Consider the following 144,179-nt stretch of genomic DNA (forward strand, 5'->3'; position numbering starts at 1 on the left):
TAAATCATGCGAAAAACAATCACATAGTTGATTAATTTCAATCAAGGAAAACAGACGTAAAAAACGAAAAGTGAATCGCATAGTATATTATGATGTATGTAGTATAGCTAGGAACACATGCATGCTTTGAAAGATAACAATAAAGTAAGCATGGAAAAAATGCATGGTCCATTAAAAATCTAAGCTCGTAGTACATTGATCACTCCAAATATGATTAATAAATGTACATTATCGTTATTCGAACCGTTATTTCATGATGACCTCATTTAAAACATCTTGAAAATGGCGTTTATGGGTTGTGCAATGTCCGGTCACTGATTGATTAATGAGTAGGACTTAATCACAGTCGAGAATTTGTCAAAGAATGACATGTGAATAGATAGCAGTGGACATGCCTTTGTCTATAAGTTTCGGTATTAGTTTAAAAATGTGTGGTCAAATTTCTGACATCAAATACTCGAGAAATAAACAGTTTCAGTAACAATTAATAAACGTGAATTGATCGAATGTGAATTTATCATTAATCTACCATCATTTGCCAAATTGTTGTTAGTGTATGTGCGTGTGTGTTTGTGTACATGTTAAAGTCCGCTTTGGTGTATTATTGCTACTTTCCGCATTACGTTCATGATATCAAAAAATGATTATAGTGAGAAATCCTCATACGTATTGCTAGTAAGACAAGCAAGATTGTTGGCTCAACAAAAAAGAATAATAATGGTAAAAAGTAACAGCTGCAATGTACCCATTCCCACATTAATTGTTCAAAGAACAGAAAATGGAGAACGCTCCCCTTCCTTTTTAATTCTTTTCTAACCCAGAAAACAGCTTTCACGTTACCTTCGAAAAAACAGGAAGAAGATCAAAATGAAGTGATGTCCCGAGGTGTTGTCATCACAGATAAACAGAAAGAGGAAGAAGGCGAGAGATACCATGGTGTGGTGCGGAAGGTAAAATTTGATAGTTTAATGGTCGCTCTTCGTGCAGGGCAAGTCTGAGGTCTTGACTATAAAGACAAAGGGACACGTACTTGGGATACGAATGAATCATATCTTTGATAAGGCGAGTCTTTAACGGGCGTATTTACAAAGATTGCGTCTTGGACATAATGTTAAGTATGCTGTTGAAATGTGTTTCGCAATTCAAAAAGGCACCCTTCTTGGACTGTGATGGATGAGCACAGATACAATGGTTGCTAGTGCCTAATACACGGCCGGGTTACAAAACGGATTTGATCCAGGTGAAAATGAGCCGGATTAGTTCCGGAATGGAGAGCAATTTATGTTACAGTCACACACGGTCGGATTTCGAACCATGTCCATAAGGAATTAAAACCGTATCGTCCCGGTTCGAGCCGTAGATTTGACCCGTACCGGCCCGGATGTAAACCTTGTCATCATACGTTGCATGAAGGCAATACGATATACGGCAATACGGTATACGGCAAGGGTCCATACGGTTTTACTCTGCGGGTTACAGCGGGTCGATGCGAGTCAATGCGGTTCGAACCGGGTCAATTCGGATATTAATACGGAATTGAAAATAAATCCCTAAGAAAATTTTGAACATGACCAAAAATTTTTCACCGCCGTACCGTAGACCCGGAATCCATCAGGAATTGACACGGGTTACGATGCGGGTCAATGCGGGTCTCCTACAGCTCGAACCAGGTCGATACGGTTTTAATTCCTTATGGACCCGGTACGAAATCCGGCCGTGTGTGACTCTAGCATTAGCTATAGCCACTTCAGGGACGCGCGCCGGGATAATATATGCTTTCCTTTTCACTTCTGTGTGTACTATATATTGGTGTTTTCTGTAATTTTACCCCAAAAAAAGCAAAAATTTGATTTAGGTATGGAATCATGTTGAAGAAAATGAAGTCAATTCAAACAAAATACTGAATGAACAAAAAAGCATGAATAATGCACATTAGGAACTAGATCTCATTTCTTTAGCATTCATTCTCAGATTCCAATTTTCATAGATCGACCACTATAATAATGTTCTATATGTTTGCAGTACTTTAATACGCCTCCCAATTTGATATTATTCAAATAATGAATGTTTTATGAGTGCAATGGACAGAATATTTCATGAGGTGAAAGATGAAGTGATCCATTTAACGAAGCGCAGCCGAGTTGAATGGATCAAACATTTCATCTTTCACCGAATGAAATATTCTGTCCATTGCACGAATGAAAAATATTTATTATTTGCTTTATATAACGCCTCAAATAGATCTTTATTATTTCATAACCATGTTTCATTAAAACAAGAGACATTCTGAGATCGCGAGGGTGCTCACTGAGCGCTTTACGCTAGCGCGCTGTCGCATACACACACTGCAAACGCAAGCGTTTTACACGCGTAGTGTGTCGGGCTCTCAGCGAGCGTGCAATGGAGCAATTCCTATGGATCCAAAATTGCACGGTATGGAGCCACAATTGCACGGATGATGACGGCATAGTGAAATGGGCTGAATGATCAATGTCAAACAACCAATCAAATGACAAGAATCTCATCAGGCGTTATAAAACATGCATCATTTAATTTTGTAATATTTGATGTATTTTTTCCTTCGAGAAATATGAAAATAAATTCAAATCGAAATTGTACATACAGGCATTTGCATCTAAAATGGCGTAAGTATCCACAGGCTGCATGGTGATCTATTTTTCCTCACATAATGGCCTCCACTTTACCCGACAGAGATGTTCCTGCAGTTGTGGAAAGAAGACACTGTTTTTGCACTTTCTGTGTGTAATACTTGTCATAATTATATACTTAGTACATCATCATGAAATTAATCAAGGCCGGAAGAGTCAGGTGTCATCAAGTAGGATACATGGCAATCGAAAACTGGCAACAAAAATAATTATAAGCTTGAACTGCGCTTGGATTATGGAAGCATATCAATACCGGTATAAATGGATACAGAGAATGCAGATCGGTCGTCATGTAATGCCCCAGTCACATATAAACACGGATGCTCAAGGATTTACACGGTGATCAGGGGAGATCCGGGATTTTGGTATGACTGTACACACGGTATCAACACGGCAGCTACACGGATAAGGCCGAAAGAGCGCGGCGTCTACACGGACAAACACGGCATCTACACGGATCAACACGGCAGCTAAACGGCAGCCACACGGACCACCCGATTGCTGTGCCAACACGGCAATCCCCGGATGATGCCGGATATTTTGACCTCCAAAAGTTGCCGTGTTGGCCTCCCGGCGTCAACACGGATCTCTCCCCGGATCAGATCCGGGGTGGTCCGGGGTGATCCGGGATATCTATGTGACTGGGGCATAAAAGTGAAAAAATTAATGTAGCCATGACGGTGATAGTCGTCCAGCGTGTAATTATTATATTCATGCTGTTGTTACTCGGGAAACTTAATTCGCACGGCAGCTTTGCACATAACACACACACACACACACACACACTTTCTTTCTTCTTCTTTTCTTTTCTTTTTTTTACCCGGGGTAGCCTCTGCACAACTCTTCAACATGTTCAAGAGGATCCTGCCATTGTTATTACCCTAGCGTTGCCAGGTAACCATTTTCACACCTGGGTCAAGAGGAACATCGTGGAACTTGTTCGAAGAAATAATCGCTTGTGGCAGGAATCGAACTTGGAATGATACATTTGTAAATTCATAATTCATCGAGTCTACATTTACATCAAACAGAGATATACATCTGCTCTTAAAAAAGAACAATCAAGGCCTTTTCCGGTCATTAATTCACTCATCAAACGTGATAGAACCATGAGGCATGATATCGGTAGTTCTGGCAGGCTGGGGCCCGTAAAACTTGAGGTTGCTATAGGTAACTGCGCGTGACGCAGTTTCAATAAAAAAAGAGACTTGCTCAATGACTTTCATTAGGAAAAAGATAAAAGGATATGATAAGATGACCCATGGTGTACGTCATAAACGCTACCGTTACACACAGACACATCAAGACTTACCGGTTGTCAAGGTGATCTTCATTTCCTCTCCTTTCAAGTTGTATTCCTCTTGAATGAAACTTTTTGCGATGGTAAGATCTTCATCTGCTGTAGATTTTAGGAGGAATCGTTTATACAAGCAACGACAAGAGTGGAAGCACGTGCCAGTGACATTTATCGCATTTCGTGCTATAATCCAGCCTTGGACGTGCGTCTTAATTGACTTTACATTGGAATACTATTAAGGTACCGCGAAATATCAATGGGGCGCTTCAGATTTGCGACACGGACGTTTAAGATGAAGATTGCGTTGACCGTTCTCCTCTCTCACTGCGTCGTGTCGCAAAGCATCATTAGATTGCGCGAAAACGCAGCTCACCCCATACAATGGCGCCCCATAGGATCACTGCATAAAGTATCTCTCTGCGGCGTGACTTTGAGCGGACGCAAGAATAGCCCAGAACCGACCGTGCAAACTCAGACGACGCGAGGTCGATTTTTGTAAGCAAATTTGCGCATGCGCAGAATTTTTTTTTTCTCTCAATGTCAGGGACGCGAAAATCGAAAGCTCCCTACATTATGTTTGTTATGAATGTCTTAACCCCTCATCTTCAACCGCATCCTAACTTTACAGCTATTTTCCTCTTCCAAAGTGTATTTTTTCTAAGTCCACGTCACGCTTTTTTTTACATGTTCGAAGTTTGTACGCTCTAAATAAAAGCAGGCAAAATGTGTATTGCCTAAAAGCTAGAGTATATCTCTATGTCAATGCGCAACACACTTTTGACATACTTCTTCGAAATAAAGCAGGCAAAATATATAAGTTAAGAAATTGTATGGTAGAAATTTAGAACAGTATTGTTTTTGTTGTTGTTGTTGTTGATGATCATGTTGATGCTGCTATTTCTCATATAGCAAATGTGGTGTTCCTCAGGGATCAATTCTTGGCCCCCTACTGTTCCTTGTATATATCAATGATATAATAAATACATCAAAAACTCTTAAATTTATACTTTTTGCGGATGACACTAATATTTTTTACTCCCTTGAGAACCTCGAAACACTGTTTAATACTCTGAACACGGAAATAGACAAAGTCTCCCAGTGGTTTATATGTAATAAATCATCCCTTAATGTTTCTAAAACAAATTCTATACGTTTCAAGTCTACTGCTTCACAGAACATTAACAGCAGTTATGATATTAATATTGATGGATTATCCTTAACTGAAGTAAGATCTATTAAATTTTTAGGAATCACAATTGACTCGAGTTTAACTTGGAATGATCACATTCATAATATCCGCACGTCCGTCTCAAGAACTGTAGGAATTTTATATCGACTGAAAAACTTCATTTCTCAAAATTCCCTGACTATTCTATATAATGCATTGATCTTACCACATATCACATATTGCAATATCGTTTGGGGAAACTGTGGCTCAACTAAAATTAATCCAATTCTTACCCTCCAAAAACGTGCTGTACGTTTAATTACCAATTCCCGTTACTTATCCCCATCCAATCCCCTATTTCGTCAACTAAAAACATTGAAAATTGAGGATCTTCACACCTTTCAAACTGCTGTTTTTATGTATAAATATACATTCAATTGTCTTCCAAAAATTTGTGATGGCTTCTTCACTCCAAATTCCACCGTTCATTCATATCCAACGCGTCAGTCGTCTGATTACCATCTCGAAAACCCCAGAATCATTTTAGCTCAAAAATCATTAAAACATAATGGACCAGATATTTGGAATTCTTTACCCCCTAATTTAAAACAATGTACGTCGTTGAACATTTTCAAACGAGAACTAAAAAACGCCCTCATAATCCAGTATACTTCTGACAAAAAAATATTCATACCACCTGGTTAACAAACACCCTAAACAATGAGTTCACGGCCATAACTGAAATAACATTCACCTCATCACACTGATACACAAAATAACACTCAGCGTACAAAACCAAGATTCATCCCAACACAATGCACACCGCACTGCACCTCACGTCCTTCGCACAATTACTTCCCACTCAGTGAGTGGCAAGATTTTTCTATGTATCTCTTTATTGTGCCCTTTGCACAATTACCCCCCACTCAGTGAGTGGCAAGATTTTCTTCATGTATCTCTTTACGTGGGGTCATCTTCCTCGTCAAGCTTAGCTTATGATGATGGTCCCCTGCATTTCATTTTTATCATTTCCTATTGCTTCCTTTTATATACATGTATGATATTCGTTCTTAAAAAAAAGAAAATGTACGTATGATCCAAACGTTACGAATATTAGCTCTGTAAATGACTATGTAAGTATTTTGTTGATTTGTTGATTTGTATTGATTTTAAAATGCAGAAATAAAAAACTGAACTGAACTGAACTGAATGATTAGTTAATCTAAATACTCGACTTTTAGATAGCAATGCAAGATTTTCGGTCTGAACAATCGATCATCCATGCATAAACTGACAAGGGAAAGTTCTTCGACTCGAATTCTGAGAAGAGCGCACATCGGCGGCCCAGTGGTAAGTGCCAATCATGAAAGGATTCGGTTTGTATATGTACCACAAATTAGCGAAAAGAATCAGACTTGTCAGATCGAGTTGAAGAATTTTCGATGTTAAGCTCATTTTGATTATGCCTGATTATGTTTAGCGTGGTGATGTGATTATTGCAGTGTTCGTTGGTCTAGCCAGTGCCCTTACCCCCCCCCCCCCCCCCCCCTGAAGAAATTAGCTCTGCCGATCATTGCGGCGTTGTTCACGGGATTTGCTGGATTCTATTGCGGTTTCATCCGGTAAAAGACAATGATATGGAACAGCTACGGAATATGATGGACAGTTGAAGAAAGGCGAAAACACGCTAAGGTAATACTATATATTAATGCTATACCCTTTTTTAAGATTAAAGACGAGAACTTTCCCTCTTTTTTACAATTTTCTTGAAGCTAGCGCGTCATCGTTGTCGTGGTTAGTGGTTTCAACTGAATAATTTGCTGACTATAACACGCAGGTACCTCGATTTTCTCCTTCATATCATTGATAAGTTGTTTGTTTGTTTTGCGAAAGACGTGAGAGTTATAGAATTTCAAGTAGAGAAGGGCTCATTTAGAAAAAAAAAATCCAGCTGCGCATTAGTTGAGACAAAGCGGGTATATGTTGCAAAACACCTTGGGCAAGCAAATAGCACACGGAAATACATGAATTGAAGATCTAATGCATTCGTGGGATGACAGGAAATGAACTGTCTCACGAATGACGCTCGATTTATTCCTTCTCCCTCAATGGCATCATGGCTTGAGGTAATATCAACCTTTCTGATTAAAGTTTTCCTGACCTCACTCTGTCATAAAACCCATGTCTATTACATTCACACGCGTGTGTCTGCAGCGAGAACATGTCATTATATACGTTTATTTCTTTGGGTTTTTTTTGTTGTTGTTGCTACTAACTTAGAGCTGTTTGTAATACTCAGCCTGCTTATTGTCCCACGACCAGTACAATAACGGCAAGTGCTGACGAAGTTCTAACTTTTAACTAACAATATCTAGACATACTTCTGATGTCATTTTATTGGAGGATTCGATATCATCCCATGATGACACTGGATATCTACTGTGGGAGGATATTCTGCTGGCGAAAAGTGATCTTATATTATACGTTTTCCTCAGAGAAGGGGGGTAATATGGATCGTCTATAATGATGTAACGGCTAATATGAATGGGTATGGGGTGATTGAAAGAGATTCGAACTCCTTCATGATAGCTAAGTCATCGGTATCACGAACAAGAAAAAAAATGGAATTCGTTGAAATACCAGCATTACAAACAAAAAAGCAAAGAATCTTGTCAACAGGCCTATGCACTAAATGTTTAACGTTCTGTAACCATGTAGAAGTTTGCTGGATCGGCAAACATTACACAAAAATTGTGTATAAACATACTCTACAGTATGATCTAAACACAAACAAACAAACAAACAAACAACGTAATGCCCAATATGTTATTGCCAGTAACTGCTTACCTTATTAAACACACACTAAACAGTCAAAATTGCTTACTTATTGAACATAGATGAGATTATACAGGATGAAGCAGGAGAAACCGTAAGTTAAAAGATTTAATACTGGCGGGTACTATATGAGAGTATTAACATGCACATGAAAAACACACACACACACACACACACGTTACAGAAAAATGCATTGCAATTTATCAATACATGGTACTTATCATATCGCATGGACCGATTCCGCAGGAAATTGCATCGCGGCCTGTTAAAGTTTTTATCTCATATTCAGTGCTTATGTGATTACGATTTATGCTTCGTTTCACAATTTTACCAGCCAATAAGCTGATTTGTGAGTTATTTTGAATCCCAACGACGCACTAGATTAATACGAGCGACAAGAGCTCGGTGCTGCATTTTATCAAAACGTAATTTCTCCAAAGACCAGTATACACTGTTTAACAGCGTCCATATCACCATGACAGATAAACTACGGTATCAGGGATGGCGACGATGTTGTCGTTATATACCTCTGCTCACAATGCTGTCATTTCTCTGGTTAATAAGAATCAACTTAGGTTTGCTTGTGGCAACGAGGCAAGACTAAACAAGAGAACAAAGGCGCGGGGTGGGGGTGTCATATTCTCCGGAATTGGCATTCTCTGCAATTTACCCTGAGTAGTGATTCGTCAATGCGGGGTATCGCTTGTGATTCAGCTTTTGAAATCACATGGTGCGTGAAATCGTTCGGTCTACCGTAGACCGCATAGAAGCATAAAATCTTCATTTTCATTTCATTTCATCAATTTTTCATTCTCCATAAAAATATCATGTGCAATATAAATATAACATGATCATATAAATACAAACTATGTCATTCTGCTCTGGACACACAAATTCATAATCATAATCAAAATGTATGAGTGTGTAAGAGTGTATGCGTGTGTGTGTGTGTGTGTGTGTGTGTGTGTTAATTCGGTGTCGGTTCAAATGTTTTCTTTCATTGTTTTCAGTTAACACTGAAAAATTGTATGAAAACGTTAATTTACAAATTTTACATAATGCAGGAGAAAAAAAAACACAGAGAAAAACACATTTGGAAAATATATCTGATAACGAAAGAGTACATTTATATATTTATTATTTCATAATTATAGCCAACATAAAAACACATTCCTTAGAAACTGAAATTGGCTCTGCTCTTCCTGCATGGTATGATGGAAATCAGCATTAAAAAAAAAATCTTTAAAACCTGATTTGAATTGAATCGTCTTGTACTGAATTCAATGTAGAACTGAAGAACAAAATAGAAATTATCAGAAATAACAGGGGGGAAATATAGATTGCACTCAATCTAACCCTCCTTAGACCTGTAATACTACCTCCTATCTTTTACTTCCCTTCCATAAACATATACAGTTCAAAATCATGAGCTATTACTGTGATAGTTTGAACAGCAGCTAAAATGGTCGAACGTAAGTCATTCATCCCATATTCTTCCGAGGAATATCAGTTAAACAAACGAATCAAACCAGTAACGGAGCATTAGCTTTCTTACTAGACAGTTACACATGCTGAGCTTACTTTTGTGAGATAAGAAGATAATGATGATTAGCATGTGCTTGGGAGTGGGAGGTGTTTTTTTTTTCCCGCACTCTTTCACAACGTGATTGCCGCGTCGTACTAGAGGTTTGATCATGTGATGCAAATGATTCTCTGATTCGTTCCGAACGAAGGCAATTACAGAGAGAGCAGTGCACTTTTACGATTCGTGGTATTCATCCTTTGTTACAGTCGATTACCTAGACGCTCCATGGAACGCTGACGTATCGAATATGAAGCACACCTACTCACATGGCGAAGTATTTTCTTGACGTTTTCCAACGACGCCAGTTGAAACCTTGATATCATCTCTGACGAGCTAGTTTTGTCCTGAACGCTGCAAGTTGTCCACACTGATACATGAAATTCATGTATACCGAATAAACACGTAGCTCAATCAATTAAAAAAAGTATCAACATTACTCATTAACGCCTTTGTTAAAACAGTGACCTAACGTGGTGACAATGGCTCCATCGGTGACTTCTGATGTCGTTATTCTGTCAATGCTTTCGAGTGTCGGGTTATGTGGAAACACACTCATCATACTGGTGTTCCTCAAAAAGACTCGTAAGATATCAACGGATTACTGTGTCATTTCTCTCGCAGCGGTGGACTTCCTCGCGTCCTTACTCATGGTTTATGTTATCATCTGGACAGTGGATTTGAGAGTCAGGACGCTGTTTGTCTGTAAGTTCTTCCACTTCATTCGGAGGACAAGCGCTGTTGCCGCCGCCGTGCTCACGGCTTTAACCGCTTGCGATAGGTACGTTGTCGTATGCAGACCGTACGACATCAGAATTACGTCTAAGCGAAGTGCCGTCATCATCACTTGCTGCGTAGTGTATGCGGCATTGTCTCAGGTCTACTTCGTTACATATGCCGATGTCGTCAATGTTGGCGAAACAAAAATCTGCGCATACACGGGACCAAAATGGCTGGCCAGGTTCGCTGGAATTCACATAGACATTCTGCTTTTGGTGGCGACATTCTTGTGTCTTGGTCTTTACTCCAAAATCTATGTTAAGATCAAACAGCAAAGCCGCGTCATGAATGACAGAAGGCAAATCACGACAGTTTCAGAAATGCCTACGACGAGTCGCAGGGCTCCGATTTCGAGCGTAGACGGGAGCCTGACGGGCTCTACCCTCGACGGAAATTTCAGGCCAAGACAGCATGGGATGTGGCAGTCAATGCATCAGAGTTTGAAGAAAAGCAGAGTTAACGTTTTGGAGAATTCTCGCCTGCCTGAAGTGGAAGAGACTCTTGGTCAGCAGACCGTGATCGTGGAAAGCTCATGTAGGCTTGCTCTGGACGAACGATCTGAGTCATGTGATAGTAAGACGGGCCAGTCCAGCAAATGCCTCCAGCAATCCAGCCAGTGCAGCAAATCTTACACCACTGAAAAGGGGGACCGTCTCCAAGCGAAGAAAGTAAATCTAAACAAGGGCGAGACATTGATTCCGCCATCAGACAACAGTAGTCCGTACGACAAAGGGGCCAGGGGAGATGTTCTTCCGGCAGGAATGTGCAGTGCGCACGAGAACAGGGATGTTGCTAGTACTTCAAAACTTAGCGATTCCGTGGGTGCAGAGTTAGACACGAGTTCCACCTCAAAATCCTCTGCAGAAGCGAGATCGTCCCATCCGAAAGGTATCCCTGATTTTCCCAACAGGCGGTTGATCCGAGACGCGGACGAACAGAGATGGGCAAGGCTGTCAGTTTTTCGCAGACGGGGATCGGAATGGCGCCAAAATCGATCTCGTCGGCGCGTAGATGCAATGACAGCGATGCTCCTCGTCGTTACCGTCATCTTTTTCATGACCACGCTCCCTCTTGTCGCCCTCGAGAACTTTTCCAGCGAATTCATCACGGCACTGCAGGAACGTCCGAGTGGTGCGTGGACGGTGAAGACGTTGACCTATGTGCGCAGTGTCAATCACGTCATCAACATATTCGTCTATCTACTTGTGAACGGGCGCTTTCGAAATGAAGTTTTAAAAATTTTGTGTCGTCGCGACAATGAACGTTAAAGATCTGCTGCATTCTGCTATGATGTCAATTTATGTCTTGAGACATGATTCTTTTTTTCACTGAGTCATTTTTTTTTTCATGTGCTATGTATATCAGTGTATTATTTTGTGTTGTAAATATGGCACCCTTTGGAAGAACAGTGGTAATTTGCAAAGATAGCTGAACGGGCAATCCCCCGTTTCTTCATGCTGTATATTATAGGTATTTTTCATGCATACTGTATATATTTCATCTGAAGACGGAAAACAAAACAGCAGAACCCTGTGATAATCACTAGCAGACATTGAGTATTTAATGCGTTGCAAAATCCACTATGAAAATGCATTTTCTCGGGTGAAATGTGTAGTTGTCCTTTTGATACTATATTTCATGAACTTCTAGAACTTTTTTTCCATGCACTTTCCATCCGATGACAAGAATTTATTTCATATTAAACATGCGCACTCGTAACAAGGAATTCTGTATGGCAAGTCGAGAAACTCGAGCAACAACAACAACAGTAGAACAAAAACATCACGTCACGGTCAATCCACTGATACGTGATGACATCCGCGGAATGTGTATTCGTCATGACGCTGGCCAACCAATAGGACGTAGTTTGTGTGAAATTGTTTTTTATGCGTCTTTGAACTATCAACGACTCTGTATACCTAAAGAATGCCCATCACAAACACGTGACGAAATTATGTTTATCTGAGGTGATCACTTAAAAAGGAACATTTCGACGGGTTAAGCACGAACCGTCCTTTCTCAAATAATGACGTTTTGAGAAAATCGCTTCTAAACATTGTATCTCTCTTTATGCCTTACTTTTTCAGAAATGGCTTATTGCTTAAGCGGGGTTCCCACTATCACGATTGGCGCCACGTTTGAAATCGTGGTCTTAATCGTGCAGCAAGCGTGATGGTCTTATCAGATTGTATCAGATCTCAAGGTCAATCGTGGCAATCGCGTTAATCGTAGGAAAATTTTGGACGGTTCAAAAATTTTCTACGATTAACACGATTAGTTTTTGATCGTGATCATCGCATCAGATCGTCTAGGATCGTATCCAGACGCAGCGAATCTCTTCTAATCGTGCTTCTAAATCGTGTTGATCGGGATCGACTTTGTCACTTCACTTCCGCTTATTATTATCATTATTTTTTGCCCATTTGCCCTTATTTTACACATAAATTGATTTATTTTGTATTCTGATAGGTGGTAGCCTGCATCTTTAGATTATTATTTCCAAACGGTAAATTGTATGACGGTGTGGGGTTTAATTGTCGTAATTTTTAAGGTACATTATCAAAATCATTTTTTTAATGGTTTCATAAAATGGAAGATGTATTACAGATTTTTAGATGTTTTCATACATTATGTTAATGATGTTTTCATTAATGAGTTGCTATTACCATTATACAGACATACAAAACAGGATATGGGATAACTTTTGTAACGAAAACAAAAAATGAGCAAAAATAAAATGGCAATTGTATGTCTGCACGTATTGACTAACGTCAGTACAAAGATGAGAATACTTTAATGAATCGTGCTTGAATGGGTACATATCAAAGGCAAATGGTTAATTTTTAAAAATATATTACAGAGTATTTCTTTTTGGGGGTGCAGTATCCTGCTGTTTGTGTATTGTACATAGTAATTAAGAGTTGTTGTTTCATCAGCCATCGTTTGACCCCTTTACATCTATTTTGACACTTTTCAATGCCTTTTTTTTTGTATGTTTTGTAGAGCATAATTTTAGAGGAAAATTGTTATTTTCAACTCTCATTATTACTGCAAATGTAAAAGTGACCATTGTCGTGGATGTGAGATCACTCGTATGATTATGACAATGAAGATCACTCTTATTATTTTTCACAGTTAGTTATTCAATAAGTGTAGCAATATACCCCTACGAAATAATTTTGCGTAAACCTCCTTTTTTGTTTAAAAGCGACATCATTTTGTTTAGGGAGTCACTTTACTGTTGTGTGTGTGTATCAGTTATGTTAAACATTGTGAAGTAAAACACTATTAAAATCAAGCCGAATAAACCAAACTTTTAATAACCAATGAGATAACGACATTTTGAAATAAAAAGGCATATGATACATACACTTTGCGAATATGAAATCGAACACAAGGAATACTATCCATTCGGCAAACTTTCTTATATCGAGCGTATATAACACATAATATTATGTTACATAACATTTAAAATGATCCCATCCACTTTCCTAGCTTCCATTTCATCATATAATTATTTTCTTCATGTATTGGAGAGAAAGGTCATTTTGTCTTGCCGTGGTTTTTTTTTTTTTTTTGCCTGGGGAAGAGGGGCAATCATCTGATCTTATACATTTGGGTTCGTTATTTCATTTCTTTTTTTTTTGTGAAGGGGGAGGGTGACCATGTCGATTTAATAATCTATTAATTTCTTTACGTTTACTATTAGACGAGGGAATATCTGAGGTTATGGCTGGCCTGGGTGCTGCTTTCTCTCTGATAACATAATCGTCATTAGCAATACTGCAAAGGTTACGTTGTCATCATCGTCAACTTGTCAAGCCTTGCCATCATCAATGGCTGTGGATAAAATTAATAGGCCTAATCACTCTTCATAATCTAAGGGAAACAATGAAATCCATCGTCAGCCGGACTATAATATTCCCATTCGGGTCCAATCGCGCCTTAAATGGGGGTCGCTTCTGATCCCGATCGTAAAAGATATCGTATCTTATCTCAGCAGCCCGTATTGGTTCGCGGTATTCGTATTAGAACGTATCAGTACGTTGCTGCACGTACCAGATCGGGGATCCTGATCGTAATGGTCATGTTAGATCGGTACCAATCGTGAACTCAATCAGGGCAATCCTGTCGGATCGTATTTGAACGGCAGACCAGATCGTGACAGATCGTATCGCTTGAAATAGACCAATCGTGACCATATCGCAGCTAAGCGTACCAACACGTATTGACTCGCATAACCTCGTATCCAAACGTGAAATTTCAGACGAGTTCAACAAATTTTCCACGATCAGTTACGAATGTCCAATCGTGGCGTTCGCAATGGATCGCACGATAGTGGGAACCCCGCTTTATCTATAAAACGCAGGCCATAAGAGAGAAGAGTACCTAGTGATAGTTTGTGCCAAAGAACACGTCACAGTGCCGACAAAGTTTCTAGCAAGAAACTTATAAACTTACATATTAGTTTACGGTTTCATAAAAAAAGCAGTATTCAGCAGTATATATGCGAAGATTCTTTGCACCATCTGTCCTTTCTTGCGCGCACTGCAGTACCGAGTCTTCGCACATTACCACGATCTGTTCCATAGCTGCGCGCTCTGATGAGCTGGTCTCTATGTTCCACCACGATGTGACCTGTGTCGAAAGCACCGGAGAATCGAGTGTCGATGCTTTACCACAAACTGTCCCATGTTCACGGACCGTATAATAATGCATTGGGTGGAACCAGAGATGCTTTTTTTTTTAAATCTTGATGCCCCACTTGACCCTTATAAGTTAGGCTATGGAATCGCACTTTTTAAATACAAATATAATCAAATAGGCCAACATACCAATCGGGTTTTCACGGTTTGTGATAGGCCTATATTGGACGGAAAATTCGTAGTTAGCAATGATTTTTCATCTACGTTAAATACACTGTTCATCCTGACTGTTTCTTTCACCGTATTAAAGGAATCTTGAAGGAAGGGGGGAGGCTTCTCAACTTGTCCTTTTAAACATATTTTGTAATACAATGTCCTTATCGAGTAGTAGTCAACTGAGCAATGCTTGAAGTATTTTCTGTAATAAATTTCACTGAATACCATCGGTTCCAACCTTCAGAAGTTTAACGACCCTTAACCAAAAACTCGGTTAATTATAAATAAACACACATGCGGGCACAACCGCACACATACTTAATTTCACACATACACACACACCCCTAACACGCTTACTCAGACACACACATGAATATATATATACACATACACGAACAAATAAAGATATACATACATACACAATAACATCTAGATAGCAAAATTCTATACCCATATATAAACATACACCAACATGCATACAGCCAACGCACAAACAGACACAACGCGTACAAGCTGACAAAACCATACAAAAACCTACAAAACCTAACTACAAAACCATACAAAACCTAACTACGAATACATACACGTACAAAATACATGTGCATTAAAGTGCACGACGAAAAAAATGTTATATGGGAAAGAAAAATTTACCCTAACCAAAATACTTATACAAACATCTTTAATCTTACATAGAGAGACATACAGAGAGACAGAGAATGACAAATAATTTGAAACACAATTTTTTTATCTGTTTACTGTCTCACACAATATCTTATTGTAATTAGTCAATAACGTCATCAAACAAAATAGTTATAATGTATGAAACGTGAAATGAGTAAATAATTGCTGATCATGCAATGGGAAACTTTTACAACAGAATTCATATCTAACGAACTGCATGTTCTTTAAAACAATAATATTTCGATTCCTGTTTAAGTTGCATTGTCGTAGAGAATCACATAACATGGCATGAACAGCTAGTGTACAAGCATTGACAAGTGAGAATATATGAAAATAGTTGTTCATCTGCCCCCAATTTCGTAGTTCTTTGAAGTGCAGCTAAAGGGATGTCCTCCTCTGAGTCCAACATTTCTGCCATCTCCAGTGGTGAACTTAATTTTTGGTCTTCATCTGAAAACGAACAGCTTCTCAAGGTTAATGTCAATACTCACATTGTGACGATTTTGAACATCAACATCATTGACCCATTCATTTCCTGATCTGTCCTTCAATTCAATTTTTTTCTCATACTTACATTTCTATGATTGAAAATTCATATCAACTCAAATACTTGCATTTTCAATTATATAATTTTGTCATGTTTAGATATAAGCAAATCCTAAGGGACAAATTCTAAAGAAATAAAAATTCGCAGATTCTGTATTAAAGCCGAAGTTTCTCCAGCAGTTATTATGTATGTATTGAATGCCAATCCACCAAACACACACAAAAAAGACACACAAAAAAAAAATCAGAAATAAAGGAACGGAAAAAAAAATTGAAGGCCAAGTCCAGATATAGGTTCTAACAAAAACGAGTGAGATTAAACTCTAATTTGATGCACCTCCTTTTGCAGCGCCAGTAGGGCCTAGTCTTGATAGACACAGAGTCTAGATGAAGAGACCTCTAGAGTTTGGTCTTTAGGCTCGAGTCTAACATTAGTTCACGTAGATCCCACTTAGCAGTTAGGCCCTAACGTTAGACTGTACAGTTGTATTCAATTTTGATGTGTAACGTTGAATACACGTACAATCTGGATTTTTTTTTTTAATAGGGAAGTAGCACATTAGGCCTAACGTTAGTAGTAGAATGTCTATCTAACCGTTAGTTTTTAGAATAACGCTAAGATAATTGGTCTATATTAGAGTCTAACAGGTTAGATTCTGTGTCCCTGGCACAGCACTAGCGTAAGCAAGGTTAGTGATATAGGTTCTATGAGTTCTATTAGAAACTCTACACTAGCAATTAATGGTTGGTCGTTAGATCTAAAAGTAAAACTAAGGCTTTGCCTATAACTGGACGTTAGCTAGATTGTAGACACAAGTTGTCTAACGTTAGATTTTATTGACATTAAGACCAAAGAGATCTTTTAAGAACTGAGTTAGGGTCCAACTGAGATCTTCAAGTTCTAACGTTAACAGTTAGGCCTAACGGTAGTAACATTGTTACTCCCGTTTATGTTAGAACTAACCAGTTAATGTTAGTGTTAGTAGCCTACCTCTACGCTACGGTTTCTGCTCGTTAGTGTTAACTTCGTATTAACGTCGTAACGTTAAGGTGTTAGAACTAACACTGAGTAACAGTGTTACTGTTAGAACTAATAAGATAATATGATAGAATCTCTCTTCGGGCTCTTTTTACAATTCTGACATGTTCAGAAAAACTCGGAATTTTTTTACCGACGTTAGGCCTAACCAAGTTAGATGAAATCAATCTGGGGCTAACATCAAGCCAAACCATGTTGTTCATTTTTTTTCCATCTGTGAAGATGGCTGGATAGCCCATATTCAGCTACACTAAGCTGGTCTTCCATGGGGTCCAGTTGGATGTGGGGTGGGACCACTTCACCGGGTTAGACACCCTGCTCTTTGCGATGAATGAATGAAGCGGGATCTTTTACGTGCATGAGCTGTGACTCACTCATACACGGGACCTCCATTTTATGTCCTATCCGAGGGACAGAGTGTTTTGCCTCTTGCTAGAGGGGACGGTATGTTTACACACAACATTGCTCAGTCCAGACTCGGGTTCGAACCCGGGCCGCGTGATCGTGAGGCAGACGCCCTACCGACTGAGCCAACTCACCGCCAACTCACCGCCCCCATAACGACAACGTTAACGTTACAGGTGTAACGACTAACGCCTACGGTATGGCTTAAGGTTACACTACAGTGACACTATAAAGTTAGTCTTGACGCACTAACTCACGACTGTTTGTTATTTTGTTAGCTTTTCATGAATTCATGAATTGTCTTCCAAATATCTAACGATTCTTGTCCTTAGACCCAGAGTAGTCTTATAAAAAACAGAAATTCACCTGTATTCCTTGGAATTTATCTCCGGTGAGTGGAAAGCCGTCCATGACTGATCTTTGATGACAACAGTACAACTACACCAAGGAGCGCGTAGCTAGCAGCTAGCTATCCCCACAATTATACAGCACGTATAAGCCTGTCAGATTTCTGCACGCACGTAAAGCCTGAATTGTACGTGCACGTAAGTTCTTGCTCGCGGACCGGCCGGGGACGTCCGCGGCGGGTGCAATTCCCAACTGCGTCAAGTTTTATCACAAAGTGACCTATCTGACATAGGACGATTCGTGGTAAAGGGTTTGTTACAATTCTCAACAGAGGGTTTGAGATAGACCACCCTATATTTGTAAAAAAAAAATGCGTTTTTTGCTTAGAAACTTTAACACGACAAAGAGGAGAGTCTATATGTAACAATTATGCAAAAAAACTCAAATTCGCCAAAAATTGAGATAGAACGGTTCGTGGTAAACCCGACGATTTTCTTAAAAACAATATATTTTGTGGACAAAACCACAGAAGCACATGACAGATTGGAGTTTTGCACTTAATTTCACGCAGAAGTCATATCTTTAACAATTGTGGTGTACTGTAGATTTTAATCAGTCGTTCATTTACTGTTCAAGGAAACCAGAAAGAAACCACTTTGAGAAAGACATTATTTCATGCACTACACACTGGGTATATCGAGGTGATCGTTGTAGAATGTGACAGTTATATACGTAATAGAAATTTGTCATATTGACATGATTGGGTTCTCTTGTGCTTTGGTGATTATTTCTGTTGTCATATATTATGATTTCTATCCTTCATAATAACGAAAAGTGACAAATTATATGTGGTAGGTTTGGTAATAGCCTCCTACTTTGATACCAATGTCTCCTTATCTTTTGTATAGCTTAACGGATGAAGCACATAATTTTGACGACTATACAATGGTTATTTATTATTAATAAAGTTGAATCCTCGTCGTCGTAAGCTGGAGATCTGAGATACATAATTATGTTGTTGTTGTTTTTTATGTGTTTTTTAACAACATAATTATGCAGTATTCATAATTATGGATTACGAGAAGAAATCTATATTATCCTTAGGGTGTGAGGAGAGGGTATTGAATGCAAATTACCATTTTCCCGCGTATAAAACATGATTCAACATTGTACAGGGAGCGCCTAAAAAAAAACCCCAACTGTTAACACTTGCGCGAAAGCACTTCTACAATTAGAAAACTAAAGTCCCACGTACTCAAATATAATTAACAAGTGCTCGCAGAAATGATAGCAATCAGTGATAATAATGCACTTCGGCTGATGTACACGTTTCTTTTCGAGAAGAAAAATGCAGAATATGCCATTCAACGTTGTTCAATAGTACGTATACTGAGCGTTTGATGTAATCACTGAATCAATAAATATCAGATCTGTCGTGGAGAAAAAAAATATGCTCTCTTGTCATTTTTATGAGCATATCATAATGGTGTGGTGTAAAAATTGCTATTTCATTGTTCTCGTAGCTGGAAAATCTCCCAATAGGCCTATAATCATTTTTCAACAATATTTTGTCAAAAGAAGAATTCACCGCAATCCATCATTATACCATTATACCATTATACTACACCATGGTTAACAAGTAGGCCTATCGACTTCGCTTACACTAAAATTGCACTTGTCTCTGACTGTTTATATCCGCTGCTATTTTTTATTCAGTTTGTATGTTTAGCTATTTCCTTTTGTGTGTTTACTTTTTTTGACAAAAATTAGCAAAAAAATGTCCCGAAATTATACATTTCAGTAAATAATACTTATAGTTCAATAGCAATCTCTCTTTCACGTGTGTTTAATTTCACCCACTAAGTGTCCCCCATGCTCTACCAAAATTAAAGCTTATTATATATTCATATATATGTATAAATATGTATATATATATGTATAAATATGTATGGATATATCTGTATATATATACATATATACGTATGTATATATATATATATATATATATATGTATATATGTATATATATATAGCATTCTTGGGCGAGGGCGTGCCGCTCGATCCACTTTCCAAATCTAATTGATATTCATTATTTCAAGAAAGGAAGTACAAATCATTTTAATTCTGTAATACGAGGAGCACACTCTGAATCAACAGTAAAATCTCTGGCCCTCTTCCTCACTTTACAGTCCTGTGATAACGACAGATGATAAGTTAATAATACGCTTGCTTGATACTTTGATCTTTGTCGGGTTCTCCGACTCGATAGTCGCAGTGGATGAGCTGATCGATACACGTTGTGCAACGCTAAATACATGCCCTAGCGACCAGTAGAGACCAGTCTTGCGGGTGGGTGCGATTGTGCTAAGCCCATGAGACGGTTGCACGACCGATCGCAGTACATCTTACAACGCTGCAGAAAAAGAAATCAGGGCTGAAAACGAACACATTCATAATGTAACCACACCTCATGTCACCTGCCTCATGTACAAATTTACAGTGAACTGACGAACACACCGCGTAACTCGCGGCGGATTGCATCTCGGGGCTAACTCGACGCATGACTCCCTTTTTAGTATGAACAGTGTAAACATGCCACAGACACACAGGTACATACATTACGAACATCACCACACACTGTGTCAACACGAATTTGCTTCCTGCCTTCGGTTATCATGCATGTTAGAGATTTAGATGACGGCTACCGTTTTCTAAACTGGAGACGATTATTATCGGAAGTGCGATAAAATCTTTCAATCAGACATGAACAGAAACCGAGACTTGTGATAAATCATGTAAATCGTGCTGAAGCTAGGATATCGAAAATTAAAGGGAAGTGAATCAGTCACCTGACTTCAAATCACATGATGGATGTCTACATTCATCATGTTCTTTTAGATACAGTCAGGGGTAAAATGTTATACCACATCAGCTACTTCGTTTGTAGACAAGATTGAAGATGCCTATCTTTCATCACTGATATGCTGCAATGGTTGAATGTCATTTAATTTCACTAAATCATCCATTACTGATAATTGGAGTCTTAAGTGATTAGTATGGATGCTAATCAGTCAGTGTTTGGTTGACTGTGATGCATCATCCATATTTGAGCTGCAATTTTCAAAGTTAATCATCACTGATTGAAAAAAAAAAGTTCAAAAGAAATGTTGTGGATTATGTAAAGGTCATGCTTAAAATGACAAATCACAGTCGCCACAGACGCATAGATAAATGCATACACACACACACACACACACACACACACACACACACACACACATACACACACATGCACGCATACATACACATAAAAATGCACAAGTACACACATTACACGCAAATGAGAGAAGAAAGGAAGAAATAGTGTTATCCTTCCAGTTTCTAGCTATATCGAGAGGAAGTACATATTTATTTCAGTGTAGAGTCTGCATGGCACGCTTATATGTTCCCGCATCAACGAAATTTAAGTTTGTGCGGCAATAACTGATAGAGACTTCAAATATACATTTATATCATTTATTATGGAATATAAAAATATACATAACTTGAAAAATACTCGCATATTACAATTGGTACGTACAAATAACGAAAAGAAAAGACACGAGGGAAAACATGGTAGGCCTTTTGTCTGAGCTTTTTTCTTTCTTTCTTTTTTTTTCTGGGGGGGGGGGTTCACTTCAACCAACTATAAGTCAAAAGATTGATTTTGCAGCCAAATCATATTCATGAGTGGTACCATGATAACAATGATTGTGGTATAGCACCGACGAAATAAAAATAAAAGATGGTGCGCACACCATACGATAAGGCTGTCATTATGAACAGTGATATGATTATTTGTGACCGTGCACCTCAAAACGAACATAAAGTCGCACACACTGATTTTGTGTGAGGACTGAAAATAAGTGAAATGGGTCAACCCAGCCGAACTTGACTTTTTCATATTTTCTAAAAGAGCAGGTCTTCTTTTATACATTATGCTAAAATCTAGTATCATAAAACAGGCGGGCAAGTGTGTTTTTTCAGCAGTTTATATCGAGAATTTTTGGTAGAATAGTGTGATTAGGTGTGTCTTTAGAATCCCTTTTTCATTTCTGAAAAACCTTGTCCACACTCTTCACTTTCAACTCTAATAACTTTTGAAAGGATAGTGCTACTGCTTTGAAAATTCACATTAATTATGGACAGAATGTGTTAATGAGGCATGCTAACTTTCAGTTTAATCTGATAATCCTTTCATTGTTGTTACTCTGGTGGTTTACTTCCTGTTTTTTGTCCCATTCATCGCACAGCCAGCACGGTTTGGTAAAGATTAAGCGCTTGAATAGACACTGTACTTCAGAGCCTCATTTCTCAGTTCACACTTTTCCTGAGTTTGTGCTTTCTTTCCAATATTTAGATAGGTTAGGAGAGTCCATTTGATTTGAGTTATATATCATTGGAAAGCTTAAAGTCTGTTCTTTCAGAATATGGTCTTAACCAAAAATTCATGTCTGGCGACTTTTTGTTTGTTTTGAGGTGCAGGGTCACATTTACAACATCCTTTAAAGGCATGATTTACCATTTGCAGATGAAACAAAAACCCAGCTTTGGTGCTTCAAAATAGTTCTAAAATGTGGGTTAGGGAAAAAACAACCAGGGTAAAAATTTGAATCAGTATTTTAATGTTAAGTATTATTAAATATACAAAATGTGAACAATATAGTTATATCAAAAATGATTTTATACTAAACCGGGAAGGTGGTCGCACCCTGACTACACCATGTACAGTTATGGTTTATTAGGGAAAATAGTGATATCTCCTTACATCTTAGGCTTTATTGCAAAAACTTTTACATGGTAGGATGTTTTATGATAAAACTGACCTATACACATACATGACATATGCATGAAATGTGATATCTCGAACATTTTTTTTTCTAAATCACTGCTCCCAAAAGTAAACTATGCCTTTGAAAACATACATTTGCCTGTATCCTCATGATGCGAGACATGCTCGTGTTAAAAATGTCAGGGGCTCTCTCTCTCTACCTAATTTGGTTTTTCTTACGAGGCTAAAGCCCTTACGGTTGCCACTGCGGAATGATATGTGCGAGAAAGCAGACGTGGTCAATTGGTGGTCTGCAGCAAACGATACAGCTTTCACATCCGACACGACCAGTCAATCATGAACCAACAACACTGCGCTGCCGATTTGATTGGAGGCGTGAAAATTTTCTTTTCCCAAAAGTCCTCCAGGAGTCGTGCTTCCGGAGAAGGAAATTATGGTTAAAAAAGCTTCTCGATCTTTTCTGGGCATTTCTACTTTTGGACGGATGGGTTGTAATTCTTTCTTCTTCTTCTTCTTCTTCTTCTTCTTCTTCTTCTTCTTCTTCTTCTTCTTCTTTCACGGCTTTTAGAATAAAGTTTCGGTTCTCAAATTGATAGCTTCCTGATTTCGATGTCTGTTTTGTTCGCACTTGCAGTGCATTCAGATCTATGTCAAGCCAAACCAGTGTCGCCATAGCAATCTTCATCAAAGCTCTCAAACCTTGGTCTTCTATGGGGCACCGTGTTTGACAAAATAATGGTTCTTAAGAATAGAAGCGTTGATGAAAGCCTTCGGTGACATGTGTGTGTGAGGTACTATGATGTGTTGAAACGCGGCTTAACGTCTCGTTAAAGGAAACCAAAGCCCAAATTTAAATGTGGATTGAGTGAAAGCAGCAATATTAGTTGAACTCATCACTGAAAGTTTGAAAAAAATGAACATTCCGTTGAAAAGTTATTTTTCGAAATGTCGATGCCATCATCGCTGGACAAGGAGACTACTACAGTTTATGACGTCATTATGGGCAACAATTTATGGAAAATGTAAAGAAAATTCTTTATATATTTTCACTTTTCTAGCATTATGAAGTCAACTTAACAAGATTTGTTTCATCTTGTTGAATTACAAACGTTGATCAGTCGACATGAAGATGAAATATCTTTACATGTCGACCTGACATTGACACCAAATCGACTTGACAAGATGAACTACATGTATTTCATTATATCGTCGAGTAGAATGGGGCCTTTAATAACGCTTCCGTACATGACGTCATCTTTGGAAACTCGGTTTTAATTAGATGATCGTGCGCAATACCATGAAACTCGAGTGAGTTTGGTCTGTAGAGGCAAAAGTCGGGGCCGTACCGCCTAGCAAAGAGCAACACTCTCCTCCCATAAATGCAGATGGCTATAATATTGCTGATTTACTATAATTTTTTTCTTCAAGTGACAGTCCTCCATGTCACAGGAGTAGGAAAGCAGAAACATTGTCAGCGATGAATGCTACGGAAGACACACTTCCTGCGGGGCATCAAGTATTGCGAATTAACCCTCTGAATGCTGTGATTATGACGAGTCTTGCTATTCCTTCATCGGTGGGCATTGTGATCGGTAACGCGGTTGTCTTAAGATCAATCTACCGCAATCCCTCCCTCCACACGCCAACGTATCTCATTCTAGCCAGTCTTGCGGTTTCCGATTTCTTGACCGGTCTGGTGGCGATTCCGCTGCAGATTTATTTCAACTTTCTTGCGCCTAATCTGCCGTGTAAGGTGTTAACCGTAGCTCTCATCTCAGTATGGCTCAACATTTTGTCCACTGCGTCCTTTCTCCACATTGTTGCGGTGACTGTTGATCGAGTGGTAGCCATTTCAAGGCCACTGCGCTACCTGGCTTTGGTCACAATGAACCGAACCCTGGGGATGATAGCGTCCTTGTGGATTGTCACAATCATCTTCTTTATCATTCGTGCCTATGTCATGGTGACTCAGAATGAACTCTTGTTTTCAGTTAGATGTCTTGGCGGAAGCTATTCGAACCCACAGTCAGCGATGGTCAACTGGACGATCCTAGGATTATTCGGCGCTCTTTGCGTAGCGTTGGTCATCTCGAATGTCCGCATCCTTCAGATCTCAGTTCGTCAATCGCGAGTCATCGCTGACCGGAGATTGGCATTTGACGACGCTGCCGTCACTCGAGAAACGCACGACGACCGTCTGAAAGCCGTGAAGACGATCTCGCTGATTGTCGGAATATTCCTCGTCTGTTGGCTTCCCGCCCTTGTCTACGTACTGGTGCAGTTGACTACCAAAATAACCCCTACAGTGCACCTTGTTATCACAGAAACTATGTTAGTCATGTACATCGTGAGTTCGGCGATAAATCCTTGTGTATACTGTTACAGAGACCGCCGCTTTCGCTCAACATTTTCTAGGTTTAGTATTCCGTTGGCCAGTCTTATTCTTCAAACTATCAATATAACATAGGTACAATAGATAGAGTGAAAAAGATTATCAACTTAATTTTTCCTGAATGTGCAACTCGGTTATTTCCTGATTGTAGTCTATACTTTTCTTTCACTAATCCATCGCAGGTGTGTGTGTGTGTTTTTTAGCCCAAGATTTCTTTCCTTCTTTTTGAAGTATAAAAATTCCCCAAGTCTTGTTTATTGAAGAATACTGCGAGTGATGTTATTCTCTCTACCTTCTGAAAGAGGTAGGACCAGAGTACTCTGACCAAACCTTTACAAGTAATTCAACTTTTGAAAGCGATTGTCCGATTTTCCTCAAGCTTGAAAACGTGTTCTATGTGTACTAATATGGGGAAAGGTGGCCAATGTTTAATTTAGTCCAGAAATAACGATTTGTGTGACATTACAGTGTATCGACTGGACGAAGATAAGGTGTGGTCATGATGCCCTTCATGGTGCAACACGTCTTTCAAAGAGTCATGGAAGAAAACATTCTAATCATTGGAGTTCGTTTTTGTCCTCTGTTATGAATATGTATTTATGTAAATTGGTGTAACGTGTTCAGCCCATCACGTGCGACAGAGGAAGGTTTGAGACTCTGCGGACTGACTATGGCGCTCAAGGGGAGGAATAATGTGCAGTTGCTGTTACTCCGAGAAAGTCTGGCACGATGGTGATCTGTTTGGTGTCACTGAGGATATGTTTAACATGTTGTTGAGTTGCCACCATCTTTTCCTCTCCTTCATTCAAGGGATGTATAATAGGCACATCAATTAGGTTACAGCTCGTTATTCCGAAGGTTCGATATTCCGAAGGCTCTTCAGTCCGAAGATTCGTTATTCCGAAGGTTCGTTATTCCGAATTTCATTTTCGGATCAACAAATCTTCGGAATAACGAACCTTCGGAATAACGCAGCAAATGTTCGGATTAACGAACCCTTTTTCATTATTGGATTAACGAACCACTAGGTATAGGGAATTTGTGTGTTTCGGATTAACGAACCTTCGGAATAGCGAACGTTCGGAATAACGAACAGCACCCCATCAATTAACACATACCCTACAAACGCAAAGTTTGTGTTCTGTCTCAAATTCTTCTTTTTTCCGTTGCAGCGCCTATTATGTGGAATAGGTTGCCAGACAGACCTAGGGCTGAAACGGACACTAAGCAATTTGTAATTTTGTTGAAAACTTACTTCATTTCTGATGTGTACGTAGGCCTATAAGACTGAAATGATGCAAAGTGTATAGAGACATTTTAAGATTATCATGCCCTTAGTAAATTATCATTACTCTTATGATTATCACCATCATCAATATTATTAGCAATTTATCACGCAAAATCAGGACATGTCTCTATGATGCTCATAGCACCTCCCGGCCCTTCCTCCCCCTCCAACTCATACACTGTCATACACAGATGTCGACTCAAACACAAGCGCGCGCGCACCAACACACACACACACACACACACAGAACTTTTCACACACAAATGGCGCACAATGGCATTAGGAATGCCGGTCAAATACAATTCTAATCATTTCTGCACGTCAATCATTGCGTTGACAATGGCGATGAGAACATGTCACTACATCAATTTATACCTAGCAGTCCACGAAGCAATTTTACTGGCAGCAAGGACGCTAGCTACGGACAATGCAAACATGGCGGAAGTGGAGGAGCAAACATGGATCCTCGGCACAGGAAATGGGGTGTAAAATTATGACTATCATACGTTGATCTGATGCTCGACCAAACGCATGTTTTCAACGAATGGTGTCGCGTAGCTAAGCAACGAATTGGTCCGAAATGCAAGAGTGGCGAAATCAGAGCTAGATTTTGCTATGTTGTCAACACGATCCCCACTCAGCTCCGAGCGATCTCTAGCGCAGTCAGCAAACGAGAAACACATCGGTCGAAACACAGTCACAGCCAGTCTGGTCTTCTTGATATTAAAAAAAAGAAATGTCTCCACTTCCCAACACAACTGACATATCCAATACAAGCATCCAAGCTGTGCAAATCGGTTTACTCAACAGAACTTTACTTATGCTGTTTTCCCTACCGGCACTTGTGTTTATCGTTGTAGGGAACGGTATGACGGTGCTTGTCGTGGGGAAGAACTCCGAGCTGCGCTCGCCTACGTATCTGTTTCTAGCCAGTCTTGCTTTCGCTGATTTCTTGACAGGATTCTTCGCCCTCCCTTCGGTGATTTATTTCAACTTTCTGACCCAGGTCTTGTCGTGTTCCGCTTTTACAGTATCCATGATTTCAATATGGTTGAACATACTGTCTTCAGTAACCCTCCTACACGTGGTCGCTGTGACAATCGATCGATATATTGCAGTTACAAGACCATTTCGATATCCGCATTTAATTACGAATAGGCGAGTATTCGGCGTCATAGTGTTCATGTGGTTTCTCTCTGGCGGTGTGTTCACCATTCGCGCAATTTTCATCGTAGCAAGAAACGAGTTGCTCTTTGCCGTACGATGTTTCGCATCGAGCTACGGTGGCGTTGAAACAATCATCTTGGAATGGACGATCATCATTCTTTCAGTATGTCTGTGCTTGGCGATAATAGTCACCAACGCGCGAATACTGCGGATATCGATCTATCAGTCTCGCGCAATCGCGAATCAGAGGTTCGCCATCGATCGAGCGAAAAGTGGGGATAAGGGCTTGAGAGCAGTGAAAACGATCTCCATTGTTGTTTTCACATTCATCTTGACTTGGGTGCCCACGATGGTTTACGTCCTGCTTCGACTGACGACGAATTTTACAACAACTATGCACGTTTGGACGACCGAAGCCATGTATGTTGCCTACATCATCAGTTCGGCTGCAAATCCTGTCATTTATTGCTTGAGAGATCGGTCTATACGTGAAGGGTGTTGCTCAATACTACGGAGCGTTCTGACATACGTCAGATGTCGAGAAAGGACCCGAGGAACCTAACACTTTTTAATGCTGTGCCACCGCTTGCATAACCGTGGTTGAGCAGATACACGAAAAAAAAAATAATCGGACATGATATCACGATGTTTAATGACGATTATGTTTTGGAATACTTAGTATCTGGCTAGCGGTACACTTAACGTTCTCATTTTCCATTTCCACCGAAATGATGATTGTCATTCGATTTGCTGTATGACTAGGGATGTATGACTAGGGATGGCTCGTAGGCTGTATGACACGTGGGCAATATGACTCGTTAGCTGTATGACTCGTGGACTGTATGACTCGTGGGCAGTATGACTCGTGGGCTGCATAATATATATGAGCTCGTGACGCGCACCTGTGAGATTACCTGAAGCACTATACGCAGGTGATCCTTCATTTCGTATGATGGAACTTTTTGAATACAATGTACTTGGTGTATATATTCAGCCAAACATGAAATGGGACATGCACATTGCAAATACTACAGTATTTTCAGAGGAGGTAACAAAAATGTAACAAAATGTTAAAAGTGGTCAAGACAATAGTGTATAACCTGTCGATGTCAAATCTCATACAAAGTCATGCTAGGTACATAACCCCAAATTAGGAATATTGTGTGCCAGTAATTAATGGTGGACTTATTTTCAAACAGGTCGGATGTTTAGAGACAATTTCAAAAAGAGTGTTAAATCGTTCTTGCCATAGATTGTGTATATTGTGAAAAAGGTCGTGCGATATGTGTACTAAAATGGGTAGAAACTGAACGAATAAAAACAACTGTGTATCGAATTTGCCAAATTTTTATCAAATAACTCACAACGTATTATAGAGACTGGTAAAAACAAAATCTTTATGGTATGTATCAACTTTTGCAGAGTTCTTAATGCAAAACTGTTGCTTTCAAAAAAAAATCTGATGCAGAAATAAGAGCCACTTTTGCGACAGGGACGTAAGTGTCGAAATGTTTAGTGTAAGATGATGCTAATTGTTAAGCGGACTCGTTTTAAATCTTAAGTATAATTGACATGTTATACATTATCATATCATTAATCTGTTGTGATGTATCCTTTTGTACCCTGAGAGCGAAAGGGCAAAATAAAACTGTAAAGGTTGCTGCGACGAAAAAAAAAAAAGCTTCCTTGATGCTCCTTAAACAGATTAACACGGCTTATATCGCGGCAATAGAATCAAAATCCATGAAATTGATTTTATATAAATACCCAAATTTACTTTTCACCGAGAGTTAATGTACAGTATAATAAGATAACCGGTCCTAACACACTAACGACCGCTTGTTTGCACTCAATTACGTTACCTGGTGAATACAAAGGCATTGTAATGGTTTGTGTGTGTGTTTGTGTGATTCAGTTTGAACTGGTCCTAGCCCTGAGAATAATGCGAAATTGGCTACCACGGATTTAACATGACATCATTTCATAAAACAAATAATGCACATCAATAGGTTGCGCGGCAGTAAAACCACCAACTCTCCGTAACTTTTAAACAATTATCAACAAACACACACACAGACAAACTAGGTTTTGCCTTGTTGTGTTTCAAAGTGTTCCAAAGTTTCCGTATAGGGTGCGTAAGTTGTGTGTATTGAGTAACGCTCTGTGTATTGTGCATTATTTGTATGATATCATTGTCTCTTCATGGGTGAACATAAAGTGAGGAGCGACTGTAGATGAATAGCGAACACGGCGTGTACATTGGTAAGATAATCTGTTTTTACAAGATGAATAAATAAAGCAAGTATTTCGTACAAGTTAGTGTAATGCTCTTCCAATTTCGTCCTTTTATGTTGACTTTACGGTGAAAATATCTCCTCCGACGAGGTGAAGGCACGTCTAAATACGAAATTTGATTGCCTTCGCTTATCGTGCACATTAATGGCAGGACCTTCTGTCAACATTGATAACACTTTAGGAGCTTTCCTAACGTAAGAAAATATCCAACATCTCTATTATTATTATTCTTATTATCATTATGACTATTATTATCATTATTATTACATCATCTTCATCATCATTTCATTTCATTTCATTTCATTTCATTTCATTTATTTTCATATTTCTCACATATACACTCAGCAAAAAAAGAAAGTAAACACTTTTTCGAGTTCAAAATTGTCATAGAAGATTTTCATTAAAATCTATATATTTTATACCATATCAAAGGTAATTTAATTGGCTATCAACGTAGTAGGTAAATATAAAAGGAAACTTTACGCATGAGTGAACACATTTGTTTTTTGTCCTCCAAAGCACAAAAGTGAACATTGCAAAAATTGACATATTGTCTTTCATTTGCGAATGCCCTTTAAGGGACAAAAATAATAACAAAGACCAGTTTAACACAATGAGAGACGCAAAGAAATAGCAAAATTAAGTTTATATTCTCTTTGTCTCTCTATAACCTCAAACAAAATAAAAATGGGAAACTTCAGGGCCGGAAAATAAGAATTTTTACTCAACTCAAACTTCAGGTGACATAGAGAGTAAGGGCACGAAGATGATTAAATGAACAGAATATCTTTATTTCATTCATTCAATTTAGTACCTTAAGAATTCATAAGACATATTCAAGAATCCAATATAATTCACAATTTTCCTAATTTGAATATTCAATTCAAAATTCTACCATTTTTGTTAAACAAGAATGTTGCATATTTTTTCATTCCATGTGAATTTGGAATTTGACAGAACATTCTTCATTTTCCTCCATTATTTTTAGCCTTTATTGATCTTGTGAGCTTTAAAGAATTTATAGAGATCATAGGTATATTTTTACAACTGAATCCATGTTCATTATTGTGTCAAATTAGTCTTTTGTTCTTCTTGTTACATGGAAGAGCATTTACGCATGAATGACAACTTGATCATTTTTGCAATTTTCACTTTTGTGCCTTGGAAGAGAAAAACAAAAGTGTTCACTCATTCGTAAAGTTTCCCTTTTTTTATTGACTTATCAAGGTGATAGCCAATCAAATTACCCTTCATGTGGTATATAACACGTTAACATTTCACCAAAAATTCTGAGTAATATAAACATAATATATGTAAAAAAAGTGTTTACTTTCTTTTTTGCTGAGTGTATCACAATAAAGTATATAAATACGAAAATTATACAAAACATAATTTAGATGAGACTTCATCGGAATGTACAAAAGTTTGATTTAGTATAAACACAAGGTCTGTATACATGCGAATTAAATTGTGGTCATGATGCGAAAAAATATGATGGGGCCTGCGTAAAAGCATTAGCTTGTACAGCCGCAGGTCCCGTGATAAATCAGATTAGGGGAAGTTTAAAATGCGGATGTTTTTTAAAACCAACTATAACTGGGGAAACCGATTAAAACAAACAAAAAAAATCCAATTAAATAAGTGTCACTAAATGAAATACAGAAAGGTCACATGTTGCAGGTCACATCATCGTCATCATTATCATTATTGTTATTATCATATTCACCATACTATATATATATATATATATATATATATATATATATATGTAAATCAATGGCAAAATTTTCGTGACAATACAACGCGCAATGTCCCAATTGCATTCATTTCTTTTCATTTATTTTTCCATATCCACATGATACAAAACGTTTTAAAGGTACCAATGACGATTTATACAGGCAGGTAAATTGACATATTTAGATCTTACAATAAAGTAAATAGATAATCATACGTACTTTAAACGAATATCAAACAATAGTAATATGTATGAATAACTGTACACATATACACACTTACACATACATGCACAATTGATCTTCGTGAAATCACTGCGAGTTGGTTTCATTATCACACAAATATCGTAACATCGTGTTGATAGTGACAGTCTTCACTGTGTGTTAACCACTATAATACCAATGACATGAATAGACGGAATGAACAGTGTTTTGTTGCATCAACTGATTCCATTAGTGAGCAACGATGAACAAATTTAGCTCCACCTACTCCAGATTATACGACCAATAGCCCATCGCTATACTTTGTACGTCATTTGCGCATGCGTTCTAGACTTTTCTCACTCAACCTCTTTGAGTGCCTTCCTCTCAACTTTAGTGTGTGTGCCAACCATCGCTGAAGCTTCATTAATCTGGATATTTCCAATTGGAAATAATGACTGACAAAACGTGGTGAAACGTAGTAAAGAGCAGTTATCTTGCATAAAACGTCGTTCACGTTCAGTGTAAGTATATCATTATTGTCGTCCTTCCATGTTCATGAATTACGGTAATGAAATTTTGATGACTTTTACTTTTCTGTGCTGTTGCATGATAAAACAAGGCCTTGGTTTGGAAATCTGGCAAGCTTTCCACAAATAAGTACATTTTATATTTAAGCATGAAATATGACGCGCATCCAATTTCAAATTGTTCCTTTGTTTGGTAATATAGATAGAGCTTAAATTTGTTGTAATCATTGAAACGAGATCTTGCGTTTGATGAATACTGCTATCTCTACTGGAATACAGTTGAGTTAAAATGTAGGTTTATTTGAATTGCTCAAAGGTTCTGTCTCACGAGATTTATCATCAACGACTACGTTCTTGCTTATTTCAAATTCAGACCAGCAATCGCCATGATTACGTCTCGTATTAACAGCCATTTCTTTCTTTTTGATCAAAAGCGTTTGTTACACTCGAATTTTAGGAACATTTCTTCTCTTCTCCTTCTCTTTCTCCTCCTCCTCCTCTTCCTTGTTCTTCTTCTTCTTCTGCTTTTGCAAGGTCTTGTTAAACAACGATATACTATTCGTTTCATTTCATATCATGTACGCTTCTTATCTACACGATAATCCTTTTTTTTTCACAGAGGAATAGTTAAACTCTGTATTCTTTGTATCTGTGATCTCAATTTCTTTCAATTTCATTTTAACTCAGGTCATTTTGACATCGGTTTTCTGAACAAAGGTAATTTTAATTTGATATTATAGTTTGATATTTTCTATTGAAGACAACAATTTTATATTGGTATAGCTGGAGAAGGTACAGTATGAGAAAAGCTGGTTAAAAGCAAAACTACACGTTTATTGCAATTCTATACACTGCAAAGCAACAAGAGATTGAAATTGGAAGTCAAATATAAGTCTTCCTTGAACCAAACAACTAATCCATTTCACTCGTTACCATAGCAACGGAGAACTGATCCTCCTATACGACAGGGAAGTTGTAGGGTTTCACTGCAATTAACTACAAAGCGTTCACTGGAATAAACAGTCAGCGTGACAGTGATGAAGGTATAATCAAGCACCAAGCTTACATGCAGCCTTCATGTGTCTGCGGGGAAGCCAAACATCTAGCTAGTTCGACAAACCTACAAACATACAGAATTCTGTCAAACGGCTAGTGCAGATGTTGGAATATTCACAAATCTGTTGTTTAGTATTTACATGTTTATTGTTTATCTCCTCTTGATATGTGTTGGGCGTTTTATCGCCCTAATTTCCGGGTACATAAAACCACGTATGGGACAAAATAAACGGTGATTTTATACTCTCTATGATATACTTTATCAGCTTGAAGGGTGCCGTGGATGGGTCCAATACTAAAACAGAACGTCCAACAGAGACTTCCTTTTCATCATCATCATCTTCTTCTTCTTTTTCTTTTTCTCTTCTTCTTTTTTGGATTTGCTTTGGCAGCTCTTGTCATTTTATGCAAGTACGTGAAGAGTGGAAGTGAATTTGAATTGAACTAAATTGAATTGGATTGGATTTGTTGATCTTCTTAACCCTTCGTTAGTCTCACTTTGTGTCTACAAGCAATAATCGCATTATTACCTTCTTTTAGTTTTCGTTTCCATCCAGCCAGATCAAGCCACCATGGACAATATGATAGCAGGAGATGGCCGCCGAACCGGCGGGGAGCGGGTGGCCAGCATCGCCTCAAGTCTTGGTTCCATGAGTCAGGTAGGGCATCTCTCTCCAACCCCAACCCCCCCCCCCCCCACATCCAACACCTCTTCTCGAAAAGAAGATGATGACAAAAACTGCAATTCTAATAATCAATGACAACGATGATTCCTGTGATGATGAGAAAGAGAAAGACGGAGTGAAGGAAAGAAGATTGATGAAAGTGGGGCGTAGAAAAATAATTATAATCAGTTCAATAAAAGTAAAGATGATGAGGAGAATAATGATAATGATAGAGAACGTAATTTACTAAATACGCCAGCCACCCTAAGAACAATGATTATACCATAATGATGATTATTATTACAATACACTAATATTAATGATGATTAGTTGTAAATAATGAATAAACATAATTACTCCTACCATTGCCACTGTCATGTCAAAGACTAAATCGAAGTACAACCACTGTCACTTATCTGAGCTAGATATGTTCACCCAGGTAAATTATCGTTACAGATTATTGAATTCATATTGTTATCATTCTCGCTGTTATGATTTTCATTTAAAAAAGAGAATCACATCCTTTTTACGGTGTTTCATAAACGCGTGACGTTTCACAGGTCGAAACGTCTGTGCGTGAGGCTATCCAAGACTCGAACAAGATGCTCTGCTCGGCCACGCCCCTCACGCCCAATGGCAAGCGACGTCAGATGATCAAGATGCTGACACTGACCCTGATGCCGATCATTGTCCTCACCGCCCTCGCCATTTCCGACCTCATCGCCACGCTGAAGAAGAGCGTGGACGCCAGCGAGATTAGACGAAACGTCCGATTCAGTCGCCAGGTTTGCCGCGTTATATTTTCGATAAAATGTATATTATATTGATATAGCTTGCCCGTCTAACTTTAAGAAATTTAAACACGGAGTGAGATCGAAATTGTTTAGGGAATGGTCATGTATTAGGAGCACAGGATGACGTGTCATTCGAATTCTCGAACGTAGTGGTGCTCAATAAGTGCTCCCAAACATACCATTTAATAATGCCAATCACAAACGCACCAAACGTTGTAAAATAGTATATTCATTTCTTTCAATTCAATTTCAATTCAATGTTTTATTTCATTTTTCGACAAAAAAGATATGAACATCACTTTTTGATAACAGAAATTAAGGTGCGTAAAGTATAACATGAAAGAATGTATACAATATACATATTGTATATACAATATACAATTCCTTGGTATCCTTGGGGTGCATCCCAACCACGCGACGACTTTGTGGCACACACGCTGAAAATGTACTTGTAATCACACCTGATGGTACATGATCCCAGTGGTATTTTGGGCTGATGATCCTGGGAGGGTTAATGTCAACCCTCTTCCGGGTGCGGGAACTCCTTTATGTACCCGAGTAGAGAGGAGGTGCCGTAGCAAAGCTCAAACCCCGAAACTCCTCATTTAAAGCGCATAGAAGTAGACGATACATCACTATAAATCCACAATCCATCTACCTCTCCGTCTCTCCCTTTTTATAGGTTGGAACGCTGGTCCACAGTCTTCAGATGGAACGGGATATGACTGCTTTGTACATCAGCTCTCTGATGCAGCAGAGCGCGGCGACTGGTCCAGAACGAAAGATTTTTCTCATCAATACTTACCCGCTGACGGACGAGGTAACTGGGGTACCCAATGCTTTTGTTTTCTCGCATTTCTCCTCCTTATTTTCTTAATCTTCATTTCTTTTTCACCCCCTCCTCCTCTTTCTTCTTCTGGTCCTCCTTTTCTCCTTGCCTCTGAATGTAATCTTAAATCAACATATAACGTTTACTCAGATACGAAAATGTAACAACTATTAAGTCTGTTAGACGACGAATGGAATACTCACAGACTTTTCTGCCATCACCGAAACTTTCACCAAAACGTGTTTTACAGAATTGTTGCCAGAGTTACCTTTCACCTGTCAGTATTTCCCCCCTTTCGGATACCCGCGGCATGCGAAGAGTCAAATACTAATACAGTGCACTCCCGTTATAACGAACACGGTTATAACGAAATTTCGTTATAACGAAGTAAATCTTCTGGTCCCAAAATAATCACCATAAAAGTCTATGGTAAAAGATTCGCTTATAACGAACACGGTTATAGCGAAATTTCCGTTATAACGAAGTCTTTTCCGAGCGCCATAGACAAAGAAAAACAAAAGAAATGTGCTCCGTTATAACGAAATGCGAATTGCTTTCGAAAATTCGTAGCGGAACAAGGATTTATAGCTTCTCTGCATGGGTGAACGCTTCACACCACTGTGTGTTCGCTCTTTGTGTCACGCACAGTTTCTGAGGGGAACTTGCATTTATTATTGTGATACAGATATCCCATCACATTTCACATAGCTTTCCAGTGTATGATGAGTATTCAGCAAACAGAATATGATATATATATATATATATATATACGTGGTTTTCTTGTTTTCGTTATATATTGTATTTGTTCGGTTATAACGAAATTTCGTTATAACGAAAGAAAACTGCCGGTCCCGAGCATTTCGTTATAACGGGAGTGCACTGTAACCTCTTAAAGGTCAAACGTTTATAAACATTCTAACTGTACAACAGGTGTTGGAGAGTCTGAACGACTGGCCCGTGAAGGGGACCATGGCCTACCAACAGTTCCAGAACAAGGAAGCCCTCATGGCCTACCTCTTCGAGTACCGCCTCACCCTCGACATCCACAACACCACCATCTACGAGGTCATTCACTTCTACACGGACGCCATCCAGCTCTTCATCGACTGGCTCTACGAGAGCGTGGGCAAGTCCGGCGGCCTTGGACTGTGGGAGACACTGGTAGCCTACCAGCTGCTCATTGTCGGCATGGAGCAGACTGGTATCGAGCGGACGCTAGGGGCGGTGTTTTACACCCAGGGCGGTTTCTTTCGGCTCACTGACTACCGCTGGTACATGGAAAAGATGCAGGTTCGACACTGTTCGACATTCACATCTCAAATATTTGGGGTTGCTGTTTACTACAGATCTCAGCATTCGAGTAATTACAGTGCTGTTTGTATCAAAACTCTCGTGTCTACAATAATTTTGTTAAAAGAGCAGGAGTCACTTCAACTTTTTCCTGTCCAAGATAGTTCCGATACATTTTCCCACGTTTTCTAAAAATTGTTTTCTGAAAAACATTTTCAATTGAATGTTTGAAATAAAGGAAATATAAATAGTAAAAAGTATCTTTCTTTTATCTGCATATTTCACTCTAGGTGGGTCAAAGTAACATCTGGGCCTCGCAGAAGTACTCCAAGTTGGTGCGCATGATCCTGGACGACTCGATCGCCAACTCGCTCCACGACGACCACTTCCAGAACACGATCACGGAGATGCGCTCCATCATCTCGTACAACAACGCCACCCGCGAGCCATCGTGGCAGGAAGGCCAGTGGTGGTTCGACAACATGACCATCTACATCGACATCCTCCGCGACATCCAGCGACAGATGGCAGAGGTCCGTTTCTCGCAATTGCATGCCTAGATTTTTGTTGCAATAATAAATCACATTTCTGAATTCCTGCGTTCTACCTTGTCCGTGAAGCTGGCAATTGCAGTCATGACAAAATAACTATGCATAATTTTATTGATTCTCGATTTGTATGTATTAATGAGTACATAGACTAAAGTTTTTGTATTACATTAGTCACCGAAAATGTGTTCCAATGTGTGATAGACCATGATACTGCAGTGTCTTCTTGATACGTTCTAGGCAATGAAAGCTATGAGGATTGTTAAATATCATGCTGCTTTTATCATGGAATACGTTTTTAAACAGGGATAAAACAAACACAGGATGACTCTTTTGAATTGGACTAACCATCTTTAAAACTGTATCACTGAGCGCTGCTGTGTTTCTCATCTGTTGCATGGATAGCACGGGTAAGATTAAACAAGAGATTGCAGGAGGAACAACCATTCTGTTCTTCGAATCTCCTTTCCACAGGTTATCTTGACGGATCTCAACGCTGCCGTGAGGACCAACAACGCCGACCTTGCGGTCAGCATCAGTATCATGGTCCTGGTCGTTCTCTTCAGCGTCATCATAATCAAGGCGGTGGAGTCCCTCACCTACAACATGCAGAACTACGTGCTTACTCTGGCCGACCAGACGAAGGCGCTGCACAAGGAGCGCAAGCGCACGGACACTCTCCTCTACCAGATGCTGCCCGTGTCGGTGGCCGAGAATCTCAAGCGGAACCAGATCGTGCACGCCGAAAACTTCTCGTCTGCTACGATCCTGTTCTCGGATATCGTCGGATTCACTCGGATCTGTTCGGAGAGTTCTCCTTTGCAAGTAAGTGTATCGATTCGAGACAGCTGTAACCATTGCATAACAGTATTGGTATTAGGTATGAGTGGACATTCAAAATTAAGCAAGACTTGGTTTTTCATACATAAGTAGTGGTGAACATGGCTTAAGAGAAACTAACTTCACATGCCTATCTAACCATAAAGTCCTAAAGGAATTTTGCTGTAGAAATCATCATCTGCTCATTACTGATTAATTAGCACCACTTGATTTCACTGCACAGTATATGATTAGCTTATAGTCATATAAGATGTCGCTGGTTGAATAATTAATCAATGTGCCAATTTGAGAGAGAAATTGGACTTTAATCTTCTACGATATGTTGCCAATCTTAAAATCAGTTATTACGTTTAAAATGTTGAAAATTCTTCAACCAAGTCAAACAATAAAGCATAAGCAAGATTTCCGATGAGTTAGTATATTTTACTCTATTTTCAGAAAAAAAAAAGTTGTGAAGAAATCACACACCATCATAGAAATGTTGTACATCTTGGACTAGATGGGTTAACGTACAGAGTTCACGCATTCGATTACCTACTGTTTATTATACTTGTACCTTCATGATATCTTTGTTTTGTCAATTACCATGATGCACCTGTTTATTGTTGTCCGTAATCGTTGGATGTGACATCACAATGCCGATATTGTCTGACAAATCGTCCTAATTTTGTTTAGAAGTGAGAATATACAGTCATTACTTTGGAACCCGCTTCGGCAAAATAAAAGTGTGTTTCAGCGTTCACCGATAATTCTTCGCTCCCTATTTCGTCCCACGCTAGGTGGTGGAGATGCTAAACAACGTGTACACAAACTTTGACAGCAGAATCGACACTTACAATGTGTACAAAGTCGAGACCATCGGTGATGCCTACATGGTTGTTTCTGGTAAGAACAACTCCAACTTCTCACAGACTTTAACTAAAACCTTTCGAGGATAGTTTCTTAGCATGAAAACCTGGTATGTGTTTCTAACAGAAGGGATTTTATTTAGTCATCACCCTTGACAAAGATGGTTCCCGACCTATTCACTGAAAGCGTTCGTAGCAAGAGTCCTGGATAAAAGAATTAGATTGACTGTCATTTCTAGCTTCAGTGACATTATTTTAATCACTATATCAGTGTAGATTCAGAATCACATTCAATTGAAAATCCATTTTCCAAATCAGTTTTAATTTCTACAGCCAAGTTTCAATTCGTACAAATTTGCATACACACTATAGCAACCAAGATGACTTTGTGATTTGATTTCGACTGATACTTTCTCTTCATATTGATTTGATTTGATTTGATTTATTGGTTTTTGTATCATCATTGTACATATACACATTCATGTACAAATATAAATATGATAATATATATAAGTATTTTCTTGTTCATTGCCTGTGTACAATGTACATATTCAGAATGCCTCATCTATTGCATCATTTAAGATTCTACTCAAAACTCATCTGTTTAATCAGTTGTATTCTGGAGGAGCACAAAGTCACTTATTGTATCACAGTATCAGATCACTTCCTGTCGTTACTGTTATTTTGGGTTTGTATTGTCCTTATGTTGTTGTGTTTTCTAGTTTTCTTGTACGAATAGCACCAGTGCGCTTAGAAACAGCCGTAAAAAAGCGCCATATATAAATGAAATTATCATTATTATTATTAGTAGTAGTAGTATCGTAGCATCATTATATGATCACTTTGATAGCTTATTTTGTTGTTCTTTCCATGGATATTTTCAAATTTTTTTCTCTTTTTTCCCCCAATTTCCTGTTTCAAATTTCCATTGTCCAATTTCAATCCCAAGGTGTGCCCCAGCGAAATGGTAACAAACACGCCAGCGAGATCGCCCTGATGGCCCTCGACCTGCTGAACTGTATCAAAGGTCTTGTGATTCCTCATCGACCGAGGACAAAGATGACCCTTCGTATCGGCATCCACACAGGTATCACTGACCACTTCAACTAGGACCCCGACTATTAAACCAGTCGTCAAAACTTTCAGACTGAGTTTGGTGTACAGGAAATGTCACATGAGAAACTTTCATGAAACTGCTATATTAAAGTGATATTGGTGATACAGAGTAATTGTGATAATAATGATAATAATGACAGTAATGATAATGATGATGATGAAATTAAACATGATATTTGCAATTGTAAGGACAATGAATGTTAGTTATGATAGTTGTATTATGATGATGGTAATAATCATGATTATGGTAAAAATCTAATGACGATAACTATGTCGGGGAGCTTTCTTCAAAAGCGATTAATCATGTCACTGAGTTTTTGCTAAATTTCTTGACATTTTGTCTAAATGTATGGAAGAGGTCCAATACACCTTTTGAGGCAACCAATGTCCCCTTAAAAATGCAATTGCACTTGGACTTTAAAATTTGGTGATCTTCGGACAAATATCTAGGAAATCTTATAAAAATCTACAGCTTTTTATGAGTATTTTTTTTAAATGAGCAGGATTTCTTTCACAGCCCGTGCACTATTCCTTAATAATGATTTCCTCCCCTCCCTCCCATCTCCTCCGCTCTGACTCACCAGGCGCTGTAGTGGCGGGAATTGTCGGCTCTAAAATGCCACGCTATTGCCTTTTTGGAGAAACAGTGAACATTGCTTCCAAGATGGAGTCCAACGGACTACGTGAGTATGTGGTCCTTGAACCCTTTATCAAAATCCTCTCTTTTAACTGATAGCAAATTACTTCTGTAATTTATGTTAAACAATAATCAGCAAAGATATTTTTGATTGAGGATACGAAATTGAAACATCAACTGGGGTAATGCAGTTTAATACCGGCGAAAACCTGCAGTTTATTGTTTTGTTTGTCTTTGTGGGAGAGCCAGTTTGAGGCTCTCTCCTGTAATAGCCATCAGACAATAAAAGTACAGTAATTATCATCAGAAAAAAAAAGAGATGGTTTTTTTCATATTTCCAAGACGCCGCGAAGGACTTCTTATTTTTCCGAAATAACCTTCAAACCCAAAGGTTATGACTTTTTTTTTTCATTTTAAGAAAATTAGTTTTGGTCTGCTGCATTGCATGGAATAACAAAAGAAAAATATGAAGAGAACACATTCGACGTATATATTCCTTGGTTGTCATATTCGCATTACCCATCACCACTAGCGTATCCAAATATTGTTTCCGTGAGTCACATCTACGCACACATTGAAATTATCAACAATTGTTCATTAATTTAGCATAGACAGAATGAGAAAATTGGTTTATCAAGTGTGCATGCTTTATCACTGTTCTATCATCTGGTGTTTATAGAAATGATTTACAAGCACTTAAAAACGCTATGCCATGAGAGGACATAACTAATATACTATACTATGACCTGGCCGTGCTTTTTCCAATCGCTGTCTGATGTGTGACAAAACATGTCCTAATATGATACAATAATGCTTCCCTGCGATTTACCGTCAATCCTATTTTACAGCGAACCGAATCCAGATTAGTGATAACTGCCACCGTGTGCTAAATATTACCGGAGGATATACCATGGTTCGACGAGAGGAAGTCCTGCTTACGGTAAGACTCCTCGAAATCATACATCCCCTTTCAGACCGGGGAGTTTCAACGGTTTTACATCTGTGCACCTACGAAAATTCTTTGGTATTGAATGTCTACCTCCGTCGATCTTCCCATGAAACACCTGTGAATACATGTATTCGAGCAAATGTTAAGCCCTCATTACCCAATGGCATACTGTGAAGTAACGATGTATTCCTAGAGAAATGCGTCTTCAGCATGTTCTGACTTCACTACTGCATGGCTCTGAAAAGAGAGTGTATTTCCTTGTCTTGAAAGTGAAAGGATGAGGACAGACGCTTGAAATATTCTTTATGGGCGTTGAAGGAACGAAGTTGATATCAGTTTGTCTCGATACTTGCACAAATCATATGCTATTGAAATAATCATAACGTTCCTAGTGACACAGAAGTGTTGAACAGGCCGACCTGAAAGAGTACGGTTAAAGACATATTCTTCTCGGCTCTTTCATTCCAGTGAGGACTTTCCAAAGTTGGTCCTTCAAATATTTCGTGGCATTTTGTTCTTAATGTAAAAGCCCAGTTACTTATTTTCGTGAAGAGTCCAAATTGAAAACTGTTACTATTCTTATATGCAAATAACTGAACACGTCAGTTAACCATGTTGCCTTGATCTTGTCATCTTTCTCGATTACTGTCACACACTCCATTCTCCTCTCCTTCTATCACTATTTCTGTACTTTTCTTGTCTTCGACCGGCAGGACAAGGGTCCCATGACTACCTACTGGCTGACGGGCCGCACTACCGAGGAACCAACGCGGGAATCTACCTCGTCCACCCCGCTACAGGACCAGCAGGAGAGCGAATGCGATCTTACCCTCAACGTGCCGGAGCTCACGCCACCAGCCGAGAATAACGGCAGAATCGTCGAATTTTAAACTTGTCAAGAGACTACGCCCCGTACAGACAACTATATTCTTCTTCTTCTTCTTCTTCTTCCTTTCCTTTTTCTTCTTCGTCTTTTTCTTCTTCTTTTTATTTACTTAGCCTAAAATCACCCTCACGATTACAGCTATTAAGGGGGAGGGGTGCATGCTTGATTTCCTAGGTGTTCGCCTATTTATCAATTTCGACACATTTTGTGACTTCGTTCATTTCGTTCTTCTTTTTTCAGTTGTCATTATATCAATATCACATATTCTCACCCTCACACTCATTCTTTATTACATATGGTGTGTGGCATAACTTGCATAAAGGTGTTGTATTCTCTAAAAATAAAGTCCTCGCAATCTTACGCGTGAGAATGCAAAATTGACCCGACATTTTGCCGACTATTGTCTTCTTACTAGGTTAGGTTAACAATAATGTCTGTACATGAACTAGTATCAGCAAGGATAAACATCATCTCAAAATTCAAGATGTGCATTGAGTGTTCGGTGCGGCTAGAGTTCATTGAACCTTGACACCAAGTTAGCGTAAATGTGCTGTAAGCTGTAAACTTGTACATAATAATATATCTCTCTTGATCAAATCAATCATCGAATCTAAGTTGGATTGTGTTCACCATTCATTCACTCAATATGCGTTGAAAGTGGGTGTATGCACAGTTGACTCTGGTGTTATGTTGTATTTTCTTCGCTCACTTTAATCACGTGTTGTGCCTTATGATTTTGAGTTAAACATAAAATCGTCTTGTCTTAGGGAATATATAAATTTACATGCAATCATTGCATACATTGTCTCTGATATAGCATTTGCACATCGGAGCCAATCATCTTGTTTAATTCACCTTACTAGTGCATACATGTACATGTCTTTATTTTGTGTAGACACCCTGTACGTTATTTGAGAGAATCTTTATTAAAATGGTACCAGCAGAATAATACCATAAATGCGTTCAAACTGAACAAAAAGAAGAGAGAGCTAGACAAGCAACTCGATAGAAAATTCAAACTTTTTGTAAATGCTTGTTTACTTGTAGACATGCTGCTTCGACGATTCACTATAATGCCTGTCACACTGAATTGTACACCCAGACGTTCAGTTTACCAAACTGACACACAATCCGAGAACTCGAAAATGAAATCAGTCAATAATTTGGAAAAAAAAACAGTGTTGAAAATCGTTGAATTTTCATACAAGCTTTGTTGGTAACTGGTGACTTATCTAGTAGCATGTATCATACGATAAAATATAAAATATTCATACATATTTTTGTCGTGTTTTTGTGATGATTATTGTTACCTGTACTGTACGTTACGTAACTCCTGCACTTCTTGGTGTCATTTCAATGTAAGACCAAAAAAAAGTAAATAAATAATCGAAAAGTCAATATATCATAAGTTTCATCAGTTCATTTATTTTGGTTCAGTTCAATCAATAGCTTCGCATAAAATGAAATTCCAACGAAGAATCATTGCAAAATACAAACAATACTATATCGAATACTTACACCTATTGATAGTATATAATTTAGATCATTTTCATACATTTCTTTTCTGGCTCATCCACACAAAGGACATGTATTTCACAAAAAAGAGCGTAAACAAAATAATATACTTTGTGAAATCTGACGCAAAGTAGACTCAAATACTGATTGTTTCAGGACACGAAACTGGTTGTTGTTGTTTTTTTCACACGTAATCATAAACATCGTTAGAAAAAACATTTCATATTCTGTGATATAATTTCGTACAAAAATAAAAACGAACGCGTTCCACTTGTGAACTACCACAATAAGCAATCTTACTGAAGACGATGTATAACTTCTTTGCGCACTATCATTTCTCTTCATATCGCATCATTGCTAGTGTGCAAACTCCTATTTTTCACCGCAGACAATAACTACACCGATAAAATCCACGTTTATTATTGTACTGATTTCCATACCATTCTAAATCAAACTGTCGAAATGTGAACAAATTCCAAGCACTACGAATAAATAGTTAGCGTTTATTGTGAGATGCACTGCTTTATAACATGAAAGGAAATACACATAATTTGGCCTTTGTACAGAATAAATTACATACGACTAGCACGAACAACGTAAATGCCTTGGATTGTGCATTCCATGAAATAAGAACCATCAAAGTGGTGTTATCATGAAATTAGATTGCAAAGTAAAATTGCGAATGAGCATGCCCTTCTGCTTAGATGAGATTTGAGATTCTTTTTTTTTAAGCGACAGAGCTAACTTAACATTTGGCTTAAAATTGTGGCTTGGCAATATAGAATAAGGAAAGCAAAAGTTCTTCAGAGAAAAACAAGCAAACTTTAATAGATATAGTTATCAAGAAGATGTCAGCAAATTTCTTTGACTTTACTTGACAAGGATTCCTAAGATTCTTAAAGAGACGAAAAGGGATTGCATTCTTACAATGGTCAAAAACATTGTGGTTGCCTGCACAGGCTGACAAGAAGTCAAACTCATCATTATTCTCACAGTTTGATTGTAGTCTCAAAAGTTCTGGTGCAGAACGAAAATAGGAAATGAATGGAGAAAACCACACAGCTCGATTCTCCATGAATTATGACTCGTAAAGAGACATGAACAGAGTCCATGTCTTCAAGAAGAAGATGCTAATTATTGGGCTGAAAAATAAAGGAAGAAAATTTCGACATCATAATGTCAGTATTTACTCTTCACTTTTCATGGTTTTCGTAGAGCATTGTGTGCACGCCTTATAGTCAGAAGTTTCTGTGTTGGCGTTATTCACCTTTCTCGATAGCGCCAGTCATCCTACAACATGTCTCATGTTCTCGCTGATGCATAACAGTATATCAATCAAATAATTTGTTGTAGTACGTGTTGGGGAAATGCACCCTACAAGCTCTGCTTTTTAGCATTCCTCCCCATTTCCAGCATTTCCGTATGATTAAAAATATTCTGTAAACTCATCTTTTATTATGTATTGTGATGTAATTTATGTATTCAATTTCTGAAAAATATTCATATGTTTCTGTAGGAAATAGGAAAAAATAAATGAATGAGTGAATGAATGAATATTGTACAATTCTAGAGTCTGTATTTTAATAACCTTTGACATAGAGGCCCGCTACATGTATTTCATAAATCTTTAGAAAATACTATACCATAGAGTTGCATTGTATTTGGTTTACATTGAAATTCTTAGATTATCTTTTCCATTTCTTTTGTCTTTATTCCCTGTACAAGTGAAACCTTAGCCCCTTCAGCCTTACATCACCATCTTTGAAACGATGACCAAAATTAAAATGGTCTTGCATATACATTAAACAATATGAATATACACGTCTTCTAGCCGTTCTCAAGGTATCGTGATAACAAGAAGTTATGGACGAATGGACGGAGAGCTAAACCTCGCGCATCTCCATGCACGTAGAGGTATTTTGACTAGGGACGAATTCGAAATAGCAAAACAATTAAACTAGAAATGTCGCTTTGGCGACTGGTATGCCTCCGCCATAATGCATGATTTTCCCAATAGGTCTAGATATTACATGTGGACACTGTGTGATTACATTTTCACAAAATTGGCAAAATATTGGAATGACAAGTCTGTCACAAATGTGTTGAATGTTCACCTTCCTTGACGTAGGTTTAATTGGATGAATAGGAGAGCATGTATCTAGGGATTTAAGGACTTTAACTTGACTTTGACCCATTCATACATTTAGGCATTGAGTAATTTTCAAGGTACAGGTGTGGAGAAAAAGTGCAATTTCTGAATTGAATAGTAAATTGTTACCATTTTCATCTGGCCCTTGACCCTAAAATTCATAAGATAATTACTTTCAGGTAGAACATGCATAATATGTACTAAGTTTCAAGTTAACTTGAGCCACTTCTGAGATATGGAGGAAAAAGTTAGTTCAGCACTTTCACTTGATCTTTGACCTTTTGACCTTTGAGGCAAAAAGAAAAAAAAAAACTTTCCAGAGAATTTCTATTAGGTTACACACGCATACACCAAGTGTAAAAAAATAACCCTGCTGGCATTGCATAAATATGAGGGTAATTTAGTAAAATTTTCAAGTCTTGCACTTGACCTTTGACCCCTGACCTTTGACCCCATGAACCCTACATTCTCTAGATAATCACTTCCAGTCAGTACATGTATATACTATGTTCCATGAAGATACCTTGAACAATTTTCCAAGGTACAGAGAAAAAAAAAGAAGTTTTAATATTTTTACTTGACCTTTTGACCTTTGACCTTTGACCTCATGACCTTAATTGGGTAATACATGTATAAACTAAGTTTCAAGAAAATATCTTCAGGCATTCAATAGATATGGTGGAAATAGTGAAATTTTGTGTATTTGACCCTGACCTTTTGACCTTTGACCTCATGACCAAAACTTTCACCAGAGAATCTTAATTGGGTAATACATGTATACACAAAGTTTCAAGAAAATCTCTTCATGCATTCAATAGATATGGTGGAAATAGTGAAATTTTATGTATTTGACCCTGACCTTTTGACCTTTGACCTTTGACCTCATGACCCAAACTTTCACCAGAGAATCTTAATTGGGTAAAACATGTGTACACTACGTTTCAAGAAAATATCTTCAGGCATTCAATAGATATGGTGGAAATAGTGAAATTTTATGTATTTGACCTTGACCTTTTGACCTTTGACCTTGAGCATGTGCACCCAAAAGTTGATAGGCACAACTTCACCCCCTAATACACATACATGCCAAGTTTCATTAGGATACCTCAACAGGTTTCGATAGTTACCTTGTCCACAAAATTCATTACGGACGGACGGAAGGACGGACGGAAGGACGGACGGACGGACGGACGGAAGGACGGACGGACGGACGGACGGACAACCCGAAAACATAATGCCTCCGGCACCACTTCGTGGCGGAGGCATAAAAATGTTCTCGTAAATACTGTCAGTGTTTGTTGTTTGAATATTTGAGATGAAAATTTGGCATGACATGACAACATAGTGCCGCATGAAAAGAAAAAAAAAGTTATTGTCAACATTCTAATAAAGTGATGACGATAAATTTCCCATAAAAAGGAGAAATATTACACTAAAGACGTATAATGATAATTATACAACTGTATCGGTGAATGAAAAGTTCTATCATAGCTTACACCGTCATGACAAGGTACTTGATGAAGCCGATGAATATTCATGTTTTACAATTCAGATTTCTTTTTATAAATAATTTTCTGACTATTGGACAATGCAGTATCACGGTTATGAAACTGTAGATATTGTTCTCTTCTTTTCTTTTTTCTTTTTAAACAAGTTCTATGGAATTTCTGTAAAGTAGTAGCAACGTTTACGTAACACTCGTAATTAGAGAGTGATTTTATGTCACTTCTCCACTTATACATTAATACAGCAAAAAAAGGAATGTCTTCATGTGGACTTTTTCTTTACAAATCAAACTGCAAGGCAAATTCCCGAAAAAGCTACGAGTAATCACGTGGTCATCAGAAAATATACCACGTTACTCTTGAACATTATAAAGTCCATGAAATTTATACGGAGATGGTATTACGCACAACCGTTAGTAGTATAAGCCGAGAACTTTATTTGAAATTGTTTGAATTTGAATCTTTTTAAACTCTTATATAGATAACTTCGCCAGTGAACATCCGGATCAATCATTTAACACCGAGTTAACACCTAACGTAGGTGTTAGTCTTGTTTTCCGCTTGTTTATCTTGACGTTGGTTAGATATAAAGACGCGGACAGCGAGCAAGGAGAGAGAGAGAAAAAAAAAATGTTGTTGGTAGGATTGGTAAAGATGCGTGTACAAAGTTGAGGACTGTATCAGAATACACTGCAGCTACAAGAGGTAGAAAAGAAGGAGAGCAAATTGTATTATAGATCTCTATTGCCACAAAAAGTCCACGGTCCACAGAATGCATGGCAACATTAGGTACAGCCATTTCCATGTAAACACAACTCAGTGTATCTTATCGCCTCCTAAACGTATCGACGACGGCAGTACACACACAGTCACTCTCGCAGAAATCATTTCTCCGTAAATGTCGATGCGGCCCGCCAGTCACGTTCATTTCAACTCATGACATCACCGAACAAAATTTGTGGTTCGACTGGTAACGTTATATTCCAGTTCGACGCACTATGATAAACTCACTCGCTTTGATCGGTCAATCGGCCAACCGGTCATTAAAATCTCAGCTTGGATCGATTCATATGACTCATCCAGTCCAACTCGGAGATCGGACGGTGTATAACGCATTACACCATATAACGCGTACGTTACGTCTTTTTGCGTAATCGGCGATAGTCCATCCATAGATGTCGCGCATGCTCAAAAGGATCCCCTGTTTCTGTTCCTTCGACAGAAGCAAATTGTCCGGAGGATGAAGAAACGATCCGGGATTAAATTCCCTGTTCCTGTCGGAGAGCTGGACGAGTTTCGATGACCTCCGTGTGAAGGAAATGAATGTCTTTGTGAGGGAGTCCTTCCTCCTACGATCGTCGACCTTTTCTTTTCTTTCGTGCCGGTGTCGCCGCCGATGTCATCACTGTAGGTCCTATCGTTGGTTCTGAAATTTTTTATATAAAAAGATATTCATAAACGATGTGAGTTATAACAACGATAAAGAACATGATTGTATCGTATAGTTATCATCTTACTGAAAATAATGTTGAGATTAACATGGTGATTTCATTAATATTTCAATGAAATTCATTTCAATTCAATTTGATTTAGATTTTATTCTTTTTTTCGACCAAAAATAATAAAACAAAACACATACATTCCAATTTTCTTTGGTAATAGGGAAAAAGGTATAAGCAGAACATCGTAATATGAAAAGAGTATACAATGATTATTGTGGAACCTTATGATAATTATACATTGTCATGAAAAATGATGCTATCAAAGTAAAGTAAACAATACATGATAAAGTGTTTAAAAAAATGTGGGACCCACTAAAAAGACAAAGCTTGTCAAATGTTGGCCCCTCTGCTGTTGTGATAATCGTTCCAACCGTTACATTTCTACACATTCTAGCATAGTCAGATATTGATTTGTATACTTATCTTTACATTTACTGTTTTATTCATTCCATGGAGATTTTACTTCGTATGTGATGGGGAAATAGTACCAACCTTTACATTGCGGGCAACATTCGCCTTTCACTCTGACAAGTTCTTTACAATTAAGCCGAGGACAAGTTCTTCCCTTGCACTTCGCCTGACCATTCTGTGAAATGAAGAGAGAGGGGGGGGAGGGGATCAGGGGGGTTAATCCATTGTGCCGGACGAGAAGAACACGTGACTGGGATGTGGACACCAGTCATGTGAGCAGCTTTTAACCCTTTATGTGCCAGAGAGTCAAATGTGCTCATATTTCACACACATACCTATGGACAGGAGATTGATCTGGCGTGCGAAGGGTTAAAGGATGAAAATGGGATGAAGATTCGCCGAGATGATCGTATACTTTCTTTACTTTGTAGACTCGAATATATCTAATTGTTGATGGATGTTGTATCGCATTTGGGGGGGTTTCCCCTTATTTTTCAGTCATAGACGGTGCTTACGCCATTGACTGTTTACACATTTTGCAAGGTAAACTGCCTTTATCTTACTCTGTAAACACTGTAAAATAGAAACATTACCCGTACACCAGTTTTCAGGTGACGATGCAGAATATGGGACGATGGAAGGATCATTCATATACAGACAATATTTCCATTAAAAAATAAAAGCAACTGCTTGTCTGAATTGAAATTAAACTCGGAAAGTACTGATATATAGAATGTTGTTTACTTTCAGCAGGCATTGAAAATAATTAAGTGTCAGCATCAAAGGTTTGTCATTGTTAAAAATTCAGAATTATTGTGATGATAAATGGAAGGGCCCACACCCAAATAGCATCATGTATCATGACGCAATAAGATGAGATACATTATATGACTGAACCAAAGGACGCTTATGAAGCAGGACGGTTGATGCAATAGAACATTCCTTCTCCAGTCATGCAATATGGAGGATTATCCACTTTCAGGATAACAGATGTACAGTTTTCGACAGTTTTCGACAATTTACATGGAGTACTGTAACTTGCAGCTTTCAGATCACACGGTACCGAATGGTGTTTGACTTGACATGAATTCGACATGACTTGACGTGAATTCGTATAATCGTGGCAAGTACTACAAGAACAAGAAAAGCGGCCGAACAGTTTTGTACAAATATGGTCATTCTTGTAAGCCATGCAAGTACAACATGTCGTGTAATAGTGTGGGACTAAACAGTTGCTTTTCAATGCCAAGAATACGATAACCCTGTATGGGGCGGTACCCAACCGTCCACATGAAATGACAAGCGTGATGTAGACTGAACATGAATCTTGCAGCGAAGTGGCTTACCCGACATCTACATCGAACGCAGCTCATTGTACCAAAGGGCGACACTAGAGGGTGCCATTCAGCGCCGTTTCTATAAAATTCGCCAAGGAACGAACATCCTGGTGGAGGTGGGGAGAAACGAGAACATGCACTGTGTATAAAAGCACAAAGGGGGGGGGGGGCTGGGATGTGGGAGGAGGGGTAACTATGGCAACGGAGGAAAGAAAGGGATTGGCTAAAATCCAAACCATAACAGTGCCCACACTGACACTGCTGGTGGAGCTTGGTTAAGATATGTTTGCGTGTTCTTTAGAGCAGAACCTTACAATAGGAAAATTTCATTAATTTGTTTGTTTGTTTGTTTGTTGTTTGTTTGTTTTGTTTTGGTCCTCTTTACATCACTTTAGATGTGGAAAAAAAGTATCAAGGTTGTCCACCCTCAAATGTATTAGATGAGAGAAGAACAAAAAAGTAATAAAAACTAGTTTTCTGAAGAGATTTTGATGGTATGAAGTATTGATATGGACGGGTCTTCTACGAAGACTAAACTTTGTGTAAGGAAAACGAAAGGAGATTTAAAAATGACAGAAACAAAATCTGGGCCAATAGGAACAGTAGAAGACAGACATGGCGATTAAAACACTTATGGTTGAGGTTTTGAGTACAGGGGCAAGAGGTTGTACATGAGGGGGAAAATCGAGTTTACATACACAGTAGGACACCTATACGTTTTGACATTACACCAAGTTAACGCTACCACATACATACTTTGTAGAACGTACGGAATAGACATTGACATATGGATCGCATTTTATACCGTGTGCAAACATCTACACATGAATGTATGTGGAAAAATGCTTCAATTTTTCATGCACATGAGAGGACTATGCGGCAGTGTAATGTAATTTTCTTGCTTGGAATACGTCATTTCACAGTGAACAATCTGCAGAAACGTCTTGTATTTTCTGTTCTCATAAGCACATAATACATGGACATACAACGAGATTATTTTTGACAGACCACTGACATAGCTATACCACATATAATACATGATATAACATCCATGCATTTGTTTCATAGTAAGCATGCTGTAACAATGGTACAACTATGTTCACAACTGTAATCAATTTCGAAACGTTCTCGATTCATCCACAAATTGATATATTATCTTGATTCTAATTTGTATGTCTGTTTTCAGGATATTAACCAACTTTTCTAGACGTACAGCAAATGTGTGACTTCGTCTGTCATGCCAATACAAATATTTACTTGCACTGACGTAACACACACACACACACACACACACACACACACACACACACACACACACACATACACACATGATCATTCTAAAACATATTCTAGATTTGTTTGTTTTTTCTGTCAAATTATCTGTGGTGGAAATCCAATTTAAAGTAATGGCATTTGCAGCGTCTTTATTATGACGATAAGGTGTGTACAGAGGGCGTGCTTTACCTTTTTCTACTTCATCTGCCTGGAGGAGTGTGTCGTCTGCAGTCGGGGTCGGTGTCGTTGGTTCAGGTTCTGTCCAAAGAATGAACACACAGCATACACTTTAAATGTCTATTTCAGTCCCTGCGTATTGTTTGCTGTCATATCGTTTGTACTGTTGTTGTTGTTGTTGTTGTTGTTGTCATTATCATTTCAAAAAAGAGGAGAATGAGGATCAAAATCTTTGGCAAAATGATTGACAGCAGGTACTTTTAGAAAGTTTTCAAACTTTACGTCTCCGCATAATTATTAACAAAATTGACAATGAAATGGCAGCACGCTTCCAGCGCCATTTTCTTAAGTTTATGAGCAGGGCATTTAAATGAGCTACCCAACTTCTCGGCGGATGAAATTGGGGAATTATACGTTATCTATTCAACATTTGTGGAGCAGTGAGGTGATAGAAATGGGTAGAGAGAATGAAAGAGATATGCGTGGAACGAGAAAAGACGACATAAAAATACGTCTACAGGACAAACAACAGTCCGATATAGGTTACCTGGACAGACTTGGCAACAGTCGTTTGGATTAATTCTAATGGGCTTCGGGCAGTCAACAGGCGGGCAGGCTAGTCTTGAGCAGTTGAATGTTCTTCCCGGCTGTAAAATGAGACCAGCGGGAACTTGCAGTAATGTTTCAAGAAAAAAAAAAGCTTGGAATTCGTGTTGCATTGAAATCATAATATCAAGTTTGTGGTTGTCAGTCGTTCTCCTGCACACAGCACTAAGTAAAAGCACTACATTTTTGTCTCCTAACCCGACCCCCATCCCCTCGTTACTTTTGCACAGTCCTAGGTACGTCATCATTAAGAAAATGTATCATAACAAAAATCTTAAGATTAGTTTTCAAACTACAGTTTAAGCAATGACATGATTAGAATTTTGTTTTTCGCAAACGGACACAATCTCATCCAGCTCTTAATAAGAAATCTAGGACTCTCCCATCCCGCGTTATAGCTGTCCAACAGCAACTTATTTTAACATGATCCGATCGTCTTTAACAACCAACCTCCCGAAGTCTTAAGTTTATGCAAAACCTTTCTATTCATAATGCTATATTTTTTAAAGAAATGAGTGAATGAATTTCCTTATCAAATTTAATCGGGCCATTCGGTCATTATCAAACATTTAAGGGTTTTCCTGGATCTAATAATGCTGTAAGCAAAATGAGAGCACTCTGGAATTCGACGGTGAATTGGGCGTGGGCGAGAGTGTGGATTTTTCTTGTCATTACGGAGTTCTTGGAATTCATGAAACTTCCTTACGAAGTTATTCGTCGTCTTCAAATAGAAGTCGAATAATTAGATCTGTAGCAGTTTTGGAAGTGGTCATAATTCCCACGGCGCAATGGTTACAAATCAAGCATGACAACTCAGATTTCTTGGTTGAGTCACCACTTTTCTGATAAGATTAGGAGTCAAAAAAGAGGGGAAGAGATTCTGATTAACTAATTCCACAAGTGTTGCACTTTTTGCATGGTCCATTCATGATGATTAGTAATGCATGTTTTGAATGATTGAATCGGGCGGTCGATTTATGTGATTGTTCATGAGTTTGAACTCTGCGAATCATGCGAATGTCAGACTTGCAGCGTATTAAATAATCATCATTCCATGCCTTGCGCTTGATGGTGGAAAGAACGCACATTCATAGACATTAACAATGGCTGCAAGAAATCAGGTGGTTCCATCGGAAACGATACACGAAGGTAAGCATGAAAAATGACTGAAATGACTGAAATCATACGAGAATAAGTTTTTTAAAATAAAAAAAGATTCTACAAAAAGAATCAATAAATCAATAATGACATCGAAACATTAACGAAATATCATTGCAGAAATCAAAAGTTGAACTAACCATGCAAGTACATAACACGCATCTACTGTAGCCGAATGGAGGAATGTATGGATGCCACTGCGTACCCACGCGATGTACCTTTTTATCACCTTCGAAGTAACACCCCTCTTCCTCATCAACCTCCTCCTCGACCTCGGCTGCAAAATACAAAAAAAAAGAAAAGAAAACTGTATCACATGCATATTAAACTATGTATCGTGATTCGACGTTGTGCGGCAGCGCGCGCAAATGCAGGACGAAAAGATTAGTAGACGATTTTGGGATCGTCGTGCATTTGGATGTCACCTAATAATATATACTCCCTAGTTTTGTTTTGTTTTTTCAATATGCAAAAGATGACTATTAATCATCTGCACCCTGCATCAAAAATTCATAATGATAATGAAAACAATGTCCTCATTAGCTTTCGATACATAACCCTCCTCTTTTAGCGTAATAACTTGGGGTGTTTTTTTTTTCACTGCAGCACTTAACATACATTTAGGACTATTGTCGACATTGATAAGCACTGAAAAATAATCATTTTCAATTAAAGTGACAGAGCAGGAAATATTTAGGCCTTCTCCTCTCCCTTTTGGCAATGCGCTGTTACATTGCCGAGAATTCCTGGTCACAGACAATTTGTTTCGTAATTCGATTGACCACGAGTCACCCCCAAAAAACACATGCTGGTATAAGTCTATTTTGGAGATGAAAACCTGTTTTTGATTCGACACCCATTCTGACATTTCCCCTCGTCAACACGCTTTGGTTTCGATTTTGGGGGGCGCAAAGTACAGTGTGATTAACGCTCCTACGACTGTTTCATCCTCTCTGCCTGCCAAACAAAAATATATAACTATATATCTCTCTTCCTGATTGTCTCTCTCTCTCTCTATCTATCTCTCGCTCTCTTTCTCTATCTACCTATATAATATAATATCTATCTATCTTTCTTTCTGGCTGTCTCTTTCTCCCACAAAGTACAATGTGATTATCGCTCCTGCGACTGTTTCTTCCTCTCTGCCTGCCAAACAAAAATATATAACTATATATCTCTCTTCCCGATTGTCTCCCTATCTCTCTCTCTCTCTCTCTCTCTCTCTCTCTCTCTCTCTTTCTCTATATCGTATATATCTATCTATCTTTCTGACTGTCTCTTTCTGTTTCTATTTCACTCACTCACTCACTCTATCTATCTATCTATCTACATTGTACCAATCTAACAGTCTATTTATATATCTATATATTTATATATCCATCTATTCATCCATCTATTCAGCTTTTAATATATCTCTATCTCTTTATGCATGATTACCACGTATTCCTTCGTCTTCCGTCGTCGGTTCCTACAACTTTCTCTCAGTGCTTGTATATGGATTTCTCTCACTATCTACCTACCTATCTGTTAACTATCAATTAATCATATCTTTCTATCTGTCTGTCTGTCCATCATATCTATTTGTCTATCCATCCATCTATCAATCTATCTATCATATCTTTCATCTATCCATGGACCTACGTTGTAGGTCCATGATCTATCTGTCTGCCAATCATATCTATCTATCTATCTATCTATCTATCAATTTATCTATCCACTATTCTGTCGAGTAGTTTTCCATCTATTATATCTATTTCTCCTGTGTCTATTAACAAATACAATACATGTAGAGGATGGGCCAGACACGTTCACTTCACGCATCCACGAAACGCAAGAAAAAGCTCCCATCAAAAACGAAGAGGAAGTGGAGCTCTGGAGACAGAAATTGACTTCGACATCGAATCTCGTTCTGCCATCGAGCCATCTCCCACCCCGTGGTTGGCAGAATCCAGCGCTCGCTTGGGAGTCGTTGGAGAGGAAACGGGCGTACCGTAGGAAATTGAGTTACCTCATTGGATCTGTTCAAATCGTCTCAGATAGATGATGTTGTACAGTGAGGGGATTATTCTCTGGTTTCGATAGCCTAATAAGCTGACATCGCAGTCAATTTGGCAGAACATGCCTGCGTCCATCTGATATTCTGTCGAAAAATATTTTTTTCTGATAACCTCGTTTACTTGGACACGTCCTCTCTGGTTTCCATTATGATATGATTGAGTGCGATACGTTTCGACGAGTTCGATTGAGAGATAAGAAAATTAGGCATCACGAGATGAAGGGAGCGCTGAGGAAAATCCTTCATTATCTTATAATTTAAATCATGTCAATTTTGCCGACATCTTAACTCGCTTATGGCACAAACTTGTGTTTGACGAGAGAGGTCAACAATGTGTCAGATTGAGGTGCGCTTTTTTTTATCAGTTTGTCTCCCTCTTGCTTTCAATGTGTCAGATTATTGCATGATGCGACAATCACTGGATCGCTGTGTAAGCTACTCAACCTTATAATGCCCCCCCCCCTTAATATAAACTTTGATTGAAACATGGTAGTAGGAAGAGAGAGAAGTGCCGTTTTCCCATACGGCAAACTCTAGCCTCATAGAACAAAGCGACTGCGTTCTATATATTGGAAAGAAGGACAGGGTACATTGAAGATTAATATTCACAACGCTTTCATAGGCTGCTATGAAGTCATGTTTTTGATTGAGATCAATGTATTTCGAAATCATTCATTTGGGCTTTTCGACCTGCATGGACACTTACGTTGAGGGCAAGTCGGGCAACATTCGCCCGGGAAGGTGACGGGGTTCTCACACTCCAACTCCGGGCAGATAACAGGGTCGCAGATAGTCACGGTTTTCTACAAGCCAAAACAAAAATAAAACAAAACAAACAAAATAAAGAAAAGCAATAAACATGTTCTTGGATTAAGGTTGTTGAGGATTGTTATGTCAGTAGTGTATACAAACCGAAGTACCGCTTTTTAACTCTGTAGCCTGAGAAAAGATGATCGGAAGTGGAGTCAAGTAAATCCACAGAAACGTTGGCATGGGTAACTTCTCTCCACTGTTCAGCGGTAGCACACCATTTCCCTTGTACATCATATTCAACAGCATTAAGCGAACCTTAAAAAGCCAATGATAAAAATGTAATATGGTCCTCTCTACCCGTACCCAACTGGTTCAGTGCAAGAGCTGGCCTCCTGAAGGAGTTGCCAAGAGTAATTACCTTCACAAGTTGTTCCTCTCTTCTGTCATATTGAAAATATGCTGAAATATAAACATTCGTCTTTTTGTGTGTGTTTGTTTGATTTGTTTTAAAGTTGTATTTTTGTTTGCTCCATGACGTTATCAATGTGGTTACACGATGCTTTAAAAAAATACCTTGCAGGTACAGGTTGTGCATTTGGAGTCGTAGTCGGGTGACCAGCTCGACATCGGTGCCCGGTATCGTCCCTCGAAGAAGCACGAGTTGGGGTCCGCCTCCACGCTGTGCCCAACCTGCTGAGTCGGTACGGGGATCAGGTTGTTCCCGTCCGGGGAGTCATGGCAGGTGTTTGGTAAAACCACCTGTTCAGATAAAAGAGAGTGACACTACAGTTATTCAGTTATAAAGTTATACAGTTATTTAGATATTTACGAAGTGTTTGGTAGCCATCTTTGTCATCACATAACGAGGGAAAAACAAAAATAGCTTCTCTGAAGAAAAAAAAAGACAACAACAAAGTGACAGATTCGTCATTGTCTATCAACACATTCCGGAAGTATGACGTGTCGACAGAATATACAAAGTCAAGGCACTATTCTATACTGACGGAGAAACACAAATGTTTGTTCACTTGATAAAGCAGTCCCCTATAGCCCCCGACTGTCTGCACGAATCACGGCGGATTTTCCAAACACGAATCAGGAGTCGCGCGTACGTTCGAGAAGTTGGCATCAAAAGAGAGGGATTAACATTAAGTTGACAATCGGCATTTGTTTTTTTTATTTTCGTCATAATGTTGGGGCGACATAGTAGCCGACTAACGTCGAGTCAAGGTCGAGACTGGGAGGCGAGCTGTCCCTATAGGTAGCGTGTCTATGTCGGGCGTGGCATAAATAGGTCCCTGGTTCGACAATATTTCATGGGGTCCGGTTGATGCAAATTAAATGTGGGTGAGCTTGCCTTTGCCTAAAGTTGCTCTCTTTAAAGAGACAGTTCAATATTTCCCCCCCCCCCCCAATAGATTGAGAAGCAGAAAGACACATATCCCATACGTGAGAGATGTTTAGCTGCAATTACACTCTTGCAAAAAGCAGGTTGAATACTGTGTGAGGTGATTAGTCCACAAAAAACAACAAAAAACAACAGCATAAACACTCGTCCATACACTATACACATAAATCGTCGATAAAAAAAACCCGCACGCATAAGACCTACATGCGCACGCAACCATACACAATAGACGTGCACACCTAATAAAATGATTTGTTTGACTGACCTTTCTCCCTCGTTCAATAGCATTGGTTATCATCATCAACAACAACAACAACAACAACAACAGCAGCAGCAGCAGCAGCAGCAGCAGCAACAACAACAACTACAATCATATGAAAATGACGCATAGTGCAGTCGGCAGGGAAAGGAGGAACATTATATTCAACCTACCAGACCCCGTATCTCGCCTTCTCGATGATTTTTGGTGCTGACTTGGATGAAGGCCTGACCACGATTCATACTCGCCAGGAGACCCGTATCGACTTCACTCAATGTTCCCCTCGCCTGCAGAAGATATAAATTTCACAATGTCACGCTGAAAGTTAACACGACGCTTTGCCCTGGCCAGAGCAAAAATACAACAAAATCACTCTCTTCTCCCCATACAAGGGCAACCAAACATGCATGAGAATAATCCTGCAAACATTCTAAATTCGATTGCACTTAATGTAAATATACCAACGAACAGGAATAATAGATATGATATAATAGTTGTAATCAAGTTGATCTAACCATCTTACATTATCATGTCTCGCTCCTGAGTTTTCACGTGATGAGGTATCAAACCTCTGGGACGTCAAGTCTAGTCATGCTAGAAGTCAAGAAACCAGTGCTGCCCTCTTTTCAACGCAGACTCACAATGAAAAAAAAAAAAACATTAAAAAAACAAATCTGCCCTTGCAATGAACAAAAATTCATAACACTGATTGGATGTTGCTATGGAAACGGCTATCACAGCAACCTCCAATCATTGCAAACCTTTCACACAATATTGTCCATGACACCATTTAGTTACATACATATAAAAAAGGTCGTCAAGTGAATTGTCACTGACATTCTTCGAAGAAACCGCGCACGAGTCATACAGCCGCTGATACTTACGCTGTTACCCCGGAAGGCGTTGAGCACGAGACGCACGCGACTCTCGTCGTCTTCGATCACGCCGATCTCTGCGTAGTAGTGCGTCGACGCCGGCGGATCGTCGGTGCCGATCTCGTCCTCCGTCACGCTGTTGAGCCCGACCACGGCGATCTCGTAGTTGAGCGAGCAGTCCTCGTCGAGCACGAGCCACGCGTGGCCGGCGGCCCCTGTCTCCTGGGCCGGGTCCATGAGGGCACCCGACAGCTGGATTGGCATGTCTGCGAGCAGAGTGGGAAAAAAATCCACTGTGACATTTTACTGACGCATATTTGTTATAACCCTAGAACAGCTAGCTGATCAACTTGAAGTTAGCGATCTTGCTAATGTCATGCACACATTACGCCCACTGAAACGATGGAATCGTATGCATTCTTCTCCTTTAACTTAGCCCTACTAAATATCATGAATCATACAGAGTTTTCAGCCATTAGGAGAATCTGTTTTGACATACTGCCTGTTCATGTACCAAAATTTGACATTGTGACATTGACATTGATGAAAATCTACACTCACCCACTGTTTTTTAGAAGAGATGAACTATATAAATATCTTCAGCTATAAAGTGCAGTTACGTTTTGAGTTGACCTTGCAGTACTTCCTGACTTGAACAGATGACGAAACGACATGCCAAATCCACGCTGCAAGCCAGAACAAACCCAAACGATCGTCTGTTTCCCGTGAGTCTGTGTTGTTTTGTCATGGTCACGTGACTTACAACGGGTTTCAGACTTCAGACTGTGAACGTCTTAAGAAACACACCTTGTAAAGTAAAATTGATGTTTATTTTCTCCTATCTATTTTCTCCCATAAGTACATTTCACATGACGCGTCTTTGCCAATTGTGGTCCTAAGGTGATTGCCAAACAAGTTTTGATTAACTTAGGGTCCATAATCTGGCTGTCTGAAAGGTTGACGACTAAAGTATTATCGAAGAGTACCGGCGGAGCTCAATTCGATCAAGTATCGTCACGGGGTGATAATGTTAGCTTTTTTGCATGTAAGTGTATTTCAAGTTCCGTGTTCGACTGACAGGACTATAGGACTGTGTGACACCTGACTGCTGTCGTTGAGATTATCGTTTCCAGTCAGCGGTAGGAGACTAGGCTCATACATATCAGTAGAAGAACGACTCTTAACTCTGTGAACATGAGTAGAAGCATGTTTGACAAACGTGATTACAAATGAGAAATGTATGCAGTAAGAGACTCTTCATTCACACATGGATGCAAGGGGGAGGAGGTACCCCTAGGAATCGGGGAATGCGAGGGTGCTACTGTAAAGCCAAACGTACCAGCGTGAGTTCGTATGTGAGACTGGTAGGGCAGCTGGACAATGCGACCGCGCAGCTCCGACGTCCAAAATGCCCCTGTGGCCACATTGACGTAGAGGTCGCCATGATAGAACATTTGGAGATCACGTGGTTTAGGGCGCACCCATTTACCGCTGGCCTGTAAGAATTGATATGAAGATTAGAGATGATAACGTAATCCTCCTTAATTCTTTAAGCAAAAAAAGATACTTTCAAAAAAAGTAGATTATTAATATTGACGGTAGCACATCATTCTACACAATAACCCATACAAATTAGCTGACCGCTTGTTCCTTGGAGTTCTTCCACCGACAATGAGAAAACTTGGAGGAGCCAGGCTGAATATCGACGGAGTGACTACAATTCGAATTTTGAAAAAGAAAAAGTGATGATTAGTTATGGTTGATGTTTTTAGACATCTCGGGAACTCAGGAGTGGGAGACGATATTCAAATCATCGGGAAACATTGTCGGCATCAAAAGTAAAACAAAACATTTTTCTAAAAATAAGCGGACTTAAAAATGCAGGTAGTTATTAAGTTACGGCCGATGACTGGATGGAATACGTTACATCAGGCTTGCCTGTACACCGATAAGGAATCATATGAAGGCTTGAGGATCTTGTGGATGGAGCTAAGATAGCACTGCTCTCCCATTACGTGGAAGTGCAAATAAAAGATATGTAGATAGGTATATAGATGGATGTTAGTAAGATAGAATGATAGTTAGAGAGAGAGATAGATAGATAGATAGATAGATAGATAGATAGATAGATAGATAGATAGATAGATGGACAGATAGATAGATGGATAGATATATACATTTATGTGATCTGATCATGCTCAAACTTTAGATGTGTTCGAGAAGCTGGAGCAGGCCTACTCACCATCCCATCACGGTAATTGCCCAAAATGTCGGCCACGATCCTCCGCCTGTTTCTATTCCTGACTGCCATCTCGATGGTTATGGCATTCACTTCCGTCTGGATGCCGGTAAGACGAACCTGTGATTAAATACAAAGAAACAATTATCAATTGACATTTAACTTAAGTTATTTTGGGAATGACCATTAGAAGGTCATGAAAAATATCGTAAAACAAGTTTATGTCAACAGAGAGCAAACTCTTTTTAAAACTTAATTCAACAAGCTTTTGCTGCTCGAAGCAGAGTGATACAAAAGGTAGGCATCTGGGTCCCATTTCATTAAAAAAAAATTGCTATGCTAACAACTCTTGCTGGAATGACAGTTGTCATGGTAACGACAATAATCAAGCTTCCTGATTGGCTGTTGCTATGGAAAGATGATATTCTAGCAACAGTTGCTATCCTAACTTCTTTTATTAAACGGGGCCCTGGACTCATCCTGAGGAGTAAAGTTCGAATCCTTCTTATCGAGCACATTATTTTATGTTTTAAATCCATGATGTCCCTCTTTAGTTTCGACCCTGGATTCAAAGTGATTTTTTGACAATACTGGACTAATAAAATTTCCATAGGCCATATTTTTAATGTTGGATCAAGTCTTTCATGTCTTAAATAATACCTAGAAATAAGATGAATGACAGCTTATCCTGACCAGAAACACGGACTGACTAAGTGACTAAATTCAATAATTGAAGTTTCAAAATATTCTAACACATATATGGCTATGTTGTAATATATTGTACTTTTTTTTCTCCGTGAACTTTTATCAACAAAAATGTAAATTTGAATTTAGATTTGAATTTGACTTTGAATTATGTTAGCACTAGAAAGTAATAGGACCTTACATAATTTATAGATAGGATTGGGCATTGGGTGAGAAAATAAGGAGTTACCCAAGTCCCTCCCCCTACCTTGTAATGGACTGTCCCGTCATCGTCTACGGTGAAGATAGCGGAGCCGCTGGCACCAGTGGTCTTCGGTCGGTCAAGGGCCTGGCTCCCGGAGAGGACCGCGTGGATCACTGTAGAGGACGCCGAACAGGTAAAAATTTAGCCACATAATCTTCTTATGCCTGGATATACAACTAACGTGAATACCTGCTAACTTGATCTTCCATGTTTGACAGAAATGTGTTGAGAAAATGACATGTGTCCCTTTTTCTGTGTTTAAAAGCGTTTTCAAAGACCTTCATGATCTATGCTTTTTATTACAAAGAAATGCATTTATGTCTTATCATGAAAAAAACTGTATATAATTAAGTTCTATTACTGCCGCACGATAAATGTAATGTGAAAGCTTGGGTTACTACTGCAGGACAGATGAAATGATACAATTCCATCGGGTACGATCTAATCATCTAACATGATATTGGTATGCGACACGAATCGCAATTATTGCACAGTTTGACACGGTGTGATTATTTTCATGTTGAACGATGTGAATGGTTGCATAGAACGTACCCTCACGCTGATCTTCGTGGTTTGTATATACCTGCATGACCTGGGGGTGTTTCATAAAGCTGTTCGTAAAGTTACGAACAACTTACGAGCGACTGGTGATCAGTTCTGATGTGCTATACTTATCAACATTTCCATAATTCAACACAAGAACTGATCACCAGTCACTCGTAAGTCGTTCGTAACTTTACGAACAGCTTTATGAAACACCCCCCTGGTTCGTATTTTGAGAACTTACTATTGCACGTTCTGAGGGGCGTGATGTTTCCCCGGAGTGGCCCGTTGTCCTCTTCGCCGAGAATCGACACCGTCATCTTCAGCTGGCCTTTCGTCAAGGCTTTCTGCAAAGTTTTGGTGAGGCTGTCGAACACGTCGACGATGTCGATGGCCTGATCGGTCGAAGTCAACACAGAGACAGACACGTATTTAGATAATAACATGTTTCCACACGCCTCTAAAAAAAATTCCAATGGAACTTGATCGTTAGTCCTTCATTTTGGGGGAAAAGAGAACGATGGAATCTCTCATGCAGAATGCTTTATATCTTCTTCTCTCGTCAGTCTCATTAATTTGATGTATATTGTGATGAAAGGCATGCAAAGGGTGATAAGATTACCTGAGGGGGGAAATAAATGAGGATCGCTTAGACATAGTTTACAAATTATCTTGGAATGAAAGTGTCTTTTTTGGGGGAGTGTGTAAAGTAAAAGTCGTCTTTTTCTTAATCAAAATACTCGGTGATGTTGTGATACGATTGTACGTAAAGGGAAAAGTGTCGCAATTTTCACATGATCTCCTTTGACACACACCACAGGATTTCAGGATTTTAGTCATTGTATGAATTACCAAATTAAAAGAAAAGATGAATTTGATAATACTGTTTTCCTAATGATAGAAATGACTAGTATGTTTCAACACATCAATCAATTTCTGATACAATTCGACAAGTCATACCTCAGATCCCACCGTTACTTCCAGCCTTTTTAATACTGTGCTTCTCTTCGCAATTTCCACCACGATAGTCGCGTCTTCTGTCCTGTCTACATAAGCAAAAACAAAAAACAAAAAAAGATGACACAAAAAATAGAAAACGTAATGAAATGATTTCTTAACTTCTCACATTAAATAGCTTATCGAGGTGGGTAAAGTCCTATAGCTGTTTATGAAGGAGACCACTCGACAAAATCGAATCAGGAAATATGGCTTCCTATCAGTGCTATGCAGAGCCAAATATGGTGAGGGAAAAACGATCATGCAATCTTATTCCTCAAGCAAACACCAGATGCATTCGTTTGTATGTTTGTTTGCTATTGCTATTCTGTTGTTTTTCGCTGGCAGTAATTATTTCACCTCGTGTTTACACCCCCTTCATGGTCTTTTGATATGATTATTCTCATGTGGAAATACATATCACCATAACAAGTCTTATGAAATACTTTCGAAATGTGCATGAAGTTAACCTTTTGAGGAAGAAAACCAGGCCTGTCGAGTCGAGCATTATCTAAATGGGGAATGGACGCATCTCTGTTGCAACAGCATCAACAAAAACTTCTCGTCCTTATTCTTCGACACTAATGCTACTCGAGTTCCCTCACCTGACTCCACTAGACCGTCCAGCAGGGCGGCGAAGTTAAGAGTGATCCCTTTCTCCGACGTCGAGATCATCACCAGACCGCCTCTTCCGAGAACCTGGTTGACGGGACCATTCCGTCGCTTGGGCGTCAGGAGGACGCTAAAAGATTCTGCGGGAAATTAAACAAGTTTCAAGTTACCGAATAAATGTTACCATGTTACCGAATAAATGTTACCAAATAAATGGTTTGGTGCCTAACTTTGCTTTAGACAGTACAAGGAGATCAGCAACATCACTATAGGATTGTGAGGGATGATTAAACACATGATACACTTGTACACATTATTGTATATTCTATATTCATTGCAAACGACAGGGCATAAACATAATGGCACATTAGAAATCGCAGTGTAACAGTTATCATGCTATGTTCATAATTATTTTGAATGATAAATGCGTTCCCGACTCGTAATGGATGCTTTGAAAATACCTTTCGAAATCACTTATCAAACAAACTTACTCATTATGAAAGTTTTCTCCTAAAAAGGAAATCCATTCACCGTCGTGCGTATAACGCAGATACGATTTCGACCTACTTTCAGACGGTCAGCATGTTAGCTGATAGTTCAATAAACCTTGATTGCATAAGGCGCATCTACCGAGTCATTAATCTTAACGAGGGGACTTGACTATAATTATAACCGTGCTTACACATAAACATGCCGAGCTACGTAAACGTCATAAAACTTTTTACGGAACTGGGTCATACATTTGCCATAACGGCGCTCTCCGTTTGAACTGCTTATAAATTCTGTTCAGTGATGAGGAAGAAAACTAATGTCACTCCTTTCGATATCTTTGGTAATCAAGGACCATTCTGTTACATCCAGACTAAACTTGCTCTACAAGTTAGTGTAAAGAGTGACGCGTACATCGCAATCACATCTTACGTTGAAGATAGAGAAAGAAGAGAAAGCCTCTTCTGACACATTCCGCAAGATTTAAAAAAAAAAGAGAGAATCTTCGCAGGAATGGATGTGAAAAACATCTGTAAATGTCAACGGCACTCAACAACTCGCGCTATAAAACTCGCACTGAACGTCTGGCGTAGGTAAGAATATAAAACAAAATTTCAGATCCAATACTAAGCCCCCCCCCCCCCCCAGACTCTATGGAGATATTGCAATAATCTTCTTACGATACACATCGATTTCTCGAACTATGACAAAAACCCCGTCTTCTTTTCTTTTTTTTCGAAGAGACTTCTCAAGAAGGCTGATGTGAGTCCAATGTCAAAGTGTCGGTCCCCCATGCACCTGTTTCGTGAAAAGATAGATCGACCCCAAAACACATCCCTGGCGTGACCACATTCTGTAATTGTGTTACCATGGTGACGGACGGGAACAGCGTTTCGCGCGGAACCCAACTGCACTCATTCGCGCTTTGAAATCAACTCGCATTGTTTTAGAATATCAAAAAGCAAGACGAAAAGCATAAAGTCAGGATTTTGAGGACATCCATCTCTGCCCGTCCAAATTAGGTGATGGACCTCTTGATGTAATTTTGAAAGCTACGGGGTAAATCTTATTCAGGAGGGCGTTGGTTTGACATAGCTACACGCAGTATACAAAGCACATTGTATTTGTGATGTCATATGAAACAGAGGTTTTATAGGTGAGATGGGTATTTATGGCAAGTTTGCATCCAACAAGGAAAGCATTCCTTGGATGGAATGTTGAAAGCAAAAAGTCAATAGCATTCCAAAGCTGAGAACAGCGTTGTACTGTAGGATTAATCAAGATCAATATTGACAGGCCCCATAGGCAAAGACGGACTGTCATTGACTCATCGCAGTTAAATCTAATCCCGCAAGTCCTTCTCTTTTCAAATTTGAGGTTGTAAATTAATTGTACCAAGGTATCTCGGCATCATCATGACGGATGACACCATCACCACCAAAGACATCTTGGAATCTCTGCTGAATGAAAGCTTAAACTACAACATCATCATTTCTCCGTTTGGAAAGGTTATGATGAACTAATTGCTTAATCGAGAACGGGTCATCTCCTATAAGTCGCCATTTAGAAGAAATGAAGATAATCATTATTTTCAATTTGTTATAACGCTAGACTAGTCTTAGAGCAAGAGTGTGGTTTAAGTATTCTTTTGATTGGTTGGCGGCTTGTATGTTCTATATTTAAAAAAATAAGAGAGAAAAATCAGGTCCCTCCTTACCTTGAGAGAGAGCCCGATGAGGAAGAAGGCGACCCCGGATCTCGCCCTGCTCATGCGTTCTTGTTGTCAAGGTGACGAAGAGATTGCGGTTTCTCAGGTCGCGGGAAACGATTTGAGGCACGTTTCTCCATTCGCCGCAAATCTGCATCGGTTCGGGTAAAAGACCATAGAACAATATCATACGTCGATCGATTTGCAACCATTATGTGTTTTTTTTTTTTTTCATTTCGACGTCAGTCCGTCAATCACCAGTCTAGTGCTCTTGAAGAGCGAAAGCGAGACCTTCTTCGGATATTACAACATTCACATTCTTCTTCAGATATTTTGACATTCACGTTGTGAGTATCAGACGGTTTTTAAATTCATTTATAGCAATGTCTTGGGCACTGTTGATACCAAGGAAAAGGATGAAAGAGCTGATCAAGGTTTCAGAAGTCATACCTTTGCTTGAAAGCTTTTAGGAAGAATGATAAAGCAGGACTTTTTTTCTGCAGAATGAATGACGTTTGGACAGGAGTGGCCTACTTTCAAACACAAGTAGTGAACTCTCTATTTCTCTTCTCATCTCTTCTCCATTCTTCTCCTCTTTCCTCTTCTCTTTCATATCCCTCTTCCTCACTACACCTACACACACGTACACACACACACACACAGACACACAGACAATACACACACACACACATGCACATACCCCCTCAACGATACACCTGTTGTACCTCCCTCATACTCCGGCATGCGGAGCAGTCGTCGGGTGAAACCAGGGTATCGAGAGATATCGATACGGACAAGCTAACGATCGGGGTCACCGAGTTTCCTTGTTTGATATGATACCGTACATTTGTCTTTGCTCTCGAATTACCCCAAATATCGCGATTTGTGAGCCCTTGGCCTTTCGCCAAGACAAAAAAAAAAGGAGAGAAGAATGGAGGCGGGTGGATAAAAGAGAAAAAAGGAGTAGGAGAAAAGAAAACGACTACAGGAGAAATGGGGAGAAAGTGTTACCAGATCTGAAGAGAAGTCGCGGACGGTGTGGACGTGTAGCGTAGAGTTGAGTACTCCAGTAAATACGACCTCGACGGGAGTGCTGAGTCTAGTTTTAGAACATGAAAGAAAACGAATTATTTTGACTACCCTTGATGTCACTCTTTCAACTGCTGATGCAATTTACGGTTGTCATGGTCGTTGTTAAAAGTCATAATTTTGATGTTGGGGGAATTGCTAATCTCCACACTTCTGTCACGACCCATATTGTAAATGAATTCACTAACTCATTGAAATAATAATCAAAAACGTCATGGTGTGTTTTTTTGATAGTTCATTTGCTCCTTTTGTTGCAGTTGTTGTTGTTGTTAAATAGGTTTAGGACTGTGAAATCATTTCAGCTTCAGTCGAGTTATTGAGGATAATTAGTCACAAAACAATTATTCTCATACACAAATTGATACATCACGCGGGACCAAAAGTGGTCCCACTTAACATCCAATTGGACCCCATGGAAGACCAGCTATTGCAGCTGAATATGGACTGTCCAGCCATATTCTCAGATTTAAATCAAGCAATCAGGCAAACATTGTGGGATGAAAAGCACTATCTGCAAAATGACGTATCATCATTGCGTACTGAATTGATGATAGGCAGCAAGAATTATCAAATGCTCACAAATCAAGAATTCCTTTATAAAGCCGAGTCACATGAAAATACCTGGACACGTGGAGCGTGAAGTGTAAGTTGTTATCCATGAGAAGGAAGGATCCGCGAGCGATAGCATGTGTGTCCACCGAAGTTTGGCGACCAGAGAGAAGCGACACGAATGCTGGTAGGAAAAGAAAATCAAGCTCATTTTTTTCCTTTTTTCTCTTTCTCTCTCGATTTCATTCTTGCTAAGATATCACGCTATGAGGTGGAATGTGAAATATGCTGCGTGGAGGAATGTAGATGTCAATTACACAGTTATGATACTTTATGACAAATGTACTGATATATAGGACTGTAACCATTTGCCCTCCCTCTCCCCGCTACATCACGACTCAGAAAAGTCCATGGAAAGCTCCCTGCAACGCACATGACAAGTGTGTAAGCACACATGACGTAGTAACCTCAGTCACTCATGTAAGACACAACGATGGCATCAATCCTATCATTTACAAGCTTTATCTATTGTTTTTCTCTTCACTTTTTTTTTTGGGGGGGGGGGCAGATAGAAATAATAACTATTATAACAGCCATCATAATTTCATTTTCAATGACGTGTTCTAAACTTGCATGACCTGAAGGCACTTTGTCTCAGGAAAAGGTTCATTACAAAAAGGCAATGCCTGCAGGACCTCTGTCAAATTTGCAGAAGAATTTCCGATTATCCCCGTGGCGGGAAAGAGATCGCTGCAGAATGCGGTCAGCGGAGATGCGAGAGTTGGCCATGAACACAAAGGGGTGATTTTATTTTTCATTGTATTCTTCTTCTTTTTTTGAAATCTTTTTGGTGGTATGATTTTTTTTTCACGCCACTCGACTCCCTTTACTCATCATCAAAACAAAGTCCGTTATTTTGTCCTGCTTATCACTGTGAAAACTCTTGTTTGGAGTTCGACGCTCCGAGGGGGGTTGGATGCCGAGCGTGATCGTAACATGCTGCGGCCGTACGAGGTCCATGACACGACAGGTCTCCATTTGACGGGGGCAACATTCTGCAGCCCGGCTGGTAACCGGTGCCATTACTGTTACAAGCGAAAACTTTGCATAGTCATGACAAGATAAACCCTCGAAGATCAGCGCGCGGAAGTGATGGGGGAAATTCACTTATTGTTTGGGGGAAACTTTGGCTTTGGAGTTCACCGTAGTCAAAATTAAGTCGACACCGGTCCTTGTAGTGAAACGGGAGTCAAAACAAGACATGGAAATATGGCAACAATTAACATATTCCATAAAACAGCGAAATACAAACAGACCGGAGGTTTCGGCTAAAATTTCACAGCAGGAATGCCCCCTGCCATGATTATTCTTGAAACTGACCTCGATCAAATGAAAACTATTTACAAAGATTATCAGGTTTCGTCTCCAAAACGTCGTGTGGGGTCCCGCAAAAGCGCCGGGGTCATCGCAATTTTTTGAAAGTGGTGAATCATCTCGGAAAAAAAAAATGTCCAAACATTCACGTCATATATATAGTTTGAATGGAATTAAATTGAATACTCGTAGTTATTATCCAAGATGGCACGACGCCGGGTTTGAAGATCAAAGGCAAAGAAATGCATCAGAGGAATAGGATTTACTTTAATTTCCCAGCTGACGATCTATTAGAAATTAGTCTTTAGTGTCTGAATAAACAAAGTTTAGAATTGCATAATATCATAGTAATAGTAAATATAGCTGTTATATATTTTCTGTATGTCTATATAGCTGGACCGAGGCCTGGGGGTGTATCATAAAGCTGTTCGTAAAGTTACGAATGACTTACGAGCGACTGGTGATCAGTTCTTGTGCTGAATTATTGAAATTCTGATAAGTATAGCACTTCAGAACTGATCACCAGTCGCTCGTAAGTTGTTCGTAACTTTACGAACAGCTTTATGAAACACCCCCCTGGTCTTACCTTCGCCCTGAGAGGTCTCTTCCGTGCCTTCTGTTGAGGCCGTGTCGTCCGGGTAGACGTAGTGAGACTCACCCGACGTCGAGCCGCTGCCCGACGAGGGTTTCTCCTTATCGGCTACGAAAAACACAGGGGAGCAACAAAGCAATTAAGGAAAAACCTGGATTCAAGCCATCTATATATAATTTTTCTGGATAAACGTGCATAACGCTGTTGTCATCCATCGAAACAAATCGGGGTCATTTTTTCTGCATAGATAGAAAGACGACATAGAAGCTATTGGACAAACGACAGTTTCAGGGTAGTGTGTGTGGATGAGCATTGGAGTGTGAACGTATAAATTGAATAAGGACACTTGCTCAAGTCACAACTCGAGAAACGCATTAGGAAGGTTTAGAATGATAATACAAAATAATACATCCGCTATTCCTCAGCTTTCAAATACATCCATCTATCTGGTTGGAGAGTCCACAAGGTATCAAAAAGTAGACCTAATGGGAGTGGATAGTCTCCATGCAAGACTGAGCAATGTGTTTGCTAGTGGTCGACTTATTATGCAGATGAGAAGGGAAAAGCAGACAAGCGACTGGATGCCAGACTATGTACGTTTCATCATTCTGGCACATGACATGATCATAGAGATCACTGTCCCTGGCGCGGTCACGTGGTCTCATAGTGTCGCCTGTTTGTGAAATACTCGTCTGTTTAATACTGTCAGGTCCTGCGATCACATATCATCTCAAAACAGAATTATTACTGTCACACAGACAATGACGGGCAACCAGCCAATACGAAGTTATTTTGTTTTCTGGGCCCATTTGTTTTGCTCGAAGACATACTTATCATGGTCCGCATTACTTGATACAATTGTATTTGCTAAATACACGCTCTATGTGCATTTCCGGCAATAGAACCTACTAGGATTATACTATAAACAATATGATAAGGTGCACTGGAATGCTGCATATTGGGATGTCTAATTATTCGTGTGTGGAAGATTTAACTTCAGGCATGCTAGATCGTGACAGATCAAGTACGACTACTTAGACATTCGCGACTGATTTTTCGATTCGACTGACCATGCTGACAGTGTCATTAATACCTCTGGGGATATGGCAACAGTGCAATGCCGTGCTTTTACGCATATGTCATTTTAAAAGTAACATCAAACTAAAAACATAAGAAGTGATATTCTATGAGTCTCATGGTGGTTTTGTGTGAAGCATGAAGCTATGTCTTACAATGCCGCGGTGTGATGGAATGTTCTAGGGAGCAGTTGAGCTCGTAGGGATGAATTTGACGACTATCATATCCTACAAATGATATTATCATCTACATTGTCTGACCTAAAACGAGACAAGAAATCTACAGAGAGGAATATAGGGCCTGAAACTTTGTTGATAGACTAAGTGAATTGAGGTAACCTTGCCATGGACAGGATTTGAGGACAGGTCAGATTAAAGGCACCTTGAGAAGGATAGGATTTTCGACCTTGTTTGAGCTACATCAGTCGAGACACCTTCAGAGGTGCATGCAAGACGTGAGGTCGCACTGAACTAGCTTTCAGTCGAATGGACAACATATCCATATTATTATCATGATCGGACATCCGGGTATTTTGCGGAGGTTGAAAACAACCCTACGATCGGCGTATTCTTTAAACGAAATTACTTACTTTTCTTCCATGATTGGCTTTGAGATTCCATGAAACTGTCAGATATGGTCCATCTTAAAATTTCTGATAGCCACAAGAAATGTTATTGATAAATTACGCAAAAGATTGAATAGGAGATCGAGGAATCTGAATGCCGACGCCGTGTCGTCTGTACACCCTGTATCAGCACGTAGAATCACACATTGTACGCTTGTACATGCACAGCATTCACACTCCATGGACAGGAGAGCTGTTTATTTTCACTCCAGCAAGACCGGAAGTGACGTATATCCGACCATGAAAATATAGTGTGAATAAAATTGTGGGACGCTGGTAATGAGAGGGTTAGATAAAGTGAATGAAAGTACCTTGAGAAGGGCAGGTTTTACAGCAGTCTCCAGGTCGTATGACGGGTTCCTCTCCGCCCTCACACACCACCTCGGGACACTTGATGTTACGGCAAGAATTCTTTCCCGTCAGAACACCGTCAGTCACTTCCTGCAGATCAAAAGCCATATAGATAGAAAGCACTTTTGTTTTAATATCACAAGTTGACACAATTATTTCAACAGAAAAATAAAGATGCTTACATGCAAACTACAGATTACGGTAAGAAACTGTATTATGTTATTTTATCCGGTTCGCTTACTTCTTATACTAGAATTTTAAAAAAAAATGAAACCTAGATGCATTTCCCATACATTTGTGACGATACAACGTTTCTGAGCTGCCAGCGTCACCTGAATGTCATTTTGACTCTAACTTGTTACACTTGCTTCAACTTTTGTTCAGCCATTCATTCTACGAAGACATAAAAAATTACATCCATATTTAAGCGATATAGTCAAATTACGTGGTATCACGATTATCGCCGTGACGTTGTGGTCATCTATTGTTGTATTTCTTAGCAGTCCAGCCTGAAAACAAAGCAATCTGTGATTTCCACGGAGGTTAAATTCATCGAAATTGCAGAGAGCGATAAATGTCTCTAAAAGCAGTAAAACTTTGATGGCGTTTTTGCGGGTTCATGTTTTTAACTTGGTGTCATTGCTAAGAGCTTTTTGTTCGTTTGTTGAATGAGGTCGTAAGTGCGAGTGAGGGTATTGTGTCTCGGCATGGACATGTAAAAGTGTGACGGCTCGACGGGGTGCAGTGACCAACCTCCAGAACGGCGGTGGGAAGTTTTCTATATTATTTCCCCCTACTATCTGCCCGCTTCGAGTATTCCTTGGTAAATAACCTCATGCAGAGTGCGAGATTCAATGCCCTTATGGGTGACACCATTCCACTTTTTCATACCATCACAGCAAAATCATCTTCTATCGCCAGTGTCTGCCGATCGACACCTTACCCCCTTGAACAACAGCAACAACAACAAAGAAAAAGCCCATAAACCTCGAGTTACGGCATAATCTATGTGGGTTAACGCTTTTATTCGACCAATCAATGTTTTTGCTGCGATTTTTTCAGAGAATAGGGTGAAGCCCACTAAAAACAACAGCTGTCCCAACCCGCCCGTCTTGACCGACTAACGTCATATCGCGAAGGACATTTACGGGTTATGGTGTCACAAAGTCCTCATAAATCCCCCTTCCGTCGAGAGTATGCAACAAGTGAAATTATTATCATTATAAACCCGTCATTCGCACATTTTCTGTTTTATTTCCGTTTTACAACTCTTCATGAGATACGCCTATAAATCGGTTTATTGTCGAATAGTTTTGCGTGACATTCTGTCGAGGTAATACTGAGTTTGGGAGTATTTTCTGCCAAGGGGTGTTGGGTAGGATCATAACTGAAGCTCATTTCTCTCACATCCACTTTTCGCAACCTGTAAATTATGCCGGAGCCAGAGAAGGAGGGGGATGGGGTGGAGGGGGAGGGTTAACAGCGAGCTCGGAAGAGCACCTGTACCCCGGGGGCTTCGGGGGACCTATCCGACACCCTCCCGATCCCCTAGAGGCGAGAAGTTCTGTAGAATGAAACAAGGCCAGGCAGTGGTCTGTATGATTGTTTGCATTGGGCAATAAATATATATTTTTTTTTCTTTCTATTTTGTTTTGTCAGCCGCTAAAAACTTCCCTTCCTTCCATTATATCTACTTTGGCCTTTGACTTGTAATAATGACAAACAAAATCACATGCATAATAGTATGCCGTATTGTCTGGCCAACATGGCGTCGGTCTGTATTCAAAAGCACAGTATCACATCTTTGTATTCATATCGTTTACTTTGAAATAAAAAAAAATGTATTAAAAGACAAAATGAATGGGCAATTATGACGCTTCAAGAACGAAAAGCTATTAGCAAATGGTATCCTATTGCAAGACTGCTGAGCAAACGCTGGGAATACAAGAAACAGGAACTTACTATATATAGGCAATGGCAAAGTTCATGATTTTAACTCTCTCCTAGAAAAACAAGCAAAATTTGAAATTTCGGTTGTAGTAATTTGAATTTGTCTTGAATGATAAGCAGATTAAATTGTCATAGAGTGGAATATGACGCAATTTCAATACGATTATCTCAAGATGAAGTAAACGCGGCGGAGAAGCAAAAAGAGAACGGCGTGGCATGCAATATAGCTAGCGGCTATGCGGGTGAATTGTTTTCAATCAACGGGAAGAGAAATGGGGTATGAACACAAGCCGTGCGCCTCCCTCGTGAATCGCGAAAGATTTACCACAAAAGGTAGAAATCCACCGTAAAAATCCTCCTGTAAATGGCCGCAGTTTCATATTTTGAGACGGAACAGCTGTTAGTCGAACATCAAGCAAGACATTATCCCCCAAAATTCAACTTCTCCCCCATCTCCCTATTCGTCTTCCTCACTTATTTTTCCTTTTCCTCCATTGACGTCTTCTGAAACTCATTCAAATTTCCAATATCCCACTTCTTCTGTATTTCCCCTACTCTGTCCCCAAATTACATGCTCTATGAATATATGCAAAATTTCCAAAGAATGGCAAGTCCTGCTTTCAGATTTTTTTTTTCTCCCGGTTTTACATTTCCAATCCTTCATCCTCTGCCATACTGTGGTCAAGTTGAGTACACACTTCATTTATCCGACTCTATACTGATGTTGAACTAGGAAAAACGGGATGCCACCTCCTCCTCCCTCCTCCTCAACTCTGCCCCCCCCCCCCCCCCCATTCCTCCTTCTCTCTCTCTCTTTCCTTAGCAACACACTTCTATCATATTCCAGCACACATAGCTGTGATCAACCCAGCCCGGAGTGCGTGGAATTTTAAGCCAGGCTGTCCGCGTCAATGCTAACTCGTCGCAGCTCCCCTGCCAGTCCAAGTTTGAGTGATACGCTCAATTTCAAACCGGAGGGGTGGGTGGAATTACTCGTCCTTGTTTTTTCTCCTTCACCAGTCTAAAAAGCTTCTCAAAGTAAAAAAGTAAGGGGGTGCCTTAATCTGAAGTAAGAACCAGCAGCCTACCCCCCCCCCACTCTTTCTCTTTCCCTCTCTTTCTCTCTCCTATCTATCTATCTATCTATCTATCTATCTATCTATCTATCTATCTATCTATCTATCTTTCTATCTATCTTTTTATCTTTCTATCTATCTATCTATCTATCTATCTATCTATCTGTCTATCTATCATTCTTTTTATCTTTCTCCGTGTCTGCCTCTCTTTCTGTTCATAGTATAAGCCGACTGTAGTAGACACCTGCCCTGGAATGTCACGTACTCCAGCAATGAACTTCACGCGCTGCTGAATTTCAGGAAATCTCATCCGTTCACTGTAGTGGTCACAGGCTGGTCTCGATCAGTCGTACTGTAAATCGTTTTTGTCTAATCCAATGACATTACATTACTTTCATTAGCGCTTGGAAATATCCCTCTCTTTTGCCATTCATTACATCCCAGGCATCTTTGAAAGTCACAACAAAGATGAAAATAAGCAAGCACACGCCATAAATTCTCACCTTCATGCCATATTTTTCCAATTTGGTTAGAAGTAATCTATTAGTGTAGATGAGATGGATGGCACTTGAGTGCCGAGGAGGACTTCCTGCTCAGCTCACACAAACGGAAGCGAGTGGGACTGTAAGGAACTTTTTCAGCGATTGTCTGCTAGCATTAATTTTCGCAAGATGCCGCTAAGTGCAAGCGAACGCGTAAATCCTCCGAAAGTGGCATTGACATCTCCCCTGACGAGTCTTGCGCCCGGGTCAACAAGCAACGCTCAAAAAGACTTCGAGAAAGTTGGGAAATATTGGATACGGTACAGCGGCAGATGATCGATCGAGCCCCCGTACTCGTCCCACGACCCTCATCTTGGCTTCATACCATGCAGCTTGTTCAACAGTCGACCACGCGTGATTTTTCCCGACGAAAGTCTTCTTGTCATGTTATTACAAGATTTCCTCAAATGCCGAGATTTCAACTGACGATTCGCCCCTTCATGCTGCAAATTGAGACGTGGTGGTACAGTACCACAGCATCAAAAGCAAAAGTAGTCAAAGTTACAGAAACAGTGGCATTTGTTTGCAGGTGAACGTGCAACCAGTGGTAGAAGTTCCAATAGTTGCTACCGCAACAGTAGTATGTAGTAGCCACGAGATTAGTACACGTTGTATTAGTGGTGGTGGTAGCAGTGGTCTCGTTCAGGAAGGTGAGCCCTGTCTCGTTGTAAGTGGTATTGTATGGGTGTTGTCTGCAGTCATGGTAGGTTCCTTAGAAATATCAGCCGTGCTTTTATGCACCTTTAATTTACTAGGGAAACTCATTGGGATTGTTTAATCAAAAAGCCAGTATTAGCCCTTTGTGTGCTATATTTATTTCCTGTCCATTGGTTTGTGTGCGAAATTTGTGCACATTTGACTCATTGGCACATAAGGGTCAAAGACATAATATACTAGTAGTTTCCTGCCTCAACCAAATCCAAAATATTAGCCAAACACATCGTTTTAAAGAAGTTTGAAACCTTTCAGTTGTGGCGCTACACCTGCTCACGTTCCAGTTGTCCATTTACGTCGATATTATGAAGTCAATCTTACTAGCATGACTGGCATGATACATATTGGATAATAAACGTGAACTATTGTACTAGGAGTTCTTCTGATGGGGATCCCTCCCCAGAGGAAAATGTGTTCACTTTGAAGGAGCTTCTTGTAGTCAGTGAGCATACTGACAACTACCAGTGTGAACGCGTCCCTGAGTGAGCGTGGCGGGACGGATGACTCACGGAGTTGGGAATACTCGGAGTGAAATCAGTCGCAGATGTCGGACCGCGGTTGCCATGGTTTCCTTTGGAGGATATTTGCTCTGGAGCAGATGGAACCAGAATAATTGTCAAAGATTGTTATTTTTCCTGCCTTCTATCATACCGTTTTCCTCTCCAAATTTATCCACATCCTCTGTAATCGGGGGATACTTCCAGCGTCCAGTGACCAGATAAATCTGACAGCGTCGTTATCATCATCCAATCCAACTAAACATAATGTCCTGTCTCATCTTTGTCTCTCTCCCTCTCTCTCCAGGACTCTCTTACCCCCCCCCCCCCCAAAAAAAAAAACGACTTCTCGTCCCCTATAACCGATTTAGATTCCCCTCTCTACTTGTATTTCTATGTACCACTGATTCCACGATCATTTCCACCAACTTATAACAGCCGATTGGGTGACAAGTAGGCCTATACTCATTCGGTCTTCGTCACCATACAGACATCGGAATGCCATTCCTTAGCATCTCCTAGGGTGTTTTAGCACTGTACTCAAATATGTTTTCAAAACGAACTTCACTGTATTGAAAGAGAGTCACTTTACATCCCTACTCTGATACTGTGTAAGGCTTCCACACGTTCACCACTAGATTTTCTGAAGTGGCTAAGCAATGACCACGTTTTCTCTTATAAAGTTTCAAGCTGATTTGAAGCTTAAGATTATGACCATTGCATTTGCGACACAGTGCCACCATAGAGCTATGCTAATCTCAGGCGCAAACCCTTTTTCAAACCAGGGCAACGAAAGCATGCAGCTTCTCCATTATACGTTTCATTATTACTCTGGAGTATAGACTGTTACCTTGTTTCTGGACATTTCTCTCGCAATACACCCACATCCGACTATTATGCTAATTGATCACCATCATTTTGCCCCCGCGTCGGGGTCGCAGACAAAATACAACCATAGGTCGTCCCGAAGCCAAGCATAAACTGGGTTACGGTGTCAGGGGATAACCAACATTTTTCTCCCTGTTCTCATCATTCCGGAGTTCAGGATCACCACTAGCCAAATTGCAGACACATCCGAGACTTTTTAGCCTGATTTGGGGGGAATTAACCTCGATTTTTCTTTTATTGTACGCGCCATTACTCCGACACAGCCCGAGGAAGGGGTATAGTGATACGGGTCCCACTTGCAAATGTATCGGGGAGCTGCCGGGGCTCGGAAAGGTGGCGATTCGCTACTCAAGAAGAGAGATTGCTCCGAGACAACTTTTTAAAAGGGGGAATTATTGTGCGCTGGATTAGAGAGAAAAAAAGAGCGAGACTTCGAAACCTATCTCAATTTCAGTTCATCCCAGGGCAATTTCTGACTCCTCACATACACTACAGCCTTCTATACGGAAATCGAGCGCAGTCAGTATGTATGTAAACCATCATTCTGTCTGCATATTATTACACCCTTGCATTAAAACGTGGCTCTCGGTATCAACATTGCACCAAAAGTTTTGCACCCGTACATTTTGTTCTACTTGTTAAAGCGCGACATTTTCCCCTTCTTTCCGAAGACAATCTGCTTATATAAGCCTACAAGTTGCGTATCTTAATCATTCTTTGATTGCTTCTAGGCTCTCTAGTCCCTATCTAGTGCTGCCATTGTTGATTTTGTTCTCATACACACGCTGTGGTTTCACCCGAACATCATTTCTATAAAAGCTATAATTATAAAGATATCATTTTTTTTTTGGACACACCATACTATACATCGCCACAATCTTATTCGCGCCGATGCAAAATGGTTGTGTTCTACTTTGTTTTTGTTTGTTTGTTTGTGCGTGCGTGCGTGCGTGCGTGCGTGTGTGTGCGTGTACATGTCATAAAAATTGTTATTCTATTTTCATGTTGCTGCTGCTGATGTTGTTAGTTTGAGTCCTTTTACTCTCTCTCTCTCTCTCTTTCTCTCACAGTCTCATATAGTGTGACGTATTACATTCATCTCAGTTTATGGCGATCGATGCCTTAGCAAATAAAGTAAGACAAATTCAAGCAATCCAATTGCACTTACAGATTAATGTCGATCACCGTTGAAAAAGAGGGGAAAATACAGAAAAGCAGAGATTATAAGAAAAAATGGCTATTATACAGGGATGTCGAAGGAGGGGGAATTTGAGATGCGTATGGATATCACGACTATAAGTATAAACATATTGAACATTTATGGAGAATAAAGATACTACTGATTATATAATCGGTTGATTGATACACGAATACACATATTCATACTTGAGTAGAAATAAATAGATGAATAGATGGATTGAGAGGTATGAGAGAGAGGGCAAGAGAGGGAAAGAGAGTGAGTGAGAGAGGGATGGCAATTATAATTATCACCTGAGCGCCATTTGCCGATGGCAAGGAGGGTAACTGAAGGCGAGTATTTACTCTTGCTACTCGTCAAACGGATTTAATTGCAGTGGTGTTAAAAAACGAACTTGTTAACAGATCATCATATTGGTACCCTCTCTCCTTCTCTCCCACTTCCCCTTCTCTCCCCAATCGCTACCCCATCTATCTATCTATCTATCTGTGTGTCTATCTGTGTGTCTATCTGTCTATCTGTCTATCTATTTATCTATCTATTCATCTATCCATTTTCTAGCTATCTTTCTATCTATCTATCTATTCATCTATCCATTTTCTAGCTATCTTTTTATCTTTCTATCTATCTATCTATTTATCTATCTTTCTATCTATCTATCTATCTATCTACCTATTTATCTATCTATCTATCCATCTATCTATCTTTCTATCTATCTATCTTTTTTATCTATCTATCTTACTATCTATTATCTCTCCCCCTTGATATAATTCTTGGCAGTAAAGGGCAAGAGAGTCTTCATTAACAGTCAAAATTTTATGTTATGATTTTACATATATATCGATTGTCTCTGGATTAAGAATGCGCATCAATTTAAACAAATGTCACAGTACATCTATGTATGTAGCTATCTATCTATCTATGAATGTACATCAATAAATGATTTTAAATAATTTCCAGCAGCTCATTACGAGAACGAGAAATAACATCAGTCTCGGTAATTAGCCTACATCATACACTACACACATTACACATCACTACTCAACCTTCGTCGTGTAGAATGGTAGAAAGGCTTTCTAGACGAAAGAGAGAAGTAATACAGACGCTATACCACAAGCTGCTAAAGGGTTGTTCCTTATTCTTCTCGTCTCTTCTCTTTAAATCAAATTTTGACTGTTAATTCAACGAAAAGATGAATAGATGGATATAGCATTTCAAGGACAAATTGAATACGCGGCATGAACAACAAGTAAAATTACACGGGGATCAGAGATGGAAAAAAAAAGTGATAGGAGCCTAAAGAAGGGAGAAGGGGGAATGAACTTTAGCCAAGAATATCCTGGACTCCTTGCCCCTTTCCGTTTTCTTCTCCGGGTTCCACCGCCTTGCCATTACCCTATTTATGTTCCATGAATTAATCTGCCTCCGCGTAAGAGGAAGTGCAAAGACGACATGAATTTCCTCCGCTCCGCCCCTCGTCTGTACCGTGGGCTAACACGTATCAAGTCCAATCGAGTTCGCGCAGTTTGATTCACCGACTCGCGCAGTCAACACACTTTACACGAGACGCGATGTATATGCACACACACGCAATAATTTGATTAGCTCGCAAACACGATGTCACGTTTCCGTACTCATTATGTGGCTTTCATGATTTCTGGGTGATAACATGTATCAGTGTCTCATTGTGGAGACATTTTCACCATCTGGATCATTCGGAGGGGGAGGGGTTCTTTGCTCGTTGGGGATTATCTTAACTCGATGATGTCATCTCAAGGATGTAACGCCTGGTAGAATTAGTTACATCTTGAGGGGTCACTTCATATCATTCATAATATGAGTGTGAGAAATCAAATAGAAGTTTCTACATACTGCCTTTTGGCTGAGATGTATTCTCCAGGACTACTACAGTTTACCGAAGTCCAAGATCTTTGATACCTTGTTACACGGCACATCCTCTTTAACATGTCTATTCGTGATTGAATTTTCCAAACCTTCAGCAAAACCTTTTCCCCAAAATTAATTGGGTCGGACATAAAACTTGACTGTTAGAGCAAGGACGTACTTAGCAGACGTGATACCTCCTTGGTTAAAGTTAGTATCAGCTCGAGCGCGTCTTGCTAGAGCCAACACTTTTGTTTCAAGAGGAAATGCGAGTAAAGACGACAGGAGGGGGGGGGGTTAAGTAATGCGGCTGAGGCATTGTCCTTTGGCATTTAGCGTAGGGGACACGAATCATGCCGTTGCCTAGCAACGCACCGCTTTTCCACCTTTTTTCCTACCACGGTGGGCCGTTTCGTGTTTAAGAAGCCCAGTAGGGCTTCTGTTCATGGAATCAGACAGGATCAGAGAGTTAGCTCTCTCTCTCTCTCTCTCTTCCAAATGTTACATAATCAGGAAACTTCCTTCGAAGTTTCACGAAGTTTATTCGAGATGACCCTCGTTGGGTCATTAAGTGTTCTTGGCAGTGGACAATGATCTCCGAGCCACTCTGTACGGTGTATTGTAAAACAACAAAATGTCGGGGTTAGTTAAACTTTCTGCGTGTCTTTCAAAGTCAAGAAGGTAGACGTCCCTTTGATGTCTGTGTGGATTGGAAAAATTAATGTTCATCATCTCTATTTCTGTTGACTGCATCTCCTTGCACTCCCCATCACGCCCATTGTGTTCTAATTTGTTGAGTCTTGTCAGTGTCCATTTCCATTCTGAAGATCATATGTCAAGGAGCAAAGCTCATTTAGAATAGTATATGAAAAAGCAATTGTTTTTTTATTAATTAAAAAATGGAATATGACTTTAATTAACGTAACGTGTGATTAATCTTTGTATAATTACAGCAATGTGATGGCGGTGTACTGTTAAGAATTCATTCCGTACGTATTGTATTGACAGAAAGTGAGTATGATGAGTAGCGTGTAAACACCTTCTTAAAAGCATTCAACTTCCCAACTACGTGTACTTCAACCTCAGCCATTCCGTCAACCGTGGAAATTATCTACGCCTTTTCTTGTTATGTGCAGTGGACAGCATTCACTTAACAAGGTGGTCTTCATTTCGATATCTACGTTACTCGTGGCTTTATTCATATTTCGTGAGAAAAAAAGATCGATCTGTAATTTGCTCGTAAGATATTAATGATTGTGCGAAATGGTGGGGTTTATCTGTTGGTAGATTAATCAAAGCGCCAACCAACCTGACTAATAGATGGGAGTTTGAATATGAATACAAACGTCCACCAAAATTAGTGCTTGCAACGTCAAGAAGAGAGCCGGTTATAACACACACTCTTGAAGACGCTAATGCAGCTCCCATGCTATTAAGGGGGGGGGGGGAGTGGGGTGAAGAAGGAGAACGAAGAAAGAAGACTCTACTCCCGGAGACTTGTCACACTCGCACTTTTTCCGCCAGCGCCACCATCCCTGGAAGACAAGCGTGATGGCATTCCAGAAAATCGCTTTTCAAAAGTGCATCTCCATATCAAAATCCAGCGAAGCTGTGACACTTCACCAAGAAAATGACCACAGAGGTCTTTTAGAGAACGTGTTATTTCCCCCGGCATTCCCTTTATAAATGATTTGGCGTTATCGCGTCTGATATTCCATGAGAGTATTTCATTGGATGCCCACACGCGCGACTCGTAAATCATGAATTATTCGTTATATCAACACTTCATCTCAAATAATCGTATCATACATAGTCTTTGAACTTCCGCAATGAAGGAGGCAAGCGTCTTTTTTTTCGTTACACTTGAATTTCGCTGCCAAGAAAGGTCCCGATTTATTACATCTGACGCCCTTTACAAACTTGTTTACGTTAGCGTTAAGAGATTTACAGACAAGTTGAAGAGGCTGGTTTACAGTTGGATGTCAACGCCGCTGAGCATCGTCTGAAGTGGGGTCACACCCCCAAGGGTGTGGGGAAACAACCCCCTCCGTCCTTGGCTTCTACAAGTAGCTGTTTCCACGTCGTTAGCATATATGGTTAGTAAACCAGATTTACCAATGACTTCAAAGACGAACTTTATGTGAATTTTCCTTCCCCCCCCCCCCTCCTCCTCTCTCTCCTAAACGTTGAAAATCCAGTGCCTCAACTTGGCGCCGTGTACACGCGATGTATTTTGATATTGCGCAGGTTATACGACTGATATCAGGCCGCTACCTGTTGAGCAAAAGATTCATTCTGCGTTCACATCCCTATGATGGCATTCTAGAGAAATTATTTGGCAACACTTTTTTTTAAATTCAAGACAAATGACACTCATGCAATATCTGAAAGACAGAGGAAACAAGAGGAGTTACGTCAAAGACGCCGTAACTACACAACTCAAGACCAAGGCGAATGTTTGAGTTGCCCATCGGCTGTCATGTTACCCTATTGCGTTTCCAAAATCAAAGGTGTTTTTTAATGTCCAATTCTACTCTCTTTCCTTCTTTTTTCCTTTCTCATTGGTCTAGCTTGGCTGAACTATTAAGTCACGTGATACTGTAGTAGTAGTAGTGCGTTACTACAACTACTACTACTACTACTACTACTACTACTACTACTACTACTACTACAACTACTACTACTACTACTACTACTACAACAACAACTACTACTACTACTACCACCACCACTACTACTACTACTACTACAACTACTACTACTACTACTACTACTACCACCAGTACTACTACTACTACTACTACAGGTACTACTATGCTATTACTTGCTTTCGAGGTGATGACCTATTCAATATTTTTTAGCTCAAAGTGGCTGGCATTCCACTGCATTCGACAACACAAGGTGCTTCCATCCCTCATTTGAAACCATAACGTCGGTGGCAGTCTCCCATCCGTCCGTTCCTCGATCCCCCCCCCCCCCCCCCAGTATTGATTAAGTCTTCACCACCGAAAACCTTAAACCCTATCTCTGTTCCACATTGCTGAAACATTAGCATCAGCGTTTGTACGCACTATAATGCATTATCTGTCTACACCTCATGAGAATAAACGGTAAAGATCTCGCTTGACACATCCATTCCCCATCCTCGATGACGAGGATGGCGTGTTTCGTACAGTCATTATCGGTTGAAATGATAAAGAAAGTCGGGAGATTCTTAAATGGGTGAATACATACGCCGATGATGGGATTTGAAGCATCTCGTACAGGTGCAGCTAACGAGGGGTGCACTCGCGAGACGGCTGAGATATCATTCTATACATCGATTTGGTAATACATCCACATTAATTCCAAAACATTATACGGTGACATCATTTTGCTCAATGGGGATTTGTTGCTATTTGCAAAGTGAACTTCATAACTGCGGTTGTTCCTTAAGATTGCAAACCTTGACTGAGGTTGCACATCATATTGATAGCAAATGCAACATCAAGCTGAATTCAAAGTTTTGTATATGAATACCCCAAACCCTAAAATATGGACAGGTGACTTAAAGAGCTCGTAACGAGATCCTCGTATGGACAAATAAATAGTGTAATTGACCTCATTAGTCCAGAGGGAGAAGGGTTACGCTTCGCTTTTGCTTGTAGCATGAGGTAACCTACTGTGTTGGTTTTGATTTTTTTTTTTTCACCTGAGTGTGTGTTCGTTTGCGTATTTGTGCATTCGTGTGTGCTTGTTTTGTATGTGTATACTTTCTATATGTGTCAACACATTAATTAGCAGCTATTAGCAACCATAGCCACGCGTGGTGACAAGCGTGATGTGGTCCCTGCACCAGTCTCAGCTAAGCGGCAGACAAGAACTGGCGGGAACGGACGCGTCGTCTGCGCCAGGAGCCGTGAAAAATTTCCGGCTTCCATTTATGGCGTTGCCGATTGATGGAATGTTCTGTCTGCATATCATGCATGTATATTTATACACGTAATGTTCAGAGAATGCAGCAAAATTCACGAGAAGCACGATGGGAAGTGGGTATGGACGTGTTTTTGAAAGAGTTTGAGATGGGTGCGGGCACCATCGGCTTGATTACGGGAAATTACTTCAAAGTGTGAGTCTTCAATGGTTGGAAATTCAACGAAATCATGACACTATGAATTAGATCCTCTTTAAACTCTCTTATCAGGATTGAACTTAATTGCTCCTGTTTACGATCTGATTCTCTGGAGATAAAACAGCCATGTGATTCTTGAAATCTAGAATCAGATCCGGTAGCTCGACATACTTCTGTTACTACAAGTATGTCATGACGCATGACACACTGCATATATTTATTATTCAAACACCTTACAGCACATGATGTATGCTACGTGTCTGAAAAGGCTTATTGAAAAGTAACGGAGGAAGGACAAAATCAAATTGTCCCCAACGAGCTAGTGTCTTCGCACAAGACGTGGATGCCAGTGTAGCAACGATCTATAGCCCACAAAGCGCACTTACACTAACCATAAAGCCGAGGCATATACCGTATACCTAGTTTATACTTTCAAGTGCTTCTGAACGTTAAGAGGTTACCATTCATTCTTAATGACGTCTGACATTCCCACTGAGTTTGCTTCCGTCACCGGGTCTGTAAAGACCCGAGGTAGGGACATTCTCAACGGTTTCAAGCCTAAGAGAGAACTTTTCTTTTTGAAAGCACTGAGACTTTGCCACTGATGCAAGAAATTCAACAATCGCGTGTTGGAAGGCTCCAAGCAAAATTCTCTCCCGAGCCGTCTCGAAACCTACTTGCCGACAATTCTCGGTGTTTTTTTTTCGGTTTTTTTTTTAATGCGTGGAATTTAAGATTTGATTTCGATATGTTTTTACCCAATGCCAACGGAAAATGCGTGATTTCTTTCAACATATATCCACGCATATTGGGTCTAGAACGGTTATTACTTCGTCTTAATATTGGGATCAATCTTATCGGGTTGGTGACGTGAGATTTTACTTCTTTGCTCTTCCTCTTTTTCTTTTTCTTTTTGAGCGAGATAATTTCACATTCTTGACAACATCCATGTACCTTGAGTTCTCTTGCGATAAGTAAAACTGACTGGATTTTCTTTGAGATCTTTTGCTCATTCTGGTAATCGTGTTTGTTGCATTTTGCCTTCACTGAAAGACAAGCAGACAGCAGATGAAGCTGAAATACACCAGGGTACATTTCGTTGTGCACAGAGTTGGCAAGTTTAGGGTTTATGGTTGTACAAGGGCGGCGACAAAAGGAGGTGAGCATCGAGCGAACTGCACATAGGTGTCAAATGTTTGTCGAGTGTGGCATGGCAGAAAGTTGTTGAATGGGAGGGGATAAGGAGGAATGTCTATTGGCCATGTCCTTTTACGTCCCGTGTTTGCCCAGCGTAATTCGGAGGCCAAGAGATATAGCCCCGGATCACCGCGCAGGTGTGGGCTTCTAGAGGTTGCAGTCGCCTCGAGAAGGGGACAAAGAATGAGAGGAGGACACCTCAAATACGATCGAACATCTTCAGAGACAATGGATGAGACAGACGACAGCGAGGGCTGGCTGCAGAGTGACATTCAGAGACGTATTCTTGGCGGGAATCGCTCGAACCTCGCATGGGGGTCATCTCAAAGTCATGGTATCGGGCAAGTCTTCAGCGCGCCCCTTTATGGGTGAGAAGAATGTGGTTCATCTCTAGAACGATTGAAAGTGTCACAGAGCTGCAAATTGTTTCCTCACTTTCTTCTTGTTTTAGTGTGGAGGAGGATCAAAGAATGACAGCTGATGATCACCTCAATTTTATCCGGAGAGTCAGGGTCAATACGTATCAGAAAAATGACTACCGATAATTTGATCGGTGTGCGCTCGATTATAACATTGAGGGAATGCAGACTGAACTGCACTTATGAATTCTAAGTAGGCCTATTTTCCCACTCTTTTTTATGCTCAATAACGCCTCACAAATTCGCGCGCATGGACACGACAGCATTCACCGTGTGGCACTCTCACCAATCAGGCAACGTATTGAAAGTGAACGACAGTTCATAACCTTCTTTCTTTCTGTCTTTTCTTCTTTTTTTTCTCCGCCAAATATCATTAGTGTGGGGAATCCAAATAGGACTGGGTCTATTTTTGATGTCTAAGTCTGGTGCTAATCACTGTTTTGGTGCAAGAAACCATAGGAACTATTCAAACAGAGATGTACCAACGCGTGATGCACCAGCGTGCCCAATTGCTGTCCTTAACTCCGGCAGTTCTTATCTTGACTTATCCCATTCAAAATCCACTGCAGACTACAAAAGGAACTCGTAGTGAAAGGAACGTTTCTTAATTCAGAAATAAGTAAATCTAGAAAAAAAAGGGGGGAGGAATGGCGAAGACAGCGCCCAGACAATTAATGTTTGGATTTTGTTTCGTTTTGTTGCCGCGTCAACCAAGAAGTGGGCATCGGTCTCCTTCAGATGTGAAAACGTTTGAAACCTGTCATGTTCCCATTCTTCGCATTGTGCCGGCATATCGATTTAACCAGGGAGGTGGGAGAGAACTCCCTGATTTAACTCATAATCTTCCGAGCAGTCTAAGCAGCAAGAGAATATGGAAGAAGATTACATCAAAAGCGAGAGAGAAGCGGAGAATACGGGGAAAGGTGAATCGCCAAAAAGGAAGCAATACAATTCCGGGCTTCCGATTTTCTTGTTGTTAAATCCATTCTCCTCCTAGTGAGCGCTGAAATAAGAAAAAAAATGTAATAAGGGGAAAATGCGCCGTCTGACAGAATACCTCTCACACGTGTTTTAGGATTGTCGTTGTTGCTTTTTTTTTTGCGCGTGCGCCATATAAGTAGTCGTTGACGGTCGTCAAGGGACGAGCGCGTATCCAGGGATAACGTGCGTTCACATTTATAGGACGAAAGTTTTATATTTGTATGCAATCGGTCTGTGCACTGATTGGCTGCGTGTGTCGGTGTCTAAAAGATGATACAAGGCATGGATGATGATAGAAAAAAAAACGGAGGGGTGATGAAGATCTAGGTGGAAAGGACAAAGACAAATTAATTAATAAAGTATGAAAGTCACAGACTAATTTGCAAATTACTTGAAAGTGAAAGTCTAATTTGTAAATTACATAAGTCTGTATTGTTATTATTATTTTTAGTATTATTATTATCATTATTATTATTATCATTATTATTACTATTATTATTATTATCATCATCATCATCATCATTATAACCCGATTTCAAGTGTTTTTAGCGAAATCTTCTCCGGTTCTGTTTCAAATTTGGATCCTCTTTGATGCCCTATAATGGGAGAGGCAGTTCACGAGCAGTACGTTTGCAGAGTTTCTCACAATTAGCGTCAAAATATCCTTGTAGCGTCAACGTCTGCCATATTGGTTACATTTTCCAGCATTTCTTACCACAAAAAAAGTAAAATCACAAATTTCAGCTGTGGATTTATACCGAGATATAAGCAAAATCAGAAATATATCTCGGCAAGCTCTTGTACGGTCGGAAAAAAAAAATGGGCGTGAGGCGTTACGAGACAATTGCCGACGTCAGCCCTGGTTCTTCTTTCTCTACTTTGTATATATTTATACCTTGGTCATTTCTCCCTCCTTTCACTCTATTCCCCTCTGTTGGACGTGATTTTATTAAATCAGTGTAAATGTATAAATGATATACCCAAAGTTAAATGTTATTCAAACAGATATTAACTACGATTGTTCGATAAGTAACATTCCAGACTATACCCACTTCGGTCGTTTTCGCTGTTCCTGAACGTTGGTTTCAAGTGTAATAAATGAAAATATGATCACCGTTCTTCATGTAATGCTGGAAACACATGCATGCACGAGCCTAGTTGTAGTCAGTATATTGGCGCAAGGCTCATAATAGAAAGCCCAGGAAATTGTTTCCCACGTAACAAACTTGACTCGCGGAGAGAAAAATTATGATTGGAAATGAGGAAACCCGAACGGAACATTAAGAAGGCGTTCGGGCATGCACGATTTTGAACTTGATTAAAAGTTCAAGTGAGGAGGTCAAAAGGTCACTAGGTTCTCTTTTTCCCTCTCCTCTCCTTTGGTTGGCAGGTCTTTTTGGAAACATGAACAGTTTTCTAATCCGTGATGAAATGGAATGTCTTCAAATACTGTCAGCATCGCAACTGAAGGAACGAACATTTGCGACAAGTCATCAAATGGAGGTATTTTTACCAATATGATGTCAAGAACTACCCTGTGCAGTCCCTGGAATGTCGAGCTACATATAGAGAAAAGAGCAGGCTGGTCAGTTGAGGACATTCATCCGATATGTATTACGATCACTACAGCAGCGCCAAGGGTTGCGTTGGACCTTTCACCACGTTCACTGCATTAAATGCTCCCCCTCCCCCTCCCCTCTCTTTACAAATACATGCGCATTTATTTATTTATTCATTCATTCATTCATTTTACTTCTCTATCTATGTATTGATCTATTCATGAGGATAACTAGGCCCCTATCCTTTCCAGCGCACAGTTCCAAGTTCAAATAATGCGTCTGACCGCAAGCTGCATTGTTCTATATTCATCTCTTTTTCTGTTTTTCCCCCGATGCGGGAATTCCGAGAGAGAGAGAGAAACATATCGCACACTTATTGAGAGTATATTATGTCCGTATGTTCTTATTCTCGCAGCTGTTATATCCTTGGGTCTACTTGATACGTTGTTTGCTTGCTCACATCAAGTTCGTCTCTTATTCGGCCAACGCAATCATGTTCATTAATTGTAACGGATTTTCAAATTTTGGTAAAAATCAGCTGACTTACCGGAAGACACTGGCAGATGACGCAAACCATTTCTCCGAACGGGTCCCCAAGGTTCGGATGCCACTCGTCTTCCAAGTTGTAGAACTCTGCTCCGAACGTACATCCTGGATGAAAAACAAAAGAGAAATATAAAAGGAGATAAAGGATATATACGGTTAAGCCGTGCTCACACACCAAACAGGATGAGTCATCAAGAATATTATATAAACCAAAGATCCTACCAGCTCTCTCGTTGCTGAAAAGTTGAGATGTGTAATACCAATTCCATCTCTCTGCAAGGTAATGAATTTTGTTACTGCTGATATGGTTGGTTGAAGAAGGAATCAAGATACAGGATGATTTACATAGATTTGTACACTATATAATTATTGAAAAGGCTTTCCACTTTTCGGATGGCGGCGGAGGGGACGAGAAATACGGGAAACTCTATAGAGACTTGATTTCACCACGGAGGTGGAAGAGGTTTCACCTCCCTGATTTCACGAAGTGCGTTACGTGAACCATAACAGCCCAAACTCCTTGAACAGCCAGCCTGCGAAACAATTGACGTGCACAATGAACTTGGGAAAACAGGTGGATTAAAGGAAATGGGTCATGACATAGTTATTAGGATCCTATATAAGATTGTAGAAATGGTAGTCTCTTCAGCGTTAGCACTGTTTTCCGACAGGGGCGCTGCATCACTATTGTCCTATAGCAAACCCAGGTCTACCCCCATCAATACAGGTTGTGCCATGAAGGGCACAATTAATTGAGTTCATGGGTACATCATTATGCCGAAGGAATGTCCGAAAGGCCGTGGTTCGTATCCTTGGATCTTTAATTACTGTATTAACCCTTTGTTTGCTTTGAGTACGGATTGGCATAGAAACCCACATAGCATTGTACGCACTGTCCAAAGTTCTTGGCACAGAAAGGGGTATGAGTCTGGAGCACCTGTCCACTGTCTTCGGTTATGAAAACTGTTGGTGAACTACTGTAGACTATTTGTATGATTTTGATAGTGTTTTGATAACTGGAACCTTTGATTCAAAGAGAACGGAAGAAAGACTAATTCCCATGTACAACATGATGTTCATGTCTCATAATTATTGTGTACCAAGCTGTTGCTATCAGGTAGCCAACAGCTGTCTAACAAAGAGACTCGGTGAATCAACTTTCTGCCAAGTTAACAGCAAGTTTTCTCTACTTCGTTTTTCTGTCCTAGCGAGGTCCGTGTGGCAGCCACTGGTATAATAAGAAGACACGGAATCAACTGCTTTAATCGCAGTGAAGGCTTGCATTTGTTCAATGTTCGTACTAATCCACACCCCACCCCCCTTCCCCCCCCCCCCCCCCCTGCCCCTCCGACGGTCTTCCGGGCAAACTCTCGATGTCCGTTCCCACGCAATATAACCAGCCTCCAAAATGAGGAAAATAAATACATAAAATGGAGTGCACTCTGTCTAACTACTTTTGACAGAGGAAAATATTCATGATTTATACTTGTTGCCTGTAAACATTGATGGTTTGATTGTGATCTAATGGTTTTTGTCCTCATCGAATTCGAAGTTCTGTTCCTGACGACGCCACCCAAAGTCCATTCACTCAGACCCTCCGTCTTTCCTCCTCCCTCCCCGCATCGACGGGGAAGGAGAAACAAAAGATGTCGCTGCAAACAGCCGAAATGAATTTTAGTTAAAAGATGAGCCCATGGGGGATCCGAGTTTATTGTCTCAGTCTGCCAAGCTCTGTCACAGGCATTCGGCTCCAGAAAGCTTACACGATGTCTGTCTTGTGTGGCAAAAATGGAATTAAACTCTTTCTCTCCCTCTATTTTTTTTTCTTTTCCTCTTCCTCCTCCCCAGCGACAGTAGTCGTGTATATTGTCTTCGGTGCGATGAATGTTTCTCGCGATCGCAATTAATAACGATATTTCCGTCGTCATACTGACGCAGCTACTTAGCGTAGACTTGCCTCGCGAGTTCGTGAAGCCGGAGTCCGGGGCTACTACGTTAACATCTGAACTTTTTCGTCGTTTTCTTTAGTTTTCATATGGAGTAGACAGTTCAGTTTTACACCAAAAACATTGAGGAGTGACGTGACCATCAAAAGGGCATTGAGCCTAAGATGACTTGTATTACATAGGGGAGAACTCTAAGCTGATGAACTAAAGGCTGATGTTTGTTAAGAGAAACACCGTCGGCTCCCGGAGACTACGAGAACGAGACAGCAAACCCAGACACAGGCGCTTAGTCCCAACTGTGATGTATTTTGTGTGTTGTCCGTGAACGAGTGAAATATGTTTCCCATTAGGCGCGTCGTACACTTGGTGCCGAGGTGAATGCACTTTCGAACGTAGCTCAAGGTCTACGTCGAATTAGTCTGGTGTTCAGACGTTTGTGTCCACGTCAGACGAACACTTTGCAGATGTATTCCTATGACAGTCAGACAAAAGTTGAATGATCTTACCACAAGCATGGTACGTGTGAACTCCACAAACCATCTTGGTTTACGTTCATTTTTAGAAAGGAAAATTCGTGGCGGCCAGCGAACGCGGAAGTTTAGGTACGGGAAAAATTCTGACTAAAATCGAGCATATACTGTAGAACGAAAAACCTGTAGAAAGAAATGTCTGTTCGGCAAGTCAGTAATTGGTTGATGAAGCCATTAGATTTGTCTGTTTGTTAGTCTGGTGTTTGTTGACTTGGTGTTAGCTTGTTTTGGCGTTTGTTGGGTTGCAGATCGTTCTTTGGTTAGAAGAGTTTGCAAACATGAGTCTTTGGGTGTTGTCATTGTTTTGGGTGGTCCTTTTCTTTTCTCTTCAGAATTTACCATATTTGATATAGGTCTAAAGTGTATTCGTGATTGCATTATTTTGTATGGCGTCTGGACAAGTAGGCCTATTTCGTGATGAAATCTGAGTCGTACGAATACATTTGAAGATGGCAAGGGGAGCAAGCATCTTTTCCGATTACTTTATGGTCTCGTCTTACATTTCAGTCTACTTTTTAAGATAGATTGAATGACAACTTTATACTAAGGAAGTTAGAAGAACTGTCAACTTATTGTGATACAATTTCGGCAGTGCTATGACAATAATCTATAATAATTATGTTACAAGTGTGAACTTTTCGCCGTGACACGTCGTGTGTAGCTTTTTGCCATACGCTCACTAAAGAAAAAAAAAATAAAAGAGATAATAACAAAAATAATGATAAGTAAATGAATGAACGAATGAATGAATGAATGAATGAATGAATGAATGAATGAATGAATAAATGGATAAATACATACATACATACATACATACATACATACATACATACATACATACAAATACACACACATAAACGTAAAGTGAGGTTGCAATACATTGGACTGGATCTAGTTTTTGTCACATTATCATATCATATGTCGGTTGGGTTCGATGAGTCAAACTCTGGAATTTGATTTCTTCCGCCTCCAGTGTTTCGGACGACACTTGCCGATCGGACGTGGGGACGGAAAGGGAGAGAGAAAAAAAAATTAAAGAGAGGGAGAGAGGGAGAGAAGAGAACTGTTGGCTGGTTGCTAGCCGAGCGAGAACATGAGAGAAGAGGAGAGGGAATTGATAGTAATTATGCCAAGAAAATACAGAATTTTTTAAGCAAACGATGACTGCCATTTCCATGCCATTGGGATCAGAGTCGCCTGTAACAGCCGCCAGTTCTACGCCGCGGAAATGACTTAATTACACAAAAACGGTGCGCGCAAAGCAGCGGCACAGGAGCTGGCTGCGTGAATGTCGTACCGAAGTTATGACTTCAGTTCAACTTGAAGAAGCATCGAATCTTTAAAGATGGCGATAGTAAAAAATAAGCACGTAGACATATTGGGTAGGAGAGAGACAGACAGATAGATAGGAAGAAAGGCTGGTATTATTTTTTTGTACGAAAGCATGGAAAAAAAATCAAGAAGAGAAATGAAAGATTTAACGAGAGGACTCTTAATAGCGTAAAAAAAAGAGGATTTGTGGATGTCTTCCGAATCGCACAGCTGCGACGATTATCTGTGGAAAGAAAAAAAAAATCTCCAAAATATATCAAAGCTGACAAATAGCTGACTCATTTTTTTGAAAGGGAATACACTCTTGAGGGCGACGATGCAATTATGCGAAATAATTACACCAAAGTCTCCGAAAAATGGTCCAGTTTTACTCCAAATTTGCCGAAAAAAGGAACGTTCGAAGAAGACCAGACAGAGTCCGGAGGTAATTACCAATTAGCCTCGTTCACTCGGGGCTTCAGTGGTTCATCTTCAGCCGCGGCTGTGGCTTTGACTTATTCCTCAACTTGTGTTCGATCGATTTGCGTTCCCTTGACGGAGTAGCCTCCGAGACGACAATGTACTGAGCTTTGACCTAATTCTTGAACATTCTCGTCTCGAATTTCATTCTTATGGAGGGGAGGAGAGTGTGTGTGTATGTGTGGTGGGGGGGGGGAGGTGATCGAGCACGGGGAACCTGCAGAGGGAATATTATGTGTGTATTTGTGTACTATGTGTTTTGTGTGTGTGTGCCTAAAAGATGTAGGTTTGGAATAATTCGCGGACGCTCGCGATTCGGTTATTCATCATCCTTCTCGTCTGAAGCCTACTTAAGAAGATTTGCCGCGCGGAAAACGGCACCCTTATATACTACTGTAGTAATATGTTTCGAGAACTGAGGAGGAGGACATTAAAAACCTAATCTCATGATCGGGGGTCAATGCGTTAATGAAAGGTCAGCGATGACACTTCCTTTCTCGTCTATAACCTTAGACTGTCGTCGCGACATCAAATCAAGGCAGTTTTCTTCATCTAATCCAACCTCTTCCCTCTATCTTTTTCTTTCTCGTTCTCTCACTATTATGTACCTATCTATCTATTTATCTATCTTCCATATATTCGTATCTTCTCCTATTTCCTATATCGTTTGTTGGTGTGCTTTTGAGTTTGTTTAGTTGTCTTTTCCTATGTCTCCTCATCTGCGTGATCATCGATCTCGATTTACTGCAAACTAAGCATGCATTGTTAAATACAAATGTAACTTCTCCATTTTCATCATTTGTTAATGAAATGCCGATTAACAACCATGCCAGTTTGAAAGAGAGGAAAGTATTAATGATGACGTATGAATTCAAATTCTAATTCTTGACGCCTGGTGCGCCATGCAGACAACTTATGGCGTCTGCTACATCAGGCAGCCTAAAACACCACAACTACGAAGTGAAAGTTGTGACCTAGCGGTTGTCGGTTGGGAACAACCACAAAGGGGCCGAATTCGTCTTCTTCATGGCGGTTTTGGTTTTCTTATTGGGGTGTTTGGGGGTTGTTGGGTTGTTTGTTGTTGTTGTTGTTGTTGTTGTTGTTGTTTTTACAAAATAATTGTTGAAACAGAGAGGAATATATGCCCAACAAACTGCTTTAATACTTTCTCACACATTTCAATGGTTGAGCTCGAAATGGTCAATGCGGTAGGTTAGTGACTTTTGTCCTTCAAGATGTTGAAGGCGTTGTCGGAACATTCCCGATGTCGAAAACGACGATAAAAACTTGGCAGTGAAAGCAAGGTGGAAATCCTCGGGGAGCGTTGTGACAGACTTGGAATGATGACATCAAAAGTTTAAGAAAACTTTTTTTTTTACTCTTTGGTGGGAGAGAAAGTCATTTCAGCGACTGTCTCGTCGACAAGTCAAAAAGACAAAGCGAGCTGAACCACTGTATCGTAACCGGCGCAGTGCACAGTAAGCAAAATTGCCACCTATGACACGCATTACAATTCAATTGTGATTCAATCAAGTGCACGCTGGGATAACCAACGACAAGATGTAAAAGCCTCGCACACTTCATCACAGTTGTTCAGGTCTGCGATAACAGACCTCGATACCTCCCACTCCAACCCACCCCGTCACCACCTCAACCAGCACCACTTTTTTTTAAGGAAACCAGGGAAACGTGATATATAGGCCTGTGTTTTACTTCTCAGCATTCCTTCGGTGGTGAGAATTGTGATCGACAGGACTGGAAATGACATCGAGAAATTATTTTGAGACTCAAGATGGCACCTCGATGAAGATATTCGTAATAATGACGACAAAGATTGTGATGATGATGATGATGGTTGTGGTGGTGGTGGTGGTGGTGATGTTGGTGGTGGTGGTGATGGTGATGGTGATGGTGATGGTGATGGTGATGGTGATGGTGATGGTGATGGTGATGGTGATGGTGATGGTGATGGTGATGGTGATGGTGATGGTGATGGTGATGGTGATGGTGATGGTGATGGTGATGGTGATGGTGATGGTGATGGTGATGGTGATGGTGATGGTGATGGTGATGGTGATGGTGACGGTGACGGTGACGGTGATGGTGATAATGGTGGTAATGGTGATGGTGATGATGTGATGATGTGATTATAGTGATGATAGTGATGATGGGGGTGGTGACGTTTATAGTGATGGTGATAATGATAACATATCTACGATTATACTGGTGATTATTAAGCCGATATGATAAGGCTGAGAGAACGGAGTCCACGACTACAGAAGCTGGGAAAGATAAATCTTTATATTAGAAAATCTGATGGGGCCATCAAGGCAAAACATCACGTGACCGTTATACCAAAGTTTTAGTGGAAATATGGCATAAGATCAGTGGGGGTGGGGTCGCAATTACCCCCCTGCCATGCGCGCTGCGCGACATTCGACCGAAGGGTCAGGTTGTTCTATTGGAAGATAGCTAGCAGATGTTTAGGTATATGTTTTAGGCATTGTGGCAAACAAAAAGGAGCGAAGGGGTGGCCGCTAATCGAATAGCGATCTCCTTTTGGTTGTTGAATTGCTATAGTTGGCCTGCCCGCATGTTACAATCAACTGAGAGTGGAGCGTGCATATCATTATTTCGTCGCAGTTTGCGCTGTGTGGAAATAACGAATTGGTATTTCAGCTGATAGTGGTAAACTACCGACTCGATAGTATATTTTAGTAGGAGTAATTGTAGAAATAGTAGCAGTAGAAGTAGTAGTACTAGTAGTAGTACTAGTAGTAGTAGTAGCAACAGCAGCAGCAGTAGTAGTAGTAGAAGTAAAAGTAGCAGTAGCAGTAGAAGTAGAACTAGGAGTAGTAGACGTAGAAGTAGTAGAAGTAGAAGTAGTGGTAAAGGCAATAGTAGTAAAAAAAGTAGTGATAGTAGAAGTAGTAGCATCAGTAACAGTCGAAGGAGTAAGAGTATTAGCAGGTGTAGTAGTTAGTTGTAGTAAAAGTGGTAGCAGTAGTAGTAGTAGTAGTAGTAGTCATAGTAGTACTAGTAGTAATAGAAGTAGTAGCAGTGGTAGCAGCAGTAGCGCTAAGTAGTAGTAATAATATTAATAACAATAGCAGAATCAGTAAAAGAAAAGTGGGAGTGCTAAAAGTAAAAGTAGGTGTAGTAGTTGTGGTATCAGTGGTAGTAGTAGCAGTAGTAGTAGTAGTAGCAGTAGTAGTAGTAGCAGCAGTAGTAGTAGTAGTGGTAGCAGCAGCAACAGCAGCAGCAGCAGTAGTAGTAGTAGTAGTAATGATGGTCTTGGTTGCAGTCACGTTTGTTATCGTTAATTCTGTATATAGAGCACATGGATGCGGAAGCACAAGGGCGACAGACATCCTGTTGTAGCAATAGCAGCAACAACTACAGTGAGAGCAAATACACGTGGTGGCAGCGATTGTACGAACGACTGGTAGTGGCAACGAAAGTCAGAACTTTTTCTTGTTCTAGAGGCACAGCCGTCCCACCATAGAAATGAAAAGTATGACGAATGAAAGTTACAAACGGGAAATGTTCATTGATGACTATTAGCCGTCCAGAAGGAGACTTCTCCACAATAATTAAGAGTGCAACTTCACGGTCACACGCTAAATTGCCCGGTCGCCGGAGGGCTCCAAACTAACGGTTTCGCACTCCGTCAAAATCCCGGCGATGGCGGAGTCATACTCACTGATAGTAACAGACGTTATGATGGTGGTGGGGATCGAGTCAAATTAATGTTAAGCCATCCTCGATGTGTCTTCCCGCTTCCCGATCGGCTACGCATCTTCGAGGTCCACCGATACACGTGCACTCTTAAGCTCCTTGGAGCCTGCCATATCAAGCACGTGATCTAGCGCAGACCTTGTGCGCCACCCAGTCAACCAGGGTAGTCTCACAGATTCATACCCATAAGTTGTCATCTCTGAGACGAGAGGGAGAAATCGTTCTGCCCTCCAACAAATATTCCGCCAAGATACAAACAAAAATACAAATACAATTTATAATGCTAGATTAAAAAACGGTAATCCAAATTTTCTCGCTGCGGAACTGTCATTTTTTTTTCTTTTGAATGTAATAACTCCATCTAATTTTAGTGTAACGCATAATCATGGAGCTCCGTGGTATAATTGTGTCAACAAGTATATTTCCGGGACAAGGAAATATACTGAACAGTCGAATGGTGCCGAACAGTCTCGGTTAAATACTAATTTTCTGCAGAGACAGTTGTGTCGTTTTTTTTCTATTTTTTTTTCAGACAATGATTCAAAACATAAACGGCAGTAAAACGCCATCTAACGAGCCACGTCGATGTCGTCCGAAGACGCTGGGGGCTAATGATGAAATTTCTTGAGATGAACACAAACGTACAATTGATCTCGCTGTGTATGATAACATAATAACGTGACTAAAGAAGAAAGTGTCCTTTTTCCCCTATCTCCTTCTCTCGTCGAACTTCTAGTTTGTTTGGGGATTTTTTTCTACCTTTTCATTAAGTACGAGGACATCCCGTCTCGTTTCTCCCGTCGACGCTGCCTATCCTACGACAAGACGAAGGCATCGAGAGCATCAATATCGTGTTTGGTTGGAGTGGGGCGGAGAAGTAGCATAAATACCGGACGCGATCCGCGGCAGACTAATAGCCTAGACATACTAACCGTCAGGCGCCATCCAAATGCTACTAAACGACGCATGTCCATTTAAAAGAATTTTATATTCCCTTCTCTTTCGTTCAAACATACAAATATGCGTTTCATATTGTTATATTCCCCGCGAATAGTTATTCTACTACCACTCAATTGCGATTGACTGTCGATTGTAATCCGAGGTATAGTGCATTTATCGCTGCCAAAGTTATTATACCACTTGGGGGAATGAAAGAGGAGGAATTGATAGAATACTTCATATTGATATATTTCAAAATTACATCGGAGGAGACTTGTGTTTTGCTTACGGAGAACTTTCAATAATTTAGAAGCTCCGGAATACATGATATAAAATTCGATTGGAGCGTATTTCTTCTCTCTTTTCAACGGCATTTCAATTTAATCGATACGAACAATGTTGAATCACCTCTCGCTTTGGCCTGGCTTGTCGGGATTATTTCGATGGAGAAAGCGCTTTGAAGCGAAATGATTTAGCGATGTTTTGATAGATCTTTATGTTAAATGCATGCCCTGAGATTTGTGGTTGATTTGGAGTTCACTTCCGCCCAGTCAAAGTACTTTTCCCCCCGTACAACAAAACAAAGTCAGAGTTTAACCAGGCTGTTCATTTGCTGAAACTTTCTGTGACGTACTGCGCATTGAATGCACTTTATTTGAACAAAATAACACACAACAAAATCTTCAAGCTTTATGCTCATTGTAGCTCATGGTAAAGTGGTCTATATTCTACCTGTTCACGGAGAACGAAGACACCTAAACTATCTCAACATTTTACTTTCTATCCCTCCATCTCCCTCTCTATCTCCCTCTCTCTCTCTCTCTCTCTCTTCCCCTACTTATCTTTCCACATTTCTCTTTCTTGCATCTCCCTCTTTCTTTTAATCCATTCATGTCGAAACCTTTTTGACTCTATTTACACAAGATATTATTTGTCCATGAAAATATTGCCTACCAATGGGATATCTCTGTATTCACGGAAATTAATTTTGTCACTACTATAAAGTCGTTATCGTCTGATTTGTCCGTCTCTTTGTATTGCGAGTTATTTTATCTTGTTCTCAGAAGGAGTGGCTTCGATTTTCGCGGCTTTTTCTCTCTCTTTCTTCCCTCCAATAACGCGCACTGTCGACGCTATTATAACCTTCTCAATGAAGGACGCGTGACAGAGCGCGTCTGTAGAGTTGAAAAATCGGCATATATTATTTGAACTCGTAAAAAACGTAATGTTCCTGCGCTGTAAATCACGCAACAAAGAGTTTTTTTATCATGGCATATCCTTCTGACAGCTACAAACTTTTGTCAGGGGCAATGCCTGAAACCTTTGGTTACCTGACCTATTGATTCTATGGGTTCGTGGCGTCCACAGCGAGGTCTGTTTGTGCGAGGGCGTTCACCAGGGGTAATATTGTAATGGTTTGTTGCATTTTTCTTTGGCTAATGATCGTCATGATACAGCTATTATCCCCTCATTGTTGTGACGGGAATACAATGTCGTCTTGCCGATTCCCCCTCGGGCGAAAGTGCATTCCTCCCCGTACTCGTCCCGTCATGCCAGGCTTGCTAATGGATCGTGTCACGAGATAATTGACGTAACATAACCGGGTCACGGATTTTTTTCCGTCGCGAATGTCTTCTGTACGCGCCAAAGCTACACGGGACGCAATTTTCCTAGCATTGATCGCATAGCAATGCTTCACACTAGCGCCCCCCCCCCCCCACACACACACACACGCACGCCCCATCCCCATCTCCCTTTCCTTTTTTTAACTATTATTCTACAGAGGATAGAAAAGAGCAAGCAAACACATATGATATTCAATGAATTCGTCGTTCAATAGTGGCAAAAGGTCACAGAAACTGTCATGTCAAACACAGACGTGAAATAGGACGGTATACGGCCGAGTTTGTGAAGATGAACTTTCAAATCAGGCTTCTGAGGGATAACCGGTTTCAGACAGTGCTGCTCGTGCAATCATTTGGCGCAATTGCGATATTAATTCACACTTTTTTAACTATGATTATTTCCCCCTTAAGCTACATGACGGTGATGGCGTTTAAACATCATTCTCAGAAAAACCGCATTTTGGAATAAACGGCGATGGCGAGCGGTTTAGTACAACTGCTCAAAATAAGGCACAGGGTCAGCAAAGATTCGAAATTATGTCCCACCTGCAGATTACAATGACATCTTCATACTCATATGAATCGTGCTTTTCAAACTTTTCCGACGCCGTCGGCAGGCCTTCCATGATGTAGGAAGGGATGTGAGGTCTGGTAGACGTTATAAAAAGATCAGCATCTTCAAGATCACTTCTGATTTCTTTTGATCTGTTCCATGAAGATGAGCCTCGGTGTTTGGCAGAAAACCCGGTAACAGGAGACGCATAATACATGACAGATGATATATGATACCTGATACATGAATTGAGTTTCTGTAAATGCGAGATGTGAAATGATGAGAGAAAAAAAAAGACACGTGTACGTCATCAACTCCTGCATCAATTACACAAGTCAGGGACAGTGTGATCTGTAAACTATACTCGCTCGCTTATCCCACACGCACTACATATCTTTTCGTTGCTTCCTCTATCCCAACTGATTTTTTTGATGATGAGGATGATGATGGTGACGACGTGCATTTTTATTGCTTTTATCTGTATCATTATTGGAAATCGTCTTTAATCGTCATCATTAGCATCACTAGTCTTCCCCTTCTTTACTTTTGCCTCCTGCCCCTCCTCCTCCTTTTTCTTCTTCTTCTCCATCTTTGTTTTTATCCCCCCCCTAAAAAAAAAAGTCTCTCTTGCTTGACCTTGGATTTTTTTTTCTCCAATCTACAGGTGACGCAAATAATCAGTCTTCATTGACAAGAGCTAGAACAAATCATTTTAGTTAACGATCCATTCCCCCAATGACTTCTGAAATCAATCGAATTTATGAATTCAGTAGAGAACAAGTTTTTGTATTTCCTCTTTTTTTTTTAGAAAAAAAAAGGTCGACTATGTAAGGCAATCTGGAAACAATTTAATAAAATATGTTCTGGGTCCAAAGTGACGCAAGATGGCACGATATCGATTTCCAAGTTTGGACTCACTCCATGCATCAAGTATCTGAATCAAATCTATCTGTTGTTATTTACACGTGGGACTGGGACAAATTACGGCTCAAATCAAACAAGTTACAGCCAAAAAAAAAGAGAAAAAAATGACAAGCCTTATATGTTCGATCTACTTTGAGCAGCGATCACCTCTAATAGCCGATGACACCCATTCAAAATCGGACAAGAGAAATGGACCGTTGCATCCAAACAAATTTGGCGGAGAGAGAGAATCACGTAATAAGTACCTTGTGATGAGATGCCAGGATTCTATTTCCTCTTTTGCAAACTGGAACTCCCCATTGATTTGAGGAATTTATGATTCATATTTCATACAGCCCGACAAGTAAACTGAGTCGTTTTTTCCTCTTCGCGTTCCTCGATCGTACACATTTAAAGGCACTGGGCAGTGTGCGATTTTTCTTTAGTTCTCAGATGCAACTCCTTCCTCTTCTTCTCCTCCTCTTCCTCCTCCTCCTTCTTCTTCTTCTTCATCTTCTTCAACTTCTTCTTCTTCTTCTCTTCTTCTTCTTCTTCATCTTCTTCAACTTCTTCTTCTTCTCTTCTTCTTCTTCTTCCTCTTTTTCTTCTTCTTCATCATCTTCCTCCTCCTTCTTCTTCTTCTTCATCTTCTTCAACTTCTTCTTCTCTTCTTCTTCTTCTTCCTCTTTTTTTCTTCTTCTTCATCTTCTTCTTCTTCACCTTCTTCTTCTGCTTCTTCTTCTTCATCATATTCATCCTTTTCTACCTCTGCTTTGTCATGTTCATTTTCTTCTTCCCTGCTGCAACCATGCACGAATTCTCTACTGCTGCATAATTCGTGTTCTCCTCTTCGTTAGTTTCTCTTCATCTACTACCTATCTACCTTCTTCCGTTTCCACTATACTTTTTCTAGGTCTGCCTATGGATAGTCGTTGACGTCTTCTACTTCATGTTCGTCTGCTACTGTTTCTTCTCCGTTTCTACTTCATCTTTGTAAAAATGAACATAATTGAAACAAATGGGAAGATGTGGTGTCAATCTATTTACAAAAGCTAACAGAAAAAGACGACAAATGGTAAAATCGAGACAAACAGTTCTAAATTTCATATTACCGGTCTTTCCCCTCTTTCTGCCATATCTCACCCATCCATGTCTATCTACCAAATCCCAAGTGGTGACGAAAAAAAAAGTTACCTGCATTTATTGAGACACTATACTTCCTTTACTTTCTGTCTCCAAATAAAGAAACTTTCTTTCTATTATTTCAAATTTCATTCAGTGAGAGTTAACATGCTTGAAGAGAAGAAACCTTTCTATTTCTGTCGCCTACGTGTGGTGGGGTCGATGACTTTTATGAACGCTACAATACACCAGATTTCTTCTTCTCTTCAGGAAATAAAAAGACGGATACATCGATGTTATATTTCAAATTACTTTTCGAGCTCTTGTTACTATATACCACATATAACAAGTGAAAATAAAGATTTCCAAATTCATTCGTCTGTGCGTCGTTTTTTATGCATTGACGCTAACAAGAAACTCAAACATTCTATAGATAGCTAGCGTGATGGCTAGATAGATATACGAATGAGAGATAGATAGATATAATAGACAGATAGATATATAGATAGATAGATATAAAAGACAGATAGATATATAGATAGATATAGGTCCCCTACAAATACCTATGGCACTAAAATGCACTTGCCCGTGACTCAAGAGCTAGACGAGGCACGTAAAGAAAAACCGGTAACGGAACGAAATTTACGAGACGCGCATTCCATGACCTTGGAAAATCCGTAATGGATGAGGAAACATATTTCAAGTCCTTTCCAAAAGCGAAGAGGTCACCATCTGCTATCTCCCGTCCTACTTCCGGGCTGTGCTCTTAACTCTCCATCTTTTTAGTCTTCCGTTGTTTTCTTTTCTTATTCCTTCATATATTTTCAGCGTAAACTCCAGGTCCATTTTTACTTTTCTTTTGAGGTTTAAAAGACAAAATCCCGATCGTTGTAGAAAGGCAGAGCGAAGTTGTATTCTTTTGCAATCAGTCAGTTCCTATTTGTTTCCACCCTCCATATTTGCTGTTTGCACACACCCTTTTCCGATTTTATTAAATCATTTCCTTTTCTTTGATATGAGACGCAAAATTACAAAATTTGTTAAAAGGATTTGGTTATATCTTATCAATAACGGCAACAACAACAACAAACTGCTTTCAACATCACTTTCAAGCATTGATAAACGTCGAATGTCTCTATCAACTTGTAACGTGGGTGATTTTCATACCAGGCAGATGATCGGTTTTGGGTAACAGCTATGTTGCGATGTCATTTGCGATATCTAGGTGGGAGTAATCAGGGAATGAATGATTACTGTGGAGCCCCTTGTTTTCAAGAACTTGGTTTCAAGGACTCCCTTCACTGGAAGAGCTGGACCATGGAAGAAGGGAAAATCTGTCCTCAATTTAATTTGAGTTGGAGCTAATGGATGGACGCCGTATGAGCGGTGTTCAGGCCCATCTTGCCAAAGAAAACAGCAATCAAACTCGTATGACGAATCATCGCGGAAGGAAAAGAGTCGTGTAGTATTGCTGCGGGGAGACAACTCGCGAATATCATCCGCACTGAGGAGGAAATTAGGTCTGGCATTATAACAATTTCCTATATCCAACAGCCACCGGGGGTGTTTCGGTCGTGCCTCAAAGTTAAAACGGAGTGTCTTCTATTACCCTAGGGCACTCGAGGTTGCACAGCATTTCGAGGTCTTCAGGAGGGAGCCGGGCGGTGTTTGTCCGTTAAAGTGCTATTGTGCCACCTCTGTTCGACTCCACTGTTTTTCGGCTTAGCCATTTAAAGGAGAACCAAAGATAGTTGAAAGCTTACTAAAGGAGAAAGACATCTTCCATTCACACAAGAACTATTTGATGTTCGGTGGAGGATTTGTTCCCCCTTTACACTCCAATTTGCTGACGACATCGGTACTATGGTGAGGATTTAATAGGATTGGTCCCCGTTAAGGTTGTCTAATATATTTTCGTGTGGATATGTTTTTGATGTGTGTATAATGCCTTCACCATTCACTTCGGGTGTGTGAAGACATTCATGAAATGAGTTTCACTATGAGCATTCGAGAAGGAGTGTCTATTTTTGGCTTAATATACATACTAGTAAATCCTTTACTCGTCCCAAACCAAACCATGTCTCAGAAGCCGCAAAAAAAAAAATAGAAACTAGTTCATCTGTGAGTAACGTCAGGCTGTTTATGGTGCGAACCAGAGCAGACTGCAGCTGCAGTTGCCAAGGTTACCATCGCTCTGCTAAATCAAATTTCAACATTTGCTACACTCTTTTTCTCGAAATCGTCGGTGGCTGTCCACGATAAAAAAAAAGACAGTCCAAAATAGCCCTCTCCTCTGTCGGCTGCGCTCTCCATCTATGTATGTTTTTAAGCGAAAACTTGATTGGTTAAACAAGTTTTGCCATTTTGTTTCACTGTGACGTCATCTATCATTTTGCTTGTAATGTGTAAAAATCGTTACACTCGAGTACCCAGATTCTCTATTCCCTCGATCGTCCCTTATCTCCCGCTCTTCTGATTATAGGTGCGCCCGCAACGCGTTGTCCGTGACCGACATTTTGCCGGTAGGTCGAGACAGCTTTGACTTGGAAACCCAGACGAACGAGCGAGCGCAAAACAACGAAAAACAAACACTTAAACACACATACGGGCACATTACACGACTTGTCACGTCTCGCTATGAGTGCACTGTTTATCATATTACCCCGCGTCAGTGCGTTCACTTCAACAAGGAGTTTTGTTTTGGTTTTTGAAGCGTTTTGCTTTTTGTTTGCCCGTTTATTTGTTTGTATACTTTGTTTTAGACTTTTTTTTATTTCGATTGCTGTTGTTGTTGTTGTTGCTGTTGTTATCATTATTATTACTTTGCCTCTTCTTTTTGTTATAAGTTCTTTACTTGGGGATACCGGGACTTGCCGTAGAAATATTGGCGTTGAAAATGTGGTAAAGCAATATTGTTCAATGATAGGTATCATGCGGTAATAGATGAAGCTATACATAGATGCTCGTAAACTCTCGTTCTACTAATCAACTGCGCAAATTAAGTGCATTTTCAATCTGTGCCATGTGATACTGTATTTAGATGAAACTTCACGCTGAAAATTTAAAAACAAATACCTATTTTAGAAAGCATTAGGCCCTGCTTTGTCAGTGGCATTACGTATGAATGATGGGAATGATAAGCTACGTCACTAATGATTAAAACAGAGTTCATTGATAGGTTAAATGACAGTGAAGATATAAGCCTATAGCTTTTGAAAGGATGCATCCGTAATTTAAACGAAATTGTGCATCCGCTTCGAAAGTTTGCGCTAAGTGTATTCACGTTTTGATAATTTCTATTAATCTTTTATAGGATCAAAAACATATTGATATGTTCATTTGCTATTAATATTAGAGGCGTTATCATCATTCCCTTTCCAGATTATATAAGATTTTATATATACTAGTAATCTTTTTATGTCAACGCAAACTTTTGACTCCAGCCCTTCTTTCAGTACTGAAGAGCTTCGAAGCTCTGATCCAAAGGGTCATTTTCTATCAACAATGCCGAGATTTATCTATCGAATGCTTTGTTTGGCATCTTCCATAATATATTTCGCAATGAATGAAAACTACAGATATTATTAGCCCATTTTGACTATTGACTTTAGAAATAGAATGGAATATACGAGTTTTTTCAGAAGACCAACTCTTTACAAAGGGCTAAGAAAAAAATCACAGCCTTTACTCTCTTTTATCACTCATCGGATGTATTATGTTGTGCTACAGACAAATTTTCATGTCGTTGTATATAGGACCGTACGACAAATACCACGCGTGGGTCCGTGGGACTTTGAAGCAAAGCCCTTTAGACAATACGCGGGGGCTTGTGCAGTCAGCTAACCTCCAAATCCAACAATCTCTAACCCTTACTCACATTTCAAGCTGAGGAAGGGGGGAGGGTGGGGTGGGAGAGGGGGAGAGGGAGGGACCTATACAACTCTTCCACTCATCTGAAAGACTCCTCGAGAATCCGACACAAGAGGCGACTCGAGAATACTGTCGCAAATCTTTGTTTTTTCGCCCTGAAGAGATATAAGAGAAGAGGTGCAATATATATCTCCCCATGCCCTCTCAAGACAGAATAGCCGTGTTTTCATCGCAGGGCATTCACATTGCAATCTTTGTGTTGCGGAGAAAAGGCATTTATGCGACCTGTATTGTGACAGAAAAGAAAAAAAAAGAGAAAGAAAAAAGCTGCGAAAAAGGAAAAAAGCTGCGACACGGTGCGCTACAACTAATATTTGCGATAGGATCTTCTGTATCTTTGACTTCTCGCACCTTTACAGTTTACAGCATAAAAACTGGTCAAATACTTATTTTCTTTTCCTGAGTTTGGCTGGCAACATCGATATGATCGGAATTCGAAGATCATAAACACGCTTTAATAGCGATAGAGATCTCGGAAATCGAATCTGTGCGCCATTGTCGAAGGAAGTTGCTTGAATAGGCGTTACTCCCGCATGGAACGACAGGCCTAATGCATACAGACACGTCAGTTTGTCGCCAAATGTTTGTCGATCATGGAATGAACGACGGGCAAAATGGCGTCAGACATGGCGAACAGAAGCTTGGGGCAGGCAGTCACTCAATGCACGAAATTAGAGCAATGTGAATGTGAATTCCATGAAAGGGACGCAGATCGTTAAAGATAGCTCACGACAGATGTACAAGAAACGAACTGCGTATCAGAATGTGGGGTAAACTTTTGAAACCGTTTTTAACGTGTTAATCTGTTTCGTTAAATGTATTTCGTCTGCAGAGTATTATTGCGCTGGGGTACAAAATAGAGACTTTTCTTGTATATCTTAATCCTTGGCTGAAGTGATTTTATGGTGATATCACAATAAAAAGGAGAGGAGAAAAAACATGGTACAATGATTTACTACTGACGAATGAAGCGAATAAACAGAGGAAGGAATACGGAATGTAGGCTAGATGGTATACACTACACAAGCAACACTATTCATTGCCATTGCATTAGTTATATTAATTATCTTGTGCAGATGCCAACCATCAGATGTTGTTGTTTCTTTTTTTGATAAATGGACCCCCATAAAACATAAAGCCACATGTTAAGTGAGAGTAAAATGTTTCAGGTAATATGGTACTTGAAAGCGTCGCAGTCCTTGTGCTTATGATAATAAGGGGGACAGTCCCGAACGGAAATGACGTCATTAGACTTACAATGTCAGAATGAGCTCACGTCCTGCCAAACCAAATTCGTGGAATCTGCGCAACATTTCATGGACGACTATAAATCCCGATTAACCTTTAGAAAGCGAGTAGAATATGTACTAGTATTAAGAAAGGAACAATTAATCGTAGCTTTCATTTCTTCGTGCTTAAACTGGGTGGTAACTTCAGCGAAAGATTTTACACATATTCCTCTGATACGTCTTCTCGAGAATGAAATTGGAAGCTGTTAAAAGACAGCTATTTCACTATCTTCACAAGATTTCAATCTATAGACCGACAGATCGAGCACCGTGGGAGACTCTCCGGACAATATAAATGACGTCATCATCACGTGACCACTGGGCGAACTAAAAATATTATTGAAGCAGACAGTCGGCTACATTTTCTGATACTTTGAGTCATAATCATTGGAGACCTGCATGTTTGAGTATAATGTCAATGACATCTTGTTTAGTAGTGGTCCTGGGAAGTTTCGGTGTAATCACGTGGTCACGCACGACCTGTCGTGCCCTATGTTTTTCTGCGCTTCTGAGACTCGCACCTGCCCCTAAAAAGGACGTCAACAATATGATTACTCATTAGCTTTTTTGTCTATTCATTTCTCTCTTTCTCTCTCTTTCTCTTGTGGGATAATTTCACTGACTGTTTTATCAGCAATCTGTTGTCACACAATAGACTGAAAATGCTCTTAGAACTCATCAACCCTTTTATAACAACTTCATAAGAGTCCATCTGCTATTGTACGCGATACATTTGTCCTTGCGCATATAGCATGGCAGGAGCCATCACATAGAATCGATATACATGTACTGTGTAGCTAGATAAGCAAACATATTAGGGTGTAACTTTCTGACATGACTAATCCCATGCATCTGACTGTGGTGGTGATTGACATTTGAGTAACTGTTTGATTTCGATGTTATTTTCGTTTTCAGTTTACAGTGGTCCCGTAAGTGATCCGTATAGTTTCCCTTTGTCTGCCTGTCAGTGTTTGATATTCTACGAAGCTAAAAACAAACCACTTTGTCTAGGTATAACTTGGATGATATCTCTCTCTCTCTCTCTCTTTCATTTCTCCCCATTATACAATTTTACTTCTCGTGTGCGGTTTCAAAACACACATCTCAATCGCCACCCCCCCCCCCCCCGTTACATTGCCTCAAAGCACCTGATATGATATTTGCTGTCAGCGCTGTCAGTAGCGATGAAAAAATAAGTTTTCTGTTTGTGTATTTCCAACAAAGCTGTTTTGACTATCAAAGACGGAGATTCTGCTAACGCGCAGTATAAGGTCCCTATTTTCGAATTTGTTCAGTTCTTTATTCAGATAGACTTTCTGTAAACGTGAACCTGGGAAAGTTGGGAGTGTATTACAGTTTGTATCTGGGCAGAAAATGGGTCGTCGCTTTGACAGACTTCTGCTGCCAGCAGAAACTCAGTCAGCCGTTGTTGGAACATGTGTAAAACGGCGGCGAAGATCCGCTCTGTGTACTTGGTAATGTCGGTCGAGCGTGGCGTGTTTGGGAGCCACAATCGAACCTTGGAAGTTTATTAAGTCATTGCTCTTCGAAGGTTTTGCTTACAGCTGCTTTACCTACTTAGGGCTACACACACATGAACAAGAAATACATGTACTGAATAAAAGTGTCATTGTATGCCCAGCAGTGCGCTGCGAAACCTTCCGTAAAGTCGCCGGCAAGGCGTAACCTGTTGGCTTATGCACGCTTATTTGGTAGCGGTAATCCAACCAGAAAACCGCGAGCGTGCCTCTGCAGGAAAAACAATCGTAGAATTTGTGAGAAGAGTTGCTCACAGAGATTGGAATGTTTGTCTTTCTGTTCTTCTTGTCTAACCTGCGATGAAATACGTCGTCCTTGAAGTGCATGCTGTCAGAGTGAAGATGTTTTCTAGTTTCAAATCAAGAGAGTTCAAACTCAAACCAGCATTTCCTGCAAAGCAGAACTGCTCGTCTTGTCACCGCAATATAGTTGAGTTTCGTATAAGAATCTGTGAATAAATGGGGATATCATTTCCCCCTTATGCCATTACACTATTCTACGCCCGCAATAATAATCACAGTTTATTGATCGCGTGGAATAGTTCAGGACGCGTCAGAGGACTTAATTAAAAGAAGTGTTCAGTTATAAAGGTTTTGTTTTCGCAGCCCTTTTGAGACCAAAGTTATCATCTGTCATTTATTTCGTTAAGTTCATTTTCTTCTTCCTTAATGATCGGATAAGTAAGTGTCTGGAGGGACAGACAGTCACGTGATAATCGTGTGTCCTAAATGTAAAGGTCATCGCCGACTAATTTATTAATCACCACGCGAGACACTCTGCAGTGTCTGAGGCTGAGTCTTACAACACTCCCATCGTCCCTGCTCTTCACACACTCCCTATTTTGATGTCTGTCTGACGCGCGCTTGCCACACTGAGCGCTTTCCAACAACTGAAAAGATCCCGTAACTGTTTCCCCTTCCAAAATAGAAATCCACCACATAAGACCTCGAATTAATGCGGCTGATTCCAATTAATTAACAATCATTCCCCTGAAAAGGCAACTAGCTGTAGGCGCGCTTTGTCGCAGTCATCAAGCGGAGGCAATGGGGAATTAGCATTTTTCAATCACGCCTACTGTTGTGCAGACTGTAAATCCACCTATCAAAGGGCTTTTCCGCCTTTTCATTGGCAGTGAATCGAGTGTGCCATCACGTCTGCCCATTGTTCGCGTTCCGCTCGGGATTACGCGAACCTCGCTCGGTATTGTTCGATCCCATTCGGTCATCAAATCGTATAGACTCGATGATTAGCCATGAAAGAAGTGTAACGCAAAATGTGGTGATTTGAATAGGGAGGGAGGTTCGTGGTTCGTCGTGCGCTAATACGCAGACAGCTTTTGATATCAATTGAAGACTGTTGCCGTTACGAAGTTGTTGAACACCACAGCGCCAATAGAGAACGACAATGGGAGTGGACTGAAGACCAGAGCAAAGAAACGTTGACCAGATTTGTGCCATCAGGTATGAATGACTTTTTAGGAAGTCTGTCCGATGTGAACGATAAACGACCTTTCCACATCAAAATATCAGCAAACTTTCTAATACTTGAAATGGTTTTGCTGCAGGCTTCGAGATATCAATCATCTTGTCTTTTACACTTATCATTCTAGAGAAAAAACGTTCGATCTGAAGGTGCTCTTTTTCCTGGTCAATTTTTTTCCCACGTTTTTTAATCAGGACATGTTGATCGCATTTATCCAACTGATGAAAAATATTGATGTGCAGAGAAATTATGCCACTGGTTCGAACACGTATGTTCTTTAAAGTCGAATTACTGCGGCAATCGTCAAGTGGCTTAAAATCTATTGGGCAATAAGTTTGTTAATTAACTTGCTTACTTTTGGTTTCTGTTTGTTTATTTTGGGGATTTGTTGTGTGTTATTTTTGTTTTGTTTTGCTTTTGTTTGTTTGTTTTCCAGAAGCCACATGATTGCAAACCACGCTGCCAAATCTTATATAGCCTGGGTTTTTTTTTTCTCTTTTTTTTTTCTTCTTTTTTTTTTCTTTTTCTCCATTTTATGAGAAATATTTTCAGCAGCAGAAAAATTGTCCTGGAAGAGGCGGTCTCCAACTCCGTGTACTAATGAGCTGACAGGAAAGAGGCTATGTTTGTTCCCCAGCCCCCGGCCCGCGTTGCCCGCCCGACTGGCCGGCGTGTAAATTGGAGCCTTCTTCGCCTGTCAACCCTAATTCCCTAGACCGATCCTCATTAGGCTACCAGGCAATAAGAGAGAAAGCGAGGGGAAATAATATAACGAAAACAAAGCGAGATTTTTCTTTTTTTTTTTGCACTAAATCTAAGAATTTCAGAGGGATACAGATAAATAACAGTGGTCAGTGAGTTTTAACACTAATGTCCTTACATACAATAATAGTGTCTCTATAATAGTAGGTCCTATGAATTATGTTTTTATGACATACCCACAGAACGCAGTTGGGGTTCTTTACTTTTTGTTTCGTTGTACCTGTTTTGGGGTTTGTCAGTTGTTTTGCTTGTGTTTTACCATCAACGAAAGTCGATTTTTTTTTTTCGACAAACTCGCCCTCAATACTTAATTTCTCTCATTATGCTCCTATAAAGATGCTGAAATAGTGGTCAACGCAAGAAGAACGACAGCCTATAACAGCAAGACTATTAAAAATTTAGTGGCATCGTTTGTTTTTTAAATGTTTTAGGTTGCAGAGGGACAATAATGGTGCTTTGCCAAAACCGCCTTAGAAGTCCTGATTTCGACAGGATAAGCGTGACATCGGTAACATATCGACTTTTTACCTCTGGCCCCAAGAGCTGGAATTCGCTACTTGAGTTATTACAAAACGTACGGATTGCATCGATCACATAATTTATAATATCATCGCTGCATCACTAGCTTTAAAAAAAGGGCGGTGCGCTGCGTTTGCCTTACGTCGAAAAGTCGTGTGTGCCATTCCTTTTCTCAGACAAAACATGGAATAAAGACTCAATAACGAGCAAGTATTGCTGTATGCTGAATAATGACGTCATTCATAAATCAAAGCATTCTTGGGTACGAAGACGAGCAAGAAGAAGCAACGGGTCAGTAAAGCTTCGTCGAGTCAAATCTGTCAGATTTTATGACCGATTTTTAGTGTCGAGTATCAAGATTAACGTGGCGCGAAATTTATAGTAATTCTGTTAATCACGTGATTTCAACATTTTATTTCTATTGTGTGTGTGTGTGTGTGTGTGTGTGTATGTGAAAAGTCATTAATGTGATATTCTTAGTGGCACATTTTCCCTTGACGCTGCCCTGTACGTATCTATAAATCATTTAAACAGCTGACTTTAGTGACAGAACAAACTTTACCTGTACTTTGATAGATCAGTTGCACTATAATGACTGATTTTTTTTTCTTTCTTTTTGTTGAGAACAAATTTCTCCATCGATTAATTCATCCTTTAGTGTGAGCTCAATATCTTGAAAAGTACGTGAAGGAAACTAAAAAGTATGTGGCATATTTTACATTGCACTGATAAAAGTATATGGTCAGATTTGCTAAAATTCTGAGGTTTTCAACTCGACAGCGAAACTGTTTAAAAACGTGTAAGTGCATGGCAGACTATGCCTCGGTCGTGTGTAGCGAAATTTCGGTTATCAGTGCTGTTGTTCCCATTCGTACCCAACACTTTCAGCCGACAAATTTGCTGCAATTATCCTCAGCCCTCCCGTACCAATGCTAATGGACCCAACAGTTGCTGACATTGAAGTCGAATTTACACCTGACAATAGTCAGGAAAAGGGAAAAAATGTCATCCAAGTTTTACAATCTCCCAACCTATACAGTGGAAACTGGAAATAATTGGAAATAACTTTGCAGTATACTCCTGAAGTGAAAAATAACAAAACTTGCACGTGTCATACCATTAAACGCGTCGGCAGTTCTATCGAAGTTCACTCTACTCCAAGCAAGTCTTCCTGCGGTTCAGTCACACCCCTATCATTGCTAAACTCCTTTGGTACTATTTCATTCTATTATCTACCACTGGAACTAAAATATTGTAAGGACTTGACTCGAATATCATTATGCAAACAAATAATGATTCTGCCGATTATCATTCCGCTGACGACCAGCGGACTCAATATTTCGGAGTCAATATACTGTATGAATGTGATATCTTTTTCTGGCCAATTCTGTTGCCATTTCTGGAGCTCAGGTAGAGTCGATTAGAGGTGATCACGGGCCGAATCTTTGCGGTCGTGCCGCATGGAGGCCTCTTCATTCTTGCCTGCACAGTAATCATTCATTTTTACCTTATTTTGGGGTCAAACTGACAGTCGTTGCGCGGGTAGGTAGTGACTCCTTTTCCCATCGCGGTCACAGTTCAGTTTTTCTTTCATTAATCTCCGAATTCGTAAAGTGCTCGTTTTCCTCTCTCCCTCTCTTCCCCTCTCTCCTATCTCTACTGCTATCTCCCTTCTTTTCCTTCTTCTAAACTCCCCCAAAATGTATCTTTTTTTCTTTTGTCTCCTTGATTGCTTTCTCTCTTTCTCCCGCCTTCTTTCTGTCACTCTGCCTTACACACACACACACACACACACACGCACACTGTTTTCGCTGAAATATTTTCGTCAACACCGACATTGTATGATAGACACTGATTTACTTAGCTCAGTAATCCACATGGTCCTACCGAAATTCGGCTAGAGTTTGAGACTTCGACGCATTTTCCCCTCACTTCAAAAGGTACATTAGTCGGTTGTTTAAACAGGGATTTTCTCCCTTTTTGAGGTGGAAAGATCATGGTTATTTTTTTTCTCCTTTCTCTCCTATTATCTTCGCAGTGGGCTCTTCTTGCAGTTGGACGTTGTTTAGGAGAAGATCGCTCGGGTGTTATTGTCACTCGGCGGCGGCAGGTTTTGCCCGATCCTTGTTGACTTTGTTTGTTGACTGGCAAAAATGGAAAAGAAGGGGATGCACTGCCTGACCCAAAACGAATTTCGGCATCTATTATCCATGACGGTAACTGTCCCCAAAGTGGGGCTTGATAAAGATCAGAACGTCTACCTTTTCAGGACTTGTATCTATTGAATTTTCTCTTTAAAGGGGAAAAAATCTACGGTATGCGGCATGATCATTTTAAGAATAATGCATTTTGTTATTACAATGGAGGGAAAGGGAACTTGAAAAAGTGAAGGGTTCCTGACCTTGGGGAAAATTAACGGTTATAAAGAGAGGTGGTTCGGGGCGTGTCCTCAGATCGAAGGTTATTGGCATCTCTTTTCGTAACGAGTTGTCCAAAGATTATGATCTACTCGGACAAATCTCGCCAAAAAAAAGAAATAAAAAAATATCTACACCCCTTCCCCTGGCTTCCCAAAGTGGAAATGTACCACTGTTTTGGCAATTTAAAGTTTACCCTTTACCAAGTTGTCGCCTCAGCAACAACTCTTCATTTTGAATTTGAAATTGCTGTCCTGCAAGAAGTTGCAAAGTTAATGGCGAATTGCTTTTATTTTGGGGTTTTGTTGGTAATTCGGGTTTTTTCTACATTCCATCTTCATAAAATGACAATTTGAAACTGTTCATTTCATCAGCAGTTTGTGGCAGATCGTATTTTGGGATTGAAGTAAATGACACACGTAGGTAATGATTGTTGTATTACACGTTTGCACAAAGGCCATCCTGGTCGTTGGGGCGCCCGCCAGTAATATTTGAGTAATTCTAAAACTTTCGGAATCAAGGCTCAGAGCTACACTTGAAAAAAGAAAACCAAAATAAAAATCTAAATTCAGGACAATGATGAGGCAGTTCAACGATGTAGCAGTAAAGCACATTTACAACATAAGCCAACATTATACGAGTATGCAGTCAGGTGGATTTCTTTGCCAGCCCTTTCCAGCCTATTTCCTTTAAAAGTCCCCCTCCCCCCCCCCCCCCCCCATCTCAAACGCAACCTTTTTTTTTTGAACGACGGTTTCTGTCTTGAAGCAAGCTGCAATCTATTTAATTCAATTCAATTCAATTCAAAGTTTATTTCATTTTTCGACAAAACACATGTATTTCACTTCCTTTGATAACAGAGAATAAGGTAAAAAGAACATTGTAGAATGAAAAGACTATACAATAATTGTGGAACCTTAAGTAAATCATCTGTCAGTAAGGGGAGTTTGCCTCATTCTTCCTTTACCAAACTTTTGACTAGACTTTATGGACTGACATCATCACATCTCGATCTGTGGGCCCATTTTACCATTGTCCTATGGAAACAGGCGAAACCGTTATGTTAGTGAAATACACGCTCAACTGGAGCAGAGACGCACCGGTAAGGGAAAGAATATGCATCAGAATATCAGAGTAACATACCCAGTCATGATATGGGTATAAGTCGGTGGTGTTAACAGGCAACACAATGGTGACACCAATAATAACGGACGCGTCAAATGACATTTTTTTTAATCCATATATGTACATACATATATATATACATTTATATCAAATCATACATTAAATGATACAGTGTATACTTACAGCCAGATGAAGTAGTGTGTATGTGTGTGAGTGTGTATGTGTGTGTGTCTGAGAGAGAAGGGAAGAGAGAGTGATGGATAGGCTGGAGTCGTGGCAAGGTTTATCGATCCCGATTCCCACGTCTACTTCGATGCCAGTATACGAGGCACAGTACCGACCCGTCTTGGGAAGACAGCAAGTGAAAAATTACAAGCAAGCTTACCTGGGACTCCCTTGGATCGCAGAGGCGGCGTCTCCGCCTTGAGGGGTATCTGAGGTCTCCTCGATGTGGGCACCACACTTTGCACCTCGGTACCTTGTGCCGCTGCGCTCGTGTCTTCATTGCGTCTCCTATTCTGGCCCCTGCGTCTGCCGTTCTTGCGAGCTGCAACGCCCGAGTCCAACGCACTACTTAGGAACACTGCGCCGACGAACACGGCGTAAATCACAATACGATACATGTCGACGAACTGCCAACTCAAGCTTCCAAAAATATCTTTCTTCCCGACGCTGGGTGGGAAAATAAATAGATTCTTTTGACTGCGCTGAACTTGTCGAGTCCACCCTGCTGATTAAGTTGGTAACTTGAGAGTCTAATCACGAAGACATGTCACGGAGTTATGTCCAGGAGTAGGAGAAATACCAGCCCGGAGATAGACCCACTGCGGAGCGAAACCCACCACGGAGCGTGCGAACTTGCTGAGTGCGTACCGCTGGCCTGTGACGTACCGTGATAGTGTGTCGCACTGAGCCGAGCACCGGTTCAATTTATACCCCTAGCCGGTTGGAGGGGGAGGCGAAGAAAGGCCGGAGTCAGTCAACCCTGCCTCGATCCCCAAATTTGTCTCCTCGGATGGATGGGAAAATTCTGGCGATGACCCGGCTAAGTTTCGCTTTGGGGAGGAGGCGAGAGTTTAAGGATCCCGGAGAGGATAGAACGTGGGTTTTCTTAACCCGCCAGACATGCCTTATACGCGCTCTAGAGAGTTATGGTAGAATTTGAAGCCAGCCGCAGCAGTTACTTTTATGACATATTTTTTGAGCTGGCCTCTCCGACTACCTTCCAGACACTAACTGACGGCAAGTGTCATTATCCAAGCCCGCCAGTTCGTGGAGCTCAAACTGTGAACCTTTTGCCTTGTTAATGTCGCAAATATAGCCTCAATGTGGGAGTGTGGCAAAACATTTAAAACTATCGAATGCCAAAGTAGCTGAACAGGTGCACGAAACAAGCTGTCATTGCTAACTGAGGGAACTTTTCAATTTCAGTGAGCTGGTTTGAAGAGGATCAGATCAGTGGGGTTGAATAAGGAGCTGGGAAGTCCCAAACAAGGCTCAAATTGAAATGTCGTCTGATGCAAGCGATTGAGGCGGTGCAGTGGATGACATATCAAGGAATCTCCCAGCACTCTCAATGCAATACGCTAATGTTCGCTACGCGATTGGCTGAAGAGTTTTAATACTCCGGAGCGCGGCGAGCTCGGCAAGAGCGATTTCTCATGTACACACACTCTGCACGCTTACGACCATGTGTATGTGTGTTGTGTGTGTCCCTTTTTAGTAGACTTATTTTTTCCCCTTCACAGCGCGCTCCAGCTTAACAAGTGGTTGTATACTCGGCATACACAGGGATCCGCACTCATTCCCAGGAATGCGTGAACTCACTCACTTCGGTAACTTTCACTTAAATATTAAGTAGCGGTACACACCGCAGAGAGACGCCCATTGGTTGAAGTATCCCGACTTGATACATCCAAGGGAAACTTGTTTTCATCTACACTCCGCGCAGCGCAGTCTCTCTCGCAGCGCCGATGGCTCGAATTATCAGAAGAACGCAGTCTCTCGATCGCACTTTTGTCGCGCTCGAAATTAGCGTCATTGAGCTTATTCTTTTCCTTTCAATGGGTTCATTCTCAAACGCTATATAACGCTCTCACATTACAATGTATTTGTTGATGAATTCTAGTTGGAATGAAGACCGTAGAAGAATGTCCCCATAAAGGTCAGAATGATTATCTCAATCAAGAAGATGACCGAGCGAATACAGGCCATCGGGATAGTTAACGCAAATTCAAATAAGATGTTCGATTTCGTTTTGTCAACATTTTGCGCACCAAAAGAACTTATTCAAAGGCAATCCAAAGGTAATTTAGTCTTTGAAAAAGCAGAAACTTGAATAAACAGAAGAACGGCAAAAAAAAAAAAAAATCAGTAGGACATAGTCCAGTATAACATCATACATTTGACACCAGGAGTGGAATGTACATGATGTATATAGCTTTCTGATTAAAACAAGATTGTAAGATTTGAAAGTCAGGCTATTTACAGCACACGAGTGATATTATTCTAATCTCTCTCTCTCTCTCTCTCTCTCTCTCTCTCTCTCGCTCACTCTCAATACAATTTAATTCAATTTGGTTTAATTGTGCTTTGCTTCCATCCAACAAAATGTAACATAAATACAAAGTATACATTTGATAAGGCATATTGTTAACAATTTGTAAAGAAATATGAAATCATAAACTTAATATAAAATATATGAATAAATGAATATTAAATGATAGAAAGCATCAGTACGCTTTGGAAATGGTTAAAAAAAACTGTAACAAAAGTGATGGGAATGAGTGATTATCTAATGAAGAGCGGAGATAGTTTAATTTGGATCACCCAAAAGGTAATATGCCATTATCATAACATTACATAATTCAGATCTATTACAGTTAGAGCATTTATATATCTGATGTATTCGACGCAGGCAATATAAAAACATATTATAGATGGTACTTGTTTTAAGGTATAAGTATATCATACCTCTCTCTCTCTCTCTCTCTCTCTGACACACGTGCACACACACACGCACACACAACACACACACACACACACGCAATCATGATCGCTCGATATGGCCCTGTTCTTTGTGCCATGGGGTATAAAGAGAATAAAAACTGTATTATACGTACCAAAGTTATGTAGGCGTTCGTCTGCAAGGAAGAGGAGGGGAAGGAGAAGAAGAAGAAGAGAAAGAATAAGAAGGAGAAAAAGAAGACAATTTAAGAAGGCAGAGAAGAACGTGGAGGAGAGAAAAGCAAATTCTGTTTACTTTTGATACGTTTATCATCAGTAACCTTTGTTTGTAACAAATGACGTTTCAGATTTTTACGAAATGAAAACTTTGCTCTTTGCTCTCAAATACATTGGGGAAAACGATTCCAAAGCGTAATTTACTTCTGCAAAAGAAAGAAAAATAGATTAAATAGGTTAATCAGTATGACGTGATTACACTATGTTGCGTTCAATTTGATTGTTGGTTCGTGTTCAGTTTTATTCTGTATTATCTTTACACATCTAATATTTGGAGATGATTGTATTATATTCTTTCATGCGCAAAGTTAGCTCTCCATAAGGAATGATTGATCAATCGATGATTCTATTCCTCAATTGATTTGTTGCTCTGTACCATGCAGAAACAATACACTAAATGAAATAAAAAAGAGTTATGGGATGTGGCAGTATATAACACCAGTATAAGGGAGATAGAGAGAAGGAGATAATATGATCTCCAAAGAAAGACAGACAGGAACATTCAGGTTTCTAAAGACGAAAGGAATGATTATGTTGTTCATGTCATTTTCTTTGCAACACGTTTGTGGAAATGAAAACAGCAAATTCTGATGAAAGAGCAGCCCTTGACCAGTAACTATAGTTAAGTCGTAAAAGTGTTTTTCCTAAAACCATAAATGTTCTCGGGAGCTCACACTTTTGCAGCGTATATCGTGTAACAAGCGGGATTACCAACTTGGCCTTATAGTACGATTCAAACAATTTCATTCTACAGTAGATATCAAAGTAGATCAGATTATGTTCTACAAGTGATGTAGATCTCTTATATGATTTTTTTTTCAAATTTTACAAAAACAGTGAAATAGACAATCAGAATGCAATTTTGTATCGTATCATCTGATTGATATCACTGAATATGGAGTTGTGACTGCTCGTTAGGCGAAGATTGGCAATCCTCCTAGAAATTGCCACTCCAGTATTAATAACAATCATGAGGGAAATCTACCGAAAGAAAAGTCAAAGGAAAGAAAGAAAGAAAAGAAATACTCCGAGTACGTGGAGATAAGATCTTTCCTCTACTTCTTCGCTCATTTAGAACGTCTGACTTCCCTAGCTGTCACTTGGATATTTCATTTCATTTTATTTCATTTCCGACGAAAGTATATAATATGACAAATGCATATAAACAAAGTAAAATACAATGTTACTTTTACATATCCAAATGAGATTTAAATGCACGTCATTTGTTTACAATGAGACAATAAACATACATGTACTTTAGATGAAGAAATGCATGGACAAAATGTTTGATTATTCATTATTAGGTATTGTGGTATGATATTCTACATGTACATGATATTTAAAGTACAGTATGAATCTTTGAATAGACAGGAATTTTCATTCATTTGTCGCTTTTAATCCCTCTGCTCCAAGAGGCATTGTAGGTTGGTATTAGCAAAATACAATTATCGCAAGCAAATCACATGGTTTCGGGTTCTGTGTGATTGAATTGTAATGTTACTGGTGAGAGTGAGTTCTTATTTTTGAAAGGCAGTATTAGCACTTTAGAGATATGCAATAATTTCTGGAGCTAAAAGGCGATATTGTACACCACCACTCTCTGAAGATCTGGAGTTCTACTGTTTACTTGTTTGTTTTATCTATATTTCTTACTCTTGTTCGAGCTATTTCCGTATGACACGATTTATCATGTATGTCACGATCTAAAACCAAAATACAAAGAAGAAACATTGAGGTTTTCGAAGGAAAGGTTTTGTTGTTTATACGGTCACGTTTCATGGCATATTAATGAATATTAAAAACAGACCACCAATTCTTAAAAAGTGCAAGGATGGGGTTGGCACAACAGTTCATCTGTTCTCTAAAAAGCATGTCATATATGCATTCCCTATCGACCCGCTTTTTATTTCTGAAACCACTGAATCCTTCTACTAGAAATTAGGCAAAAGTTTTCGGTAAGGCCAATTTTTTAGCCAACCAAAAACTCGTCGGTTTTCGAAATGTGATAGTTACGTACTGGCACGATGGAGGATGCACTTTGCTGGAAATGAGCTCAGGGAAAATACGAGGACGGTCATGTACAGCGTGACACTGCACGGGACCTGCGGAGACGACGTTACGTAATTGATCTGGATCTAAACCTCACCTTAGCATATTACAAAAAAAAAATAACAGGAATTGTGTCTTGACCTTATAACAATGTAGGGTATATTCGTGGTGGTATGTAAATAAACAGTTCACATGCACAATACGAGAAGACGATATGCTGTTGTCTCCGTTTTTCCAAAAATACCCTCACATGTTGGCAATGTGGTTTGTCCTAGTCACATTTTCAACCTTGTGGACGGTTTTGTTGTTGGAAATGATGTGGTTGTTTTTGTGGGGTTTTCTGTAATTACTTATCCTATAGAAGAAAAAGAAGAAGAAGAAGAAGAGAGAGAGAAAGAAGAAGGAGAAGCACAAGCACAGTCCCCTTCCAGAGGTTATCTGAATTGGCGTGATAGACAAAAACAAGTACTCGGCATCCCTCTTACACGCCAGCTTTGCTTCCAACAAATGTCAATAATACGCGTAACATTTTGTGTCTGCCAAAATTATGTCTCAAATCTCAAATACATGGTGTGCTTCCCGCTCGCAAAAGGCAAAAAAAAAATTTGATATGTTTGAAATTATGCTACACTAGTGTTACCTGGTATGGGTGTTGCTAGATGTTTGCAGTATAAGCCATCGATGCGAGCGTCGTTTGATCTCATCTCGTAAAAATATAAGGACTGTTACCTTGAAGTTAAATTTTATTTCTGATGCGTTGCAGATAATGGCAATATGATTGTCCGCTGCTCAATAGTCAAGGTGTTGGTAAACCTTGGTATGTTTGAAGAACTTCTTACTTATTTCGTTCCGCTTGTGTTTTTCAGACACATTTTTTTTATACAAAAGTAAAAGAAAGAAACAAAGAAAAACGCAATCACTCTTAACAAGCTTTGTAAGAGGGATCAAAGACGATTAGCATTGTTTTCAGAGTTATCTATAGAATAAAAAAGTTCTCGAGCAAAGGGGAAGCAGGGAAACGTCACATGACTTGAAAATAATCCTGGCTTTCACAGTGAATTATTCTGACTTGAATCTCTGACTATTCCAAGTATTATTGTTTGCATTAAAATATAAACCAGAGTACTTAATATACAAAAAAAAAATAGTATATACTGTACGTGTGGCGTATACATATTTCAGCGCATCTGAAGGTATACTGGTGGAGACAATTATATCTTCCGGCTTCCGATTTCTTTTTCTTTCTTCCTATTTTTCTTCTTTCTTCCATTCTCTTTCCTTTCCACCCTTCCTTCCTTCATTTCACCCTTCTTTCCTTCCCTTCCATCATGTTCCATCTTTCTTTCCTTCACTTCCATCACGTTCCATCTGTATGTACTTCCTTGATTTCTTTGCGATTCTTCCCATCCCTTTTCTTACTCTTGGTATCTTCCTTCCTTTCATTTTGACCTTCTCTTTCTATTACATCCTGGCTTGTACTCTCCTTTCTGTAATGGCTATGCTTCCTTCCTCCCCTCTTCCTCTCCATCCTTCTTTCTTCCCAATTTTCCATCCTACTTTACTTCTTTCAATGGCCGCATCAGCCGGTTTTAAAGTCCTAACGGCATCACGTACGGCATATGCAGCCAGCACGAGGGGAAAAAAGGGGGCAGATTTGGAAGGCCCTGCATGGCACATAGCGCTGAGATGCATCAACCTTGAACCTGGGGAAAAATTCGATTAATACACCAGCGAGGATCAATGTTTGTTTCACGGCTGAACTCTGCGAGAAATAGAGACGTGCTCCAGAGACTCAGATATACGGGTGAACTAGTGCGGAATCCACGCGGACTCTTTTCCAATTTGTCAAAAGAGGAACCTTTATGCCGGTGGAAAAAAAGAAGGAATGTGGTGATACAAAGACGAAATGAAGACACACAAAGCGTTTGCAGGCTTTCTGTATTTTGCATGTCAAACATTCACATTCAGATGATTAACTAGTAAGTATTCCAATTATCTCTGAGAGAGAATGCTGCTAACAAAAACATGTTTATTGGATTGACAGAAAGGTTTTTAAGGCAACGCCCAGACAAACAGGCGAACATTGCTGGTACCACGAGTTGTGGCGGGTTACTCGGAACTGATCGTGAAATCGGCGAAGTTTCGAATCAACACCGTGCCCATGGTGCAGGTAGTGGTACTGTCTAAGGTAACATTGTTGTTTTGCATTCATTTTTTGTTCTTCATTTTTATTTTGCATTCCCAGAACATGATATTCATTGCCTATATTTCCATTAAAAAACTTTAAACTATAAGACAAAGTATGTTATGACCACAAACTATAATCTGAAAATGTCCAACAACAAGAATATTCATAGTAACAATAATATAATACCGGAAGGAAGACAAAATCGGATTCCACGCAAATCATTGGGTTTTTAACAGAATTCTATAGTTGTTTAGGGTGTACAAAAATAGATATGATAGAAAAGAATGAAGATTGTACATGAAACTTTAGAATGAGGAATCTTTTACAAAAGTTCCACATTGCGTGTCTTTTTTTAAAACGAAATTATAATGAATTACCGTCTCGTTTTCCTGCTTTCCTATATCAGATGTACTTTTACGACCTATACGAGATTTATTTGATATAGCAACGATATCATTGCTCGTTATAACGCACTCAAAACTTGTTATAGTCACCAGCTTGAGCCTGTCTGAATGTTCCAACGGTACCACGTTAACTGTCCCTCACTGCCTTTACCCAAATATTTCATCTCCAATGGAGAATACGTTCTCTACCTTGATAATGGTATTGACTTGTCATGACTATTCATTTTTCGAAGATGTGCTCCATTATTTTCCTCATCAAAGACACCTTTTTTTTTTCTCCACCCGAGGTACTCAACCAAACTAGCATCAATATCTAATCGCCTTGACAACCAATAACATCCATGCTAAGACAGCGGATTCTCAATTATATTAGAATAGTAATTGTCTGTACACCGCTCTTATTATTGCTGGACCGCCATATCTTAGGCAGTCGTCAAGAGTCAGAATTGTAGTTGATATCGAAGAGGTTTAATCACGTGAATGTTTATTTTTGGTATCCATGAATCGTAATTGTTATTGGTGTCATATACCATTAGCATCTTTGCACAGTTCGTATTGTTACGCTATTTTCATCGCGACTCTTTCAGTGTCATTGCACTATTGGTTTTGTCACACTTTTATATGATGTCTTTTCGCTGCTGGAATTGTCACACTTCAGGTATCAGTACACAACGTTAACGTGTGATAACACTATTGGTATATACGAGTTAAGTCGAGTTTGAGTTTGAGTTGAGTTTATTTTATTTTATTATACACGGATTAAAAGCCTGCTATTAGCTCGACGGCTATTTTTCAGCCAGGCCGTTTTTTACATCGAATAACAGAGCATACACACAGCGAAAATGCAAACATAAATACAATGGTACACAAGAACAAACAAGCCTTGAACAAGTTACACACACACACAAAAAAAAAAATCAATGAAGAAAAAAACCCGCCTATATACAGATCTTTACAAACATGAAAAGAAAATTGATATACTTTTACGGACACATTAAGGGATTTCCGCTAACTTCATGATTTCTTTCGTGAAACATTTGATGTCACTAATTGTTCTTAGATAATGAACAGGAAGATAATTAAAAGTTTTACATGCAATATAAGATGGGCTGTTTGGGACAAAATTAGAACGAGGTTTTGACGTCACAATTTGAGTATTTGAGTTTCGTAGAGTGTAATTTTCAAATGATCTAAGTTGAACACGAGATGACAGAGTTGTTTGGGCAAGATTATACAACGATATGAATAATTATAAAGATTAACACAGGGCTTGTTTTCATCTTCTTTCTCTTCAACTCTTTGAGTTGGTCGACCTGTAGGGAAGAATAAAGAGTTTCCCTGTTGTAACGGGTGTCAAACCGTGCACCATTCCTAGGCATCGTTACCATGGTTACACCGCTGGTGTTGTCGTACTCGTGGTATCTCTACACCATCAGCATCGTCACGTCGTTACATCTTTTCCACTGGAGCCATCTACCATGGCTCTGTTGGTATCTTTTAGGCATCGTATCCGCATAGACGTAGTTACAACGCTGGCATAGCCTTCATGATCGACATTGCTCAACGCTTTTCTTGACATCGCCAAACCATTGTTATCGATCTCCAACTTCCTGTGAGCATCATGAAATCAATATGCCTATCATAATTTCCCTTGTCATCGACTTTTCTGTTCATGCTCACGAAAGAAAAAAAAATCTTTTCTCATTTTTTTGATTGTCATCATTTCACTACTAGCACCATCAAAATTACAGTTGCCTCGGAAATATGCCGCATCATCATGTCATTGTCCTAGATATTAATTGTTGCGTCGCCATTCTTGATTGTTAATGGTTTCAAAATAATTGGGATGAAGTTCGCCTTGTTCCACCTATATTCTTCATTACCAGGTCCGCCGTAACTCTGTTTTTGTTGTCTTGTTTTTTCATTGTCCCGAATTACCATGGCCCACTTCATGCACACTTCCCTCATTCCACCGTCCTCTTAATAATGATTCTCCGGGTCGATTGGAGAGTGGTGGAGGGATGCGTCCGCGGACTCGATGGCCGGCCGGAGACACGGATGCGACGGCAATCGATGAGGACTTCGAGGTTCATTGAGCGAGCCGAGGTAACGAAAACACCGAAGGTCAACGCCATTATTCATGGATCATCGGATGAAGAGTAATTAACATCGATCTGTTCCGGATTAAGATGGGGGTAAAAAAAAAAATGACACATGATTAAAGGAGGCGGCAGTGCATGTTCGGGGCATTTTACCTATTTTCTACTTTGCGGTGGTTTTGCCGAGTCGTGTTTGGTAGTATTTTCTATGTCTGTTGGCAGGTGTTATAACATCACTGATGACTGTCAAATTTTTAGAGCTTGAATGTATTAGAGTCATGATGTATTCAGCTGTGTTACAGCACAATTTGTAAATGAAAATGTTCAATAAATCAGTGATATTTTGTATTAATGATATTTGAATTTTCTTCATCTCTACCTTGGAGACGTCGCTTCAAAATCATGAAAATGAAATTTGCATATCAGTACCAAACATAATTATTCAAGCTCTGCAATCACCTGACAATGGATATGATGAATATTCAACGAACGTTTGATCTCACTGACCTCATTAAACGGTAGATAGATGCCGGGATATTTGATGGAAATGAAAATAAATTTGAACTTTGAACTTTAAACAATGGACGATTTATCATTGGGGAATGACAATTAACTCTGTGTGTTTGATTCAAAGGCTTCATCGAGTGCCTTTGATGAAATAATTCTTGAGAATGGTAATGCCGAGAATGAAACGAAAAACATGAAGCAAAAAACAAAACAAAACAAATTTAAAAAAAATCTCCTTTCATCAGTAAGGCACGATGCGACACCGGGTTCGTCGTTTGTTGATCATCCTTGGACTGGATGTCCATTTCGTCACATACCAGTAAGGTGGTCGTCGGACCAGGACTAGGAGATTGGGATAGAGGGGTTAAGTACACCATCATATCCATCAGGCGCGCATCATCGACTTCGGAGTGAAAGAGGGGCGTGTCACTATACCACCATCTCTGTTCCTTCGTTGTCTTTCATGTAATTCGTGGTTTGTTGACTTTGGAGGACTGATCCACGAGACATTTCCGCACCTGAACAAATCTTTTCGGAACGCGAAAAAATCCCTCGCTCAACATGGCTCTATTAGTTGAAGACTGCTACGAAAGGAAAACATCAAAATCACATTCCAGTCAGTATAAACAGGGAGGGAAATAATGGTTTGTTGGAAATCCTGGGCCTAGATTCTGTCTGCAAGATTATACCCTTCCTTCAGATCTCTTCAGTTCGGAATGTTGGACTACAATTCATGTATGCATTAGTTTGAGTGTGTTTATGTTTCTCTACAAACAGAGAGAATGACAACATATTTTTGTATCTCAATTCACAGTTTCTTTGTATCTTTATTACATTATTGTACTGATTTCGTGTTATTATGTGTATTCAAACGTTTCAATGTATTTACGTTTTGTTGAAAATCAAATAAACAGCTTGAAAAAAAATTACAAACAATCAGCAAGTTTTTAGTTTTTTTCTCCATTGTATTCATTCATTATCATCGGATGATGCTATCAACTGTGTTGTCTATGTTTGCAATCTTGTGCATTTCCTAAAGCATCTTATACTCGACAGCTGAAATATATCACAAATTATGATCATCAGGGGCAATGATTCAAATGAAATCTTTAATGACATAAATAGCATCTATCTTCACAAATGTTTAATGTTACGAACAGTCGATTTACTGGTTTCAGCTCACGGCATTCTTTGTTGCTTTGCGGATTTATTTATGAAACCTTTCATAGTGGTAAGACATAAGCTGATTCTTGTTGGCTAAATTGTATCGACAGTGACATCAGTTCTTTATGATTAGCATGAATTATCTTAAATGTGTCCAGAGCTCTTGAACGAGGCTAACATGAACAGTGCTGTTTGCAATATCTAAGGACCTATGAACTCAAGTCCTTAAAGTCACATTCTATTGCAAGCCAGTCTACTTTGCCCATATTTTATTCCGTTGGAGAAACATGAGTAATGTGGATCTTGTTATTACTGACAAGAAAATTATGTGTGAGTAATCTTCTACTGTTTGATGAGTAAACCCAGCATTTCGTGGAACGATTATTTCGTGGAACGATGAGTCATATGGTTACATGTAGTTCGCCATTAAATCATTTGTATGTCGGATGAAATGAAATAGGGTCTTGTAATATTCCTCTCAAATTTTTCTGAAACAAAAGCACACTGTTTAGCATTGTAATTGCTCATTAGTAACTTAGCTGACTGAGACTTGCCATGATATTCAAAGAAAAGAAGCAAGACTCAAACGTATTGTTTAAATGTTTAGAAAAATATGCTGTCATTATCAAGACGCTGTTTACCGTTGGGAGCAGTGATAAAAAAAATGTTCGAGTCATCACGTTTGAAGCATAATTATGTATCACAAAACATCCTACCATACCAAAAATTCGGAATGAAGTCACAAGTACAAGGAGATATCACTGATTTTCTCAAGAGACTATATGTAACTGTAGACGGTTTATTCTAGAAACGATCCTAATAAAAAATATTGCTCACATTTTGCATATTCAACAATACTTAACATTGATTATACTTATTAACATTTTACATTAGTGATTTCTATCCCTAACTCACGTTTTAGAACTATTTGAAGCACTAAAGCTGTTTGTTTGTTTTTCATCTGCAAATGGTAAATAGTGGTTTTAATGATCAAGATATCCATCCTGGTTAACCTTTAACCTTTTCCCCATAGGTTTTTGCTAACACTGGTTTTTCTTTCCTTTTCTTTTCTTTTCTTTTTTGTCTGTGGTAAAAATGAGTATGGTGAATACGGTTATTCACATTTCGTCACTTTTGCCACTTTCATCACACTTTACGCAATATTGTAGATACTGATGGCACAAAGACGCACAATACGGAATGCAGCTAAACTTTATTCAAACCGGAAACACACCATTTGAATAATGTCGTTAAACCTACGCACACTGTTTCATACATCGCCATCCCCTACAAAACCCCTTAAACCCCCTCCCGTTCCTCATCCCAAGATTTGCTCCTACCATGCCGGGTTGAAAAGAGCCATGTTAAAAGTCAACACAGAACGCTTCCCCCTCACTTTAGCTTTCCGAAATGGCTTAGCCACCGGAGCTAGCCAAACATTTTCGGAATCCCGTCGGACAAGGGCTCACGTTTTCTCGCAAGGCTTTGGCGGGAAAATCTGCGCAGATTTTCTCGTCCGTCACTATGGTGTCGTCTGCTCGGCGGAGTATGTGACGCGACCCCCACAAAAAGGACGCAGCCTATGTCTGTTCTTAGGCGTGTGTGTGTGTGTGTGTGTGGGTGTGTTTGTGTGTGTGTGTGTGTGTGTGTGTGTGCGTTGTGCGTGCGTGTGTGTGTCTGTGTGTGAACAGATAACATTGGAAGAAGAATAATGAATTTTTTCTGCATTATTGGCCATCCAGCATGTACCTATTTAGAGACCGTTGTCACTTTCACATGTAGCCAATCAACATTCCTAGTAACCATGGTAACGTTCCCCATGAGAATGAATCCTTCCAAAACATTCTTTAAAGAACAAATGAATATAAAAATTAGATTAAGATTATAAAAAAAAAATCGGAGTGTAGTAATTGTCACCGTGGTGACAAAACCATGGAGCTACAACAACAGCAGCCATATCCCATTATACCGTGCTCAAATATTTCTTGGGAATATTGATCATCAGTAGATCATAATCGTGTTATTTGACAAGCGGTGGTTGATCGTGGCAAGGAGGCGCTAGTCTAGTACCTCCATTATGGTTATGGGTGAATGGTTGGTCCCAAATTATCTCCTCTCTTACAGGAATCTTTCTTTAAGACCATCACAACACTTAGTAGACGTCTTCGGAAAAAAAAAACAACAACAACTAGCGATGAAACTTTTTACTCCTTAATTCAACCATTTCGGCCTACACACTCTTTGTTAATAATGTCCTTTCACCCTCTTCCCATTGAAAGCTATTACGGAAATGTGCAGAAACGCAATATTCACTCGTCAGATATCGTTGTGTCTTTCCGTCCAATGTCTTATTTGATATTGTGCATCTTAGTTTTATCATACATATCTTTATTTTATCAAAAAGTTCATTCTGATCAATATGCTGCTTGGTAAGAAAACATAGATATTGGAGAAATAGATCAGTGGAAATTTGGGGAGAAAAAAAAAATGAAGAACTGTTGTGAAATATTGTGACCTGTTATGAAAGGACTGATTGACTAATTGATTGATTTTAATTCCACAAAATAAAAACTATACACTACTTAACATTGTAAAATACAAATGATTATGACGAAAGTGTAAGGTGTACATCAAAATGAGACATCTGTATACGGCAATGACACCTATGTATAGTTAAAAGCATGATCTACCATTTGCAGATGAAGCAAAAACCCAGCATGAGTGCTTAAAAATAATTAAACAATGTGAGTTAGGGATGGAAACAACCGTTGAGAAAATTTGAATCAGTAAAATCGATGTTAAGTATTGTTAAATGTACAAAATGTGAACAATAGTTATAATAAAAATGTTTCCAGACTAAACCGTCTACATTTACGGTTTAATGGGGAAAATGCTGATATCTCCTTGTATTTTAGGCTTTATTGCAAATATTTTATATGGTAGGATATCTTATGGTACAACAGACTTACACATAACATGCATGAAAGGCGATGTCTTGAACACTTTTTAAATCACTGCTCTCAAAGGTAAACAGTACATTTAAAGGGAAATTCCATCTTTAATATTGTGATATTTTGTTTGAAAACAGAAAAAAAAATCAGAGAAGTAGAGCATTGAGAATTTTGGGGGAAAAATGAGAAAAAAAAAACTATGAACTGTTGAAGAGTATAAGACAAATAAGCATTGACAGCATGCACTCCGTTTGTTTTGTGCGCAAAATTTCACTTATTTTTTCGTTAATATTTGTCCACAGACAGAACTTATCCGCAGAGGAAGACCTTCAAGAGCGTATTACTCATATACCTAAAAAGGTATGAGAATTTTTTTTTTCGTCACGAGGAAAACGAATAATGCATAATACTTTTTTTCAACAATAAAAAGGTTTATTCAAGCTATTACATTTTTCAACTGTGAATAAGTAAAGGGAAAACGGTAGGATGAATAGAAAGAGAAAAGAAAATGCAAAAAAAAACCCTTCCTTTGAAACATTTGATAATCAACTCAATACTCCTACTTTAACAAATGCGTTCAAATTTTTCCTCTGTCAAAAGGCAAATTCCAGGTCAGTTATAAGTTAGTATGATAAGAAAGAGTAAAATCTTAGAAGCACAGCAGTGAAAAGTTGATCAAAATTGGATCAAAAGTAAAGAAGTTACGAAATTTCACAAAATTGCTAATTTTTGTACAACAGTTCTTGAACAGATTTTATATGTGTATGATATGAGTGAGCTTACATCACAATTTTCCAATGATCATATATTGTGCAAGAAATGGTGAAAATCTAATTTTTCTGAAATTAAGGTATAAAACATAATGTCATTCGTGATTGAATAACTTCAATATAATGACCAGTCGGATTTGTCATAATTTAAGACTGGGGCGTAGGCTCTAATTGTATTTGATCAAAGAACTGAATATTTCGTGATTTCATGAAAATTCTGCATGGCAAATTCATTAATTGACTGTTCAAGAACTGTTTTGTGTGAGTTGGCGAAACTTCACAATTTCATAACTTCCTTAATTTTCATCCGATTTTGATCAACCGTTCACTGTTGTGCTTGTAAGATTTTGTTTTTGTTTTTGGACTCACTTCTATTTGTCCCGGATTCCTCCTCTTCATACCATGTTAATCTCCTATCCGTAGGTATAGACGAATGTGAAATTTGTTAGCATTTGACTTTTTGGTACAGAAAAGGTTTAACGGTTATCTTATTTTCTTCTTCTTTAAAATCTTCTTCTTAATAATATTTCATTTCATCACACAAGCATAAACTCTATGTAGACACATTTTGCATACTTACACCATCACACACATCATTTTGCTCTTACACATACACTTTACATACTCACACGAACACACGCACCTACACCTTACAAACACAAACATGCTTATTATTATACACACACACCTTGCACACACGCATGTTGAGTATAAACTTTTAATAGTCGATAGAACAGTCCTTTTTTGCGACTGTCTCGCTTCGCGCACCCTGCTTCCTCAGTCATTTATCAATTGGTATTCAGGTGCGTGCGGAGAACAAAAGAAGCCATTGCTCCGGCTGGTGAAAAGGCTTTAATCACAAAGATTTAGGCGGGCCGTTAGCGCTTCCTTTCTCATTAAAAGCAGATAGATTAATTACTCAATTAGACTGAATACCTGTCGTCTGGCAGCTTGCCGAAGCTGCTATCATTACCCCCATGTGACCCCCATTGTTTCCTGCATGGGGGCTACACAAAAGACGTGTAAAGAGTCGGCATCGCGCTATTTTACAGTCTGGTGTGTAATCAGACATTCTAAAAGAGAGTCTGAAGCCGTGATACTGAAACTGTCTATCCTCACTTCTCGTCTTCTTCAAAAGTTGCTTAAAGATACAATCGAAGAGTTTGATTGTAAAACGGATTAAGCGCCATTTTTAAATATTTTAAAGTCCATCATCAGATGAAATGAAATAAAACGTCCAATGTATCTCGCTTGTTGTACGAGTATATGAAGAGCTTGCCTCCAAAAGTGCTAAATTCATCATTTTCCAGTGGATTTAGCGGCTTTTGGAAGCAAGCTCTTCATAACAGGAAACATTCTTGAAGCTGTGATTGAAAATACCATATTATTATTTTTTTTTGCAGTTTAGCACGTTTAATCGCAAATATCTGAAATTGACAAGAATGGAGTTAACTCTTTTTGCGATCAAACTCTTCAATTCTATATGTTAATATACATCTCTCTCCCTCATCACCCCAGCTCTCTCTTTATCTCTTTCTTTCTTCCCCTTCCTTCACCTCTCATCTTTTTGTTTTCACCTTCGCACTATTTCGATCTCCGCCTTTGATCTACTTTTCCGCCTCACACAAAAGACAAACACCTCAACAAAAGACAAACTCACACACAAACGCACACACAAACGCACACACACACACACACACACACATGCATAAAATAGAACAATATAAAAATGACGCCCAAATCATATTTCCGGAAGTCCTTTCTTTTAATGTTTTGCTATCAAAGCCTCTGTATGCCACATCCATTACCTGTCCATAGGTGTTGTGTGTAACATTTTTATGTACATTGCCTCATTGGCATAGAATGGGTTTAATGAAAGGAGTCATTTTAGATCATGATGTGTGACGTGCCTACAACATGGCTTAATCCCAGTCTATAGTGAAGGTGAAATGTTCTCTTTATTCACTTCAGTTCCGAGAATCTCTTTCCGACGAACAATACAGAGTATTTTTTTTTCTCCCAGCGTATGAAAGGTGTAATGGTAGATAGGTGTCAGGTAAGACCAAAGATAAACCTTAGCGCCGTTGTTCAGTTCTACTGTAAATTTGGATTCCTGATACGAACATTGGGTCAAACCTTCACTGGCCTGCTCCTCATGCCACATTGATCCCTCCAGCCAATCAGAGATGACCACTTTGATGCCGCCCTGACGTCACAGTCGACGGGAGTGAGGCTTGAACTGCTGGAACGACTTTGCAGAGTTCAGTGAGATATAATAGAGAGCTTGTTCATTGTTGCTCTTGACTTTACAGTACTTGATACGGAAAAGTAATGAATATTTAAAAGAAGAAAGTCATCATGTTGTGATTGGTTGTTGCGTCTCTATAGGATGACCAATGAGGATGAGGATAGATTAATAGTGATAATGTCAGTTTTTTAATGGTGATTATGTTGATTATATATATGATGAACGATGATATTGATCTACAAAATGATGACACGTATTTTTTTTCTCTTACTGAGAGGGATGTTTACTATTCATAATGAAGCTGAATTGTAATGACATTTTTAGGCTACAATAGATATTATATGCATGACTGTTCCTCTTAGGCCAAGTGGGATGTTGTTGGAGTGTTATGAAAGTGTTTAATTAATATGCAATCGAATGAAATACTTTTTCCCTTTCGTTTTTTTTTTTCCGAAATACGACGAGAATGAGGGATTTGGGGATTTTTTTTTCTATTCGATTAAACTTCAATATGGTATTAGGGCCCTGTATCATATACAGCTAGACAAAGCCTCCAATCCCCTTCTATATAGATAACTTTTCGGTTCCATCTTACTATTTTAGAATAAACAAGTAGATTCCACATGCTTTTTTGCAGCTCAATGTTTTTTAAGGTTTAAGCGATATCAAGTAAGAGGTGTCAAACTCCTCGATGTGAGTTTTAAATCTTATATCTCAAATATTATTAACGCAAAATAAGTCTACCGCACGATATACCTGTATAAAGCAGTTTGGACTTTGTGCCGTGTGTGTGTGTGTGTGTGTGTGTGTGTGTGTTTGGTGTTGTTGATTCTTTAACTATTTTAGTTGTTATGATCTTCTTTCTTCCTCTCTTTACCTCTCTTTATGTGTGTTTGTATGTGTGCATGTATTTCATATCATATACTGTATTATATGTTGTTTATTATATATTACATAATTATTATATTATATAAAATATATTACATAATATATAATATATTACATAATATATATCATATTAGATATCATATATAGTACATATACACCACTTAATATATCTCTATTTCTTTAGCCCTCAGTGTGTGTGTCTTCACCCTTTTCAACTCTGCTAAATCGTCTGTGCCAGCTTATTACCCTTTGATTCCCGTAGATATCTTTCAACAGGGTCGAGAGAATGGTGCTGATCCGTCCCTTGCCAGCGCTCTGCGTCGCTATTGAAGTCTCGAGCGGGTCCCCTCGCTCAGCCGCCGGGCACAGCCTGACACCGGGCTCGTTTCATCGCACAGGTGAGAGTGGAGGGCGTGACGTCACAAAGTAATGTGAGTGGGTTTTTTTTCTTTTCTTTTCTTTTCTTTCCTTTCCTTTCCTTTCGTGCCAAAACACAAAGAAAGGGTATATAAGATTGGTGTTCGGATGCCGTATAATAGAAGGGGGAGGAGAAGGGGGCTCGGAAGATGGCCCGCCTTTCTGTACCTACTCCCATCAACACAGTTTGATAACGTCCCCGATTTCGGCATTCGTTCACTTAAAGGGATGGTAAAGTTTCGGCTTTTTTTTATGATGATTTTTATGAGATAGTGAGAAACCTCTAATGAAATATGGAAGGTCATGTAATTCTAAGGGGAATTCAAAGTTTATTTGATGAAAAATTGTCCAAAACAAAGCAATCGTATACAAAGGTGAGACCCAGGTACCTTTTATTAGGATCGCTTTGTTCTACTTTGTTTTTGGAAATATCAGCCACTTCAAAACCAATTTTTCATCAAATAAACTCGTAATTCCTCTCAGAATTGTATATGCTCTTTAAAACTTCATAAAGTGATTTCTAAGTATCTCGAAAAAAAAATAAATAAAAGCTGAATCCTCACCTCAGCCAATACTATACAATCCCTTTAACTGGAGGAGAGGAGAGGTCGGAGGTGAGGGGGAGGAGGGGGAGGATTGAGGACGCATTGGGAGAATAACATTCCAATACATTCGTCTCAAATGCAGTCATATCTCGTCGAGTGATAAACGTGCCAAATTCGAATATTCCTTCCAGAGACTCCCAAGACCACAGCATAAGAACAAATTATTGTCTTCCAGACTCTGAGTTTTCACAATCACAACGACTGATTTCTACTGTGTACCATGTGTGGACAAGTGACGGATGATGTATAAAATATTGGTTTATTCAGGGCTCTCTTAAAGAAAAAAAAATGAACGAAGTTGGTCCATGAAAGCGTTGTCACAGATATGAATGTCCCACAGAAATGACAGTTCAGATTTCTCGTTTTATACAATCACCATTCAAATCAATTCATTTCAATTCACTTTTCTTCAATTCAATTCAGTTCAATTCAGTTTTCTTTTATTTCCATCCAACAATAGAGTGAAACATAATAATAGGAAGAATATATTACAAAAACAATATTGTTTTATCAATTTGTAAGAAAATATAATGCAATGTGGATCATAATGTATCTAGTAAAATATATGTGCACTTAAGTGAAGAATAACCAGGAACACCAAATGAATACCTTTTTGCAAGGTCGAAGAAGAGTAAGTATAACGATGGAAAAGACCTGTCCTCTGAAAAGAAGAGCTTGTAAAACGTGGATCACTCAATAATTATGTAATATGTAACTAAGTGTCGTCAAGAATCTATTCACATGACAACTAAAATAGGACATACAACTGTTAAATTAATGCAGGTAATGAGGACATCATCCTTCTAAACAGTAACTTTTTAAGTATACGGAAATAACAGATTAAAACTAACCTAACAACGTTACAAGCTACAGACGCTATCAAGAGAGAGATTGTGGTATAATGTAATATCTCCCTGTCGCACTTTCTCTCTTTTCTCTAATACTCTAGGTCGATTATACTATAATAGGGGTTAAAATCTAGTTGCCTCATTTTCTTTGTTTGTGCTGTATAGTATGTAAGACGAGGTATCGTACTCTCCTGTTCGTCTGATAAAGATATAAAACTACCGTCTAGTTGCTGGACACCAGCGAGATAACGGGCTTGGCACAGATTTGAAGGGGAGGGGGGATACCCTCTCTATGCCCTCATCATCACCCTGATGGCCCACGGTGATGACTTCATCAGAAAAGTCCGTGCATGAGTTGGTTTCACCCGAGCGACCGACACGGATGGATGGCGAGTTGGGGGAACGAAATGTCAGTGCGCAACTTATTGATGGTGTTATAGCTTCACCCCGCATCCCCTCATGGCGTAGACTGTTTACTTTCTCTCGATCCATGGTTCTAATTTCAACTCTTCCAAAACCAATTTCGTCTTTCCGTCGCCACTTGACCCGTCTTTTCCTCCGCTGAACTAATTTCTACCCCCTTCCTTTTATCCAAGTTGTTCTTCCCGTATTGGTTTATGCTTCTTCCTTTTCACGCTTTTTTTCTTCTTCGTTATCTCATCCTCTGCCCCCCCCCCCCACATTCCTGTTTATCCCTCTGTTCTTTCTTTCTCTCCTCTGACTATATGGAAGAGATATTAAGGCATTATTTCCTTCGTTACGTCACCGACACTCACGATTAAGGTGCAAGGACTTCATCACAGTATCTCTTCGCCTGCGCAGTTTGCACTCTGTCATAGAACTATCCGAGGAGAATTGGAAACGGAAGTGAAGCATAGTGAAAAAAAAAATCTTATCACGTATATACACCAAAACATCGCGCTCTCAGAATATCATAATGATGCCACTTGGACAGAAAGACCATCATCCAGAGATATAAAGTGCCAATTTCCTCATCTCCTTCTTTGTCAATTCTAACAGGGGGGTTTTAACACCAAATACAAGTACCTACCATTGCAGACGCTGTTGGATTGAAGTAGGCGCTGAATACCAGCGTTAAGAGATAGACGCAGTTATTTTGAACAATCCATAATCAGATTGGAGACTATAGATACAAGAAGGTATCCGTTCCTTTCAACCTGTGGTATAGCTGCTCCGGGATTATAGGATGACAGAGGTACTCCCTGGCAGAACGAGGGGGTTGAATTCCGCCAAGATAATCCTCAATGGGGCGACAAGGGTCAATATACTATATACCTGTATGGCTATAGTTTGAGAGCTGGATTCAATTTGAAGAATCAAGTCAAAAAGGTACCCTTAAGACGACGAGGCAAGACTGAAGACAAGCAATTCTCACCTATATACGTCTTCGGCGAAAGAGAACGGACTAGTAAACACTAGGTTGTACTACAAGCAAATTGACAAGCAAAGGAAATCATATGGTTTTCTGGCTGCAATCGGCAAAAACAAAATAGGAGAAAAACACGAAGGCCAGACAATGTTATTTGTTACTCAAACATTTTTTTTAATACAATATAAAGGAAGAGACCTGGATATTTTTCTTTGAGTACCTAGCTGCTAGGCGGTAAATTACAACTTTTTAAAAGTTGAGCTGGAGTATTTAAAAAAGCGGAGCTGGAATATATAATGATGTTGTTTCCTATGATTAAGAACATTTTTTATGCCACTCACAATTAAGTACTATAAAAACGAGCTAGCACAGAGTTTGAAAATTACAATATTTATCATATTTTTCAATCAAGCTATAGTTTATTTAGAAAAAAAAATGTTGAGACGTCATGATGTTCAAAATTGAGATATCAGTGGTAGATGGTATTCACTTTAAATTGCGGATAGAAATGACAACATTTGAGGGTGAGTGTTGTTGTGTTGTTGTTTTAAAGAACGAAAGAAGAGAGAGAGAGAAATGGGGCCCTATACAAATAATTTGCCTCAGACAGCAAATAAATGAATGCAATTAATGAATGAATAAGTGAATGAATAGATGAATGAATGTGTGGATGAATGAATGAATGAATGTATGAATGAACGAACGAACGAAATAACGAACGAACGAACGAACGAATGAATGAATGAATGAATGAATGAATGAATGAATGAATGAATGAATTTACTTTAATAATATCTATATAACATCTATTAGACTTCCTGGCACAAAGACGCCGGCATTGACACATTTCCTAAATAGGATATTTGCAGGATACCTCCAACATAATAATCCAAAGTTGCGATCGAGGGGGCCAAAGTTCAATGGCAACCTTCCAAATGTGCTACAAGTCTTCTTGAATGCTGACCTCACTGGTACCGGTTTCATTTTGATTTTGGTCCTTCGCGCTTGCAAATCTCAGGGAAGAAATCAATCACGAAATAATGATGTCCGTAACGATACCCATTCTCCGTGTTGTTATGAGGCAATTCTGGGGATATTTTCTCCTTCTTTTTTTTTTCAATCGCGGCTAATGTGGTGGCGCGATAAACTTGACATCCAGATAACCCCGATGAATCATCACGCAGTCCTGGAGAAGAGGTTGTCGCCGCTTGAAACGACCCGTAACGAAGGGTAAATCACATCCTTTGTCTGCCCCCTACAAGTAGGAGGAACAGTGGCTGCCATATGAAGCGATGGGTGTCGAGGGGCAAAAAAAAACCCAAGAATTTAGGAGCCTTCAACAAAAAATGCCTAGATTTAACAAAGTGTGTATTATTAGAATTTCACGTTCACACACCCACACACACACACACACACACACACACACACACACACACACACACACACACACACACACGTATGTATACGCAAAACGCACAAGACGCATACATGCCACAACAGCAGAAAATAAAAAACAGATATCATAATTCTGGCGCCAATCAACCTCCGTTGTAATGCGATGCGGTTATTAATCAGGTTGTATTGTTTTCATTCTGATTGATAACTGAAAAATGTAGTCTGACGTAAGAACTTAATTGTGTCATCATCGCTATTTTTATTTAAGACAGGACTTCATATTGAGCAAGGGCCGGTTTACTAATGTGTACTAATTCATGGGTGCGTTCTTTTTCGCTTTATTCTTTTCTGCCTGCCAGGGTCTTTGTATACAACGCTATGGGGTTTACTGTGTCGATCAGTACCCAATGCATATGCATATTAATATAAGGATAAAACAACCTACTAACTATCAATTCAATACTCCAGGTGATCCTGGTTCTATTTAAAGTGCAAGTTCCCGCCAAAGCAAAGTTGACTTAAAAGAAAACAAACGACAAAATCAGACGAACATAATGATATATTATTTAAGATATCGGACATAAAATCATATAAAGTTAAGACTTTAAGTCAAAATATCACATCATTTCTTTACATATACACAAATACGAAGAAGCGCTGATGGTATTTTTATCACATAACAAGTCTCCCATACGTTTGTACACACCAAAAGAAAAAAGAAAATCATGAAAATTGTAGGGGGTTGTCATTGCTTTATAATTACCATCTCCCATCTCCCACTTCCCCCATTAAAAAAAAAGGATATAAAATGTTACTGGTTTATTGCAAGACTGTAATTGCGAAGAAAATTCTTTTTCTTATGGATTTCATGTCAAGGAAGGGACCCACTGTCTTGACCACTGATCTCTACGTAACCACTTGCACTATGTATAACAAGTTACATAGAGATCAGTAGTCTTGACCTACTGGGTGGCTATCCAAGGCATGATTGGATACCATTCAATTTGGGTGTCCTCATTTCGCGAGTAAGCGCAAAATTCCGCTCTCTGCCTTCGTAATGCCTTTCTTTTGTGAGGTCATAACACCAGTAGAAGGTCCCTGCACCACTTATAACGCACAGGTGCCCGCAACAGGTGCTAATAGGTACACTTTTTTTCAATGTATTCAAAGTTATGGTATTTCTAATCCTGAAGACAAAGACATTACCAACAGGCTAATTAGTTTGAGTCTCTTCGTCCAAGAAATTGTGACTCTGATCTTCAACGACTCTCTCTTCAGATGATACACTCGTTTTATTCCTTCCTATTGTCAGTGTACCATGGTGTCACTTTCATAAGTCCAAAATGCTGCTTATAACTAATAACATGCTTTGGGTCGCCTCATTCACATTGTATAGATTGTATTCCAACTACTATAGTAAACACCGGGCGCGCGCCCCCTCTTTGTTTTTGTTTTTTACGAAATAGATAAGAAGAAAATGATTTATTTTGTATAGACGCCTCCCCTTTACGGAATTCCTGGATCCGCCCCTAGTAATAGTGTCTGAATATGTGCTAATAATCATCTGTCGTCCATCAAATCACTTTTAATTTTCACTTCTTTTCATCTTCATTCTTCACCCAAAACCTCTTAGCCAGCTTGATATAGATTAGACATGAGTTACAATGAGTCATCCCAAATTTTCTATGAAGAATTATCTGATGTATACTGTCATCATTAGCCTTTCTTTGTGCTACCTTTTTGTGTATCACAAAGATACAATTTCTTTCGCGTGAGGTCCTTTATTCTGTCTGTTGCCACCAATGTAATCTGTACCTGCTTTCGCTTCTGTTCTTTTTTTTTCCTAATCACAATATTGAGAAAGTAGGGATAAAATTTCAATTAGTCGAGTGACAAGTAAAAAGCACTTTATCCTTTGCGAACTTATCGGGTTCTTTGTGTATTACGTACAAAGGAGTTTTGAAAGCACGTTTAGCTTTGCGGATTCTTTGCGGAGTGTAGGCGTTTTGTTCAAGTGTTTGAAAAAAGGGGTAAGTTTTCAAAGATGTGACAGATTCTTGTGAAGAGGGTAGTTGACATCCTATAAAGTGGTAAACATGAAGAGGTTATTGGGACGTTCTAATGAGACGATTGCGAAGCAGGCGTTTTCCGGGCAAGAATGAAACCGCTAATTCTGATGATGGAACATTAAAGAAAAGAGTTAGTCAAAAGTTGGACTATACGGAGCTGATGAATAAGGGAGGGGGGGTCAAAGAAAGAGCAATGAGAGCGCCACGAGGGGTGTGAAGAGTGAAGCAAAAGAGATGGGCGGGTGTAATCACACGGCTGAGCGAGCCTGAGTCATTATATGCGGCAAGTCACAGTAAAGTAATGAGAAGGGGGGAAGAATATAGCCAATCATGGCTCTTTTATCCGGGCGTGGGGAACTATGAATGGGGACAATCACGGAGGCAAATCATTCCTATTACATTCTGGTAACACAAATGATCGATCGCTTTCATAGATACAAGGACCACCCATCAACTCCAATGGATTAAATAGATTGTCGGGCAAGCGGTGACAAGACTATCGTGGTTCGGTGGAGAAGGGGAGCTGGTTTCGCAAGAGAATGGGGACAAAATTAATGAATCCACCAACCTGTCTGCCTCAGGTCTGCCTACTCAGTTCTCGTGGCGTACCACACCTTAGATATCAATTTCAGTGGAAGGGAAGCTTAAGATGGCACTTTATGGACACCCATTGTCTCTGTCGGTGTTGAGAGCGCTCTTCACACCCCGACGAAGGTCACACGAAGACAACATTCAACAAAGGATTGACAATTAGAATTAGGAGTGCAACAACCTCATTGGAATGTCGCTTTACTTCTAAGTAATTCTTGAATTTCCGTATGTAATACTATACATGAGGTATTGGTGTCTGAGCACATTCGGCACCACGTCGTATTCAATAGACTTGAATAAACTCGAATATCAGGAGGGTAAACATTTCATCAAAATTGGACAAGAATGTGAAATAGGAAAACTCTGCAAACATCCCGCTTCCTTTAATTCGCGGAGTCATTGTTGGTTATTCCGAAGGTTTGTTAATCCGAAAATGAAATACGGCTCGTTATTCCGAAACTCACAAATTCCTCATACCTGAGATGTTCGATAATCCGAAAATGAAATACGGCTCGTTATTTCGAAACTCACAAATTCCTCATACCTGAGATGTTCGATAATCCGAAAATGAAATGGGGTTCGTTAATCCGAACATTTATTTTTGAATTTATTTTGTAGTTATTTTGAAGTCATTTTGAAGGTTTGTTATTCCGAAGGTTCGTTAATCCGAAAAAAAAAGAAGAAGAAGAAGAAGTGTTAAGGGACATTCGGAATTACGAACCCGATTTCATTTTCGGATTAACGAACCTTCGGAATAACGAATCCCCCCCCCCCTTTCTTTTTTCTTTTTTTTTTTTTTTTGGTGTTCATTTTCGGATAAAAGAATCTTCTGAATAACGAACCTTCGAAATGAACCGTCGATATAACAAACTGTAATATTTTATTCAGTATCACTATACTCGTAATAGATTATAGTGATTTGATGGATTGTGAAGGATATAACGTGTCATGTCATGTCAAAGATGAGAAATATCAATACCAGGCACTAGTTGTTTCATGAAAGCACATACCGACATACACATGCACACTCACAAATACACATACCCACACTACCAAGCGCACAAACACACTTCTTTTTACCCACAGACACACCTATAAAGTTTTCATCGATCTTCATTCCCATTCAGCCGTATACAAACAAACTAATAATTATGTCAACTGCGTTGAAGGGATAAACGTATTTCAATACATCATACATCGACCGCAATGTGTATGATTTCAATTCGACTCTTTCTGAATGCGATGGTCATGTTACCGATTAGCTATAAATCGACGCACACATTAAGAAACAACTTC

The 144,179-nt window shown here is 39.6% G+C and overlaps 3 protein-coding genes across 3 annotated transcripts; 2 read left to right on the plus strand and 1 right to left on the minus strand.

Annotated features, from left to right (window-relative positions):
• Window positions 1-24,591: 24,591 nt before the first annotated feature.
• On the plus strand, window positions 24,592-26,127 carry LOC139742773 (adenosine receptor A2b-like). The gene is made up of 2 exons (XM_071653291.1): window positions 24,592-25,389; window positions 26,059-26,127. The coding sequence occupies exons 1-2, from the start codon at window positions 24,592-24,594 to the stop codon at window positions 26,125-26,127; spliced, it is 867 nt and encodes a 288-aa protein (XP_071509392.1).
• An 8,149-nt stretch (window positions 26,128-34,276) lies between these two features.
• Window positions 34,277-43,110, plus strand: LOC139742774 (uncharacterized). Its single transcript, XM_071653293.1, has 11 exons — window positions 34,277-34,363; window positions 34,930-35,154; window positions 35,846-35,983; window positions 36,923-37,282; window positions 37,573-37,815; window positions 38,305-38,655; window positions 39,450-39,555; window positions 40,468-40,605; window positions 41,219-41,317; window positions 42,120-42,211; window positions 42,934-43,110. Exons 1-11 carry the CDS (start codon window positions 34,277-34,279, stop codon window positions 43,108-43,110), a joined length of 2,016 nt encoding a protein of 671 aa, XP_071509394.1.
• Window positions 43,111-49,624: 6,514 nt separating this feature from the next.
• Window positions 49,625-117,680, minus strand: LOC139742775 (chordin-like). The gene is made up of 23 exons (XM_071653294.1): window positions 117,443-117,680; window positions 90,849-90,952; window positions 73,246-73,375; window positions 71,227-71,340; window positions 69,339-69,450; window positions 68,640-68,727; window positions 67,638-67,779; window positions 65,425-65,571; window positions 64,784-64,869; window positions 64,068-64,218; window positions 63,284-63,393; window positions 62,335-62,451; window positions 61,432-61,588; window positions 60,102-60,358; window positions 59,391-59,504; window positions 58,124-58,309; window positions 57,504-57,600; window positions 54,882-55,018; window positions 53,525-53,624; window positions 52,990-53,058; window positions 51,535-51,632; window positions 50,270-50,363; window positions 49,625-49,701 (listed from the first exon to the last, which is right to left on the minus strand). The coding sequence occupies exons 1-23, from the start codon at window positions 117,678-117,680 to the stop codon at window positions 49,625-49,627; spliced, it is 2,925 nt and encodes a 974-aa protein (XP_071509395.1).
• Between the last annotated feature and the right edge of the window lie 26,499 nt (window positions 117,681-144,179).

Source organism: Diadema antillarum, unplaced genomic scaffold (genome assembly GCF_040938485.1).
Source record: "Diadema antillarum isolate AM-2024a unplaced genomic scaffold, OU_Dant_1.0 seq00001019_RagTag, whole genome shotgun sequence".
NCBI lineage: Eukaryota > Metazoa > Echinodermata > Echinoidea > Diadematoida > Diadematidae > Diadema > Diadema antillarum.

Bases quoted from the DNA above. Each gene is read 5' to 3' on its own strand.
- LOC139742773 (XM_071653291.1), top strand. From the start codon at position 24,592: ATGACGAGTCTTGCTATTCCTTCATCGGTGGGCATTGTGATCGGTAAC. The intron at 25,390-26,058 runs GTGAGTTCGGCG...TAACGTGTTCAG, and splicing joins CTATGTTAGTCATGTACATC to CCCATCACGTGCGACAGAGG.
- LOC139742774 (XM_071653293.1), top strand. From the start codon at position 34,277: ATGGACAATATGATAGCAGGAGATGGCCGCCGAACCGGCGGGGAGCGG. The intron at 35,155-35,845 runs GTTTGCCGCGTT...CCCTTTTTATAG, and splicing joins ACGTCCGATTCAGTCGCCAG to GTTGGAACGCTGGTCCACAG. The intron at 39,556-40,467 runs GTAAGAACAACT...TTCAATCCCAAG, and splicing joins TGCCTACATGGTTGTTTCTG to GTGTGCCCCAGCGAAATGGT.
- LOC139742775 (XM_071653294.1), bottom strand. From the start codon at position 117,680: ATGTATCGTATTGTGATTTACGCCGTGTTCGTCGGCGCAGTGTTCCTA. The intron at 58,310-59,390 runs GTAGGTTGAATA...TTATCTGAACAG, and splicing joins AAGGCGAGATACGGGGTCTG to GTGGTTTTACCAAACACCTG. The intron at 55,019-57,503 runs GTAAGTGTCCAT...TGTATTTTGCAG, and splicing joins TTGCCCGACTTGCCCTCAAC to CCGAGGTCGAGGAGGAGGTT.